The 136759-nt window shown below is 60.0% G+C and overlaps 5 protein-coding genes across 22 annotated transcripts; 1 reads left to right on the top strand and 4 right to left on the bottom strand.

Annotated features, from left to right (window-relative positions):
- Positions 1-18380: 18380 nt before the first annotated feature.
- CCNQ (cyclin Q) lies at positions 18381-29409 on the top strand. 7 transcript variants are annotated; one of them, XM_067723714.1, is made up of 6 exons: positions 18897-19327; positions 20589-20668; positions 22205-22388; positions 23851-23983; positions 25179-25406; positions 28915-29409. In XM_067723714.1, the coding sequence occupies exons 1-6, from the start codon at positions 18912-18914 to the stop codon at positions 29002-29004; spliced, it is 1131 nt and encodes a 376-aa protein (XP_067579815.1). In that variant the 5' UTR covers positions 18897-18911; the 3' UTR covers positions 29005-29409. The 7 variants fall into 7 exon arrangements, with proteins under 7 accessions (XP_067579823.1, XP_067579815.1, XP_067579816.1 ...); XM_067723715.1 differs by having other exon boundaries at positions 28975-29409; XM_067723716.1 differs by having other exon boundaries at positions 19070-19327; positions 20585-20668.
- ATP2B3 (ATPase plasma membrane Ca2+ transporting 3) lies at positions 27725-95058 on the bottom strand. 12 transcript variants are annotated; one of them, XM_067723702.1, is made up of 24 exons: positions 94855-95058; positions 77621-77690; positions 76818-77015; positions 76094-76401; positions 72088-72285; positions 71647-71904; positions 71125-71250; positions 70878-71000; positions 67799-67840; positions 66160-66324; positions 65579-65793; positions 64693-64935; positions 64078-64319; positions 61381-61615; positions 56843-57022; positions 56624-56711; positions 55906-56012; positions 55417-55608; positions 53700-53913; positions 52807-53018; positions 51835-51942; positions 50595-50777; positions 46163-46249; positions 33411-36307 (listed from the first exon to the last, which is right to left on the bottom strand). In XM_067723702.1, the coding sequence occupies exons 4-24, from the start codon at positions 76299-76301 to the stop codon at positions 35987-35989; spliced, it is 3747 nt and encodes a 1248-aa protein (XP_067579803.1). In that variant the 5' UTR covers positions 76302-76401; positions 76818-77015; positions 77621-77690; positions 94855-95058; the 3' UTR covers positions 33411-35986. The 12 variants fall into 12 exon arrangements, with proteins under 12 accessions (XP_067579814.1, XP_067579803.1, XP_067579804.1 ...); XM_067723703.1 differs by lacking the exon at positions 94855-95058 and adding an exon at positions 82025-82040; XM_067723701.1 differs by lacking the exon at positions 77621-77690.
- Positions 95059-101844: 6786 nt separating this feature from the next.
- Positions 101845-116010, bottom strand: BGN (biglycan). The gene is made up of 8 exons (XM_067723148.1): positions 115837-116010; positions 106734-106993; positions 106359-106471; positions 105568-105781; positions 104878-104988; positions 104519-104612; positions 104253-104391; positions 101845-102991 (listed from the first exon to the last, which is right to left on the bottom strand). The coding sequence occupies exons 2-8, from the start codon at positions 106972-106974 to the stop codon at positions 102794-102796; spliced, it is 1110 nt and encodes a 369-aa protein (XP_067579249.1). The 5' UTR covers positions 106975-106993; positions 115837-116010; the 3' UTR covers positions 101845-102793.
- A 6238-nt stretch (positions 116011-122248) lies between these two features.
- LOC137216890 (extracellular matrix protein 2-like) lies at positions 122249-124126 on the bottom strand. The gene is made up of 2 exons (XM_067723013.1): positions 123117-124126; positions 122249-122585 (listed from the first exon to the last, which is right to left on the bottom strand). Exons 1-2 carry the CDS (start codon positions 123314-123316, stop codon positions 122405-122407), a joined length of 381 nt encoding a protein of 126 aa, XP_067579114.1. The 5' UTR covers positions 123317-124126; the 3' UTR covers positions 122249-122404.
- A 10-nt stretch (positions 124127-124136) lies between these two features.
- Positions 124137-129480, bottom strand: LOC137216889 (extracellular matrix protein 2-like). Its single transcript, XM_067723012.1, has 5 exons — positions 129159-129480; positions 127058-127342; positions 126688-126803; positions 125763-125924; positions 124137-125294 (listed from the first exon to the last, which is right to left on the bottom strand). The coding sequence occupies exons 1-5, from the start codon at positions 129331-129333 to the stop codon at positions 125259-125261; spliced, it is 774 nt and encodes a 257-aa protein (XP_067579113.1). The 5' UTR covers positions 129334-129480; the 3' UTR covers positions 124137-125258.
- Positions 129481-136759: the final 7279 nt, after the last annotated feature.

The following is a 136759-nucleotide window of genomic DNA, read 5'->3' on the forward strand; positions in this document are numbered from 1 at the left end:
TGTATGGCACTGGCACAGGGATAGACTTATAAATTAATGTAATAGAATCAAGAGTCCAGAAATAAACCCTTACATTTATGGTGAATTAATTTTTCGACAAGGAAGCCAAGACAATTCAATGGGAGAAAAAATGTGCTTACAACAAATGGTGCCAGGACAACTGGATATCCACCCGCCAAAAAATAAAGTTGGATCCCTACCTCACACCATACACAAAAAGTAACTCAGAATGGATCAGAGACCTGAATATGAGAGCCGAGACTATAAAACTCAGAAGAAAACATAGGTGTAAATCTTCATGACCTTGGGTCAGGCAATGGTTCCGTAGACATGACACCAAAAGCAGGAGTGACGAAAGATAAAATACGTAAACTGGACTTCTTTTAAATAGTTGTGTGCTGCAAATGATACTATCGAGAAAGTGAAAAGACAGTCCACAGAATGAGGGAAAGCGTTTGCCAATCATATATTGGATAAAAGGGGGTATAGCACAGGGGAAGAGCATTTGACTGTATATATTGGATAAAGGACTTGTGTCTAGAATACAAAAAGAAATCTTACAACTCCACAACAAAAAGACAAGTTACTCAAATCTAACAATGGCAAAGAATTTGAATAGGTATTTCTCCAGAGAAGACGTACAAGTGGCCAATGAGCACATGGAAGATGCTCAACATCATTAATCACCAGGGAAATGCAAATCAAAACCATGATGAGATACCACTCCATACCCACTAGAGTGTCTGCAATCAAAAAGATGAACAGGGACTTCCCTGGTGGTCCAGGGGTTAAGATTCCTTGCTTCCAGTGCAGGGGGCACGGGTCCGATCCCTAGTCGAAGAACTAAGATCCCACATGCCCGCAGCGCAGCCAAAAGAAAAAAAAAAAAAAGACGAACAAAACATGTTAGTGAGAAAGTGGAGAAATTGAAGCCCTCATACATTGCACTGCTGATGGAAAGGTAAAAGTTGTGCAGCTGCTTTGGGAGTTCAGCAGCTTCTCAAAATGTTGAACATAGAGTTACCATATGACCCAGCAATTCTACCCCAAAGTATAGTCCCAATAGGTAACTTGTATGGCATGTGAATTATATCTCACTATAGCTGTTAAAAAAGAATAGTAGGTCTTCCCTGGTGGCACAATAGTTAAGAATCCACCTGCCAGTGCAGGGGACACGGGTTTGAGCCCTGGTCCGGGAAGATCCCACATGCCGCGGAGCAACTAAGCCCGTGCGCCACAACTACTGAGCCTGCGCTCTAGAGCCTGTGAGCCACAACTACTGAGCCCGCGTGCCACAACTACCGAAGCCCACGTGCCTAGAGCCCGTGCTCCGCAACAAGAGAAGCCACTGCGATGAGAAGCCGCTCACGCACCGCAACGAAGAGTAGTTCTAGCTCACCGCAACGAGAGAAAGCCCTGCAGGCAGCAATGAAGACCCAACGCAGCCAAAAAAAAAAAGAAAAGAAAAGAAAAAAAAGAATAGTAGATAGATTTCTTGTATACCTTTTGTGTAGATTCCCCAAATGTTGACATTTTACTCTCTTTGCTTTATTCTTGTCTCTTACATCTACACACACACACACACATCCACACACACATTTTCTGAATCTTTCAAATCAATTAAGACACGATGGTCCTTTATCTCTAAATACTTCAGTGTGTATTTCCTAAAAACAAGGAACATTCTCTAAGCACAGTACAATTATAAAGATCAGGAAATTAACATTGATACAACACTATAATCTTATCCTTGTCCCGAGTTTGCCAATTGTCCCAATAATGCCTTTTCTAGAAAAGGAGCATCTCTGATCACGAATTGCATTCAGTTACCATATCCCTGGAGCAGTTCTTTGGTCTTTGTGTTTATGGCACTGACATTTTTCAAGGGCGTAGGTCAATCATTTGATAGAATATCCTCTGTTTTGGTCGGTCTGACGTCTCCTCGTCATTAGGTTTGGGTTTTGCACTTTTGCTAAACCTGGAGGCGCACAGTGGCGGTTTGCCCCATTACTGGTGAAGGTAACTCTGATGACTTAGTTAAGGTGGCATCTGCCAGGCCTCTCCCCTGGTGAGTCGCTACTATTTTCCATGTGTGTGAGGGGGACATTTTGAGACTACTTAAACATCCTGGTCCTGGTCAAACTTTCACCCACTAGTGTTCTCAGTCATTGGTCACCCTTGCTTGAGTCAACCATTACTACGACGGCTGCCAGATGGAGCCTTTCCAGTTCTACCATTCCTTCTACATTTATTCTTTGGCTTCCACTGCGAGGAAGAGCTTCCCTTCTCCCCACGTACTTATTTATTTATATCAACGTGCACTCATGGATTCCTTACCTTCTGGAGGAACAAGATGTTCCAAGCTCTTCCAGACCTTCCCTGGCCCCCATTCTTACAATCAGCCATTTATCCTAGGATCCTTAGGTCATCTTGAGTGGATAATTATTGCGTTTAGAAACCTCTTAGGAAATTAACACACACATACCCCACGTGCATATAAGCATATATGCACACATTCATGCCTATATGTAGATGTATATCTATGGATATATGGACACTTCCACACATCTGTATTTATTATCTAGCATCTATCATCATTTAGTGTCTATCTGTCTCTCTCTCTCTCTCTCTCTCTGAGTTCATACCGACATCTCTAATTCCAGATTCATTCTAGCCTTCTTCCCACATGCTTACTTGTAACTTCTTTCTATCATTGAGAAAAGCTGGCTCCCATCACCCACAGTTCGTTTATGTGTTTGCTCAACCCTCGAATACTCAGAAAGCAGTTTCAGAATTGTCAACTCATGTCTCTGCAAACAAGAAAACTACTCTCTGGAGTTCAATATTTGTTTCTGGTTCTTTGTCTTTAGCTTAAGGGCAGATATAGGCCAAGGACTCCGTTCAAAGGTTACCTGGCTTAGTTTCTTCCCCTCCGGAGTGGTTATACATTGTCTGATGTATGGTTTGTTTTTTTGGTTTTTGTTTGTATTCCATTTTTAGGATATTTCCCCCTCCCCCATCCTTGTGATTTTATTTAGTTTAGGTAATTTGAAGTTTGGATGCTGTCTGTTTTCTAGTTATGCTGAGGGCATGGGTTTTGTGTGGTTTTATTTGTTCTTGTTTTTTTAATTGATTTTTGTTTGGAAGCTATGCTGAGAGTTCCAGATATATGGACCCCTCTGCCATTATCTTGGCTACCCAGAATGCTCCAAAAAAATCAATGTTTTGAATATGCCAGTCCTTTCCCATTTGATTTATAGATCTAAATGCCATTAAAAAAATAAAAACTAAATGCTATGTTTAAAATGGAGCTCGACAAGGTGGTTCTTAAGAGCAAATGGCCGGGCAGAGCTGAGTCGCTCCCGAGGAAGGAGGTGGAGGGAGCTGCCTTAGCAGATTCTGAGACGGATTCTAAAGGTTCAGCGTTTAAGCCGCTGTGGTGTTAGCAAGAGGGGGACAAACAGACCAAGGGGGCAGAATAGGGAAAGTGGAAGCAGACGAGCCACGTGGAGAAATTCAATGTATGACAAAGCTGGCATTGCAGGTCAGTGGAGAGAGGAGATGTTTTTCAATGAATAATCCTGGGACAATTGGCTGTCCACGTGGAGAATGAAGTCTGGCAACGTTAGGTGTTGGCAAGCCCGGGGAGCCGCGAGCAAAGTCAGATACGCAGGTCGGCCTGGCAATCGGTGCAAGCCTTGGGAATGCGATTTGTCCTTCCTTAGCAGGGTGGAGGACGCACGTGGCCTGTGGCCCAGGGGCCTCCACCTGCGTGTCATCACCAGAGAAACTTGTGCTGAGCGTAAGGACGCCTGTCCACAGATGTGCGGAGCAGCCCTGTTTGTAACAGCAGGAAAGGTGGAATCAACCCCACCGTCCATTAAGCGGACAATGGGACGCAACGGGTGGAGGTTAGTCCCGCAAGAGAGTGAGTACGCAGGGGCTGGTGGCACTGTTCTTCCTACTCACACACGTTTTGTCAATATTCTTTTGTGTCTTCTCTACATCTACTAGAAACAATTTTAAAGACTAAGAGTTCTGCTGAATTACCTCTGCTGAGGCACCGGGATCCTGTCCTGGCTGGAAACCTCAGAAGCCGCCCTCAGGCCCTGGCGTCTTCCCAGGGAGGAGGGCCGGGTGCTGTGACCCTGCAGTCCTGGTCACAGCAGCTGGAACCCCGGGTAAGGCGGTACCCGCGGTTAAAGTGCTGAAGGACTCCTGCACCCATCCGCTCCCTGCCTGCTGCCCCCCTGCCCCCAACTTGATGCTGTAACTGGCGCTTGTGCCCGGCCCAGCAGAGGCCCCCTGAGACCCTGCTCTCGCCCTGCCCCCATGCCTGGCGCCCCCCCCACCCCAGGTCGAGTGCGAGGAACATTGGAACCGCCCCTGGGGCCTCTGCTGTGCAAGGGCCCAGCACCCCTGCTCTGGGAGGAGGGAAGAGTCAAGGTTACCTCCGCCCACCGGATCCATTTGCCACCCTGTTCACAGCCAGTTTACCTAAAGACCAGTTCACCGGTTCGCCTAATTACCAGGTCACCTCCAAGCCTGAATTTGGAATTCAAATGAAGGAATTTATTTCCACCTTTTATTCGAACAGTGGCTCCAGCTTAATCAGTTCTCTAATGATCAATTTGCCTAATTAAAAAAAATTAAGCATTTTGAAACCAGTTCACCGACGGCCCTTCTGTCTCTGTGGTGTGTTTCCAAGGATTGTTTTGCGCTGGGTTAGGGGTGACTGGCTCCCCTGGGGGCCCTTTTGGTTCTTCTTTCAAAAGTAGACGTGTCTAGCTGTAAAGCGTTTCCTAGAGCTGCCCGGCCCGGGTCTGTCCAGTGAAGGGGCAAGTGTCTGCCTGTGAACGTCTCACTATATCCAATCCACAAAGGAAAACAGGACCAGAAGACAGGAAGTGATGTACAAAATACCTTAATAAAATATACTTATTCCTAGAGCAAAACAACTTTAGGGAAAGATCCTTATATCAAAAGGCAAAAAAGTCCTTAAAGTAACTCCAGAGATAAGAAAAGAGAAAAGGACCGGTCTGGACCCAACGGCTCCACTGTCCCTGGCCCTTGACCCTGGGCAGGTCACACCAGCCTCCTCCATAAAATGGGGCAAGAATGGTGTGTCCTTCACACAGGTGAGGAGTTAACCGGGTTAATCCATTCACTGTTTACCGTGGAGCTGGCCTGGAGATCCACTCTAACTGCTGCAGAAACACAGATTAACGCAAGCTACTCTTAGAGGAATGCTTTGCTTTCTTTCCTTCTTAAAAATTCTTAAAATGCTAAAAATCTGGGAGAAAATCAGGCCCGATAGCTGCAGATGCAGCCTCACAGTAGCTTCCAAACGCAACCTCGCTGCCTCCCCATGACTTGTTTCTGCTTTTCCCTCCGCCTGAAGAGCTCCACCCGGGCCTCTAGATCCTTCTCTCCATCAGCACCCGCCCCCCCGGAAGCCTTCCTTGAGTCCCTGCTCCGTACCCCACCATGAGCCTCTGCCATCTTTGGAGGACAGGGCCTGTGCCCCTCTTGCAGCCTCCCCCCCCCTCACTCAGAAGCTGTTAATGGTCTAATGGTGGGAGGGGTAATCCCTAGTCCAGGGAGGGGTGGCTCAAAGGGTGTCACTTGGGGAGAAGGACCCCCCCTGCTCTTCCCAGCTGCCTTCCAAGCAGGAAGTGAGGTGTGGGGAGAGCTGGGTACGTGGCCCCGGGAATGGGGGTGCACACTGGACTCACAGCGGGTACCTCTATCTCTCCGCTGGGATTTCTGGAGGCAGGAGGCTGGCTGGAGGGGCCCCCAGCTGGACCAGGAGGGACTGCGGGTGTGTGCTGAGAAGGAAAGGCTGGGTCACCTGTACCCCACTCTCCTCTGCCTTGAGAGCAGGAAGCTTGGGGGCCAGAGGGCCGAGGTTGGGAGAGGAGGCTGGGCTGTGGACACGGGTGGGACCCCAAGAGGACAGGGCTGGCTGGCCCCAGACGGTCCTTAGCAAGGAGGGGCTGAGCCCGCCCTGGGAAAGGGGTGACCCCCTCGGCAGGAGCCACAGTCAGGAATGGAGCACCCTTCCCCCATCGACCTTGGGCTGGTGGTGCAAGACAAGGCTGGTTGGCCCCAGCCTCAGGACGGGGGGTTAGGACCGGAAGGGAGGTCAGAGCGCCCTTGTCTCCATTCCGGTCCATTCCAGTCCTGGGGATGGGCATGGGGAGCTTCAAATGGGATGTGAGGCTCGGCTGAATTTTAATTGCCCAAAGGGACCAGAAAAGTTAATGGTCAGGGGTGAGGGGCTGGGGGTGGGGGAGGTGCCAGAACACACCGTGAGCGGCATAAGCAAAGCCTTATAGCGAGTTACACCGGCAGGGAAAGGTCTGCAATTGCCGGCGGAGCCCCAGGAAGTGGGATTCCTGTTCCGGGCTCTGGGTGCCCAGCCCCAGGCCAGGCCTGGAGGTGGCCTCCTCCGCCTTCCCCTTAGATGGGGCCAGCGGGTGGGCCTCGGCTGCCGTTGGCACAGGGCAGAGCAGGGAGCAGCAGGCAGGACGGGGGCCCGGGGGCACGATGGCAGCACCCCAACGGGCCCTCTAGTTTCGGAAAGCCAAGCCTGGTTGACCGCGATCCCTTCCTACCCCAACAGACCTTTCCCAGAACTGAGGCTATGGGGGCAGGGTGGGACCCCTGAGTAGTCTCAGGAAACTGAGTAGAGAGAGGGTCCCTGAGTCGGCACAGTGGCTGCCTGCAGGTTTGGAGACCAGAGGGGCTCAAATTCTTACCTATTTTCCTGAGACGGTGGCGGGCTACCAGGGGTGGGCAGGCCTACAGGGCATCCTTGGGCCCGTAGAGAACAGACCGGGCCCGGCAGGGAAGCTGCAGCCTATGGGGCCCCCAGCTCAGAGGTACTAGCGATTTCCTAGGTTCCAAACTGCAGGGTGCAGAGGAGCGGGACCCCGGAGTCTGTGGTGCTGTGCAGTCTGGGGACCCCCAAGATGTCCCTCCGTGGGGAGGACAACCGAGGGGCTCTCGCCCCTCACTGTGTTCTTCTGGCCAACAGAGAAATGGGTTCCTCCGTCCCCAGAGCCCAGGCCCAGGGCCCAGCCAGCGGCGCCTTCTGCCCAAGCGTGTGTTGTCTTCAGCGTTTCCATTTTTTTCTGTGCACCCTTCTTGCAAGGCCCCTCGATCTGGGCGCTCAAGGAGTATATCGTGCCCTGACGCTTACTCTCTGCCGCAGGGGGAGGTCTCTGGGACTGGGTTTTTCTCGCCGTCTCACTCGCTTTTGGCTGCCACAGCTGCACACCCAGGCAGCACCAGTATCCCATTGCGGGAAATGGCTTCCACCGCACCCGCTGCCTGGTAGCCTGGTAGCCGAGTGGAAACCATGGCAACAGGAAGCAGGGAGGATCTTCCCGTCACCCCGTGGAAAGGGCAGCCTATTTCTGGGACCTGAGCCCAGTTATTCACTAGTTCTGCATTTTGATGTGCATTTCAATTCTCGAGAGCTGGCTTTGAGGGTGCTGGGCCTGAGTTTGGGGGGCTGGGTAAGTGACCTGCTCCCCTTCTTTCTCTGAAGGAGACTGAACTCCTGGCCCCCAACAGGGCCGTTTGTGCCGCCACAAGACTCACTCTGTAGCATCCAATCGGATCCCTTCTTCTGCCTGAATGGGGGGGAGATGGGTGCTTTGGGCGTGACTGGGGTGGAACCAGGACCCACTGAGGGGTCCCCTCACTGCATGACCTCTTCCTGTTCTGAGAGCCTGCTTCCCTGTTTCCATCAGAGAGGAACCTTTTTTTTTTTTTTTTTTTCGGTACCTCTCACTGCTGTGGCCTCTCCCGTTGCGGAGCACAGGCTCCGGACGCGCAGGCTCAGCGGCCATGGCTCACGGGCCCAGCCGCTCCGCGGCATGTGGGATCTTCCCGGACCGGGGCACGAACCCGTGTCCCCTGCCTCGGCAGGCAGACTCTCAACCACTGTGCCACCAGGGAAGCCCAGAGAGGAACTTTTGAGTCGCCCTGGCAGCGGGCAGGAGGCTCCGACATGGTTGGGAAAGAGAGTCGAGTTTCTTCAAGCCAGCAGTGAGCATGTCCCCAATACTCCTGCACACACACACACACACACACACACGCACACACACACACGCACGCACGCACGCACACACACATGCACAAACGCACATGCACACTCCAGCGGTGTGGTCTTTGGTGCAGTCGACTCTGCCCCCTAGCGGCAGTCTGTGGCCAGCACACTGGGCTCGGGGGCGGGGCAGGCTGCCACCCGACTCACTGGGATTCCTTCCAGGCTTGACTTAGGAGGGGGTCTTTGGAGATGAAGGAGACAGAGAGGAGACTGGTCCTTTGATGCTAGGTTCAAGGAGAAAACTGCAGGCTACGCTTGGGGTGAGAGCACTTTCGAGAACATCGCAGGAGGGGATCGCAGCTGGCCTCCACCAGGCCATTCTTTCCACCTGCCACCTGCCACCCTCTCCTTGGGTGATCACCTGCCCTCTCGTGGCTGTCCAGGCCTTTTCCCTGGGCTGCCCCAAGCTGGGGACAGCTTCTTGCTGGCTCCCCGCCTCCTCCCCAGTACCTAACTCCTCACCCATCCTGGGGGGTTACATCCCAAATAGATTTTAAATAATCCACTGCGATAGGCAGAATTTGGGCTTTTGTGACCTTGGTCCTCTGATGTCACGCCCATGAATATGTTAAACTGCATGGCTGAGGGGACTTTGCAGATGTAATTAATGCTACTAACCAATTGACCCGAACATAGGGAGATTAGCCTGGACTACTGGCTGGGCCCAGTGTCATCACAGGAGCCCTTAACAGCTTCGCCGGCTAAGGCCAGAGGGGAGGCAGAAAGATTCAAAGATAATGAGGACTCCACTCGCCACTGCCAGCTTGAAGACGAAGGGGCCACGCGTCAAGGAAGCAGCGAACTCCGTCCTTCAGCCTCCAAGAGATGGATTCTGCCAACAACCTGAATGAACTTGGAAACAGAGCCTCCAGATGAGAGCCCAGCCCCATCGGGCATCTTTTGTTTTTATTTTGAAATTATTATAGATTCACAGGAAGTTCCAAAGACAGTACAGGGAGGTCCTCCGTACCTTTCCCCCAGCTTCCTCCATGCTGACATCTTACATAACTACAGTGCAGTAGCCAACTGGCTCCGAGGTCAGGGTCGGGGGTCTTCACTCAGGACAACCTCCTCTACTTTCCAGGCAGAGTTGCCCTAGGGCAGTAACAATTTCAGGGTTCTCTTCTGGCTTTCATTTTTAAAAAATATAGCTTTATTGAGGTGTAATTTACATACCAACTCACCCATTTAAAGTGTACAGTTCAATGGTTTTAGAATCTTCACCACCATCACCATGTGGTTGTGCAAACATTACCACTCTCTTAGCCCAGAACATTTTCATCACTCGCAAAAGGAAGCCCACGCTCACTTCCTAGTCCCTCCTGCCGCAGCCCCTGGCAGCCATGACTCTCCTTTCTGTCTCTGTGGATTTGCCTATTCTGACCCTTCATAGAAATGGAATCATACAGTATGTGACCTTTTGTGTTTGGCGTCTTTCACTTACAATGCTTTCAAAGTTCATCCATGCTGTAGGCTGTATCAGTATTTCACTCCTTTTCATGGCCCAATAATACTCCATTGTATGGATAGACCACGTTTTATTTATCCAGTCATCTGTTAATGGACATTTGGGTTGTTTCCACTTTTTTTTTTTTTTTTTTTTTTTTTTGCGGTACGTGGGCCTCTCACTGTTGTGGCCTCTCCCGTTGCGGAGCACAGGCTCCGGACGCTCAGGCTCAGTGGCCATGGCTCACGGGCCCAGCCGCTCCTCGGCATGTGGGATCTTCCCGGACCGGGGCACGAACCCGCGTCCCCTGCATCGGCAGGCGGACTCTCAACCACTGCGCCACCAGGGAAGCCCTGTTTCCACTTTTTGACCATCAGGAATAAATCTGCTGTGAGTATTCATGTACAAGACTTTTTTTGGTTTTTTTTGCAGTAAGTACGCAGGCCTCTCACTGCCGTGGCCTCTCCCGTTGCGGAGCACAGGCTCCGGACGCGCAGGCTCAGCGGCCATGGCTCACGGGCCCAGCCGCTCCTTGGCATGTGGGATCTTCCCGGACCGGGGCACGAACCCGCGTCCCCTGCATTGGCAGGCGGACGCTCAACCACTGCGCCACCAGGGAAGCCCCATGTACAAGATTTTGTGTGGCCATATGCTTTCATTTCTCTGGGGTAGGTACCTCGGAGTGGAATTGCTGTGTCGTACGGTAGCTGTGTTTAATCTTTTGAGGAATTACCAAACTTTTCTGTATTGGCTGCACCGTTTTACGTTCCCACCAGCAATGTATGAGAGTTCCAATTTCTCCACATCCTTGACAATTCTTGCTATTATCTCTTTTTATTTATAGCTACCCTAGTTGGTGTGGAGTCGTATCTGGTGGTTTTGAGTTGCTTTTCCTTAATGTCAAGTGATGAGCATCTTTTCATAAACTCATGGCACGCTGGATATAGTCTTCAGAGAAATGTCTATTCAGACCCTTTGCCCCTTTTTAATTGGGCTATTTGCCTTTTTATTATTGGGTTGTAATCGTTCTTTATATATTCTAGACTCAAGCCACTTACTGCTGTCTGACTTGCAGGTAGGTTCTCTCATTCAGTGCACTGTCTCTTCACTTTCTTAGTGGTGTCCTTTGAAGCACAGAACTGTTTAATTCTGATGAAGTACAATTTATCTACTTTTTCTTTTGTTGCTTTAATTTTTATGAACAATGTAGCGACTTTTTCTTTTGTTACTCATGTTATTTATTGGTCTCATATCTAGGAAACCACTGCCTCATCCAAGTTCACGAAGATTTATGGCTCTGTTTTTTTTTTAACATCTTTATTGGGGTATAATTGCTTTACAATGGTGTGTTAGTTTCTGCTTTATAACAAAGTGAATCAGTTATACATATACATATGTTCCCATATCTCTTCCCTCTTGCGTCTCCCTCCCTCCCACCCTCCCTATCCCACCCCTCCAGGTGGTCACAAAGCACCGAGCTGAGCTCCCTGTGCTATGCGACTGCTTCCCACTAGCTATCTATTTTACGTTTGGTCGTGTATATATGTCCATGCCACTCTCTCACTTTGTCACAGCTTCCCCTTCCCCTTCCCCATATCCTCAAGTCCGTTCTCTAGTAGGTCTGCGTCTTTATTCCCGTTTTGCCCCTAGGTTCTTCATGACCATTTTTTTGTTTGTTTTTTAGATTCCATATATATGTGTTAGCATACGGTATTTGTCTTTTTCTTTCTGACTTACTTCACTCTGTATGACAGACTCTAGGTCTATCCACCTCATTACAAATAGCTCAATTTCGTTTCTTTTTATGGCTGAGTAATGTTCCATTGTATATATGTGCCACATCTTCTTTATCCATTCATCCGATGATGGGCACTTAGGTTGTTTCCATCTCCGGGCTATTGTAAATAGAGCTGCAATGAACATTTTGGTACATGACTCTTTCTGAATTATGGTTTTCTCAGAGTTTATGCCCAGTAGTGGGATTGCTGGGTCATATGGCAGTTCTATTTGTAGTTTTTTAAGGAACCTCCATACTGTTCTCCATAGTGGCTGAACCAATTCACATTCCCACCAGCAGTGCAAGAGTGTTCCCTTTTCTCCACACCCTCTCCAGCATTTATTCTTTGTAAATTTTTTGATGATGGCCATTCTGACTGGTGTGAGATGATATCTCATTGTAGTTTTGATTTGCATTTCTCTAATGATTAATGATGTTGAGCATTCTTTCATGTGTTTGTTGGCAATCTATATCTTCTTTGGAGAAATGTCTATTTAGGTCTTCTGTCCATTTTTGGATTGGGTTGTTTGTTTTTTTGTTGTTGAGCTGCATGAGCTGCTTGTAAATTTTGGAGATTAATCCTTTGTCGGTTGCTTCATTTGCAAATATTTTCTCCCATTCTGAGGGTTGTCTTTTGGTCTTGTTTATGGTTTCCTTTGCTGTGCAAAAGCTTTGAAGTTTCATTAGGTCCCATTTGTTTATTTTTGTTTTTGTTTCCATTACTCTAGGAGGTGGTTCAGAAAGGATCTTGCTGTGATTTATGTCATAGAGTGTTCTGCCTATGTTTTCCTCTAAGAGTTTGATAGTTTCTGGCCTTACATTTAGGTCTTTAATCCATTTTGAGCTTATTTTTGTGTATGGTGTTAGGGAGTGTTCTAATCTCATACTTTTACATGTAGCTGTCCAGTTTTCCCAGCACCACTTATTGAAGAGGCTGTCCTTTCTCCACTGTACATTCCTGCCACCTTTATCAAAGATAAGGTGTCCATATGTGCGTGGGTTTATCTCTGGGCTTTCTAAGGCCTGTTCCATTGATCTATCTTTCTGTTTTTGTGCCAGCACCATACTGTCTTGATTACTGTAGCTTTGTAGTATAGTCTGAAGTCAGGGAGTATGGCTCTGTTTTTAAAAAGAGTTTTACAGTTTCAGCTCTTACATTTGGGTTTATGATCCATTTTGAGTTAATTTTTCTACATGGTATGAGTCTGGGCTCCAGCCTCGTTCTTTTGCATGTGGCTACTATCCGGTTGTCCCAGCACCATTTGTTGAAGAGACTATTCTTTACCCATTGAATGCCTTATCACCCTTGTTGACAATCGCTGAACCAAAGCAGTATGGGTTTCTTTCTATTCCATGGATCTATATCTCCATCTTTGTGCCTGTACTACATAGTCTTGATTCCTGTAGCTTTGTGGTAAGTTTTAAAATCAGGAAGTGTGAGTCCTCCAACTTTGTTCTTTTTCGAGATTGTGTTGGCTAGTTTGGGTCCTTTGCATTTCCATATGAATTTTAAGATGGGCTTGTCAATTTCTGCAAAAAAGCCAGCTGGAATTTTGATAGGGGTTGCATTGAATTTGTAGATCAATTTGAAGAATATTACCATTTTAACAATTTAAATCTTTTTATATATGAGCATAAGATGTCTTTCTATTTAGATCTTTTTTTTTTGGCTGCGTTTGGTCTTCGTTGCTGTGCACGGGCTTTCCCTAGTTGTGGCGAGCAGGGGCTACTCTTCGTTGCGGTGAGTGGGCTTCTCATTGTGGTGGCTTCTCTTGTTGTGGAGCACAGGCTCTAGGCACATGGGCTTCAGTAGCTGTGGCATGCAGGCTCAGTAGTTGTGGCGCACGGGCTTAGCTGCTCCGCAGCATGTGGGATCTTCCCGGACCAGGGCTCTAACCTGTGAACCCTGCATTGGCAGGCAGATTCTTAACCACTGTGCCACCAGGGAAGTCCCTAGATCTTCTTTAATGTCTTTCAAGAGTATGTTGTAGTACAAGTCTTGCCCTCCTTTTGTTAAATTTATTCCTAGGTATGTTATTCACTTGATGCTTTTATAAATAGAACTGTTGTCTTAATTTCATTTTGGTTTGTTCATCGGTAGTGTATAGAAATACAGTTGATTCTTATATACTGATCTTGTATACTACAAGTTTGCTGGACTCATTTATTAGCTCTAATAGTTGTGTGTGTGTGTGTGTGTGTGTGTGTGTGTCTTTCTTAGGATTTGCTCTATATAAGATTGTGTCATCTGTGCGTACAGGTAGTTTTATCGCTCCCTTTCCAGCCTGGATACACTTTGTCATTCCTTCATTTGCTTTTGCCTTCAGCCTAATACTGTAACTCTTCTGATAGTTGCCTCCACATCACCAGACAACTGGCTTTCCCAGCTATTTCTTCATCTAGCAATTTAGACCACCTCTATTGACCGTCTGCCAAGAGAGTTGAGGGCTTGATTTCCTTGCCCAGTGAACAAATAGCAAAGACAAGATCTCTGGCTGACCTCACCTCATCCTTTTCCCTGAGTCCCTTTCTGGGTGTATGGGGGTGGTGCACAAAGTGTGACACCTGAGGCCGTGGGCTCGGGTGCCCTTAGAGTGACCCTGCCAAATGGGTGTCCCACACTCCTTCCGACGTGAACAGACATTGGACACCTCCCTCCACCCCCGCAGCTGATTTGACCAAAGGTGGCTTCCTGTTTCGGAAGGGTGTATTCATAAATGAGACTCATCCAGTCTCCCTCTGGACTTAGACCCTTAGAGACAGACTTGGTCAAATGATGGTGGGCACGTGAGTAAAAGCTGTGCTGTGCTGTCCCAATGGCCAAAAATATGGCAGTGAGGAAGCCAGCTGGACGGTGGGGATGGCAATTGGTCTGGCCCTGAGCCTTGGCCATCCCAAACACAGGAAGGGCTCTGCTGGAGCTAGAGAGGCACACAGGAGAGAGGGGCCTAGCAAGGACAAGAAAAGTGGTGAGAATTTCACTTTCTAACCTCAGTGGGGGCCACTCAGGATGGCAGGGAAAAAACTGCTCCAGGAGCTAAAAGGCCCCCATTTGGAGTGGCACCCACGTGGAGGTCACCTGTGAGATGGACTCGGGTCAAGATGTCCCCATAAGCCCCCACTCTGGCTGGCGGGTCCTGGGTGTGTGGAAGCGTGAGCATCCCCAGGCCTGGGTGTTCCCCCATCTCCAACACTCCACCAAGCTCCCCTCCCCAAGGGGGAGCAGAGCGCCATGGTTCAGAACGGACATCATTCACCCCATTTCGGGACTTTGAGGGTCTGTGAGTTCACTTGTCTTTGAAGAGCTCCCTGGCTCCAGAAACAGGGCACGGTCCTTCCGCCGGCTCTGCTCCGCCCTCTGACTTTCTTTGCCGGCATGGTAATTTTTTAAATAACAGCTTTATGGGGATATAAGTCACATACCGTAACAGTCACTCATTTAAGCTGTGCAATTCAACAGTTTTGAATACATTCACAGAGTTGTGTATCCATCACCACAATCTAATTCCAGAACGTTCTCACTACCCTTCCAAAGAACCCCTGTGCTCGCTACCAGTCACCCGCATGGCTCCCCAGTCCCTGGCCCCCACTAATCCACTTTCTGTCTCTTGATTCGTAGCATCTGTTTGTGCACGTCTGTAGCTGGGATGCGTTTTCTGACCCTCACGCCGACTCTCAGCCCTTCTCCTGAGGCCCATCTTGACCACACATGAGATCTCATGGGTGCTCAGAGCTCCCTCCATTTTCCTCTCTATTGAGTCTGTCTTTACTCAAAACTCGTTTAGTCAAAAGGAAATAATCCCAGGCAGTAGGTTAACCAAGAACCGTAATCCCACCAATGTCCACACTTGTGAGGAAAGTTCCACCTTCTTTAATAGAACCAAGCCCTGACTTGCCAGGTAAGCAGAGCTGCGTTCTGGCAGCCAGTATGGCTCCTGCAGGCTCGGAGAGGGAAGGGCACTGATCAGACTTCGCTTTTACAAAAGTCACTCTGTCTGGAGAGGGAGGGGTGGGGGGAGGGCAAGGTTACAGGCTCACCAGGCGCTCTGCTGATGGGGGAGGGGAGAAGAGGAGCCAGGAGAAAGTGTTTGGGGCGGGAAGGCGTGCGTTGTGGTCACTCTGTGGTGACAGGATATGGAGACTGATGGTCCACACTCACCAGGAGGCTCTGAAAGGGTTCCTTACTCAGGTACTGAGGCCCCCGAGGTGGTGGGCAAATGGCTTGCGAGCACGGAAAGGAGACTGGTGGGGTTCTTTGTCATGGGTGGGGCTGGGGTGAGGGTTCCTGGGTGGGCTTTGAACTCCCCTCTGGTGCCAAAGGAGGGAGCCCCCCGGGTTTTCTGATCAGCTTGCCCAGTCGTGGGGCATGAGGGGACTGGGGGGATGAGGCTTCCAAGCTGTCGGCAGTGAGACATCCAAGTACGGAGCCAGCCCCTGTAGTAAGCGGTCAACTGCAACCAGTGCTGCGGGTGGGAGGCAGCTCAGAGGTGACACTTGACCTTGGCGAGTACTATGGTCCGAATGGGGCCTCCCCCAAACTGATATGGTAAAGTTCGTAGGCCCAAGGTGATGGTACCGAGAGGTGGGGCCTTTGGGAAGTGATGAGGCAGGGCCCTGTGGAATTAGGGCCCTTATAAAAGCAGCTCTGGGGACCTCCCTGGCGGTCCAGTGGTTAAGGATCCGCCTTCCAATGCAGGGGACGTGGGGTCGATCCCCGGTCGGGGAACTAAGATCCAACCTGCCACGCGGCAACTAAGCCTGCCCGCCGCAACTAGAGAGCCCGCATGCCATAACTAAGACCCGATACAGCCAAATAAATAAATATTAAAAAAAAAGAGGCTCCAGAGAGCTCCCTTGCCCCTTCCGCCATGTGAGGGCACAGCGAGAAGTTGGTTATCTGCACCCCAGAAGAAGGTCCTCCCCAGAACCCGACTGTGCCGGCACCTTGACCTTGGAATTCCAGCCTCCAGAACAGTGAGAAATCAATGTCTGTGGTTTATAACCCGCCAGTCTGTGGTGTTTTGTTATGGTAGCCTGAACGGACTAAGATGAGGATGGGGTGCGGGTGGGGTGGGAGGACAGTCTCCTGTGGCAGGGGCCGTATGTGGGGTGGGGGCCAAGGGCAGAGTGTGGGATCCAGGGACACGAGTGGCTTCAGGGATGTGGTGTTGAGAAGGGTGGGCGGGCAGAGGGCAGTGGGGGCGGGGAGAGGGGCCCAGAGGGAGGCTGCTGGGCTTGCCTACGGGGAGAGGGAGGCTTGAGCACCTGCCCTCACTGGCCCGGAAGATGCCAGTGGAGAGGGGGGAGGGAGGGCTGAAGTGGTGACAGTGGAAAGAGAAGTTTCCAGGGACAAGTGGCAGGGCTGGCCTTGGACCAGGCTGTGCTTCCACTGACCACTCCTCGGGTGGAGGCCCCTGGGGATGAGGTGGGCAGGGCGGGCACTTTAGAGATCACCCCTGCCTTTGAAGACCACGTGGGCACGGGCTTTCCTCTGCACCCTGCACACCTCTACCCCTTCTCTGCCCCATCCTGTGAGCTTCAGCGTGACCTACTCATTCACTCCCCCGTTAGGTGACGGCACCTTCGGGAGAAGGACGCTGAGGTTTACTTAGTGTCAGGGCGCACAGTCAGGGGGTAGATAAGGAGGCGTCGGCCAATATCAGAATCCTCTTCCGAGATGAAGTCCGCCCCGCCTTTATTGATCATCCTCTCTGTGCAGGGACTGGAGATGATCCCCAGGTGAGGTCAGGGGAGGGGGATGAGAGTGGAGATGCCACCTTTGGGAGTGGTGACAGGGGGCAGGGAAGGGAGGGTCCCCGTGGTGGGTGTGGCTTGCCCGTGGGAGGGGAGACAGTGCCTCGAGGTTTGCTGGCTCCAATTGGTGGCTACTGAATGATTCATTTATCAACCACTGTGCCCAGGCTGCCTGCCAGGAGGGTGCCCTATGACCCAGTGCTTTCAAAATTAATGTGTTCTTTGAGTCATTCCCTTGAGTCACATTCACAGGCACCTATTGCTCGCTGAGCCCAGACTCCTCACACTACAGAAGGCCCAGGGGAGAAGGAGGGGCCCAGCAGGGCTGTTGAACCAGCAAACAGTGGGCCAGAAGGTGACAGGCAGGCCCCTGGGCCAGGGGCCAGAGGGAAGAGTGATACGATCTGGGTGTGTGCGTGCGTGTGCCCACGTGCACATGAGTGTACGTGGGGGGAGTGTCTGACTCGTGTGCGTGCATCTGTGTGTGCGTGCGTGGGGGGGCGTGTGCATTATACACAGATGTGGGGAGCTCGGAGGCAGTGGACCCACATCCCAAGACCCAGGGACAGACAGCAGTGACGGAGTGCTCAAGGCATGACAGGGGTCAGCAGCCCAGGAGGCTGGGGCCCCCAAGCCCCCTCACACGCATGCACACGCATGCCCACACAGAGGTACTCAGCCCAGAGGGTCTGCCTCTTGCCCTGGACAGAGACAGAAAGGGAGAGACACAGACACAAGGGAGGAGGCCACGTGAGGAGGGAGGCAGAGACTGGAGAGATGCGGCCACAGGCCAAGGGACGTCTGGGGCCACCGGGAGCTGGAGGTACTATGGTCCTGGTGACACCTTGATTTCAGACATCTGGCCTCTAGAATCGTGTGAGGATAAAGTTCTACTGTTTTAAGCCACGTAGGTTGCTGGTCATTTGTTACAGCCGAGCCAGGAAACCAACCCAGCTGGTGTGGAGAGAGGGCTGGGGGAGGGGGAGCTCAGTAGGGGGGTGGGGGCTGAGGAAGGAGATTAAGGTTGGCCTGAGTGGGTGGGTGGGAAAAGGTGGCCTTTTTCCTCTCAACGTTCCCAGCTCTCTCAAATCATAGCGATTGTCTGACTGTAACAGAATGCCCAGAGTAACTGTCTGTCACTAGCTTGGGCGTCCCTTTGGTGTTCTACATGCCTGACTCCTGACGCACAGTTTCCTACTTGTGGAAGACACAAATGAAACGTGGGAAGCCACTGTGAGCTGGACATTCAGCAACATTCATTCAGCAAACATTTATTAAGCTCCACTGCGCTGCCAAGCTGCAAAGTCGAGCAGCAACCAGATCCCCAAGGGCTGCTGGGCCCCTGGAAAACCCTGGCACGAACAGCCCTCATGCCCTCATTTCGTGCACAGCATTCCCTTCAGGGCTCATCTGTAGGTCTGGGAAACTCTGACAAACCTGGATTCGGGTTTTACGAACACTGACATTGAACCCCACGTCTTCTCCAGTTGGGAGACACCGATGTGAGCTCCGGTAAGAGATCCCCCCGCACTCGGCCCCCGCCGCGGCTTGGCAGACAGCCAGCTCTCCCCGTCCTGAACCACGCTGGGCCACCAGCCCGGAGGCACACCTTAGTCGGACCGCAGGGACTTGTAGCTCAGGGGCCGGGGAGGGTGATATTTTCGTGCCCTGATCTAGGACTGTAACGTCACTTCACCCTGGAGGAGTAGCCCCGCCGGTTCCGGTTGCCGCCGTTCGGCTCCCGAGGGCGGAGCGTGAGTCTCCAGGAGGCGGGGCGTCGGCCTCCCGGGGGCGGGGCCTCGGCTCCAAAGGAGATGTTTGCTGCATCTAGGGGACAGGGCGGGCGCCTTCGGCCTCTGCGCTTGCGCTTGAGCTTGAGTCTGCGTATTCGGCCGGACCCGCCTTTGGCGGACAGCTGCGCTACCCACCCTGGGGCGGGCGGGCCGGCCTGGGCTGGGCTGGCTGGCGGGCTGGCGGGCTGGCGGGCTGGCGGGCGGGCGGGCCGGCCGGGGCGGGGCGGGATCTCCGCTCCCGCCGTGAGCACCCGGGGAGCCGGCCGCCTCGCGTCCGGGCCCTTCTCGTGGGGGATCTGGGCCCGTGGGGCGGGACCTCATGGAAGCAGTTGGCCCGGGGACCTGCGATGGAGGGGATGCGGCACTGGGCGCGGAGGGGCGGCCAGCACCCGAGGCGAGGGTGCACTTCCGAGTGACGAGGTTCATCATGGAGGCAGGTAACCACGGCCGGGAAGAGGGCGGGCCCCGCGCGGACGGGACGTGGGAGCCAGAGCCGCATTGCTGCACTTTCACCCAGCTGGCCCCAACCCGCCGCGGGAGCACCGAGCAGGCAGGCAGGGGCTGGCGTACCGGGGATCCGCTTCCCGAAAGATGGGACCCGCCAAATTCGGTGCTGGCGTGGCTGAGCGGGGGGAAGAGATCGGGCCTGCACTGCCCTAGCGGAGGCTGGGAGGCTCGGCTTAGGGGTACCGGCCTCTGCCTTTCCGCCACGCCCTGCATACTAGGCTTTGCGCTGCGAGGCATACGCGGTCATGGCCATTTCATGGGCGGGCGCGTAGGTCCAAAGAGAGGATGTGGAAACTAGAAGGCCCCAGCTAGAAGGTGGCGGAATCGGGGCGCCCGCATCTCGACTGCGTGTGCCGCGCCTTCTGACACACCTGCCTCGCAGCATACGGGGACGCTGGCACCTGGTCACACGGAGCCTTTTGGAGCATATGCCCTTGGTGAGGCTCCTGACAAACCTTGTTGACGAGGTCCCATCACATCTGGGACCCAGGGGCTTCCCTGGTGGCGCAGTGGTTGAGAATCCGCCTGCCAATGCAGGGGACGCGGGTTCGATCTCTGGTCCGGGAGGATCCCACATGCTGCGGAGCAACACAGCCCATGCGCCTAGAGCCCGTGCTGAGCTGGGCCTGCAGTGCTGTAACTAGTGAAGCCGGCGCGCCTAGAGCCGGTGCTCCGCAACAAGAGGAGCCACCGCAGTGAGAAGCCCGCGCACCGCAATGAACAGTAGCCCCCGCTCGCCACAACTAGAGGAAGCCCACGTGCAGCCACGAAGAACCCAACGCAGTAAATAAATAAATAAATATACAGGGAACTCTGGCAAATTTAAGTTTAAAAAACAAACAACCCCCCCCCCCCGAAAAAAAAACAAAACAAAACCACTAGGAGCCAGGGCGCAGCTCACGTTTTGAACCCGGCCAGGGCATCCACACCGTGGTGTTGAGTGCTCTAACTCCGAAGGCGAGGCGATGTAGCTAATTGGATTCCGGTAGAAACACTGTTTCCGTCAATAGTGGTTTCCTCCGTTGTTGTTGATCTTTGTTAATTTGTATGCAGTCTGCCGAAGAGGGCGATCTTTGTTACTTTGTATCCATTCTGGCGAAGAGTTCACTTTCAAGTCAAGGTGGGCAGAGTCTGGGGAAAATAGTGCAGGACCATTAATCCCAGTGATTTGTACATTTAATTTCCAGGAAGTTTTGCAAAGTGTATAAGGAAGGATGGCAGTGCCTCCTCATATACCCCCTACATCTGCTTGGAGGATCCGTGTGAACCAGGCAAGCATGCTACTCTTTGAGGGTTTGCTCTATAAAAGCAAGACTTGGAGGGTCATGTGCAGTAATACCACCTAATCTGACATCTCTGAGAATGAGGGGTCCCATGTAGGAACTGTCTATGAAACTGAAGTTTAAACCTGGAAATGCTAAAACCTAAATGCTAAAAGCTAATGCTGAAGTGTTCTGCATATGCCCTTGCCCTCTGTGTGAGGCTGAATACCGGTCCTCCAAAGATTTCCCCATCCTAATTCCCAGAACCTGCGACTGTTACCTCATGTGGCAAAAGAGATTTTGCAGATGGGATTAAGCATCTTGATGTTGGGGAGCTATCCTAGGTTATCTGGTGGGCCCAATATAATCACACCCATCCTTAGAGAGAGAGGCAGGAGGAGTAGATAGGCCACGTGATGATGGAAGCAGAGTTAGAAGACGCCGCACCGCTGGCTTTGAGGGTGGAGGAAAGGGCCGTGAGCCAAAGGTTGCAGGCGCTTCTAGAAGTTGGAAAGGGAGTGGATTCTCCTCTGGAACCTCCAGAAGGAAGCAGCCCTGCCGACACCTTGAACTTAGCCCCCTAAGACTCATTTTGGACTTCTGACCACCGGCATTGTAAGAGAAAGAAGTACGTGTCGTTTTAAGCCACTTAGTTTGCGGTGCCTTGTTACAGCAGCTCTGGGGAACTAATGCACCTTTTTAGGTAGAGGGTGTTGAACACAATTTGAATGATTGTCGGCTGTTCTCCACCTTCTTTCAGTCTATGGGATGTCATTTAACCTTCCCTTATTAACCCTGGTCATTGTGAATTTGTTTTGGTTCTGTGACCCAATGCGGTGATTTCCCTAGGAGCTGTCGGGGGGATTTAGGGCTTTAACCCCTACATCAAACCATCGTGCTCTGGTTTTTGAGTTCTGTTCCCTTTTCCCTCGAGCCTGGCTGTGGCCTTTCTCCTGCTCTGCCGGCAGTTGCCTTTGGCAGTCACCCTGCTTCGCTTTTCTTGCCTTTGCTAACCTGTGGATCAGTAAACCAGTGCTGAGTATAATCTTAAACTATGACCTCAGGACTCGCGGCACCTGTTTGATACTCAGAGGCCTTTTTTCCTCCTGTCACATTGGCAGGATCTTGGTTAGCCTCTAGTTAAATGCCTGCTAAGGTGGAAACAGACACACAACTTGTTCCTTTGCAAGATGTGCAGAAAGGGATATGCCAGGTGCAGTAGCTTGAAGCCTTGCTTCTCCTGGCGTGGCCTTGAGGCTTGGGAGAAGCGTGGAGCCCACAGAGCTGCTGAAGGGAATGCTGCACTTCAGCGTGACCCCCAGGGGCTTGTTAGCACGTTAGAGTCTGAGAAGCTCACGTCTAAATCCCTCAGGTCGAGGACCCAGTGGAAGGCATGGCAGCCCCTGCCAGCTGGGCCCTGAGCTCTCGGTCTTGTCAGAACAGGGATGTGCACCCTTAGGGCCCAACCTGGCGGCTCCCCTCACACTTTGCAGGGGGCGAGCCCTGGATGAAGCACTCCCCTGCCTGCCTGCTTTCTCTCGGTAGGTGTCAAGCTAGGGATGCGGTCCATCCCCATCGCCACCGCCTGTGCCATATACCATAAGTTCTTCTGCGAGATCGACCTGGACGCCTATGACCCCTACTTGGTGGCCATGTCTTCCCTTTACTTGGCCGGCAAAGTGGAGGAACAGCGCCTGCGCACTCGTGACATCATCAACGTTTCCAACAGGTAGCCGCTTCTGGTGTCCCCGTGAATGGGAGGCCAGAGAAGGATCTCACTAGGCCCTGCCCCCCCTCCTGTCCAACTAAGGAGGAGGCACCTGGGTGGCCGTGAACTGGGGCCGGGAAAAGTAACAGCAAAGGCAGGGGTGAGCCAGGAGCCTAGGGGCACCTGTACGAGAGAAGCTGGGGCCAGATTTTGGGGAACCTCAGAGGCCAGATGGGGTGCAGAGCGGGGTGGGAAAGAGGGTGTCCCTAGCGTCGCACGCGGGCACAGCTGGAGCAGAGTGTGTATGAACAGCTGATTCACTTTGTGATACAGCAGAAACTGACACACCACTGTGAAGCAACTATAGTCCAATAAGGGTGTTAAACAATAAATAAAAGATCAAATTCTATTCTAAAAAAAAAAGATTCTCGTGGAATCTTGGACAGGATGGGTGGAACCAGTTGGGTTCTGGGGCCTCTGTCCTGTTTAGGTGGTGTGGAAACATGGTCAGAGTTGCTCAGGAATGTCTCTCGCAGAGTCCTGGGCCGGAGCAGCTGTGTTCCTGTTGGGGAAGGACACGGGGGTCCAGCCGGCTGGGCGGGCTGTGCCGAGGTCCTGGGGCCTGGGAGGAAGCAATTTATGGAAAGTTAGTGCGTCATAGCCTTTCCAGGAACTCTAATCATTAGGGGAGAAAACTATTTTGTGCTGCTTCTCTTTTAAGAAACAGTTAACAGAAAAGCACTCCCCACCCCGTAAACATGACAGGTTCACGGTGTACCTCGAAAGAGTAGGAGAAAAACAGGGGAGGGAACCGCGGAAGGGCAGCTGGAGTCCACCTGTCATTGCCAGGGCCCCAGCAGGGAGGGTGGGCGGGCACGAGGGGAAACTGTGGGGCGCTCTAATAGGACGTTGGCGCCCGGTGTGGTTCTGTGGGGAGATTGGAAGAAGAGGGAGGGGCCGGGAAGGGTGAGTCAGCAGCAGAGAACTGGGGTCACTTGAGTGTGTATCCCATTCCCGCACAGCCTGGTGATCTTGCATAGGTGGGAGTGTTGTGGACGAATAAGGTGTGAATAAGGACACAAAGATCTGGAATGAAACAAAATGGAAAGCTAAAATACATTTACATTTCTGAGGGCAACATTCTTGTGTTCAAATGCCTTCCTTGGGCCCAGAGTGAGAGCCCGGAGCATCGCGGCCCCGGGTGCAAAGACTGTTCCTCAGGAGACACTGCAGAGAGCCCATCTTTACACTCGACGTCCTGCTGAGGAGGTGGGACAGCCACGGGGCTAACGCTAGAAGTGGCTTCCTTCCTCTCTGGTTACCGTTTTTATGGCATTCGTACGCCCGTAGGTGGAGAGTGGTTGATGGTGACCCTGTGCTGATCAACAGCACAGGGGCCCTGGCGTTGCCTCTGGGTATCCCACGACTGGGGGCTCCTGGGGCCACCCACTTCTGCCGTCAGCTGTGCTGTTTCTCTGCACAGGTACTTCCACCCGGACAGCGAGCCCTTGGAACTGGACTCGCGCTTTTGGGAGCTCCGGGACAGCATCGTGCAGTGCGAGCTGCTCGTACTGCGGGTTCTGCGTTTCCAGGTCTCCTTCCAGCACCCTCACAAGGTATGTGCTGGGGGGGTCGCCGACAGTTCCCAGAGGCACGAAGCTATTTGCAGCCCCCTGAGCCTGGAGCCACGCGGGGCCCTGGGGAGAAGCAGTGACCGGCTCGGGCAGCCTCGCCCGTCACCACTCTCGGGGTCCGTCAGGCAGCTCTAATTGCAGCTGCTGCCTTTCCGCCCGCGTGTCTGTGGCTGCAAGCCAGGATCCGCATGCCCTCTGAAGCCCGTGCCCGTCCCCAGACCCGTATGAATTGTTTGTTCACTGAGCCACGGGGAGGCAGGGCCCGTGTCCTGACCTGCCGAGTCTCTGTGCCAGGAGTTGCTGCCCCGCCTCAGAGCTCAGTGCCAGCTCAGCTGTGTGTACGAACCCACGAGAAAAGCCTGGTCACTCACCGTTCACAGCTAGGAGTGCGTTCGTCCCAACAGAAGAATTGCTTCAGAAAGCAGCAGAAGGGGCACGTGAACCCTTACAGCACTCGGAAGGACCTGTGGGCGGCTGGAAAGGTGGCCTGCAGAGAGGCGGGTGGGGGGGGCTTGGGACGTGTGCCTTCCCGACCCCCTCCCTAGTCCCAGAGCCGCTGGTGGAGATTCCAAGCCATAGTGTTTTCTGTCGGCGTGCGGTGCAGGGCTGCTCTCCTCGGTGGCACTCCCCGTGGGCTCAGGAGAGAGTGGTGTTCGGGCAGAGGGGGAGCTGACGGACGGCCGAGCTGGCCCTGGCACCCCGAGAGCCAGTGTCCGGTGTCTGGCTGGCCCCTAGCCTCAGGCTGGACTGTGGGTGCCTTGCCCTGTCGTGCAGATCGGGACGCCGTTTCTGGAGTTTTAATGTTTGAGCTGGGCCAAGGGCATGAGGAGAATGATCGCTGATGGTGGCTGGCACAGGGCCACGTTGACGGAGAGGGACAGTGGCGGGGTGGCCATGGAGAGCGGCCGAGCGGGTTTTGGGAGCCGGGCCTGGAGGCTGAGAGCAGGCGGGCCTGAGGGGACCGCGGCGGGGCTGGAGGTGAACCCGGCAGGAGGGTGGGGCAAGGCCTGTGGAAGGCACTGGGGCTTTTTTCCAGTGACACTGGGAGGCGATATCCGATCTGTGGTGTACACACATCGTGACGCTTAGGGGAGAGTGGCTGGTGGGCAGACAGGCCGCAGGCTCACAGTAAAGGAGGCAGGTGACGGGGGGCCAGCTGACTGGCGTGTCTTTGCAGTACCTGCTCCACTACCTGTTGTCCGTCAAGAACTGGCTGAACCGTTACAGCTGGCAGCGGAGCCCCGTCTCCATCACCGCCTGGGCCCTGCTGCGCGACAGCTACCACGGGGGGCTGTGCCTCCGGTTCCAGGCTCAGCACATAGCCGTGGCGGTGCTCCACCTGGCCCTGCAGGCCTATGGGGTCGAGGTGCCCGCTGAGGCCGAGGCCGAGAAGCCATGGTGGCAGGTGAGGTGACTGCGTTGGCAGTCCCCCTTGGCGTGCGTCCCCCTCTTCTCTGCCTGAGGTCCCTGTACCTGGTGTCACATTTCTTTGTAGTAATTATCCACAAAGAAAGAGACAGGCTACTTGGGAACCTTGAAGCTTGAGGATACTCTGTCCTAATAGTGTAAGGCAGGCTCTCGCCCTCGACACCGTGGACGTTCAGGGTCGGATGTAGGAGCAGGACAGCGCCAGACGTTGCCAAGTGCCTCGGGATAGGGGTCGCCCCTGGCTGAGAACTACTGAGCCAACCAAGCACTTTTTTTGAACTGAGTGGGAGCTCGTAGATCCGAGGTTAATAAGTCTGGCTTCACGTCAGAAGATGTACAGGGGGTGCTCTAAAAAGACAGCGGTTGGTAGGTAGGTAGATAGATGATGTGTGGATGGATAGGTGATGGTGGATGGTGGGATGGAGAGATGATGGAAAAGGAGGTAGTTGGATGATAGATGGGTGGGTGGATGCATAGATAGATAAGACAGATGACACCCCGCCTCCCCCAGACGTACTGAATGCTGAGAGCAGTTTGTCGAGAGCTGGGTGAAGTGTGTCTGTCAGAAAGGCTGCAGTCCTAGCGGGTTTCCCTGGGTAGTCCCACCGTTCCTTAAAATGGGATTTTGACATCATTCTCCGTTTTTCCTTTCCTGTACTTGAAGTTTGCTGGCCCTCTCTTCATGATACCTTTGTCCCTCCTTGTCCTACAGTGAGATTCCATGTAAACAGACTTTGAGGTGACGGAAGGCTCCTCCTTTTTGGGCGCCACCCCTCCCATGCGAACCCACAGTGGCTGCCTCCCCCTTCCTGAGGCTCCCTCCCCCGGCCTGCTTGCCCTTCCTGGGAGCTCACAGCTTCTTTCTGTGATTCACTGTCCTCTATTGCCTGTCTGCCCCCCAGCCCCCCACCCCACCCCAAGGCCAGGGACCTTGTCTGCTTCATCAGCTGCCCCACGCCCAGTGTCTGGGCAGGTGGGGGGCAAAGGGCGGCTGCGTGGACAAAAGCATTGCTCCGTGCCGGGCTTCTTGGGGACTTCCAGATCACGTGAGCCCAAGGTCCCCACTCTGCTGAATCAGGTGGCGGCGCAAGGGGCCGCTGCTTCCCGGCGCGTCCCGGGCTGCTTTCCTCTGTGTGTCCTCCCTGCTCTCCTTTCTCTTCACTTGTTCCTGATGGTGACCGGGGCTGGAGCTGCCGCAGCATCCTCTGCCTCCCGCTCTGGGCCGTCAGCCCTCACCCCTCGTGAGAGGAGAGCACGGGGAGCAGCTCCGCCACGGGCCTCTTTTTTTGGGTGACACACACGTGCCCAGCAATCGTCCTCCTGGACGAGGCCGCCCCTCTGGGCGCTACGTCCGCGCTTCGCTCGCTCTTGTCTTTCCGGGTGGCTCCGAGTTCCGTGCACGGGAGCGGCCGGGCATCCTTTGGGCATGTGAGGGCCGCTTGCTTAGTGCTGAGTGGCTGCTGACGAGCTGCCTGCCCAGCCCCGAGGTGCTGCCTCTAAATCGTGAGACATTCTTGCTGCTCATCTGCTCTCAGCCACCACTTCTGTGAAGTCACCTGTCTGCCCTCGAGCGTGGCAGCGGTGGCAGCGGGGTGGCCGTTCGTGCCCAGGTGCTTCGGGCCTCTGGGTGGATGAGGCTCTGGCTCTAAAGCAGTAGCGAGTTGTAGCGGGTGTCGGAATCCCCATCTTTTGGAGGCCGAGTCCTGTTCCGTGGTGTGGCTGGGCCGCGTCATGTCGGTTCGTTCCTCCATGAGGGACATTTGGATTGTTTCCAGCTTTTGGCCCTGGACTACTTTTTTTTAAAAAAATATTTATTTATTTACGTGGCTGCGCCGGGTCTTAGTTGCGGCAGGCGGGCTCCTTAGTTGCAGCTCGCATGTGGGATCTAGTTCCCTGACCAGGGATGGAACCCGGGCCCCCTGCATTGGGAGTGCACAGTCTTAACCACTGTGCCACCGCGGAAGTCCTGGCCCTGGACTACATTTTAACGGTCATTTCTTGGCTTGGGGACCCTGACAAGCAAGCCTGTATTTCTTTTCTTTTTTTTTTTTTAACATCTTTATTGGAGTATAATTGCTTTCCAATGGTGTGTTAGTTTCCGCTTTATAACAGAGTGAATCAGTTATACATATACGTATGTTCCCATATCTCTTCCCTCTTGCGTCTCCCTCCCTCCCACCCTCCCTAACCCACCCCTCCAGCCGGTCACAAAGCACCCAGCTGATCTCCTTGTGCTGTGCAAGCCTGTATTTCTGAAGTATTTATTTTCCAACCGGAGTCCAGGGGGTGACGGCTGATCTTCCTGAGCCAGAGGTCGAGGGAGGGGCTGTTTCCAGGTCACTATCTCCCACCTGAAGTGACAGCCTGTGGAGAGTTCACGCTTCCTTTGGTGGCCGTGCAGGAGGGTGGACTCAGGTCCAGCTTTTGCCCTAGCTCAGCCCTGGGCCTTGACCTTCGTGGTACCTTGATTCCCCAGGCAGCACCCCCCTGGCCCGGGGGCCACGGCATCCAACCAAGTGCTCCTTGTTTGGCTTTTTACTTGCCGTGTCATCAGGGGTCCCCAAGAGCATCCTCAGACTCGCTGTGTTGCCGGGAGGACTCACAGAGTTCAGAGAAGCCGTGATGCTCGTGGTTATGGGAGTTCGGGTTAGTTACTGGGGAAGGGTACAGCTTGAAATCAGCAAAGATAAAAGGAACGGAGGACAGGTCCAGGAGAGACCAGATATGAGCTCCCAGGTCCCTTGGCCCTGGGCAAACCGAGACCCTCTCGTCAGGCAGGGGCCTAGAGTTCCCCTCCCAGGAGCCAGGCCAGGACCGGACCTTCCTTGGGAACGTGCAGAGTTAAGCCCTCTTCATTTGGGCCCCTGGGGACTCACGTTGCAATTTTATAAGCTCCGTGGCACAGTCAAGTGGCGGTCTGGGGACTTCCCTGGCGGTCCAGTGGTTAGGACTCCGTGCTCTCACTGCCGGGGCCTGGGTTCAGTCCCTGGTCGGGGAACTAAGATACAGCAAGCTGTCCAGCATGGCCAAAAAAAGAAAAAAAGACACGTTGTGGTCCAGGCTAGAGAGCAGGTCCACGTGCTCCCTAGGGGTTGGCCTAGGGTAGAGTGGGGTCCAGGAGACCTAGCCTATTTCTGGAAATGAACTCCCCACCCCTGCTCCCATACCCAGAGACTGTGGACCTGAGAGCTCCAGGGGGAGGCAGGAGCCTGTCACCAGCTTCCCATGTAACCCAGGGCAAGTCCCCTCTCCTGTATGAGTTGGATGATCACCACAGCCTCTTCCATCTGGAATGTTCTCTGCTTTGTGATCAGCCTCGGCAGGCTGGACCTGAACCGGCTGTGCAGAGAGCCACCCTCGTTTCCAATAGCCGAGTCCCCATGCCATCCCCCACCCCTGTGCACTGTGATTCTGTGCTTAGTGGCGGGTGCCTTGTTTAACGGAGAGGGAGTCTAACCGGAACCTGTTTTCCTTCTCCTTTCTAGGTGTTTAGTGAAGACCTTACCAAGCCAATCATTGATAACATTGTGTCTGATCTCATTCAGATTTATACCATGGACACAGAGATCCCCTAAGGCCCTGGTCCAGGCCTGCCCAAAGAGAAGTCCGTGACGCTCGGCAGCCTGGGGATGGTACCGCCACAGGGCCGTGAACGCCAGCCCCCAGAGGACCCGCTGGAAGGGCTGGTGAAGGCGATGACTGTCCCCGGCAGCCGTGGTCTGGACAGTGACAGGAGCCACGCCTTCAGCGGGCGGGCTTGAAGTTCACCGCGAGGGGCTGCCGAGGCCAGGCGCCGCGTCTGCTTTTGTCCTTTGAGAGGACCTGACTGCCGTGGAGGGTGACGTCATCGGAAGGAAAATCAGAGAAAGGATGGGACTGAGCCCCTGGGGATTTTTTAAAAGCCTGATTTATAGAATGAATGAATGTGCAACATAGATGGAACTTTATTTTGTGTAATAAAAGATACAAATGAACTGGGACACCCGGTGTTTCCTCTCTAGCCCGTGCTGCCCTGGGGGGTTTGTGGGTACCATCCAGACGCGGTTTCCCCTCAAAGGCTCTCCAGGTGGAAGTGCCTGGGGTAGGCCCTCCACCACTTCCGGAAGGCAGGATGGCAGAGCGTGTGCCCGTGTCACAATGACGTCCCCTAGAAGGGCCCACGTGTCCTCCCTCCTCTGCTGGGACCCTTGCAGGGCTTGGCAATCATTCTGCTTGGCGAGTGAAGTTTCATCTTGGAAAGAGGGGTTAAGGAGTATCATCTGAGTTCAAGAAGACCAAAATGTATCTAGAAAGTTACAACTTTTTATTAAGGCCAAGACAGTGAGTCAAGATGCCGAGTCTAGGGACTCTCAGAGCCGTGCCCCGCCCCCCGACTCCCACTCAAATGGCACTGCTTCGGGAAGGACTGCTCTTGGGCGTGCCCTGGGGGAAAGAGGCCAGCCTGGGCGGCTGGTAGGACGCACGCTGGTAGGACCATCCTTCAACACATGATGGCATGGGGGCTGGGGGACCGTCCCAAGCACTTCACCACATTTGCGAGGTTGTCACCAGGGGAGCGCAGGCTCTGGCCACTGGCCACCATGCCCTCTGGCACCCACAGGTATGGGGGCTGGTTGGCACGCCCAGGGTCCACTGGGTGAGGGGCACAGGGAGGGGCCGCTCATGGGTGACAAGTCAGGCAGTAGGGCTTGCTTGAGTTTGCAAAGTGATTGTGTTATTTGTCTTTAGGGTGAAGGATATGAGTAAATGTCCCCTCTTCCACTGTGTCCTTTCCAGCTCAACGGGGCACCTTTGATGACAGAGTCTGTGCCGGAGCACAGGGCCGGGGCTCTGAGCGCAGACAGTGGAGGGTGAGGGGCCTGGCTGGCGGGCCTCTGAGGGCGGCCTCGGCTCTCTTGCCAGTCCTTTCTGCCTCGTGCTTTTTAAAAAGCACCTTGCCTCCATCACCCCCTTCCTCCCCACAGGCTGGGCCCAGCTGCCCCCCACCCCGGCCTTGCCTGCCCCATGTGACCTAGCACTGCCCTTGGTGTCCCCACCCCAGCCGAGAGCCACCGTGCTTAACAGGGCGAGCTCTGAGCTGCGGGGCTAACAGCAGCCTCTCTGGAGTTTCTGTGGCCCTAAGTTTCCTCTCGCGATTACCAGGTATCAGGCAAGTTCCTCTCTCTCGATGGGACTCAGTTTCCCACTATGTGAATCAAGCAGGTTGGACCAAACAACTTCAGACTGTGACTGCTCGTTGCTATTTAAAATCCCTCCACCCATGTGTGTGCCTGTCACACTGCCCTGGGGACTTGCTGGCTCTGTGTGCTGGCCTCTGGGCCTGTCAGCTCAGTGCTTGTCACTAAGGGGTCATCTGTGTGTCTTCCTGATGCCGCTAAGGCTGTGAGCCCCACCTTCAGTGTGTGTTGTCATTGGAACAGAGATAAGGACAGGTATTGGGACATATGTGACACTTTTGAGGAATACGTGACACGGCCAGCTGTGCTTTGTAAGGACAGTTCGGCCACAGAATATGAATGAAAACCTGGTGCAGGGTGGTTTCCTTTTGTTTGCTTTGGCTTCCTATTCCTGAGGCTCTTATAAAAGATACACAACCTTCCATCTCCTTTATTTTAGGTTCAAAAAGGAGAGATTGAGATAAGATTTTCTAGAACCTGAAGCTTCCAGGAGCTTTTCATTCCGGAGCACGTCTTAATTACTGTAAAGTGATAAATGTTTGATCCTTCCTCGGCCTGTCAAGCCAGAGGAAGGAGGGGGCAAAGCAGGTTCTGTGTGGGGCTCGACCCATCTCTTCTTTTCCAGCTGGGATGGGGAGTGGTGACCCCCAAAGACACGTTCACGTCCTAAGCCCCGGAACCTGTGGATGGGACCTTATTTGGAAATAGTCTTTGCGGTGTTGTCAAGGTAAGATGCGATTCTACGGGAGTAGGGTGACCCTAGTCCAATATGCCTGGTGTCTATAAGAAGAGGAGAGAGACACAGAGATAGGCCTGTGCAGAGGGAGAATACCAGGTGAAGACAGACTCACAGGGACAAGGCCCTGCAACGACGGAGGCAGAGACTAGAGCGATGTGTCTACAAGCCAAGGACTGCCGGCGATGCCAGAAGCTGGAAAAAGCTAGAATCTTCCCCTAGAGGCTGCAGAGGGTACGTGGCCCTGCCACACCTTGATTTCAGACTTCTGATCTCCAGAACCGCGAGAGAAGAAACGCCTGTGCTTTAGCGCCCCCCATCTTCCGGTTTGTGGTACTTTGTTACCGCAGCCTAGGAAACGCACACGTGGGCCTTCCCCCAACTCGTGGCACCCACCCCCGTTCCCAGGCTGCCAGCTGGTAAAGATGGCGTCCGGCTTCGTGTAGGGATGGGTGTTATAGTACCTTCCTCGCCCCAAGGCATTTGGCTAAGTACCAGTTTCTTCCCCTGGGAACCTGGGTCATATTTGATAGTGGAAGTCCACGGAAAAGAGAATTCAGACATAAATGAATGCGATCTCTCCAGAAGGTGCAGCTGTCTTGATGTGGCATTTGGCCCAACCTAGGCTTGCTTAGAGTGTGATTCGAGGTGGCTCGTGCGTCAGTGAAGCAAGAGCTCCTGTATTTGTCCGTCTGCTGTTTTCCGCCACTTGTCTCTGGCCGTCTTTGGAAGCATGGACTCCGGTGGTTGGAAGGGAACTTAGAAGCCATTTTGCTCGTTTCTTGGCGGCTTCCCTGGAAAATGCTTTCTCTGGCGCTGCCAAGTCTACAAGGGTGACGTGCAGAGTCGGGGAATAGAAATATGAGGAAACAGGACGCAGGGACTTTTGGCACCATTGCCGCGGGAGTCATTTGCAAACCTTGGGCCAGAGCTGCCTTCGTGGCTCTAGTGGTGCGGCACGGCTGTCCCCAGCACGGGTGTTCAAAGACGCCTAGTGAGTGAAGGAATGAACGGGGCAGTGACGCTCGGAGCAAGTGAATGAGTGCAATAATGGGCTTTCTTTCCATGGCTTTGGTTTAAAGAGGAAATCTGTGATTGGAACCCTTGTGCACTGCTGGGGGGAATAGAAAACGCTGCTGGTGCCGTGGAAAACGGTCTGGCCGTCCCTCCAAAAATTAAACAGAAGATTACCATAGGATCCAGCAATTCCACTTCCAGGTATCTACCTAAAAGAAGTGAACGCAGGGGCTCAAATAGGTATTGTACACCCGTATTTACAACTGCGTGATTCACACTAGCCAAATGTGGAAACCACCCAAGTGTTCATTGAAGAATGAATGGACAAACAAGATGTGGTCCATCCAATCAGTGGAATGTTGTTCAGCCTTAAAAAGGAAGGTCGCTCTGACACCTGCTACAACATGGCTGGACCTACAAGGCATCATGGTCAGGGAAATCAGCCAGACACAAAGGACGGATACTGTATGACTCCTCTTGTATGAGCTGCTTAGAGCCGTCAGATTCCTAGGGACAGAAAGTAGGATGGGGGCGGGGCACGGGCTGGGGGAGGGGGAGGGGGGCTAGTGTCTAATGGGGACAGGGTTTCCCTTGGGGAAGATGAACGGTTCTAGAGATGGATGGTGGGGATGGCTGCACACCAACCTGAATGTACTTAATGCCGCCCAGCTGGGCGCTGAAAAATGGTTAACGTGGTAAACTTGATGTTATCTGTACTTTTCCACAATACAAAACGAAGCCGTCTGCATGTGTGCCAGGGTTCTGGCATTTGGGTGGCGTTCCCTGCTCCCACCCTCCTCTGAGGATGCCACCCTGGAGATTCAGGTCAGGCCCTTCCAGGTCAAGACAGTTTGAGGCCCACCATGCGAACCTGACCCCACAGGGTGGTCGAGCCCTCTCCTCCTTCCATTAGGATTGGCAAGGTGGCCACAACCCCAGGGGAACCCCGCTGCCCCCGGGGCTCACCCCAGCTTGGTAAAGGGAGGAAGACACTTCTCTTTAGGTCTGGAGGAGAATTCACCAAATAATAAATCACACACGTTACCCAGACTGAGATTGTGGGAGCCTTTCATTTTTTTTTTCAATACACAGAAATTTTGGTCTATTCTTTAAATTAGGAAATTCAACTACAGACTTTAAATTATTATGTATCTGTGGTCTTCCTCATTAAGATATTTTTGTTCATCTTTACAACAGGCAGATAAAAATGTAAAACAGATTTAATAACTGAACACAGTTGACCAAGCCATTCCATATAAGATAATGCTTTAGAGAGAGGGGCTTCCCAACGAGATGGGGCCCCTGGCCTGAAGACACACAGAAATGAGAGCAGCGATCTGCACCCCACACCCCATGGAAAGGCAACCTAGGGACTAAACAATCGCCGTGTACAGGAGGCAACTTTGGACAGCAGCAGCAAGGCTTGTGTCTACAACAGAGGATGAAAAGGAGCCCGTGAGCATAGCATTACTCAGTGTATATTCTTCAATTTAAACATTTCCAATTTCAGTTCTTGTTTAAGAACACACAGACCCTCAACAAATTGAGTTGCCCTGTTTGTTGTTGTTTAAACAAGGACATTAGGGAACAATTTACAAATGGGTAACATTCTCAATGTGCCCTTTGGAAGAAAGGGATGGCTTTAAGTTATCGGTAGCTGGCATTTGAAGTGGGATTTGCTTTTCTAACCGAAATTCCTTTGCCCGGGGTGACATGGCATTAATGTTAACAGTGGGGACCGAGCACGCTTGGGACGCCGCCTGCCCGGAGGCACACAGACACAAGTGGAGGCAAGGCGAGCCCTGGCCAGGGGCTGTGGGATGGGCACGGGATGGGCGAACCAGCCTTGCCACTGGTCCAGCTGCTGCTCAACTGCGGAGCGAGCCCCTCCACCCCTCAGCTCCCAGCTGTCCCCCAGCGGCTCAGCCCCAGGCCCGAGCGACAGGCACCTGTACTAGCCGTGGCTGGACCCCAACCTCCTCCCTGCAGAATGTGAGACAGAAGAATTCTGAAGGTAAAAGAACCTCTGCTATTTCTGCATTTCCCACCCCGGTTGTCGCGCATTCAAGGAAAACTGAGGCTTGGCACGCCGCGTGCCCACACTGCCAGGAGAGGCTCCTGGGGGAACCGTTTGGGGAGCCCAGGCCCAGCTCTCCCCACCTGCAGACCAGGTGCTCAGCCGATGACGTGGCAGAGCTGACCTCCTCAGCCTTCCGCACTCGCCATTATAGCGACAGAGACGAGGGACCATCGCTCCCAGGGGCTTGGCCTCCCCAAGGTCGCCGTAGGTGTCTGCAGCCCCAAATGCATGCCCTTGAACGAGAACACCAGGATCCGAAGAGTGCTTTGCGGGTGGTGACTGAGAACCTTTCCCAGTCGCTTTATGGGCGTCTCAGCGACAGCTTCTTGGCATTTGCCAAAGCGGAGCGGGAGTCCAGGTGGAGGCGTCCAGGGGGCTGGGGTCTGCGCTGCGGCCATGCCGGCTCCTCCTGGGTTTGGAGGGAGCGTCTGTCTCCGCTTTCTTTCTGACTCTCTGCATTCTTCCCCACCTCCACCCGTGGACCTGGCTCTCCTGGGGCCAGGATTTCGGATCATCCCAGGAGGTCAGGCACGGCAGGTGGCCTGGCTTCGTGCTCTTGAAGTTGGGGCTCTGACAAAGAAATCCTACCCACTGGCCAGATTGCAGGACTTGGAATTGGAGTTGGAACCAAAGGAAACCGAAAGCAAAACTCCCCCTTCGGCCTACTGGAGGGAATCATTCTGGTCAATACTTTGGTATTTTCCTTTTAAATAAAAATTCCATCGAATGGTGTTTTTTCTCTATAGGCAGGGGTCTCAAAGTGCAAATGTTCCAACTGTTCCAACTGTAATTGCTCCGGCCTCGCGCCTGCCTTCCCAGGAGCTGTGCTGGGAGTACGGAGGATGGAGGGGACTGGGGGGGAGGGGAGCAGTGCGGGGGAGGGGCGTCCCAAGCAACCAGAAGGATATTCTTGCAGTCTAGTTCCCTGAAAAAAACCCTGCCGCGATAAATAATGAAATCTCAAAATGAAAACACCCGATAAGAGAAATGGAAATATCATGCCGTTAAGTAGTTCCTTATCCTTTAGATACGCATCTGGTCCTGTGTGCACGGACACGTCTATACGCGCACACACGTGGCTACGCACACATGCACACACAGGCTGACTGCACGCGTCCTGGGGAGGGGGTGCTGGGCCGGTGGACCATCTGGGTGGGAGCATCCTTCCTGCAGAGCGGTGCTCGCCTCTGGTACCTGTGGATCCAATTGCTCTGCAGCAGGTGCCACAAAGCTCTCAATAAACCGAAACCGGCCCTCTGCCACACTGCACAGCCCGAACAGGGAACATCTGGTGGAATTACAGTGTTCGTTTAAAAAAGCTTCCATAGAAAAAGGGGGGAACACAACTGTTCTTGGTCTCTCCTTCCTCCTCCTTCCCCTTCCTGGTCCTCCTGAGTAAGAAGCCTAGAATGCATTGGCTCCTGGCAGGTGCCTTCGAGCATCTTCAGCGGCCTGGCGGGCCCTCCTCGTGGCCGGTGCCCTCGTCCGGCCCGCCCGGGTGCGTGTGTGTGCGGGGAGTGCGCGTGCCGTGCCGAGAGCAGTTCTGCTTAGAGGGACGTCTCCACGCTGTGGAGCGGGCTCCCGGGGCGGGAAGAAAACACTGACGAGGTAGCTGACTTGGTGCCGCGCGTAGTCAGGTAGACGCCGCTGTCTATGGCGTTGTTGTTCTGGTTGGGGGAGGGCGGGGGCGGGGCCCGCAGGCGCTCCTCGTTCTCGTCCACGTCCGTGTCATCGATGAGCGGGATGTTGTGGGTGTAGTCATTGATCAGAAACTCGGGCGTCGCCATGAAATTATGGATGGAGGTCTTGGATTCGGGTTTCTCCAGGCCTTCGTAGAGGGAGCTACGGAATGCTTTCACCACCCGGATCTGGAGGGGGAGGGGGAGGGCCAGTGAGCAGGAGGGAGGGGGGGGGCGAGGAAGGAAGAGGGAAGGAGGCCATCAGCGGTGAGTGCAGCCCACACCCACGGCAGGGGTCACCGCATGACAAACGTCTGTCCTTTGGAACAGAACAGTCAGAGCCCTCTGCCCCGCTGCGGTCTCCCTCCCGTCACCTGATGCACATGCGGGACGAATGGCGGTGGCTTTTCTAGGCTGACCTGGGCAGATACTCTGGAACTCAAGAGCAATGGATTCACGGGACTCCTGACTGCTCCCTCCTGCCCCTTCCCCTGCACTGAGTGGGGGGGATTCCAACGTGGGAGCCCAGAAAGATGACTGGGCAAAGGGACAGTGCTGGACACTGGGCTCTCCACTTTCTCTTTCCAGAGAGTCCGAGGAACTTTCTGGCAAGAGAAAGTCCCCAGCCTGTGGGCACACTGCAGGCCTTTCACGCGTTGGTTCCCCTCCCTGGCTTCTCGGCGCCCTCTCCCCTGTCCCCCGGCTCCTGTGGCAGCAGCCCGTGCTGGCCAGGCCCAGACACATCTGCCCATCACTCTCCGTGCTGCTAAGCCCAACGGCCCTTCTGTGTCTCCATCTTATTTGATCCCCCAGGGGCCACCTGCCCCTCTTTCTGGGAACTTCTCCTGGCTCCCCTGACACTGCCCCTGTCTGGCCCTCCTCCTACCTCACCGGTTTCTCTGTCTTCACCTCCTCCACTGCTTGTGACTCTGTCCCAGAGTGCCCAGAGCCCCGGCCTGTCCCTGTCCCCCTCCTCCCTGTGCACACCCCCAGGCTCACCTCCTCACCCTGGCCACAGCTCTGGGCTCATCTGGCTATAACCATGGACTGCGGCCCAGGCCCCTCATCAGAGCTCCAGGCCTAAGAGCCTACCAGTCCCCCATCTGGAGGCATCCAAGATGGAAAATCGCCCCATTTTTAATTTACACCGACCAAGCCTGTCCTGCTCGGATGCCCTGATTCACCAGGTGGATGTGTTTGATCTGGTCATCATTTCCCTTCTCAGACCGTTCCGTCCTGCATCTCCTGCCATCAGAGGCCCTTTGTAGTCTGCCGATACCCGCCTCTCCAGCCTTTCTCACCCTCCTCATTTTCACTCTCCAAACCACACGACTTCTTTCAGACCCTGGAATTTGGTTGGGGGCCATATGCTTCCCCCACTCACATTTGCTACACCTTGTTCCCTGGCTGCCCCACTGGCATCTGCAGACCTCAGATCAGCACAAGTGCCCCCTGGGGAAAAGCTTCCCACAATGCCCTGCTCCCCAGCTACCGAGGCCCCAGCTGAGCTCAGGCACCCCTGACCTCTGCACCTCCCACAGGACCCTGCTCTCAGAACTAGCCCCTCGGCCTCCGCTGGCTGCCCTGCCTTCACCTCCACATGTGCTCAAGTCTCCTCGGTTTGCTGCCTCTCTCTGCTCCTTCCTTGGGCCCCCAGCCTGGGCTCCCTCATGTTTCTAGGAGGCAGAATCGATGGGAAGCCTTCAGCTGGGCTTCGCACTAGCCAGCTGGTCCTGTGCTGAGATGGGGAGGCCAGAGCCTCCCTATGTGAGTGGGTGGACACAAAGTGAGCTCTAAAGCCATTTCCAGGTCCAAGGTCCTAGGGTTGGGTTTTCTTGGTTTAGACAAGGTGTCGGAAAACTGTGGCCCAAGAGCTAACTCTGGCCCTCAACCTGGTTTTGTAGATAAAGTCTTATTGGTACACGGCCATGCCGTGTCCTCTGAAGGACATGTCCAATGTTCATTGCTGCCCCCTGGTTTAGACCATGAATCCCTTTCAACCCTCCAGTGTCTGGATCCCGGGGTCAGCCAAGCTCAGTGCTCCTAGGTCAGTTTAACCCAGGAGAACCTCACAAACAAGTGCAAAAACAAAAACTGAGCCCAAGGGCTCCATAACATTGGACTTTTCTGATTCCATATCTTAAATCCTGCATTCCCCAGACGGGCTTCCGAGCTCGGGGTGACACAGAAGTTGACAATCATTTGCCATTTGTAATGGAAAGAAACAATTCACTTATTGTGGCCACGGCAGATGTGGCCTCATGACTTGGGCCCTTTCTGGGGCCAGGATTGTGGGAGAGCCCATGGGACACTGGCTGTGGCTGTGTGGTGGTGGAGGACCTACTCCGGCAGCCAGCCACCCCCTCAAGCCACAGAAATGGGAGCAAGCGGTATGCTGCCACCCTTGGCCCTGGAGGCCTTTGTGGGAAGTTTGCCAGCAGTGTCCCGGTGCCCCTGGCTACATCCTTTCCCCTCACCTGGACCTGGGTCATGTGATCAGGCCAGGCCCCTGCTCAAACTCATCCCAGCTCCCCCAGAGGGTGGCCGGCTCTTCCCTCCCCAGCTTCTGTTGCTCTGGCCTGGAAGGCTCCTTCAGGGCCCTCCTCCCGGGTGTAATCAGAGACTCACTTTGATGCCCCTCACTAGCCTCGTTTGCTGCCTGTCGCCAGAGCCCAGCGCAGAGCGGCCGCTCAGTCACCAGCAGAAGGTGCCAGGCTGCCCACTCCAACGTGCGCCGTCGGCTTGAGTCATCCTGAGTGTCTTACAGCTGACGGTGAGTCAGCTTCCCTCCAGCTTCCATTTCCCTGCATGCAAATCTTGGGCCCTTAACACGTGGCCTGGGATTGGTCTTATGATGGGGAGTTTTCAGCCCACTCCACGCTGAAGGGCACAGTCAACCCCCGGGACACGAGTTTGGTGGGAACTGGGAAATGTTTCTAAGAGAGGGCCGCCCTGGAGGCCTGAGCTCGCACCTGGGAGTCTGAGGACATCCCCACCGTGGAGTTTAGCGCGTCCCTGCGAAAGCCTGGTCACAGCTGGGTGGGTCCAGCGCTCTTCCCCAGTGCGTGACCCTTACTGCCTCCTGAAGCTCCTCTCCTGGCCTGGGACTGTCGCAGGGGCCAGGGCAGGGTCCTCAGGCCACCTGTCCATCTCTAGGACGCCCAAAGGGATGTCATTGCCCTCAAGGCTGTGAGTGCCGCCCACAGCGCACAGCCCACCTCGACGCCACCAATGCCCCCTGCACCGCCTCCGCCTGCATCTGCTGCTCCTGTACCTCCCGTCGATGGCTAATGGGCCTCTCGAACTGGAGGAGGTCCAGGAGGACCGTCAGCCTTGCCCCCCGCCGACTCTGCCCCTCGCCTAGTCCTTGCATCCTGGTGCAGGGCTCTGGCTGAAACTTGCAGGCACAGACCCAGTGCCGCACATCAGCGTGTCTTGGGGCCCCTCTTTCCCGAAACTCTCCAGGGCGGAGCCGTCCCCGCCTCAAGCGCTGCGGCTGTGTCTCCCTGCAGCCCCCGAGCACAGAGACGCCCCCCGCCTGGTCCCTGGATCTTTCCCGGGCTCCAGCCCGCGTGGCTGCCGCCCCTGGGGTCTCTGGTCCTCCTCTCTGACCGCTGAGTCAGGCCCTGCCCTCGCTGTGTGGCAGGCAGCGACTCCAAACACCCCAGCAGCTGCTGAAGCTGCGCTGGGTCCCGACTGGTGGCGCTCACACTGGTCTGCGCAGTGCGGGACGCCCCCAGGTCCAGGTTACTGTGAGAGAATTTAAAGGTAAAGAAAGACGTGAAAGACGGCCAGTAAAGAGGGCTTCTAGATCACAGCCAGCCAGGAGCAGGTCCGGCTGGGGCTGGGGGCTGCCCCACGGCTTCCCTCCCCTTTCCGAGTGAGGCCTGCTGCGCCCCACCGCCTGGCCTCTGACACCGCGGCCCGCTTCCTCCTTCGCTGTCAGCTCCGTCCCCCTTGTCTAGGTTACTCTTTGCCCCTCTCTCGGGGCCGCAGCCCCTCCAGCTGTTGGTACACAGGGGCCCAGCTTCGTTTGGCCCTGTTCTCTTCTGCCCCCACTCCCCAGGGACCTCTCCGTTGGGCGCCCCGTGCCCCCCCCACCGCACCCCTGCTTCCAGGTCCCCCTGCTGCTGCCCATCTCCTATCGTGGCCAAGGGCCCCAGGGTCGTCTGGGCCTTTTCTCCGTCCACATCCACGCATTCCCTGGGTGCTTCTAACCATCTGCCTGCTAAGGAGCTCCCGCCTCAATGTCCAGACTCGGGGCTCTGCCTGCTTCTTCAACTTTACCTCCCACCCCCCCACGTCTCTTCCCTTGTCTCCCTGTTGCCACCCTTGACGTCCACAGTCTCTTCTCAGCATGGCAGCCTGAGCAATCTTTTCCAGCGGAAGTCAGAGCGTGTCGCACCTTCCACTGGTCCAAACACTTCAGTGGCTGTGTCTCCCTCAAAGGAAAAGTCCTGCCAGGGCCTGCCTCGGGCCATTCTCTTCCTCTTTCGCCTTTACCCTCTCCAGCCTCCCGGCTCTTCCTCAAGCACGACACTCCTGCCTCAGGACCTTTGCACTGGCTGTTCCCTCTGTCAGGAAGGCTCTTCCCCAGTGAGCCTCATGGCTCCCCCTCAGCTCTTTCCGTTTACAGCCGCAATCCACTCATCTCCCTCAGCACCTCTTCTGCCTCCTTTTCTCCCCAGCATGGTTCACCTTCAAACACCCCACACATCCCATTATTCTCTCCTCTGTCTCCTGTCACTGGAACATAAGGCCCCTGACGTCCCCAGCACCCAGCACAGCACCCGCATGCAGCAGGGGCTCAGTGGATAGGTGCTGGGAGTAGGGGGCCCACGCAGCCTGGCACGTGTCTCCCACCATAGCTTCCCCGACCAGCGCTCTCCGCCCACGGTGCTCGGAACAGCAAGCTTCCCCAGGGCCATCACCCCTGCCCTGTCCCCCGCCTACACTCTTCTTCCACCAGATCATCCCATGTCGGCCTTGCCTCCTTATTTGGAACTCAGCTCACAAATCATCCTCTGAGAGGCTGTCCCGGACAACCTTTATCCAAAATAGTGCCACTAATGTTTCTCTCGTTCTGCTTCCTTTCCCTCTGAGGCTGGTGACCACCTGCACTCAGCGCAAACTTCCTTCTCTGTTGTTTGCTGCCCGGCCCTCGCCCCCGCACGTGAGCCCTGGCCTGTCTTCCCCTCACCGTGAGCTCCATTAGCGGGGATGGGGCACGTGATACTCCAGACCCGCAGGACTACCCCGGCCACAAGGAGAAAGGATGCTTGTGTCTGACTCTGCCACGGGACCATGCTACTGATGAAGAGTTGCAAGCAGAAGGGGGGAAGGTCGCGGCTGAAAGTGGATGTACCCCGCTTTTGTTTTGAACTTTAATCGCTTGCGTTTGCAATGTAGGTGGTGGTGGAGGCGGAGAAGGGATGTGGAAGCAGGGAGGAAAGCGAAGGATGAAGGATCTCCCACCCCATTAAAGGAAAAGAAAAGGAGAGAAAAATAAAAGCAAAGGCTCCCGAACAACAATGACAATGGCCACAACAGAAACTGGGTCTGACACCTTTGGACTGTGGGAGGAGCAGGCCCTGGGGGGGTCGTCACCCTCTGCACCCTCCCTTCTCTCTCACTGTGAAGCTCACAGAGCTCAAAATTCTTCCATCCAACTCCTGCCCTGTCCTTCCGTACCAACCACTGTCCAGAACCTTCTGTGGGAGGAAGGAACCTGGCTTTGGATTTAGAGCAAATTCTGAACGCAGCAGCCAGGGAGAGCCATGGCGCCTCCATGAACTTTAGTTCCCAAGTCCCAAACCCTCCCTGTAGGCATGAGGGTGAATCGTGACTTGAGACCAACACAAAGAGGTGTGCGGTGATGGACCCACAATCAAGGGGGTAGCAAGGGGGAAGGCTCCCTTTCCTCACCACGGAATTAGAAGACGTGAAAATTCAGACTCCAGAGTCGGCTCTTTCACTGAGGGATTGAATCCCAAACCAAAGACACAGCTTTGTGTGTGCCGGCCAGCCGAAAATGCTGGTGGCTTGTGAGTTGTGAAGATTACCTCCCATTCTGTGGGCGTGCACGTGTGCCCAGGACCGGGACAGGCCAGACTCAGTGGCCGGTGTCAACAAGATGTTGCACTGAACTGACCCAGGCACGGAGAGTCCTGCGTTTTCCAAGGGCTCGGCCTTGCCTCTCATCCTGGCTGTCTCCAGCTGCAGGGCCTCAGATAAGTCTCCTGGGCTTCCTGGGCCCTGGCTCCCAGCCCCAGGAGTCGGCCCGGAAGTGTCTGCGGGGGTGGGGGGCTCTGGAGCAGGGCTTTCAGGGTCTGCCTTAGGCTGCAAGCTGGCATGTGCTTTAGGAATTGCCTGGAAGGTTCTTCCATGTGGTAGGGTCCCTGGCTGCAGGAGGCTCGGGTAGGGCTGACACTGTTCCTAGTGCGGAGACAGTGTGCACACTGTCAAAGAGCTGACCAAAAATGCCAATACACTATTCCCAGAAACCCCCGTGGGCAGACTTGCCTCGAAATCAATGGATTTCCTGAGAAGGAAGCAAATTCCAGCAAACAAGACAGCTTTCACTCTGCAGGGCTCCTTCCTCAGTGGGGCTCTAGGAGTGTGTGAGGGGCGTGTCTCCCCAGGCTCCAGAAGGGCGTGTCCACAGAAGCCCCGGGGGCTCGCCGGGCTGGGCTTTGCCAAGTCGGCAAAAGCCAATTAAAATAAAGCAACTGTCATGATATGTTTTCGGTTGATCAGAACTGAAGGGCCCTGAGGGGTCCTTCTGGGCACATCTGAGCAAACTCGCCACCTGCCCCTGGGACAGTAAGCGTTTGAGCACAGGGGCCCACTGTTGCTGCAGGAGGGCCAGGCTGCTGGGGAACAGGCCGCGGATATGTGGCTGGGGGGGCGCTCGCACCTGGGGGCAGCCATCTGGCGGCCCGGGCTTGCCGCTCATTAGCAAACCTGAGGGAATAGACACCTCCTGTCTGCCTACACCTTGGGGATCCTAAGAGCCAGCTGGGGAATGAGGCCGAGCTTCCTGAAGAATTACTGTGTGAGAGTGTGATTGGGGCAGGAATGAGGGTGACTGACACACTAACGGGATAGGATTTCACACCCCCTTCGTTTCCAGAAGACTGATGGTGGTTAGTAAAGAACGCTTTCTCCTAAGCCACTCCGGCGGGTGGCCACAAGGCCAGGCATGGCTGGGGTCCCGTGCAATGGCTGTGGTGGGGCGGCCACGAAGGCAGGCAGGAGAGACGGCTGAGTGGGCAGCGGGGAGGCAGCCAAGGCCATTCTGGAGCCGGGGGCGGGGTGTCGGAGGTCAAAAGGAAGTGTGCGTGGCTGTGAATGTGGGCGCGCTGAGCCCCGAGGACCATCGCACCTCTAGCCTCCCCCCATCACTCCTCTGAGGGGCTGTCCTCCCCCTCGGACTCTGGCCACTTCTTGCGTCGATGTTGCGTGCCGGGGCCTGCACTGGGTGAGCAATGTCACCTGTCACTCTGGCCTTCGGGCTCCTTGTCCACACCCGCAACCAGGCCTTCCACCTACACAGCCTGAGGCTCTCACCGGAAGCGATGCTGGGCCGAGACTGGCCGCGGCACTCGGGAGGAGGCGCGGCCTGGCCGGGTGGTAGGCAAGGAGGACAGAAGCCTTCCTGAAAGAGCTGGGTTTTCCTGAGGAAACCTTGTGCCCCGTGACCACTGCACCCTGCCTTTCTTCTGGCAAGTTCCGAGAGAGAGACTGAAGGCCTAGGGCTGTCCTCCACTCTGCCAGGCCTTCCCCTGATTCGTACGATGTGGGTGCCAGACTTGGTGATTTCTCGGGGTCTTTGAAGCTTGGACTGGGAAGCGGTGATGGTGCAGGGAGTGGTCTTGGTCGGCAGCTTCTGGAAGCAGGAACGTCCCCTGGTGCCACCTGGCCCTCCATCCAGCATCTTGTGAGTCAGGACATCGGGACCCTCCTCAGGCAGAAGGCGCTCGTCTCCCAGTGGTACGTGGTGTGGATGGACAGTGACCCTTCTTCTGGCCAGGAGCTACCTAGGTCCCCTGGGAGCGGCTCCTACCCCACGCTGCTGGGCTCCCGGCACTGGGAAGGGGGACAGGACAGGTGGCCGCAGAAAGAAGGAAGGTACTAGAAGCCGAGGAAGAGAGAGGAGAAGGAGGCTGCCCCCAGGGAGGCGGCCTGAGGCCCCCAGACAGCGCGGCCTCAGCAGGAGTGTGGGGAAGGCCTAGGGGTGAGCAGAGGAGGGACGGGATGCCTTCCCCCAAGTCAACACACAGGCGGATGGACAGACAGACAGAGAGGAGGCACAGAGAGAGATGGCAAAGGAACACGTGAAGGAAGTGACAGGGGAGGGCAGCTGCGGCCCAGCAGGCCCTGGCCGAGCCTCCTGCCGGCTTCCCCAGGTGGAGTGGTGCCAAGTGCCCTGTGGGACAAGCTTTCCAGCTCGCCTGTGACGGCCGTCAGCCAGCGTCTGCGGCCCCGGGTGGGTGGCTCAGTGAACGTTCAAGGGAGCTGGACATGTGTGTGGCCTGTGGGATGGGAGCACGCTCGTGTGTGTGTGTGTGTGTGTGTTTACGTGTGCGCTGTTTCCAAAGGGGACAAGGTGGCCCCAGTGGGGACCAGTACATCCCTTCCATAAAGGGCAGAGTGGTCTGAAAGGACAGCTTAAGCAAGAGGAGGGACGCCCTCCACTGGGGACCTCTTACCAGTTCCTAAAAAAAAAAGAAGAAGAAGAAGAAAAGAAAAAACAAAAAAGAAAACACAAGACAAAAGAAAACAGGAAAAGAGAAGAAATCAAGCAAAAAGAAAATCCCAGAGTCTGGTGTGGGAAAAAAGCACAGTTAACAACTTCCGTCCATGGGGAAGTGATGTGTTCACAGAGGTGAGAGCTGCCGGGTCCCACTGGAAGGAAAGGAAACAGGTAGCAGTGAACCATCCTGGCAGGGGCTCTGGGCTCATACTTGAAGGTGTACTGTTTGGCTTTTGAAATCTCGAGTTTGCTGTGAGAAGCAGGTGGCTCTGGGGGGCAGTGGGGGGCAGTGGGGGGCCCACACTGTTCCTTGTGTTGTCTCTGACTGGGCGGACCGTGGGGTGCTGGGCTCCATGGCCTAGTGGCTTGCCCTTTGTCTTTGTAAAGAAATGTGGAGCTTTCTACCTCTTTAGGACAGCCCCTGGGTTCCTTTTAAAATGTGACAGACATGGCGGGAACTTTTCAGAGGGACGTATGAAAAGGAAGAAATTTCTCCCAGCTTCTCGAAGGAAGGAGGAGAGAGAGTCTGGACCAGATCAGGTTAAGACCTTCCAATCCTGAGGCCTGCTTGGAAACAGTGGAGATGCTTTGGGAACAAAAGGAAACGTGGCCGAGGGCGGGCTCGAGGCCTGAGGAGTGCTCCTGGGGTCACCTTTAACGCCCGGGGCTCAGGTGTACTGCCTTTGGAAACCACTCCAAGGAGAGCTCTGGAAGCTGCTGCTTTAGTCCCAAGAGGGCGGGCTGGGTTCTTCCGCTGTGAATGGCGCTGCAAAGGCGCTCGCCTCTCCTTCCAGTGCTGGGGGCGGCCCTGAGCCCGCGCGCCTCCCTCGAGCTGCCCCGCGGAACACTGACCAAGGCCCCAACCTGACTGACACCAGACACCACCAGAAGCGGCCAAGTTCATGAAGAACCATCAGCAAAGGCAGACAAGTTCAAGAAAAGAAAACCAGCGACAGAAGGAGCGCTAAACAAAACCCCAAAACCCAAAGGAAAGAACAGAAGGTCCAGCAGTGCCATGGATTCAGTACATTTCAGAAGAGGATGTGTCTTTAGAGAGACACACCGTCTGGGCGGGAAGGACTGAACAGGGCGATAAAGAAAGAACGGAAAAGCCTCGGTGAGCGGAGGATGTAAGACTGGAAAAAAAGAGAAGGAAGAGGCGGGAGGCTTTTTCCTCCCCCAGAGATGCCATTTATGAGAGAAAAGGGGACTCAAGACTCACTCCCAGCGGCACTGGTGGGATTGGCAGCAGAGAGAATTACGTGAGTAGGGGTAGAAAGATTGGTTACGTCATGGAGCTGGCTGAGGACCGAGGACCGCCGGCGCACAGCACCCTGAAATGAACCGCTTCTCTTGAAGGTACTCACTACCTCCATCTGTGGGAGAGAAAATGAGATAAAGGTTGGCTTGCACTGTAGTCCCCGCGACCGCACGGGGGTGGGGCTGGGCGGGGACAGGGGCCACACTGGGTGCATATCGTGACAGCAAAGCCTCCTTGAGGCCGCCTCGGTGCTTCTGCTGGGGCCGAGGCCGAGGCCGAGTCTGGCCTCTGCGTCATCCACCACGAGAGGCTTTGCTGAGCAAATGATTAGCGCTCAGAAGACCTGGCGCGCGGGGGTTGACGCTGGATCGCGCGCACCGCAAACACTTTAGACAGAGCCATTTGCATTCACGATATGTTCATCGCAAGCCACTCATCAGTAAGTACCCTTCCCTGGCCCGTCCTGTGTTTATATTGCCATAAGTGACTGAGGGGTACTCCCTGGGAAGTCTCAGTGTAAGAATGGATTTTAAAAGAGGGGGAGGGGGTTTCCCCAAAACCCCTGCTTTCTCTCATCGGAATGCCTTCCCACAGGCAGGGCAGGAGGGAGAGTGGAGAGCCTGGGTCTGGGGAGCAAAGATGGCTTTACTTTGTCCCCCACCCTTAAAGCCTCCTAGGCGGCTTCAGGAAATGAGAGCCATGGGGGTGAACTTGCCGGAGATGCAGTATCTTTGGGTTTCCCGACCCGCCTTTGGCTGGCAGGGGGGCCTGGGGGTGGAGCAAGCCCAGGCGTGGGGTCCCAAGGAACCGTGGCTGGGTGGCCACTGTGAACGTCCCCCCATCAGAAGACCGTGTGTCTAGATTCTGGGAGGCCAGCCCGCTGTGGCGTACTTCGGGCCGCTTCTTAGAGAATGTCCTCTCTTAGTGGGGAGTGTGTGTGGAATCTCTGGCCTTAGAAGGTGGATCTGATTTCTAGAAAGTGCCACATAGTTCACTGGATGACGTGAGCAGCGGAGTGCTCAGACGGCCCCCATCCCAACCAAAGTGAAGACGGCCGGCATTTCAACCCTTGGACGCGCTGCCAGACAGACTAATTGTTGTGTACGCACCACTGAGCCCCCTTCTGACCAGCAGAAGTAAGGCATACTGAGTGCCCACGGGGACTGGCGCAGTGCCGAGTGCCCCAGCACACTGAAGGAAGATGACCCATGCCGATGTCGCTGTCTCTTTGCGGGGGGGGGGGGGGGGGGGGGGGGGCATCTCCTCCCTAGATTGAGATGTTTCTAAGGCTACGGAGACAGGGACTGTCTCAAGAGGGGACTCTTACTGTGGCAGAGGCGACAAGGGAAGGGAAAAATGCCTTTCCTGCCTCTGATTGGGCCTCTCTGCATGGTGTCCCGAGGCGATGATGGTATCAGTCAAAATACCACAGAATTATCCCTCCGCCCCGCGCCTACCCGGAAGCCCCCCACACTGGGCCAGGAACGAGGCCCAGTCACTGCTGAAGCTTCTCTGGTTTAGAATGGAATGCGAAATAGACCACGTCGTGAGCACTTTGAAAAGCTCCACGTCCTGCATTTGGAGGACTCTTATTCTGGAATGACACCCTTCCTGGCTGGTGCGTTTCCTTGTGCCTGGAATGATGGTGAGAGCGGGCAGCAGCTTAGGAAATGCCTTCACTTAGCAACATAAAAACTTGTGCTGGTCTCTGAAGTCTGGGGAGCAATTTTGTGCCTTGCAAAGGTTGGACATCTAGGGCTGGCTGCCTAGAGAACGTTTGCAACTTGAGGGGCTTTATTTCTGCTTTGCAAGCAGGTATTTTGAATCAAAATGAACAAACGCTCTTAAAAAGTGAACTAAAGCAACTGGTTGGTTCGGCATTCCTGCGAAGTGTGGTGGAGTTGATGTGACAAAGTCAAGGGGAGGAATGAGTGGCTCCATGGAGAGGCCAGGGCTAAGGGATGGGGGAAGGAGACTTGGGTGACCTTGGGCAAGTCCCTTCTCTCTGGGCCCCATTTCCCCGTGTGGAAAGCAGGGACCCGACCAGCCCGGAACTGCAAGGCTCTGACTGAGGGGACCCACTCTGCCAACGGGGTGGCAGTGTCAGGTCCAAGAGCCTGCAGGCAGTAAGAAGACACAGACGCACAGGTGGCCGGGCCACCAGAGATCTCTTCCCGGACACCTAGGATTGGGGCAGGGCTGTGGTCTTGGCTGCTAGAAGAGCTAACACTGACTTTGGCTCAGCGATGGAAGCAAATAGGCTCTGCTGCAGAACCCGCCCAGCATGACACACCGGAGCCCGTCGGGGCGGGATGGGTGGGTGGGTGCTCACAGTTGAGCAGCCAGGAGGCCACGGGAAAACCTAGACAGCTGGTGACAAAGGCTCCTCCCATTCTACTGGGCACTCAGTGTTCTGGCCGGGCCCAAGACATCCTTCCCCCGCCACGCTGGCCAAGGCGCCTGCGATGCCGCGAGGGCTGAGCCAGAGGCCCGGAGCAGCCCCTTGGGACTCTGAGAAGGCTTCATGGGGCCGCCGTGGGATGAGGAGGGGCCCCAGGGGACACGGTGGGAGCTGCCTGGGGCACAGACAGTGGCCAGCATGGAGGCACAGCAACGCGGCGAGCAGAGTGGGAGTCTGGGAAGGCAGCAGGGGTTCCGGGGACGCAGGGCACGTGGGGTGATGCCGAGAGGCAGACGGGAGGCTGAGAGCTTCTGGCCGGGGAGCTGAGGCTGGCGCCTGGGGAGGAGAGGGGCGCCCAGAGACTAGGCCCCCAGGGGTTGTGTGGCAGCAGCTGGTGAGCCGCGTGCACTGGGAGGGAGCTTTGGGCACCTGGCATGGAGGATTCTTTGGGATGAGCCCATGGTGACTTGTGACAGGCTGGAGGCGGGCACTGGGGAGAGCTGTGCTCTCAGGTCCTGGCCCAGGCCAAGCAGCCACGCGGGAAGCCGCCCGAGCAGGCGCCCGGTGGTGTTCTTCCTGCTGGTGAGTCTCCGGGGCAAGAGCAATTGGAGCTGGGTCGGGGCAGTGGGGCTGTGGGTCCAGGACAGAGCACGGAGAAAGGCCCGGGAGGAGCAGGGAGTGATGGGGTGTCACACGCTGGCTATGTTGCCAATAGGCTGCAGGGGTCCAGGGTGGACCCCGGGAGCCTCAGTCCAGGCAGAGACGTGGGCGGCTGGGCCAGGAGGGTGTTGGGGGCGGGGCCGGAGGTGGCTGGACCGGGCATGCGCGTTCGAAGGGCCATGCCAATGTGCCAGCTGTGTGGAGAGACGGGAAGAGGGTCCGGGACAGCTCCAGGGCTCTGGCTTGGGCAGTAGAAGTGAGGGAGCCATGGATCAGGAGCTGGGGGGCGGGAGGAGGTGGGCTTGGGGAGGTGGGGCCTGGGTCTGGGCTGACCTGAGCCCAGGGTGGGTGCCGTGAGGCAGAGGAGAAGGTGGTGCGTGAGGGGCGCCTGGTCGCCATCTGGAGGCTGTGCGGGGAGGGCCAGGCCACGGGGAACTGGCAAGAAGAGACCAGTGCCCCGGGGACCGTGGGACTTCCAGCAGCTAGGGTCACAGCCAGGCGACAGGGCAGACCACGGTCTCAGTGGGAAGTGGGAGTGACAGGCAAGGAAGATGGAGAGGGGCCAGCAAGCTGCCAGGAGAGCAGGGCGGACCGCACTTCCGGAAGGGCGCTGGGAAACAGTCCGCAAGCAGGAGGGATGGAGGGACAGCCCAGCTCGGTAGCCGGGAGGGTGTCTCACAGACCTTGGTGAGAACCGCCTCTGGGGTGTTGAGGGCAGATGTCAGGCTATGATGAGAGAGACAGCAAGTATGGAACATTCTGGCAAGAAGGCTGGCCGGGAAGAGCTGGGGGCAGGAAGCGAGGGTGGCTCTGTCAGGCAGACTCTCAGGAAGCCTTTGCAAGCGCCCACAGCTGGGCAGTCGTCCTGGCTGTCTGAGTTTATAGAGGAGATTGGGGTGCACAGAACGGACCAACTTGGTTACCAGCGTTCACTTCCCAAATGAAGTCTTTCCACAGAATGCACAGTATAACCCAATGAATGGTGAGCTCACCGAAGGCTATTGGAAACGGGCATCTGCCTCATCCCGAGAAGGCCCCTGCCCCATGACCTGGGGCAGCTCCCAGCAAAGAAAACGAGTCCCGGCAGCTACTCAGACAGTGGGTGGCCCGTGCCCCCATCTCCCTGAGATACAGCTCTGGGTCACAGCACACGCCGTTAGCTGACACCTGTGCCCACTAGCGGGGAGGGCCACCTGGGCTCTGGGCGAGGTGTCAGGGAGAGGCCATCCTGGAGACATACTGTCATCCGGCACATCCGGCAACTGCCCTTGTGATCGCGGCGGCAAGCCCCAAGGGCTTCCCTGTCCTCTCAGCTCACCTCGCCCATTCTCCGCCTCTGGCTTGTTGCCCCCCTCGCGAGGCGGGAGAGCCAGAGCGGCCGAGCAGCCCGGCGGCTTACCTGCGTCTGGATCCGGTTGAGGCCCCGGAACCAGAGGATCTGGCCTCTGCGCAGCTCCCGCTCGGCGTGGTCGATCTCTTCCTCGCCCTCAGCCAGCTCCTCGTCGGTCATCTCGTCCTTCCCGGGCCCGTGCCCCGCTTCCTTCAGGCACTTGAGCTGGCTGGTGGGGATGGTGGCGATGACCTGGGTCGCCAGAGGTGAGGGACAGCAGGCAGAAGTGGCCGTCAGAGGTGGGAGCTCTGCTGGGGCCGGGAGCAGATGCAGGCTGCCCGCCTTCCACTGATGCAGGCCCAGGCCGTGTGTGCGCCCGCCCCTGCACAGGCCCCGGCACCGTGTGCAGCTCTCTCCTCAGTGCTTGCTCCCTGCGGGCGGCCCCTGGGCCGCCTCTGCCTGCTGCCGAATCCTGCTCTCCAAAGCAGTGTGCGTGCCGGTGGACCCTCCTCCGTCGACGCCCAGAGGAGCGGCTCACGCCACCTTCCCGCACAGTGTGTGACGTAAGGGACTCGCTTCGCCAGACCAAGGTCTGGCCCTGGCCTGGCTCGTGGGAGGGGACCTTTAGGCCCCTGCCTCTTGGTTTAGCTGGGGCCGAGGGCAGGCGGGCTACACTGCCGCGGTGATTTGGGGCGGGTCCCTGGGTCGCATGTACCATCTTGACCTCTGGGGCACAGAGATTGAGTAACTAAGTCACATGGGCTCCCCAGGCCTCCAGGGCCGACGCCACTCAAGTCCCCGGACCGCACCACTCAGGGGAGCTGCCCCGATGGTGGTACCCGTGCGTGTCATCACACATTACCGCTGGGAGAAACTGCACTGCCACGCGACTCCCCTGGCGGGGGAGCTGGGAGCTCGTGCCCGGCCTCTCCTGGGCCTGCCCTATGTAAGCATGAACTTGGACATCTAGCCTCCAGAGAATAACACCTGCCGTTGAAGCCACCCTGTCTGGAAGGTTCACAGAGGTATCGTGTAGCTTCAAATATGTGAGCATTTTCCAAGCCACCCAATTCTAAGGCACGATTTTCAGCTCCTACCGTGGCAAGGGGAGCGGCGGGTGGTTTTGCTGGGCGCTGTGACGTCCCAGCCATGGCCCTTTGCATGCTCTCTGCTGAGGCTGTCACTTGTGGCCCCGCACCTAGGTCATGGCCTGTCCCAGAGGCAGGCTAGGGGACCCTGGGCTGCCCACAGTTCCCCAGACAAATCGGAAAGGGGCAGGGCTGGGAAAGCCACCGAGGCAGACACTTACCTGTCCCCAGACCAGCTCCCCAACACCAACAAACAGGCACCAGAGCCACTGTTCCGTAGACAGCGGGGAGCAGCTGAAGGGCTTTCCGCCGAACTGCACGATGACAATCTGTGGAAGAGGGGTGGGCGGGAGGCGCGTCCGGCCAGCTCCTCTAGCCCTCGGGGCTCCCCCTGTCCTGTGGGCCGAGCTCAGGGAGTCAGAAGGCTTGTTGCTTCACCCAGGTAGACAGGCAGTTCCCGGGAGCCTTCTTTTCTCTGGTCTCCTTCCCTTCGTCCCCACCTCAGCCAGTGCCTAGAGAAGCTTCCTAGACCGGCTGACCACAGGCCGTGGGTGCTGTGCCGGACGGGCACGTGGCCTCGCTTGCTGCAAGGTGCCCACTGAGCCAGGCGCCCCGGACTGTCCCTTTTCCAGCCTTCGGGCGAGGCTCGGTCATGTTAGCCATGTTCCTCCCGCAGCCTCATGGCCCCTCCGTGGGAGGAGTCCTCTTCCAGGGGTGAGCTTTTCAACTACAGACCAACTGGTCCCAAGGCCACACTCCAACTCTCTCTGTTCCTGGGCTCTCACCCTCCAGGCCACTGTCCCCCTCCCTAACCACCCAGGGCTGGGTCCCAGACCACAAGGTGGACAGCCCTACACCCCAGAGCCCGGGAATTATTCACACCATCAAGTGCTCAGCCTGCCCCTCCTGCCTCAGCTCCTGCTCTGGGTTTCCCGCTCTCCTGCCTGCCGACCAGCCCGGGTGCTTCCCCAGGTGGCCCCTGTGCCATGGCTGGCCCCCCCTCTGAGAACTGCGAGAAACCAGCTATCCTGGCCTGTTGGCCTCGCTCTACCTCACATTTTCTACCAATACGTCCTGGTTTTGAACACTCAGCGCCTCCTGGAGTTAAGGTGGCCTCCCGCCAAGGAATGGAGCTCTAGGAATGGGAGTGGCAGACCTGGAGGGACCTGCAAGAGTGGAGCCGTCGCTCCTACCTGGATGGCGAAGGTGCCCAGCACGATGGTGCAGAAGATGGGGTTGCCGAAGATGCCGTGGAAGACGTTGCGCTCGCCATGGATCTTCCGCGCGTTGATCTCGTTGAAGAGCTGCATCATGACGAAGGTGTTGAAGATGATGGTGTAGTGCTCGGAGGGCGGCGAGTGCAGGGGCGCGTTCCTCCCGCTGTCAATGTCGAAGAAGAGCTCGCCTGCAAGCCCAGGGCCGCGTGAGGGGAGCCGGGCCCAGGTGGGCGCGTCACCACCGGGCGACACGGCTGGAAGTCATGAGCCCCCCAGCCCCCAGGCTAAGCAACGGGAGATCACAGCCAAGGCCGGGTCCAGACCAGGGGGGTCTGGCACTGAAACCCCAGGACAGGGGTGAAGACATTAAGACCCGTTTGCACACTGGCTCGAGCTGGGGAAGGAACGGCTCTCGGGTCAGCCATGACCAGCTTCTGCTCCCGAGATAGCAGAGAAAGGCCCCATGAGAGGACCCCAGGTGCTGCCGTTTGGGCGCCCTCACGTGGTGACTCTTGCCCCTTGGCCACCGCCATGCCTGCACTGAACTTTGAGTCTACTCCCAGGAACATGTGCTGAGAGCCAAGCCACCACGTGGTCAAGGCTCATCAGACCCGTGGAGGCCCTCTGACGTCAGGAAGAGAGGCCACACATAGACAAAGCGACAAACCCGCCCCCACGTAAATAAAGGAACCTCCTAAAAGGAGCCGATGCCGTACAGAGAACAAAACTCCCAGGATGGCAGGGAGGTGAGGGCCGAGGGGTCCTCACCGGAAATCGGGTCCCCAGGTGCCCGTCTGTCCCTGCCACTGCCGGACAGCGCCGGGGCCTGCGGGGCTGGCCACAGCACAGGGTGCCCTGGGCCAACCTACCGACGAACAGCAGCGTGAAGATGGTAGTGAGCTGGTAGGCGGCGTGGCCCAGAATGTTCTTCATCATGGTCCGTGAGATCAGGGGCTTGTCCCGGCCATACGGCTTCCGCAGCAGCAGCGACTCAGTGGGCGGCTCTGTTGCCAGGGCCAGAGAGGCGAATGTGTCCATGATCAAGTTCACCCACAACATCTGCACGGCTTTGAGAGGAGAGTCCTGTGGAGAGGAGCCAGTTACCCCAACATGGGCCTGGAAACCCCACCGGCCCCCCACTCCTGGGAAGAGACGCAGCTTGGGGTCAATGTCACTGGAATTGAATTCAAGTGAAAATGCAGCAAATCCAACCTTCCCATAAAAGCGCGACATCTCCACCCCTATGTTTTCTTAAAGTTAGCAGAGAGTTTTCGCCGGGCTTTCAGATTCCTGCTCTTAAAATGCTGTCAGTCTCCCTTCTTCTCTCACCTGCTGGCAGTGATCTAGAAGGTGTGGTCCAAACTGTTAGCAGGAGGCTGCCACGCCCTGTCACTTGGCCCAGACCATAAAAGAGCCCGGCAGGTGCATTCCTGCACCCAAGGGCCAGGAAGAGGTAGAAACTGCACTGGACCTTCCTTCCCATCGCCTCTGACTTGTTGGTTAAAAATGAGCCTCACAGAAGACAGACACCAGGGACCATATCCTGTAGGATTCCATGCCTATGAAACTTCTGGAACTGACAGACCCATGGAAACAGAAAGCGAATGGGTGGATGCCAGGGCTGGGGGAGAGGAGAGTGGGGAGTGGCTGCCTGGTGGGTACAGGGGTGATGAAAAGGTTCTGGACTGAGGTATAGGTGACGGTTGCACAAGATGTGCAATGCATCAAAAACCACAGGATGGTACACTTTGGTTCAAATGGCTATTACGGTACAGTTTATGTCATGCGGATTTTATCTCAATTCAAAAATACCTTTGAAAGGGAGACAAATTCTGGACACTCACTAATGGGGAGAATTGGAGAACTGAAAAAGGAAAAGAGGCTCCTGCAAAGGTTAACCACGGAGTTCCCAGCAGACCCAGGACAAGCGCAAATGCAGGTCTACCAAGACTTGCACACGCATGTCCACAGCGGCCACAGGTGGAAACAACCCAAATGCCCATTGATGGAGGGATGCAGAAACACAAGGTGCTTGCTCCATACAATGGAACATCAGTCCACCATCAAGAGGAGTAAAGTACCTGCTACAACATGGATGGACCTCGAGAACATTGCGCTAAGTGAAGGAGCCAGACACAAACAACCACCTATGATTTGGTTCCGTGTAGCTGAAATGTCCAGAATAGGTAAGTCTGTAGAGACAGAAAGCAGATGAGCGGGTGCCGGGGGCTGGTGGAGGGGGAGTGGCGCTTCCTTTTGGGGTGATGAAAACATGACGGAACTACATAGAGGTGATGATGGTACAACACTGTGAATGTACTTAAAAGTCACTGAATTGTATACTCTCAAACGGTGAAGTTTTTGATGGGTGAATTCTATCTCAACCAAAAAAGTCTGCAACAAAAAAAACCTGGCTCCCGCCACTGGGTCCTCAGGTAGGGGCTCTTCAGCCCTCACCCTGCTGGGGGCGGGGTCCCCTGGGCTTGCTCTGCACACTGGGGTCCAGGTGCACCGGGCGGGAGGAGCCCGGCCATGGGAGGGAGAGCCCGGGGTCTTCCCTGGGCCCCGGTGGCCCCCAGTGCCCACCTGAGTGATGCAGGCACCCGTGAAAGCCACAATCACGGCCACCACATTGACCGTCAGCTGGAACTGCAGGAACTTGGAGATGCTGTCGTAGACATTGCGGCCCCACATGACGGCCTTGACGATGCTGGTGAAGTTGTCGTCCGTCAGGATGATGTCCGAGGCTTCCTTTGCCACGTCAGTCCCCGCGATGCCCTGGGGGACACACACAGCGTGTCCACGGGGCCCCTTCCCCAGCCCCCCTCACCCACTCCAAACGTGTCCTTGTACTAGAGAGGTTTTGCTCACAAACAAAGAGGGCGCCACCGCTGCAGCCGCCACCAACAGGGCAGAGCTTGCAGAGGCCCAGGTGGCCAAGATGTGAGAGAAAGAAACTTCTGGCACTCTGCAACTTGCCTCAACGCTAGCCCCCACACTGCTGCACAAAGCTTACGTCCTCCATCACAAGGCCCCACCTGGCGTGGTGAGCCAGGCTGACAGCGGGTGGCTTACCATGGCGAAGCCCACGTCCGCCTTCTTGAGGGCTGGCCCATCGTTGGTGCCGTCCCCGGTCACGGCCACCACCTGCCGCTGCTCGCCGGTGTTGCTGTCGATGATCCCTGGAACACAGATCAGGGCAGGTCTGGTGCCACCTGTGGCCCCGGGTGACCAGCCCGGGGGCGGGGGCGGGGGGCAGTAGGCTCCAGTCCTCCGTGCTGTCCACCATCTTTGGGACCAAGTCCTGTGCCTTCACTGGCAGTCGCATCCCCCTTCTCCCACCCTGGCCCATCACCCAGTGCGATGATACAGGGTGGTGGGATTTCGTAGAAGGCAGGGGTTCGGCACTGGGCAACTTGGAGAAATGTCTCCCTCTCCTGGGCCCCAGTTTCCCCATCTGCTATGAAGAGAGCTGGTCTCTACTGGCGTCTTCCATTGATACTGTGAGCGCAGAGAAGTGGAGGCTCGAGCCCTGGCAGGTCAGCCCTTTGAGGGAGTCTCCATTATTATCCCCATTCTCCCGATGAGGTTCAGGGAGGGCCAGTGACTTCCTCTGAGACACAGTCTCCAGCAGCAATGGGTCCAGAGCTGAGTACCCTGAGACCCAACTGGAAGCTCAGCTTTGGGCGTCTGGGAGCAGACGACGACCCGAGGGGTGACGGCCATACCCCGCCTGCGTCCCGCCCCCCGGGGCAGGGGCAGGGCAGGGTGAGGAGTGAGCCCACTCCATTACCTTTAACCAGAGTGTGCTTGTCGGTGGGAGACGATCGGGCAAGGACCCTCAGCTTGGGCCACACCTTGTCCAGACGCTCCTGTTCTATCTGGGAGGGAAAAGCACAGACGCTGCAGAGCCTCGGTGGCAGGGCGGGCAGTCAGGGCTGAACAGAGGGGGCGGCGGTGGAGAAAGTGCCAGAACCGTGGACTCGAGGGAGGGCTGGCGGCCGGGAACTACCTCGCCTTTCTCGTTTCGGATCCGCCGGTTGAACTCCTTCCCCTCCAGGCACAGGAAGTCCTCCCCGGGCTGAATGATGCCGCACTTGGCCGCAATGGCGCGGGCCGTGTTGATGTTGTCCCCCGTCACCATGCGGACTGTAATGCCAGCGCGCTGGCATTTGCGGATAGCTTCAGGGACCTGGAAGGGACAAGATGGCTGGAGCCCAGAGCCGTTCCTCCATCCAGATCGGGAGGAGGCGGGAGAGACGGCCTGTCAGCTCTGCCCCGGCTGGGAGCCTGGCCCGCAGGGAGCAGGGTGCCCCCAAGCCCAGGTGCCTCCTTCCCTGTGCCGGCCCCGGGGACCACCGACGACTCAGAACCAGGCCCTGACACCACGAGCAAGGCTGGGAGAAGCCACTGGAATGCTGTCAAGGGGCACCGTCGGAGCCGTGTGCAGCAAGGTGACCGGAGAAATCACCCAGCTCTTTCAACCTCAGTTTCCACTGGGGAAACGGAGCCCCAGAGCAGCCGAGCCAGGACCAGTCCCATTAGCAGGCCAGCTGGCAGGGGCCGTGCCAGTGAGCTCCGGAAGGACAAGAAAGGAACCTCTGGCCCCAGCTGCCCCGCCAGCTGGCAGGACCCACCTCGGGTTGGACCCTCTCGGGCCCTGACTCAAGGCAGGCTCTGGCCTTGTTGGCCAAGCTCACTAACATCTGTTTCCCCGCCACTTTTTTTTTTTTAAATGATATAAAACCTAAGACATTTAGAGCCGTAGGCTTGACATGACAAGGCATTCTCACTGCTCATTAGAGGAAATGGGACATCACTCTGGTTCCTTAGTACCTCTCCATTTTCCAAACATAAGATTAGATTCCGGAAAAGGGAGAAGAACAAGACATCCCTCCAGTGCTGAAGGGAGCGGAGGCCAGCTGGGAGGGGGTGGCATTGTGGAGTGGAGAAACTCCCGTTCCAGCGAGGAGGGGACTTGTGAGCCCGAGACAGCAGCGCAGAGGAGAGTCGTGCCGACCGCGCCTGAGGGGCCAGGAGGGGAGAGGAGGGCAAGGAGATGCGGCGGGGCAAGGAGATGAGTCCGCTGGGCCCGGCGCACCCCACTGTGGGCTCCCGGTGGGGCCGGGCTGAGCCCCCGGAACCGTGTAAGCATGACAGAGAGCACGGGAGCACGCGGTGTCCCGGGGGTGGCCTGGTGGCCAGGCCGGGGGAGCTGGGGCCAGGCGCCAGGGGGTCAGGGCAGCTGGGAGACCCCAGGGGAGGTGGGCAGCAGGCGGGGCCAGGTCGGCTGCAGGGGACCACTGGCCCGGGAGGTCCGGGCACGCTGGTGGCCCCCGAAGCCAGGGTGTGGAGGCTGTGATCTCAGCCAGGGAGAGGGTAGGAAGAGGAGGGGTACCCGGGGCCCAGCCAGAGGGGCTCCCACTTCTGGGCTGGGACAGAGTGACCTTACAATCCCTGCAGCAAATATGGCCAGGCGGCCTAGAAGGCCCCGCCCCGGGAAGGGGGCTTGCGTCCCACACCCCTGGTAACGCGTCTCCTCGCTCAGCTCAGGGACGCTTTCTGTTCTTTGGGGATCCTTGAGCGCTAGAGGATGAGCTGCCGGGAGATACCTCCCTTTCCAACAAGCTCCCCCCACCACCTCTGATGCGTCTGGGAGGAGCAGCCCCTCTGCTGCCACCAAGTGGCCGTGATGGGCCTGAGCCCTGGGAGCCCCAGGTCCAGCCTCTGCTGGCCTCCTCTGTGTGGGCTCAGCCCAGGCCCGGCTCGTCTCTGGTCTGAAAGGCCCTTGGCCTCCAAGCCAGGTGGCAGGATGCTCCCTCCGTCTGCAGGCGCCCTCTCCCTCATCGGGTGACTGTCCTTCCTCGCCTGCCTCCCACTGGCTGAGGCCCGACAGCACAGCAGGCAGCCAGGTGTCTGCAGGAGCCCCCAGGCCCTCTGGCGTAAGTACAGTCTGCCTACAGGGTCCATGCAGCTCCCCAGGGCAGAGACACCCCCCTGCCAGGCCCTCCACAGGCTGTAGCCGTCCCAGGCCCCCAGGCATCCCGGCAAGTTGAACAGCACCCTATCGGCCTTCCCGCCTGCCGTCAGCACCTGGGGCTCCCCTCCTTGGCCACTGCGCGGATGGCTGGTCCCCGTGGGCTTCTGCCTGGCTTCCCCACCTGCTGCCCAGCCTCTCACTCAGCCACTCTCCAGCCAGAGAGGAGCGGTCCTGTCCCCTGGGCCCTTTTACCAAGGCCGTTTCTGGATCTTAAACGAGCTGCCCATTGCCTGGCCTTGGCGGCTCTCTCACCCTGTGCTTCTAGCCGCCGGGACAGCCACTGAGGCTGAGCCTTCAGGGTGACCTTCAGGGAACTTTTATCCATGTTTTCTCTAAGATGAAAACGTATAAAAACAATAATATCCCTCTCTGAGAAGAGCACGGACCGGGGGAAGGGCTGGGCCTCACCCCGCCTGTGTGCAGCCCTTCTGGACTGTTCCATCCGGCCCCCAGCCTAGCCTCATTGGCGCTTCTGTAAATGAGCTGCCGTGGGCCAGAAGAGGGCCTCTGCAGCTCTGCCTCAGAGATCTACAAATACGTCTCAGGCCTCCAACCTTACATCGATGACTAGAGCTTCAGTTTGCAACAAATATTTATGCTGGAACTTAGGGGAAGCTTGCAGGGCTCCTTGGCCCAGGGGGTCAGGCAAGAAGGGCTCCCCGTGCCGTGCGGCTGCCAGCCGCTTCACACCTCATACCCCTCCATCCGGGCAAAGGGTGGAGGTGGAAGGGCTGGGGGGTTTGTTATGATGCTGTAGAAATGGCCTTGGCCAGGGCCCTGGGGGTCCGTGAATGTCGCCTTCCTGGGTCTGTGAGACATTCCAACAGGAGCTCTGGCTTTCCGGCAGCTTCATTCAGCCCCAGTTATCTGGATGGAAAAGTCTAGAGCTGCTACTGTCGACACGTCCCAAGGATTAAGGAGAGGACAACCATCACCCTGGAGCGGCCACCTGGGGGCTCTGTTCAGGTGGAGAGGCCATCGGGTCTATGCAAGGACCACATGGCTTTAGGACCCGGCTCGCCGTATGGACACAGCCTTCCTCTGCGCCTCAGTTTCTCCTTGGTCCGGCGAAGGGAAAGGCCCAGTCCCTGTGTCCCTGGAGGTAGCCCTGCCTCCCTCAGCGGCATCCTGTGCCCCTGCTCTCCAGGCAGCTCCTCTCCCCACCTGCCTTCTCTGGGCCCATTCCTTGGCTCTAAGTCTCTCTCCTTGCCTTTGCCACCACCCGCTTCCTCCTGGGGCCAACTCCGGGTGCCCCTTCTCTGCACATGATGGTCCCTATCTCCTTGGAATTCGGGGATGCGCTGTCGCTGATGACCCCTGACTTCTGAATGGAGGGTCTGTGGTGTCTGATCCAGTACGTGAATGCCTGTCTCCCGAGGGAGAGCTGAGGGCAGCCCGTGCACGCACATGTTTTCAGGCTAATTGGCAGGATCAAGGTGCCCGTGCTTCTGACACGAGGTGGGCGCCACTGGAGAGGCCCTGGGAGAGAGAGGATTGTTCCCTGCCTCACAACCTGCACCCCCCGTGCCTTGCACACTCTCTCTGGGGGCTGGTGTCCTGCAGCTGCCGCCAGCACCCCGCTCCAGGGCCAGCCTGGCAGGCTCTCTCCCTCGGGGGTCTTGCATCTTGAAGGACCAGCACCGCCTCCATTGCTCTTCCTCTCTGCACCCTGACCAACCTCTGCCCTGTCGCTCCGTTCCCTGTTCAGCAGAGCTCTGGGTGAAGTTGCGTCCACACGCTGGCTGCCCTGCTCAGCCACACACCCCTCACAGTCTCCCCTCCCCGCCCGGCCCCTTCCTTGGAGTCTCCTTCGCAGGCTCCTCCCACCTGTGCTCCGCTGCACCCACGACCATCACTCATGAAAAGACGCCTCTGGAGAATGTCTTTCTGGCCAGGACCTAACCACGTGACATCTCCATGGGGATGTCCCGAACCTCACTCGGCCCCAACCAAACCCTCGACTGAGAACTGCCTTCCCCTCCCCCAGCCCCCCAAACACCATCTACCCAGTTCTCGGAACCAGAGCCCTGGGAGTTGTCCCCGGCTCCTGCGTCTCCCTCACCAGCCCCTCTGGTCCATCAGTCCTGCGGGCGTTGGCAGCCGTCGAGGTTCTAACTGCCGCCCTCTCTTACCTGGCGGAGGCCAAGCAGGAGGGGGCCTTCCAGATGGCAGGACCGAGCCTCCTGAAGGGTGCAAGGGCAAGAGGACGAGGGTGGGGGTCCAGTGTGCCGGGGAAGGTCTGATCTGGGGCGTGTTGGCCATGCCCCTGGAGGACCCCGAGGCTCTGCCATCGCCCACCCTCCCCAGTTGGTCCAACTCTGGCGGGCTGCCATTTGTTCTGCCTACAAAGTCTGGCAGGGAGTGGCGTGACGGCCAGGAGGGCAGGAGAAAGGGGCAGTTCCCTCCTTGCATTTACGTCTAAAGGCCTCACCACCGAGGCCAGACGCGAAGAAGCGTGGCCCCTCCACCCGTCCCGACAAGCGGGCAGCTCACAGAGGGGCTCTGGCTACCTCGGGCCGCACGGGGTCCTCGATGCCCACAACGGCTATGCAGGTGAGGTCGCCCACGACCTCGTTCTCGTTGTCCCAGTCGGGCTCCTGGGCAGCGGAGAAGTCCCGGTAGGCGATGCAGATGGTGCGGAGCCCATCGCAGGCCATCGGCTCGATGATCTTCTGCACCATGTCGTCCCGGTCCCGAGGGCGAAAGCTGCGCAGCTCCCCATTGCTGTTTAAGATGTTGGTGCACCTGGGGCGGACAGAACAAGAGGAGCCCTCGCCGTGAGGCGGGGGAGCCAGGCCTCCGGCTGAGCCCTCCATGTGATGCAGTGGAGGGCTTCTCCCAGAAGGGGGCGCTGTGCTCGTGCGCGACCTAACAGTGTGCCCCTCCACGTTCTGCCCAGAACCTCAGAATGTGACCTTATTTGGAAAGAGGGTTGTCGCAAAGTTAAATGAGGTCGCAGTGGAGGAGCGTGGGCCTTCAGTCCAATGCCTGCTGTCCTTATAAAAAGAGAAGCGGGGGCTTCCCTGGTAGCGCAGTGGTTGAGAGTCCGCCTGGCGATGCAGGGGACGTGGGTTTGTGCCCCGGTCCGGGAGGATCCCACATGCCGCGGAGCGGCTGGGCCCGTGAGCCATGGCCGCTGAGCCTGCGCGTCCGGAGACTGTGCTCCGCAACGGGAGAGGCTGCAACAGTGAGAGGTCCGCGTACCGCAAAAAAACAAAACAAAAAAAGAAAAGCGGACACGTCGAGACACAGACACAGGGACAAGGCTGTGTGACGATGGCGGCAGAGATTGGAGAGATGCAGCTACAAACCGAGGGAGGCCAAGGGTGGCCAGCCACCACCGGCAGCTGGGACGGACAAGGGAGGATCCTCCCTTGGAGGCCTTAGGGGGAGGGCGACCCCACCCACACCTTGATTGAGGACTTCTGGCCTCCAGCACTGGGAGAAAATAGGTCTTTGTTGTTTGAAGCCCCCAGGATGATGGTACTTTGTTCCCACAGCTCCGCACAGACTCGACGGGAGTTGGGGGGCTGTCACTCTTGCCCCGTTGCGCTTTAGGGAGAGAGGTGGGACATCAGCAAAAACCGAATGCCACGGAGCAGGGCCACGACAAGGCAGCGACCACAGAAGGGCTGGGATGGGAAAGGCTGGCAGGATTCAGGTGCAGAAAACGAAGGAGCAGAGGAAACACGGGCCCCAGAGGCTGGCATGGCAGACGGACAAATGGGGGCCCCGAGCAGATTGGTGAGGAAGGAAAGAAGCCAGCTGTGGAGGCCACGGGAGGAGCCCAGAGGTCCTGCTCGGGACTCTGTCCTGAAGGCCCCAGAAAGCCGGGGGTGAGCACGGCAGCACAATCAGGCCAAGTCTTAGAAGGGTGCGTGGGCGCTGCAGAGGCCAAGGCCAAGGGGAGGTGTGAACGCTGAGCGGGTGCGGGGCATGGTGCACTTGGAGGCAGAGCCGTGTGTCGCCCACCTCAGTTTCCCTAACAGCTCTGCTGAGATACAATTCACACAGCACACGACTCACCCGCTTAAAATGTCCCATGCAATGGCTTTTAGTATATTCACAGTTGTGCTACCATCACCACAGTCAACCCGAGAACGTTTTCACCACCTCTAAAAGGAACCCCGCACAAGCGACAAAAGAGAAAAAGAGATAAGCTGGACTTCACAATTGAAAGACATTTGTGTATCCAAGGACAATCAAGGCAGTGAGCAAAAATCTATCGAGGGAGTGAAAAGACGGCAGCCCACAGAACGGGAGAAAATACTGCAAAACCAGAACGTGTTAAGGATCTAATACTCAGAACATACAGAAACTCTTACAGCTCAACAATCAAATGACAAAGAATTCACATCCAAGATGGGCATGGGCTGGAATAGATATTCCTCCAGAGAAGACAAGCAAATGGCCAATAAGCACATGAGAAGGTGCCAATGTCACTAGTCATCAGCAAGATGCAGATGAAAGCCACCATGAGATCCCGATGGCTATAACAACAACAACAACAACAACAACAACAACAACAATCAGGTAATAACGCGTTGGTGAGGATGAGAAGCTGGAACCCTCGTGCACTGCTAATGGGGAAGTAAAGTGGGGCAGCCCCTGTGGAAAACAGTTTGGTGTTTTGTCAAAAAACGAAACATGGAATTACCATACGACCTGGCAATTTCACTCCCAGGAATATACCCAGGAGGACTGAAAACACGCGTTCAAGCAGAAACTCACACGTGACCACTCAAGGCAGCGTGATTCACAGTCGCCGAAGGTGGAAACAACCCAAGTGTCTGTCGCTGGATGACTGGGTAGGCAGAATGTGGTCTACCTGAGCCACTATGTTGAGTGAAAGAAGCCGGGCGCAAAAGGCCACGTGTACCGTATGAGTCCATTTATAGGAAACATCCAGAATAGGAAATCCACAGAGACAGAAAGCTGATGAGTGGCTGCCAGGGGCTGGGGGCAGGGGGAGGGGTGCTTGTGTAACGGGCACAGGGTTTCCTTCGGGGCGATGAACTTGCTCTGGGACTGGGTGGTGGTGATGGCGCACAGCCGTGCGAATGCACCTAATGCCACTCCACTGTCCACTTTAAAGTGACGAAAAGGGCCAATTTTATGCTATGTCTACTTTACCGCAATAATACAACCAGAAATGCCACACGCTTTAGCTAGCCCCAGCCCCGGGCTGGGTCCTGCTGCCCACTCACTTTTTCAGCAGGATCTCCGAGGCGCCCTTGCTGAAGAGGCGGAAGCCGCTGTCGGGCATGCGTATGACTGTGCTCATGGACTTGCGGACCGAGTTGAAGGTGTACACTTTGTAAAGCTTATCTTCAGGAATCTGCTCCCGCACGGGCTGGAAGTCCTGCTTCAGGTCCAGGACAAAGCCCAACAGAGCGCACTCCGTCTTGTTGCCCACTTGGCGTGGGAGGGCGCCTTCCTTCTCTGGAGGCTGCGAGGTGAGGAGAACCAGCATGGCCCTGGAGGCCCAAGGCCACCCTCCTTACTGTCCCCGGGCCCAGCCCAGCCTCGGCCGCCACGTCTTTCAGGTGTGGTGGCAGGGAGCTAAGGAGGGCCTCCAGTACGGACTAGATGGGCAGGTTTTCCACGACTCACTGGGCTGGGAAGGGCTTCCAGAACCTGCAGGCCCCGCCCAGTGTCCGGGGACGAGGAGGGAGACCAGCACCCCAGAAACGATTGTGGCTCTCGGCTCAAAAGTCCTTAAGAGAGCCTAGCAAGCCCCTGGTGACGCCCACGCCGTAGCCGGGCCAGGTTCCCTCCCCTCATCCTACCCCCGCCTCGGCCCGCCCTGGCTCCCGGCTCACTAGTATTTTGGTGGTGTAGGCACTGTTGATGGAGATGGCGTGGACCAGGAGGTCGAGGATCTTGGGGGTCAGGGCGCTGGGGGCCGGAACCTCTTTATAGTGGGTGTCCCCGAGGTAGGACTGCACCACGGTCATGCGGTTGGTGGTGAGCGTGCCTGTCTTGTCTGAGCAGATGGCCGTGGCATTGCCCATGGTCTCACAGGCGTCCAGGTGGCGGACCAGGTTGTTGTCCCTCATCATTTTCTGTAAAGGGCACAGATGGAGGCTTGGGTAGCCAGCTGTCCTCGCGGGGTGGGGGAGCACAGCGGCATGTAGGATTCTGCTCCGCCCACCAGCTTCCCTCGCGGCACTAACGGCCCGGGACCTCGGGCAGCAGGTGCACAGCTCAGATGGCAGTGGGGTGGTGGTCAAGCCGAGGCAGCGGGCCTGTGAGACGTAAGGACTCTCGTCAGACAGGCCGAACGGTCGACTCTGGGTGGCCACTCTCCCTGGAGCGCAGCTGGAGCCTCCCTGCTGCCCAGAGCCCCCTCTCGGGTCACCTGCAGGCCCTGTGGCTCCCCTGCCCACCCCGATCTCTGCCCTGCCCACCGTCTCCCAGGGGCCCCCTTTCCCCCTGCCCCCACCTCAACTCCCCGGCCCCTCGGCGACCCTGCCCACATCCTGCAGATGCTAGCTCGTCACCCGCCGCTGCCCAGGGAGCCAGGTGGGCAAGGATGTGCAAGTCCAGCTCCACATCCCTGCTTGGCCTACCATTCTTCCCCTGAGCAATCCCAAACTTTATCCAGTCCTTGCTTCGTCCAAGTTGCTTAACGGCTTTGCACCACAAGTTCTGGGTCTGTACCCTGGGATCGCGGAATTCTTATTCGTGTCATGTTTATTTTATTACCTTGACAGAGTAAGCTAAGGAGATGGTGACAGCAAGAGGCAGGCCCTCTGGGACAGCCACAACCAGCACGGTGACACCGATAATGAAGAACTTGACGAAGTACTGCACGTAGACAGGTGTGCACTCTGCCAGCCACGCCCGGCCATCCACCACGAAGGTCTCGATCACAAAGTAGAGGGCCAGGATGATGACGGTGACGGCAGACATCACCAGCCCTGCCCAGCCACATCAGAGGCCACGGAGCACGGAGGCGGGAAGGGTGGCCGGCAGGGGTGAGGGAGGGGAGACAGCAAGAGGGAAGAGCTAAGGGGCGCTGCAGCCACATTCCCGTGGCCCCGAGTCGGGGGAGGCGCTCCTGGTCTCTGGCCTTACGGAGCTTCGCAGTCCACGCTCACCAGAGGGGGCAGAACCAGGCCCTGAAGGCCATCACCTGCTCCTAGCCCGTGCCCTTGCTGCCTGGCCCACACCCCACGTCACATCCCTTTCCCACTTGTTCTCCTTGGTCCGGCCTCGAGTCCGGGAGCCCAGTGTCCGCCCCTGCCCGTCGGTGGCCCCTGGGCCGCCCCCTCGGCTGCCCCCACCTGCTTTCCCGATCTGCACAGCCAGTTTGGTGAGCTTTCCCTGAAGGACCGACTTCTCCTTCTTGGGCACGTTGGCTTTCTTCTTTTCCCGCTCCTCCGTCTCCCCACCTTCTGCACTCTTCAGGGGCTGCATCTCCATGGCAACGGCCCCATCCTGCTTCTTAGCTGCACACAGAAGAAACCCGCAGCCCAGGTTAGGGCCTGGCCGCTGGGGTGACGGCTGCAAGGGGCTTTCACGGAGAAAGATATGCCACACCATCCGAGAGGAAACAGGGGGCTCTGTCCTCTCCCTCCTCTCTCATCAGCCCAGGCCCTCCTGAGGTGGGCAGCGGCTCCAGCGCTGTCCTGGGCAGGACAGAGATGCTTCTCGTGGGGCCTCGCAGGGGAAGGGAGGACAGACACAAGCACTTGGGCACACAGACAGCGTGGCCAGTCCTGTAACGCCCCAAATCTCAATACCTGAAAGCAGAGGCCTGGGGCCCATGGAATGTTCCAGAACCCAGAGCTGACTCTTGCCCGCTGCTGTCTTAGCCATGTTCCCACTCCTCTCAGGGAGGCCCAGGAATCCCCGCGCTCTCCTCCCCCGCTCCCCGCTCAGGCCGTCTCTCCTGCCAGCCCTCAGGTGGACACCCCTCGGGCGGATGCCTGGACTTCCATCGGGGCCCCAGCTCGGCACGCGCGCAGTCCTCAGCCCATGCCCCGGCTGCTGGCGGGCAAGCCTTGCACCTTTCTCTCGCCATGGGGCCTTCCCTCCTCTCCCCTAGGTGCCTCTCCACCTCCTCTCCGGAACCGGCAGCCCTCTCACAGCCCCCTTGGTGGACCCTAACGTGGTGGTGCTGTGTCCCCTGCCCCACACCCGCCTCTGGCCCGTCCACCGCCTCACACGCCGCCCCGTGTCATCTCATCCGTCCCCCACCCGCAGGGGGCACCCAACCCTGCCACTCGTCCTTGTCCCCCCACCCAGTGGGGCTCTCAGTGCCTCTGCATGCCTCCTGCCACCATGCAGTGTCAGCCGCTCCCTCTTTCTCTGTCTCCCCGCCCATCCCTTCTCCCCTTGGCTCCCTGAGACCGCTCACCGGTGGCCTCTTCTTTCCATGGCCTCGGGCCACAGCCTCAGCGACACTCAAGGTCCCACCCCACTGGGCCACTCTAGCCTCTACCCCACTGACTGCCACTCCCTGCCCCTGCCCGGGGCCCTGGCCATTGGACTGTCCTGTCCCAAGTGCCATCCCAACCCCAGCCGGCCTCTGAACTCCAGTCGTCTGTCTGCGTTCCTGGGTCCCACACTGCACTTGAGTGTTGCCCCGGGTTCACGTCTGTGGATCGTGACCTTCCTGAGGGCCAGGACCGTACTTTATCCATCTCTGGATTGCCAGCACCTTCAACCCTTCACCCTGGCTACAGGGTATCGGCACCCACCAGGCATTCCGGCTGAAAGGGGCGCAGGCCTCGAAGGCTCAGCAGACAGGCAGCCGAACCAGGAAACCCGCAGGCCCGATTAAGTCTCAGTTTCCTCAGCAGGATGCTGGCTCACGGGCCATATTTGCGCACTTCCGGCGGGGTCTGCAACCGAGGCGGGCGGCCCCCCACCCTGCGCCGCACCCTCTGCCACCCATCCTGAGCGCAGGGCGCGCGTTACCTTTGGTCTGGCTACTCTCCATCGCCCCATCCTGCTGCTTGCCTACAACGGGAGAGGAACGACAGACACGGAGACTTGAGAACACCCATGTGGGCTTGGCACACACGCGCACACAGGACAGCGGGGCACAGACAGTGCAGCCAGTGAGTGTGGTGAGGGCGGTGGGCGGGGGAAGAGGGCCTGCTCTCCAGCCCTCCAGAGAAGCCGCGGGCCAGCCCTGGACAGACCCTGGCTCACGCATGGTCGGCAGTGGGAGGTTTCTGGAAGGGCCGGCACCACGGGTAATGAGAGCTGCCAGGTGTCAGGTCCCAGCTCTGCTGCCTCAAACAGGGCCCCCCAGTCGGGATGGGTGCTCCCCCCAGAACCAGTGCGAGGGGGTTGACCTAGATGGTTCCTAAGTCCTGGTGGCCTAGAGATCAGCTTTCTGTGCAGCGTGGCCAGCAGTCAAGTCTGTGGGCGCTTTAGAGGATAAAGGAGCGAGACGGCTAGCCTTGGGGCACCCACAGCGCTGGAGGGGGCGGCAGGGGCACCGGCCGGGCTGGGCCCCACTTGGAGCTGTGCGGGCGCGCCTTCACAGACGTGCTCTGCCACCATGAAGCCCACAGCTGGGTGCTAGGGACTGGGGCAGTGACCAGCTTCCCCAGGCCAAGGTCAACGGTGCGGGCTGTGCCTCTGGTTTCTGAGGCCGGAAAGGACTGCAACTCTGGGAGGGCCCAGGAGAGCCGGCAGGTGACGGGCTCTGAGCTGGGGGTCAGGCTCCGCCCCCCAGCTCCACCTGCCTCACCTGCCCCAGGGCAGCAGCCGGGAGAGCTCTCTGCAGGCCACACACACACTGCCCTGGATCCAGAGACGACCAGCCTGGGACAGGAAGGGCTAGTGGGCCGGCCTGTCAGCCACGACCCAACAGCTCATGTCACTGGGGACCCAGGGACACAGACCGGAGGCCAGGTGGCTCCCAGGCAGTGGGGTCTGGTCTGGGGGTCCCAGGGAGGAGGGAGAGGTCCCCTCGCAGCCCCAGTGGGGTGTCAGTTGGGCCCTGTGGGGCATTCATAGGTGAAGGAGATTTCTGGGGCGGGGCAGGGGAGACACCTGTAGACACACGGTGGGTGACAGTGCAGCACAGTGCGGGCGTGTTGCCCTGGGGCCGTGGCAACTTCTGGAGGAGGGAGGGAGGTTTGAGATGAGCACGGTGGGAATGGGAAGACGAGGGCTGGGCCTGGCCTGAGAAGGGGCATAGCTGAGGCAGGGGAAGGAGTGGGGAAAGAGGTCAGGGCCGGAAGGCAGGAGACAGGCGGGCGAGCAGCGCCCTTGATGGACAGATCGAGAGGTGGCGGGGGGCGTTGAGGGGGGATGCTGAGGGCGAGGTGCCACCTTCTGGTCTCTGCAGCGGCCAGGGCCTTGGCGGAGACGTGGGGGAGGCGAGGGGTCGTGGGTGCCACTGCCCCCTCCCCGGAGCCTGGCCATCTCTGCCTCCCCTGCAGGGCCCCCCCCACCACGTTCCCCTCCTCCAGGGAGCCAGCTGCTGCTGGTGTCCCCTCTGACTCTCAAGTGGCACAGCAAGCCAGGGAGAGGAACCGGGGCTGGGGGAGAGCCGGCGGCGGGGGGGCCTGGAGGGGTCTTGTCAGGGTCGAAGAGAAGGGGCCTAGGACCGAGTCCTGAAGGATGGTGACATTTAAGGGAACCTAGCGGGAGGGGAAGAGCCTGGGAAGGAATGTGGAAGAGGCGTCCTGCCGAGCAGCCGTCAAGGACTCCAGTCCAGCCCAGAGGAGGCCCAGGGCCTGCCTACCCACCCACTTGCCCTCCTGTGGGCCCCAGGGTGCTGGCTGTGGCGAGACACCGGGCTGAGCCCCGCGGGGAGGGGGGCCTGGTGTGGCCAGGGTGGCCGAAGGTCCGCCGGTGCCCACTGGCTGTGAGGGGTGGGCCGGGTGGGCCAGGAAGGGAAGCCAGGCCCAGGCTGCCAGGAGGCGGGGCCCACGGAGGCTTTTAGGCAACAGCAGCTCATCCGTTTTTCCTCCCTCACGTGCCCAGGTCCGGGAACACGAGTGCGCCTTTCCTTACGCTGACCTGTCCCCACGTTACTGGGCTGGGCGGACCGATCCCGCCTGGCGACCCGCACGCCCTGTCCCCAGGGCCCTGGCTGCGCGCTCTGGCACATGGTCTCCCCGCACTCGTGCGTGTCTTTGTACTTCTAGTGGGCCCAGGCGGCTTCCCTCAGGGGTGGGGTGCACGTCTAGAGAACGGCATTCCTTACCTGGTTTGATGGCAGGAGTGGCCTGAGGGGAGACCCAGGCCAGAGCAAGGCGAGCAGATGCAGGCCTGAGTCGTGGGAGGGAGCGGGGTCCTGACTGGGATGGGGGCGGGGGAGGATGCTGGCCGAGCTCCAGAGCTTTGTAAACCCTGCTCTGAGGAGTGGAGGGGGCACCAGCCACGCCTGGGGCTCGGGACGCTGGCAAGAGGAGGCGGCTGGGTAGCCGTGTGCCAGGTAGGCCAGGGTGAATACAGAGCTGGGCCGTCAGAAGACATCTGTCCCTCGACACTGCTCTCCCTTAGGGTGAGGGCCCTGGCCCCATCTCAGCTTCCTCTGGCCCTGGCTGTCCTTTGGGGTGTCTAGTCCTTTCTGCTTGGGAGCCCTCCACCTTTGGCTGCATGGCCTGTTTCCCTAGCTGCCACGTTGGCCTGGGGCCCTCAGTGCCTCACCATGTGGGCTGAACACCCCCAAGTCGGGTGCCTGGTCCCTGTCCCTCCAACCCCGTTCCTACCCAGGCAGGGCACTCCCCCGACCCTGGCACCCACGCCCCCAAAGCCTTAGGGGAAGAGCCATCCGAGGGAAACTGCCTCACACAAAACGGGGGGCCCCAACCTGCTGGCTCTGGGGCAAAGACCCCAGAAGAGGGGTCTCCAAAAGGAACCAGGAGACGGTATGGCCTCCCAGCCCCTGAGGGCTGGTTCTCCCCAGTGCCAGAGCCAGGGCCTGGGCCAGCAAGGGGCCGTCACCAGGCAGGCGCGGAAGAGAGCACGGCTACGTACGAGGGCCAGCGGCCTGGTGGCACTGGAACTGCAGGGCACTGCTGCCTTTTACCTTTCTTATCCTTCTTCTCCTCCTCTCCACCAGCCCCAAGCAAGGTAAAGATGATGCCTGTCTGAGAGTTCACACCAACGGCTGTCACCACCATTCTTCCAGAACCTTCCATGACGTGAGTGCCTGGCACAGCAACACACAGAGGCTGAGACAGAGATCTGCACCGCTGGATGGGAGGCTTGCTCAGCACCTACAGGTTTTGTCCCGGGCATTCCAGGAGCAGGGACTCTGGTCCCGCTGGGCTCACCTGACAGCAGCATGGGGTCTTTGTCTGCCGACTTGCGCACGTGGTCCGACTCGCCCGTCAGGGAGCTCTCGTCAATCTTGAGGTCATTGCCCTGGATGAGCACGCCATCGGCGGGCAGCAGGTCTCCTAAGGCCGGCCAGGTGGCCAGAACCACAGACCATGCGTCCAGGAGGCCTTCCTCCATGCCGCCTCCCATCTCCCCCAGAGGAGGTCCTGTCGGGTGTGCGGCCCTCTTCCTTTGCTCTGCTTTCTGGGGGTACCCACCCACTCCTAGCCCTGTCATCCGTCTTCCAGGGAATGGGGCCCACAGGAGCGCCCTGCCGTGCTGGGGAGGCCCTCGACAGGCTGTGGGGACAGCCTGCTCCTGGGGCGCTGAGGCCGCTGACACGCCCCGTCTTTGCCGGGCCTGCTGCCCGAGCTGCCCGCCTGCAGCCTCCCGCCCCACGTGCTCCCCGGAGAAGGCCTGCCCCTGACGTGGGAGCTGAGCCCCTCCGCAGCGTGGGTGGCGATGGGCGCGCTCACCATACTTGACCTGGGCGATGTCCCCTACCACCAGCGCAGCCACCGGGACCTGCAGGAGCTGCCCGTTCCGGATGACGGTGAACTTCTGCTCCTGTTCGATGCGGCTCTGCAGGCCCCGGAACTGCTTCTCCTTGCTCCAGTCGTTGAAGGCCGTGACCAAGACCACGCAGATGACAGACAGCAGGATGGCGGCCCCCTCAATCCAGCCCGCCTCGGCCTCCCCTTCGTCTTCTGCCCCAGCCGACACATTCCCGCACGCTGTGCCCGAGGACAGGAGGGAAGGGCAGAGGTGGCAGAGAAGTCCCTCGGCCACCCTTCTTCCCTCCGTCATCTCAGGCTCTATCCCTCCCCTCCTCCTGCCAGCACCTCTGCGCTGCCACCCGCGTCCCGCCCCCGTCCACCAGGTCCTCCTTCACCGCCCTTCCCAGACCTGCCCCTCACCTTCGCTCTCCTCTCCAGGTGGCGCATAGAATGAGAGGCCCAGGGATACGATGGCGGCCACCTCCAGGATGATGAGGGTCACATCCTGCAGGGCCTCCCATACCAGCTGCAGGAAGGTCTTGGGCTGCTTGGGAGGGATGAAGTTCTGCCCGTAGATCTGCCTGCGCTTCTCCAAGTCATTGGTGTTGTCGGCCAGGCCTGCGCAGCGTGGGCACGTGGAGCAGAGGCACAGAAGGAGAGGATGGGAAAGGCCAGCCCCGCATCCCCCTGCCCCTTTCTCCGTGCCTGTCTTTCCCTCTACACCGATAGCTCCCAGAAAGCGGGCACTGCACTGGCCTGGCACCTGGAGCCCTTCTGCAAACCCTGGGGGCATGTAGGCGGGAGCGCTGGCAGCCTCTCCAGCTGCCTGGAGGGCACCGGTGCGCGACCGCGACCACGCGGTAACTCGGAGCCCGAGCGCAAGGAACGGGGGACCATCCTCCTGGTGCGCCTGCGGAGCTCCAGGAACTACAGTCCCCTCCGCAGCCCCAACAAGCTGTGTGAGCCGGGAGGGAGGGAGGGAGGGGGGCGGTTTGCGCAGCGGCTCAGAATCAACACCCACAAAGGGGCCCGCCCCAGCTTTTGGAAGCTGGGCCCTGACTTCTCAGTCTTGGGACGACCCACTTCCCACCCAGGCCTGCACCAAGGCCGCTGGGTCTCTCCTTCTAGAGCATGAGTCTCCTCAGGCCCATTCCTGAAGGTACCGAAAGCTTCCATGTGGGACTGGTGTCCAGGCCATTGCCTCCGAAGGCCAGGCATCCACTTGGCCATCTTCCCCAGAGGCAGGCAGATGGGATGACACAGTCCCCTGGCCCCGACCTCAGCGCTTGGGACTCTGCTTCCTTCCAGGCCCATCCACGGGCCCCCCACCCCCCACTCCCCCCAAGCCTTTCTGGCTTCTCTGCCCCCAAGTGCCTGGTCCCACACTGACACCTCGTGGACAGACAGTGGCTTGCAGTTCCCAGACCGGAGTAGCTGCCACTCCCCAGGCCTCCAGCGGGGAGGGGAGGGGCAGGGGGTGGGCAACCAGAAGGACCCGGGTGCCAGCCCTTGGGGTGCCCCCTGCTGGCTTGGAAAGCCACACAAGACCGGGTCCCAGATGAGTTGAGAACAAGAAAGTGCTGAGTGTGGTGCAAAGGGGTTGGAAGGAAGGAGGGTGGGTGTGTGCTGGACAGGGAAAGGTGGCTTCTGGGGAGGGGGAGGGGGAGGGGAGGGGAGGGGGAGGGGAGGGGGAGGGGAGGGGGCCCCTCGGGGTGGAAGGACTGACAAGAGCAAAAGCCCCCAGACACACTGCCTTGGCACGTCCCCTGAGCTAGGCCATGACCGCACACTGTCCGCTCCCCCCAGCAGGAGCCACAGCTGTCTTTGCCCTTCCCCTGCCTCACTGTGCCTGGGCCCGGCCACGGCTCAAGTTTCTGGAGGCTGTGGAGTTGGGGGTCTGGGAGAAGCTCAGGACCTCAGCTCCTAAGGGCTGGGGACCCAGCTCAGGGCCCATGTCCCACTCCCTTCACCTACAGGAGATGTGAAAAGTGGGGTTGTTACTAGGAAGGTCCTCGAACCCTGAATCTCCCAGACACTCAGGGTCTCCACTACCCCCGCCCTGGGAAAGGGCACTGATCTGGAGGCCCCGAGAATGATAGAGGAGAGCCCATGGGTCCTCGTCACGCCTCAGGAATCTGCATCTTGCCTGCCCTGCCCCCTATGCCCGGCTGGTCCCCGCAGGAAGCTAGGCCCCCAGGGCCCCTTCCCCAGGAGCTCCCTCCCTCCCTCCTTCCCTCAGCCCGTCCCTTGGCCTTGGTTTGCCCTTGGTGCGGCGGCAGTGCTTCTCTATGCCTTGCTCTAGGCCAGCCAGAGGCCCTGGCCTTCCTGTGGGTTCAGGGGTCCGGAGAGCTGCTGTTGCCGAAGTGCTTGCTGGGGTGACCGAAGGCAGCTGCAGCCCCTCTGGCTCTGAGCACGCACTGGTCCAGCAGGGCCCCTGAGGTGGCCCAGGTCCTGGGTGCAGGGGCAGTGGCCGGCAGTTGGCATGGACTCAGGTGGGCACCCTGCCCAGAGCAGAGGCCAGATGCCATCAGAATTGGATTAGGACCACATGGGGCAGTTCTCGGCTAATCTGCCCTCTCCTTTCCACGAGTGCCAGTGGAGGCCAAGCGGGGGAAGGGCCGGGGCCCAGGTCACCGCAGCTCGGCCTAAGACCCAGGCTCCCTGGCTTCTGGAATCCTCCTGGATAGCTGAAAATGCCCTGGTCTCCTCACCCTCCCCAAAGCACCAGGGGGTGTGCGGGGGGCCTGGGCTCAGCTAAGTCGCCCCTCCCCCAGCTCAGGTCACTGTGTCTGAAGCAGGAGCGGGAACGTCCAGGTGAGAACTCTGGGGCCTTGAGGGCTCCCAGGGTCGGAGATGGGAGGGTGGTCCTCGAACCGCTCGTTCTTCGGGATGCAGACCAAGCCAGGCTGGGGTCCCTCTGTTGGGGTCACCCACCTGGGCACCCGCCCTTCTTTACGCCTGCCCCTCCGCAGGCACCGGGCGAGCGCCAGAGCCTCTGTGGCAGAATCGGGCACGTTCCCAGGGGCCTTGACATTTTAAATATTTAACAAGGCCTGACAGGCAGAGGAAAGAGCTACCAGCTGAAGCCCATCTGCTTCCTTTTATCTGGGAGAGGCCAGAGCCCTTGTGGCTAAATGGCCCTCCACCCCGGCCTCCCCCCAACCCCGGCCCCAAGTCCGGGGGCTGGGGGGAGGGGATGGGTGAGGAGGAGAGCAGGAGAGAGCTCCTCCGGCCCTGAACCAAGCCATCTGCCCCGATCACACACCCACACCAGGCCGGGTCCCTTTAGAGCACAAAGCAGGAGAGACCCAGGCGGCCCCTCAGAGCTCCTGAGCTGGCCGTGCGGGGCGCCCCCTCACCCAGCCTCAGGCCCACCTCCTCTGCAGGGGGGGCGGGGGCAGGAGGAATCTCCACTGCCCGTTCCAGCCCAGGTGTCACCTGCACACAGACGGAGCCAGAGAGCAGGAGACAAGGGTGGCGGCCAGGGCCCTGGGTGGACAGAGGTGTGATAGCCAAGACAGGAGCTGATGCCATCAGCCGGCACTGGCCGGCAGCAGCCCTGGCACCAGCAGCCCTGCCAGGGAAGCGGCAGCTGGGCCAGAAATGCTCCGGCCTCTGGAAACTGGGGCCAAGCCTGGCTCCCGGGGTCCCGGCCTCCCAGCAGACCCAGCGGGCAGGACTGGGGAAGGCTGGTGCAGGGCAGGGCAGACGTCTGCTCTGGAGCAGGGGAAAAGGGCCAGAGGGCAGAGGGGGGGACCAAGGTGGCAATCAGGCCTCCACCCCTAGAACCTTCTAGAGGACACACCCCAGGCTCCCTAGAGGCTCCCTGCAGCAGATCTCAGATTTGGACCTCTTCAGGATGGCCTGCGCTGGTGCCACCTCCACTCAGCACTATACCGGGCCCCCACCTCAAGCCCCTCCCTAGAGGACCGAACCCTACGCCTTTCCTCCTGCCCCCCTCAACTGCACAGAGGGCCGAGCATATGGGGAACCGGGGGCACTCGGTCAGGGGCTGCCCCGCTCGTCTCTTGGAAGAGCTGCTGGGGTTTCAGTTTGGGGCCCATCCCGCCAGCATGTGCGATTCGGTGCCGGCTTCTCCCTCCCTCTTCTCTGTCGTTCCATTTCTAGTTAATCCAAAGAAGAGATGCAAGCGGGAACTGCTGATTACGGATGCACAGGTGCAGGGGGTTGGGTTGCCCCACACAGAGCATGTCCCACTCAGGGGGAAATGGGAGCGCACAGGCCCGATCATGGTCATGGTCGTGGTCAGGAGTGCCTCTGGGAAGCTGCTGCAAGCCCGCCCAGCCCTTGACGGGGCCTGCCCCCGGGGCCAGAGAACGTCTGCAGGGAGGAGTGAGGGGCGGCGCAGGGCCGTGCACCCCCGGCGCACACGCCGCCCGTGCCAGGGCTCTGCTGGCAGACTTACCCTCCGTGGGTGAGGTCTTCAGCCTCCTGCAGAGGCCGCCCACATCCCCGTAGGTTTCCTGGACTTTCTGCAGCGCCTCGGCCCCTCGGAGCTCCATGAGGGAGCGCAGCTCAGCCAGTGTGCACCCAAAGCCCCCTGCGTGGGGGGCCTCCCGCTGCTGCTGGGGTTTGGGGTGGAACTCGATGGAACTGTTGGCCACGTCCCCCATCCTGCCTGTGGCGCAGAAGGGGAGGGTGTCCTCCAAGGTCCCAGCGCCTGGGTGAGGTGCGGCGAGGTGGCGGCAGAGGGAAGTGGCCGCACACAGACACCTGGGGAGAAGGAGGTGAGAAGAAGCCCAGGGCTCGGTTGAGACAAAACCAAGGTCCACTCTCCTGGAATGTTCTCTGCAAATCTGCACTCCGTCTGAGCCGCGACTCACTGAATGCAGAACTGCCCTCCCAGGCCCACCTGCCAGCTCACCCCCGTGTCCTGCCACCGTAAGCTCGCTGCGTGGGGAAGCAGGCGGCGTCAGAGGCTCCTGGTGGGGACCTGCCGCCGACAGCAGTAGCCAACCTGGGATGCGAGGCTCTCACTGCCCCCTAGTGCATCTGGGAACCCACACCAAAGCAGGGGTGACGTGTCAGGGTTGAATAGTGGCTGGTCTTGCCCTGGCGCGGTTAGGTTATCTGTGCCTGTGCCCAACCTCGAGCTTTCCTCGTCTGCTCCAGCATGCTCCCACGCTTGCCTGATTAAGACTCGCCCGGTGCAGCCGGCATGCCATAAATCCCTGGGGGCAGTGGTCTTCTGGCGCGGCCTCTGCGGCTCAAGGTTTCAGGCCCGGCGCTGTGCAGGGTTCCGGGGAGCAGGCCAAGCCATGGACAGAGCCAGCTGGGCGCTAGGTCAAGGCTTAGCGTGCAGGGTGTTTCTGCTGCCTTGAGGGGACCTGGGGTCGGGGGCAAGGGAGGAAGGGGGGTGCGGTGGGGAGGGTAAAAGGAGGGGAGAGGGAGAGAGGGAAGGGGAAGGAGGGAGGGAGGCAGAGAGCGGAAGGGGAGGGTGGAGGAGAAAGTGGAAAGCAACCACAGGTCACTGGTGACTTCTCCGTCACCCTGGCCCACAGCACAGTGCCACCCACTCCCCTCCACACCCCTCTGCCCTCCAGATGGCAGAGTAAGGAGCTGGGGTCTCCCCAGGTTAACAGCAGAGCGTCAGGAAGTTGTCGTCCTTCGCACTGTCCCCACACCCCGCCGCCACCAACCCACCTGCCTGAGGAACCTCGGCACCTGGCTGCCCTGCCTGCCGCCTTCACAGGGTCTGGTGGCGCGGGCCACGGGGGCCTGCTGGGCCGCCCCTCCTCGGGCCCCTAGCTCCTCCTGCTGGCCTTTCCCCACCTCTCATTCCCAGCTTGTGGCCTGAGTATGAGTGGTAGCATCCCCCAAGGCCGTGCGCTAAGCTCCCCGGACTGAATCGGTCTCAGCGCACGTGGCCTTGGCCTTCACACCAGCAAAGAAGCCTCCTGGCGGTGAGGCTCAGTTGGGCCCGGTCCCTCACCTTTGGGGAAGCTCCTGGCTCAGAGGATCCTCTTGGAAGCAGAACTCGGCCACCAATCCAGGTTTCTGATCTAGAACCGCCCATGGAAACACAGTAACCCAGAGCCTCGTGGCCTCTGCTCTCAGGAGAGCCCTTACCTCTGTGAGGCCAGCGGACGCCAGGAGCATGGACGTGCCACAGTCCTCAGGGGATGAGACCAAGGTCCCTGGGAAACAAGGTCCACTCCCCCATGCCCACAGGCCTCAGGGGGTCTCGGAACATGGTGGAGGCCTCAGTTCCTCTGGACACTGGCCTCACGCTGTCAAGAAAAATCTCACGTACTTAAGGCAGTCCCGCCAGAGAGGTCTGGGAGACAGAGAGGCACCTCAGCTAATGGCCATCCAAAGTGAGCCAGGTTTTAAAAGTTTGGGCACCTAAGTGTTAACTCTCTAGGTACTTTCTGCACGGAGCAGCCTTCACTGCCAGAAGATGTGGGGACAAGATGGCGGACACACGAACGCACCGTCCTCTCCGCTCCCATGCACCTCCCCACCTCCTGTCCCTGCTGTTCACCATCTGACCAATCCTTACTGAGCATCTACTGTATGCCGGTGCCGGCCATCTCTGCTGGGGACAGAGGGTGGGCAGGATCGAATGGCCGGGATACGGGTGCCTAGCAGTTCCCGCTGGTGGGAGAGATGGAGATAAGAGCTTCAGAGCAATGGGGGTGCAGTTTCGGTTGGGGGCCGGGGGGCCAGGGAGGGAAGAGTGTTCTGATACCAGGAAGGAGGCGGATCCCATGGGGCCACGAGCGGCAGAGGCCACCACCGAGCAGAGGGCTGCTGGGTGATGATGGACTGTAGGGGCAGAAGCCGGGAGACGATGGAGGGGTTTGCAGGAGGGGTGGGGGCAGGGACCCCGGGGGCACGACCAGAGCTCAGGGGACTTGAAGGAAGCCGGGCTTCCGAGAGGTCGGGGCAGGGCAGGCTCCTTCTGGGGTGCTCTGTGAATGCACCTGCGCACCCAGGTGGGCACAGCAGGAATCCTCTGCCATCTGTCAGCTCGGGAAACTGAGGCTCGGCCAGGTGTTCTGACTGCAGGGTTTCAGGAGGCGCTGGAGGCCGTGAAGGCAGCTTTCGAGCCACCCGAGCTCCCCGGCCCTCTGCAGACGCCGCGGGCCGTCATTCCCCCGCAGCGGTTTCCTTCCCCTCCTTTCTCTGCCCTGAGCTCCGTGCCCCTGTCTCTCCATTCCCGGAAGGTAGCACCCTGGGTGAAACTGGCGGGGTCGGGCTCTGTCTCCCCAGCCCCCTAGCCTGTTGGTTGCTGGAGGGGAGGGCGGGGCCGGGTTCATCCGCGGACGCTCCGCTTTGCCTTTGACCAATGGGCGCTGTGAGTTCCGGTAGGATGGGGGGCACCCAGCAAATATGTGAGTCACTTGTCCCTGAGCAGAGTTCCCAGCCCTGGCTGAGGGGGGTGGCCAGCGCTCACCCGGGGCTCTGATGCCCCTGCATTCCAAGACCTTGCAAAGTCGACCCAACGAGCTACCAGGGCCTCTCCAGCACTTCTCTCTAAAAGGGAAGCCAGATGGACAATTTGTTCCTTTTATCCTTTTGGCCTCTACACCCTCTCTGTGGAGACCAGTTGAAAGGCACCCAGCCCCGCCCACATGACACTGGTGGGTTCCAGGGGGTGACCCAGTCAACCGCCCATGGTTGGGTGGGCTCTTGGGCCTGTGCTGGGAGGCAGCAGCTCATCCCAGGGGAGGTCTCACACTTCCAGGGGCACCTGCAGGCGGGCAGCACAGCATGGCCTCCGCCCCGACAACCAGGGCTCACCCAAGGGCAGCTTCATCTCCCCCCGCGCCCCCCGCCCCCCCCCCCCCGCTCCCTGCTCCTGTCCCCAGGTGTGGCCCTGCCCTCCATTAAGCAGCAGCCGGGCCCAGACACAGCCACGCCGGGGCCTTGGGCTGCTCCTAACTGGTGTGCTGTCGCCACTGCGGCCAACTGGGCCCAAGGTGACTCACAGTAAGGGGACCGGGCAGGGAGTCGAGGCCTGGCCTTCTGCCCTCGCCGCAGCCCCGTGGCTGGCCTTGCCGTCGCTCCACGCCTCGGTACCCCCGGCACCCTGCCTGCGCCGCAGCCCGCTCTCTCTCCCTCGGCCCCCGCCAGGCCCCACGTGCCGACCAGCACCCCACAGGCCTCCCTCCAGTCGGGTGGCTGGTCACCACCCTGCTCTGGTCACCGCATTGCCCAGTTCAGGTGCTGTCACCCTCTCTGCCTCCAAGCTGCAATGGCCTCTGGAAGGCCGAGCCCGTGTTTCAGTCCTCCCCTGCCCCGTCAAGCGAAAGGCCGCATTCCTTCAAAGGCCCCCCACCCCCCAGCTCTTGTCGTGCGCTGGCTGTGGGTCTGTCCACACACGCCCACAGCACTGCTGGCCTGCCACAGCACGCAGCCCGGCCGCCACACCTTTCTGTCCCCTCTCCCCCGATGGCCTCTGAGGAATCTGAGCGGCCATTCAGGCGGACCGTTCTCCAGAAGGTCCCCGCCGAAAGCGATCGCTGCTGAGTCTAGAGTCCCGCGACTGGCTCTATTTCGCTCCGCTTGGCATGACAACGACCTGTGAGCGGGTCTTTCCCGCAGTTGGGTCATCAGCTCTGAGAGACACATGGTTATTGATTCGGCAAGAAGTCTACTGCATGGTCAGCCCTGGGTGGGGACAGGGTACTGGAGGAGTGAGCGAGCGGGGCCTGGGCGGCCCAGGAGGAGCCGGGAGCCTTGGGAACGCCATGACCCCCAGCTCGGGGCCCCTTAAGCCGGAGACGGTGGTCCTGCTAAACTTCCTCTTCGTTAACTCCACAGGCCACCGGGTACAGGGGGCATCAGGCAAATCAAGGTCTGTCTTGAGTGACTGGTGGCCGCTGGAGAGACCAAGCAGCGTATACTCTTGTTTCCCTGGGTTCTCCGTAAGCCTGGGCAACGGCCTCCCTCCGTCTGAATAAGGACAGCAGGCATCACCGAAATGGCCAAGAACAGAAGTGACTTTCCGGCCTGGGCTGGCTGCCTAGAACGGTCTGTAGGCACCAAAAGGGCAGGGAACATGCCATTTCTGTACTCCTTCATCTCTCAGACCTTAATTGGCTTAATTGAGTTGAAAACCTCCACAGAGGGGGACTCGGACCTTCTGGCTTTTGCTCCGTCCTGGCCCAAACTGGCCTGCACTGGTGGGTGGCGGGAGCAGACCCGCTGCGGGCTCCCTGGCCCGCCTCCCCATGGCTCCGTGACTTTCAACAGGCTGCTACCCAGGGGGGCGACAGGCACGGCAGGAGATGATAGCTCAGCTGCAGGCCTGGACATTTTGACACCTGTTGCCCCTGGGCCCCGTGACTCATGTCCACCCAACCAGAAACCCAGGAGTCCTCTCCCCCCTGTGCCAGCCCTCCCTGGCCACTGCGGACCGGGCTTTGGGGGCTCTCCCAGCACCTCTGACTTAATTTGCCCGGGTCCCCCACTTCGTCTCCTTGGCCCTCCCTCCAGGCCCTGGACAGCTAGGAGCTTCCTGGATGAGACGCCTTCTCTCCTTCTCAGACCTCCTGGCCTCGCCTTCCAGGTCCCTGAGGAGAGAGTCAGGCCACCCCTGGCAGCTCAGCCCCTTGGCTGCCCGGAGAGAAAGCCCTTCTGCTTCCCCAGCAGCCGGTCCTGCGCTCTACCCAGCGCCTTCACAGGGGAGGCAAGGGATGGAGGACGAATCCCACCTGCCGGCCCCCCAGGTCACAGGCCGCAACGCACTAGAATTTACCGCCGTTCACAGCTGTGGAGACACAGTCCCATGGCAGCCGCTGGGGGCCGAGTGGAATCTGTCCCCACACTGGTGACCGGGCATTCGCCACTGGCACCGCCACCTCCCTGTCACTGGTGGTGAGAACACTCCCCCGTCGTGAGTACAACCGGCCCAGGACACCACGCTCCGAGACGAGAAGGGAGCAGAAGCCCCTGAAGTCGAGTCCCAAGTCCCATCTGAGTCCCTCTGAGGCAGTGTCCCAGGGCACAGGATGCCGCCTGATGCCCGCCCGCCCACCCTGTGCCCTCCCTGCAGACCCAGCAGCAGAGGCACTCGCCGTGGGGATTCCTTGAAATAACAGTCCCCTCCTCTCTCCACCTCTGGGCACCTGGAGACTGGCCTCCCGGCACCTTCAGACAGGCTTGGGGCCGGGGAGCCTGCAGGGGAGCGAGGAGCGGCTGCCCTGCCCTCGCCCTGCCCTCGCCCTGCCCTCGCCCTGCCATTGCCCTGCCCCTTGCATCCCAATGACCCCAGGCAGGTGAGGACCGTGGCCAGCTACCCCTTTACCCCTTGATTTCCCACACCGCCCCTCCCCCCCAGGCCCTCTCCCTCCTGCCGGCCCCGCCCCCTCCCCTCTGCCCCACACACCTTGGCGACCGCCCTGCAGGGGAACTGAGGGCTCCAAGGACGAGGTCCCGCATTCAGCCAGGGAGGGACGGAGGGAGGGAGGTGAACCCGGGGGGGAAGGAGCCGAGGCAGAGAACAGCCTCATTAATATTTCAGAGGCACCGTCACTGCAGCTCCTGGGCCCTCACAGCTCCACCGCTTATGCTAGTGGTGGGAGGAGGATGGGATAAAAGAAGGAAATAAAACAGAGAAAACAGATTTAAAGGGACAGCTCCGTCCCCCCTCCGCTCCTTCCCCGCCTTGTTCCTGGTACAGTCTGTGCACGCGCCAAGTGGCTCTTGCAGCGAACAGCTTTGGGCAAGAACAATAACAGCAGAAAAGGGTCAATCACCGCCACGGACCCTCTCCCCAAACTCCCGCCTCCACCCACATGGGGCTGCCCCTGTTGTGCTGTGACCAGGGTACCGGGGCCGCCTCAGGGACCCACGGGGGCTGCCAGCAAGGCCAAAGGATGCTTCCTATCCAGAGCCTGGTCCAGACCCAAAGGACCATGTGAGGCCAGCGGAAAGACAGATGCACAGACTCTGGGCATTGGAAGTCCCCACTAATCAGAGTCCGTTCAAGGAGGATTTGAGAACCCAGGGAAACACAAGCCTAGGTTCCTGGAGGTGGCAGGGACCGGGCTTTACCTGATTCAGCCCCTCTCCTCGGGCGGGTGAACCTCCTCGGTATCCCTTGCTACTTGATGGCCCAGTGCTTTAGTCTTATCTAGAGCAGCGGACACCGGACCTGGAGGGGTCCCCACTCCCCCCAGCCCCGGGGGCTGTAAAAACGCATAGCCCCAGTCAGAGCTTCAGTCAGGAGGGGGTGGCCCTGGGCTCTGTAAAGCTCCCCCAGGGCTCATGAGGCCCAGCCAGGTTCGAGGCCGCATATTTGCCTCTGCCTTCAGAGGCTCCAGGGAGGGCCCAGAATCCTCCAGTTAAAACAAGCTTATCCTTCCCTGGTGGCGCAGTGGTTAAGAATCCGCCTGCCAACACAGGGGTCACGGGTTCAAGCCCTGGTCTGGAAAGAGCCCACATGTCTCGGAGCAACTAAGCCCATGCGCCACAACTACTGAGCCTGCGCTCTAGAGCCCGCGAGCCACAACTACTGAGCCCACGTGCCACAACTACTGAAGCCCGCGTGCCTAGAGCCCCTGCTGCGCAACAAGAGAAGCCACCGCCATGAGAAGCCCACGCACCGCAACGAAGAGCAGCCCCCGCTCACTGCAACCGGAGAAAGCCCGCGCACAGCAACGAAGACCCAACGCAGCCAAAACCAAAACAAATAAATAAATAAATAAAGTTATTTAAAAAAAACAAAACAAAACAAGCCCATCAGGGAATATAAAATGGTGCAGCCTCTATGGAAAACCGCATGGTGGCTCCTCAAAAATTTCAACAATTACCGTAGGACCCAGCAATCCCACACCTGGGTACATGCCCAAAAGAACTGGAAGTAGGGTCTCTAAGAGATCTGCACGCCCACGTTCACAGCAGCATTATTCACAATAACTAAAACATGAAAGCAACCCAAGTGTCCATCAGTGGATGAATGGACAAACAAGATGTGGTCCATCCAATCAGTGGAATGTTGTTCAGCCTTAAAAAGGAAGGTCGCTCTGACACCTGCTACAACATGGCTGGACCTACAAGGCATCATGGTCAGGGAAATCAGCCAGACACAAAGGACGGATACTGTATGACTCCACTTGTATGAGCTGCTTAGAGCCGTCAGATTCCTAGGGACAGAAAGTAGGATGGGGGCGGGGCACGGGCTGGGGGAGGGGGAGGGGGGCTAGTGTCTAATGGGGACAGGGTTTCCCTTGGGGAAGGTGAACGGTTCTAGAGATGGATGGTGGGGATGGCTGCACACCAACCTGAATGTACTTAATGCCGCCCAGCTGGGCGCCGAAAAATGGTTAACGTGGTAAACTTGATGTTATGTGTACTTTCTCACAATTAAAAAACCAAACAGGCCCTACTGGCCCTTTTGCTCCGTATCCAGACTAGCTTTCCGCGGTGCCCCAGGCCACACACTGATAGCAGGAGTTCCACCACCTTGACTGGCCGATCAGCTGGCGATTCTGCCCATGTGGATTTTGGCTTCCTGGAGCGTCCCCTCTACCCGAATGGAAACCTAAGCAGACCTTTCTGCACCCTCACCCTTCGGCCTCAGGGCCCTTCGGCACCACCCATATCCTGTCTCAGCTGGGTGGCTGCCACAATAGGTGGCAGAGGAGCTGAGAGGCTAAGCCCGCTGGCAGCCTTTGCCACTGCTCTTGTCCCCTACTTGAAAGAAGTGTGGCCCTAAGGGCCTCCCCGTGTGCCTCCTCTCTCCCTGCTGCTAGTACGCACTTCCTCAGGGGCTCTGACCCCACCCTGTCCTCAGAAGGAACCAGAACACCTGGGAAGGCCTGGTCTCCAGACTGCAGATTCTGAGCAGACAATATGGCTTTAGGAGGTGCTCACGAATCCCCAGGAGCTCGTGGCAGAGACTCGCTAGACTTTCCCTGATTTCTATTCCTGTCTTCCCACGTTGTATTTTAATTTTTAGCTATAGGCGTCTTGTCATCCAGCTAACAACTATCTTCCCCCAACTCCAGCGCAGCTACGGAGGACCATGTGACTAGGCCCTGGCCAATGGGATGTGAGCAAAAGGGACAAGGAACTGCCTTACTCTTGGACAGCACTGAGGGTTCTCAGCGCAAGGGACAGAGCCAACTTCAAGGTTGTGTCCTTAAAGGGAAGGATGTGTCCTCCCCCGCCCCTCTCCTTCCTGCGGACTGGAATGATGATGTGAAGACAGGGGCAGGAGCAGTTACTTTGCTCCATCCTTTGCACATGGGATCCACATGTCAAGGATGGCAACACCATGGAAGGAGCCCAGATCCCTGATGGCCAAGCAGCCCTAGGTTGCCCACCTAGACTTATACACACAGAAGAAATCCTCTCCCGTTTTTGTCTCCATTAAGCTGGGTCTCTGTTACAGAGCTCAAGCCTGTCTCCTAGGTAATTCAGGTGTATAGGGAGGAACCCAGCCTGTCACCAGGTAAGATGCCTGTCTTCCCTCTATGACTAAAGTCAGCCCTGGTTCTGGGAGAGCCAGGAGTCCTTCCCAAAGTTTCCATGACCTACCAACCCCCGACATTTCCATGGGCTCCCTGGGACATGGGGCGGTTCGGACCTGGGCTCCCTCTCACCTGTGTCATTTGATATCGTCCTAGAAGTTCTAGGCAAAGCAGAAGACAGAACCAAGAGAGTATCGGAGAGAGAGACAGACAGAAATCTGGTCGCAGGGAATGCCGAGCACCCTTCTCTGTGCCGTGGCGGAGTTCTACAGTCCCTCTGTGCTCCAAGCCTCTAAAGTGGGAGGAGCAATTATCCCCACTTTAGAGCTGAAGCCACCGAGGCACAGAGAGGTTAAAGAACTCACGCGAGACCACACAGCCATCAACGAGCAGAGGCCAACGTGAACTCAGGTGGTCCAGCTCTAGAGAATTCTACATTGTTCACCTGCCAAGTGCCCAGAAAACCACAGAAAAGCAACATGTAGTTAAAACCAGACCGGAAATCTGTCCACATACACCTCAGGGCTCGGAGGTGCAGGTGCTGGGGTGAGACCTGGCTGTGTGAGCCGACACAAATCAACCTCTCTCCGTCTCCGCTTTTGAATCCGGAAAATGGGTCCTCGCTCCTCCTGGCTGCATTGGTGTGAACTCCAAGGACAGGGCACCACCACACACACACACACACACACCTAGGAAGGGCCCCAGGGGGCCCGTTTCCCTGCAGGGTGTCTTCGCACCCACCAGCCCTGCCTGCAGCCCAGGACTCATAGGCAGGACCAGGCTCCACCAGGGAGGCCGGGGCATTCCGCTTGGCCAGGGGCTGACCCCATGGGCCTCTCCCATGCTTCCCTATTGCTGAGGGCCATCCTCAAGCCTGATGCTTCTGGAGGGAAGTCCACACTTGCACATGGCGGCCCTCACAATCCCGGGTACCCCCTGGTCCCCGAGGGAAGCTGGAAGCCTTTTTCTTGCTGGGGCCTTGAAGCGTAGTTACGGGGGTCAAGCCTCTACCCTGGGGGGCAGTCATTTGTTTTCTGCCAGAGAGCGCGAGTGGGAGAAAGCAGGAGCAGAGAAGCCGATGGGCAGGAAGCATAATGGCACTAATTATCCAATTACGGCAGCTGTGTGAGGAGAGCGCGCATCGCAGCAGGGAGCCGGGCCAGCCGCCCCTCCCCCGCACTCGGTCTGGCCCACTCTGGCCCACACCCCTGCTGCTTTACCCTGTGAGCAGGTGGCGGCCAGTGAGGTCCCGGGCCTGCCCTGCAGAGCGTGGCCTGGCCTGAAGTCTCGGGAGCATGCCTCTGGCCCCAAAAGGGGTAGAGAACACACACGTGGGGGCCAGGAGGTCGCGGGGCCCTGTCCTCACGCGGACAAAATGAAGGCCCCTCCATCCCAATCCTGCCCGAAACATCCCCGGCTCTGTCCGTGGTACCACACGGCCCACCCTGCCAGCTTCCGGTCCCCAGAGTCAGCTCCAAGCCACCGGAAGCAGGCAAGTCCTAAACAGGTAATTAAGGAAACTATAGACAGCTGGAGGCCACGGGCTGCTGCAGGCCCAGGGTGACCAGATAAGGAGACTGCCAGGACCCAAGTGTCCTCCTAGGGACACGATCCATGGGGGCCCCATGGTGGGTCCTGCTGGGGAAGGGTCCGGTTTCTGGAAACAGGCTGAAGCCCTTGGGAAGACTGGCTTGGAGGGACTCTTAGGGTGAAGGTCAGGGGCGGGAGACTGTCAGGGAAGGACACCCACTTCCCTGTGGCCAGCAAGGGTCTGGAAGGCCAGGCTGCAAATGCGGGCCCAGAGATGTGCCGCTGACTTGGGCTCCACCAAGGGGGTCTCTGAGTGCCGGCAAAGTAGGTCTCCTTGTGTCCCTCATAGGACCCCGTTTGGCTGGAGGTTGGAGCCAGGTCCAGCGCCCTGGCTGAGTCCCCCATGGAGCCGGCTCAACTGGGAGAAAGAGGTGATGAGGGACCCTGGGCACAGGCCACTCTGAGCACGTAGAAAACACCTTGGTCTTGGGCATCCCACTGGGAGGGCTGAGTGGCAGCAGCACGAGAGTGCCGAGTGGGGCAGAGAAGACGTGTTCAGACTGAATACAGGAGTCCAGTCTAGCTGGCCTTCTGTGACCCAGACATGAAGAACTAGCACACCAAAGCATTTGGGCCACCTTTCCAGGCTGACCTCAGAGGGACACGTGCCAAATGTGTGGATGGAGGAGAGAGTGGCTGGTAGTGCCACCCCAGAGGACACCTCGGAAGCTGCAGCCCAGGGACGGGCATCTGCAAGGCTCTCAGGCTCCGTTCCAGCATCCTTACCAACCCCAACTGGCAGCAACGGCAGGATCTGAAGGTCACCAGGGCACCAGACGGCAGGGGCCTGGCTGCCATCTGAATCACGCAGACGGCACTCTGCTGGGTCCTGAAAGCTATTTCTCATGGAGAACCTGGCACACAAATCCAGAAGTATTTCCAGCGAACCTCTGAGAAGACACGACAAAGCTCCGCAGGCCCACGGTGTGCCCAGGAGGGAGTGGGGGTCATGCAGAGGCAGGAGGGCCCCTGTCACGCAGGAATGCCTCAATGACAACAACGCAGGGTCCGAGTCCCGTCCCCGCATGCCCCTGCTGATTGCAGCCCAGTGAGGCCGAGAGCCAGGAAGGGGGTGGGGGACGATGGGGGATAAGATGGGGGGCGGGCCTGCCGCCACGTGCAACGCGATGGAAGTGCTGCCCCCGTGCCACCCGCAGGCGCAGCCACGTGGGCCCCTCTGGGGGCCGCCAGGGCAGGGGTCCTGGGCAGCAGCCCTCTGGCCGCACGGATGGATGGCAGGGTTGGAGGGACTCTCGCTCCGCTCCGCTCCGCGGGACAGAGGTGTCCGCGAGAAAGAGCCGGGCCACCGGCCGTGGCGCTGCGGGCCGTGCAGCCAGGGGCCCAGGAGGGAGGGATCAGGTGGGCTGGGGGGCGCCCAGGATGGCCGGCGCCTGCGTCCCAGCCCCTCCCTCCGGGCCTGCTGTGGGCACTGGGCCACATCAGGTGGGAGCCTCCCTCGGCGGCAGGGCCGCCTGCTCGCAGGGCAGCACTCGGGAACCCAGCACCGAGGGGACCGGACCGCCCGGCCCCGGGCCACGTGCCTCCCTCCCTGGCCCCTGGCTCCAAACCAAGATGGGACGCTTTGCCCAGCTTCTTCCAGGAGGAACAGAGCTGAGGCCCAGAAGTGGGGAGGGGGTGCCAGGGAAGGTTCCCCCGGGCCTGGCGTGGCAGGTGGAGGCCCGCTCACGGCGGGGAAGCGGGCGCCTGGCCCTCCCCACGCTGTGCACCGCCGCCGCCGAGGGCGCCCAGCGCTTGCGGTCGGGGGCTGGTCCTTTCGCGGAGAAGGGCCCTCCCTGCGCAGTGGCCACCATCGTGCCCAGTGATCGTGTGCACAGACGTTCGGCAGGGAGGCCACCACCGCTCCCCGGTCTGGGGTTTGTGTCGGGACGCGGGTGTGCCGGGATTACCGGCGTCCCGTGGTCCGGGGGGCTGAGGACGTTCCCAGGCCAGTGGAGAAGAAGTGCTCGCAGCGGCCCGGTGGCATCCACCTTCGTTCAGGGCCGGCCAGAGAGGTGACTCCAAAGCACAGCACGAGGACCAAGGCCCCGCGCTCCGAGGTCCCCCGCGGCCGGGACGGAGATGGCCGGCAGTGACGCCTGCGTCTCCCTGCCCCTCCCTTGGTTGCCGGCTTTGTTCTCCCGCCTCTTAATCAGGAGGGTCTGGCGATCCTGGGCTGTCTGGCCATCCTGAGCCGTGGGCCTTTGCTCTGATCACGTTCTCCTGCCCACACCCGCCTCCCCTGTGTCCCTCTGTGAGGAAAACCAACAGCGTCTGCGGAGAGCCAGGCACCACCCGAGTCCGCAGAGAAGCACCCGCTGCTCCGGACTCTAAAAAGGTGCAGAGAATGAGAGCTTGATTTGGGGGACCGGACAAGTGGCTCTAAAGTTCAGGGGACAAGAAGAGCAAAGGAGTTTTGTTTTGCTTTAAGATAACTGACGTGGGACCTGCAGGCCAGGTATCAAAAGATCCAGGGTGTGGGCAGTTACCAGTGTGGGAGCCCACGCCCGAGTCCACAAGATGGGACAGACAGCCCAGAGACAGGCCTTACCACACATCAGGATCACACGTTAACCAGGGGACAAAAGGTTTCATAAAAGAAACAGGGATGATGGGTTACAGCTTGAGAACCTTACCTCATACTATTCCCCAACACAAATTGTTTTTGGATAAACAGGGCTTGGCAAATTCCGGCCTCGGGGCCAAATCTGGCAGCCAAGTGTTTTTGTGAATAAAGTCTTATCGGTACACAGCCATGGTCAGGACAGAGACCTTGTGGTTTGCCAGGTGGAAAATATATAGTATCTGACCCTTTGCAGAAAAAGTTTGCCCACCCCTGGATTAAAGAGTTAAACATCTTAAAACTGCAGCTACGTATATGCTCGCTCACACACACGCAGACACATGGCCAACCCAGAGGTGGGAAGTTCTCAGATTTCTCCAAGGGACTGTGTAAGCCTGGAAGCGATGGAAGAAATCACAAAAAAAGTGTGAGATACAAAGTGTTAACCTTTTGCATGAAAAAATGAAAAGGCAATGAATGAAGAGGATTTAAAATTATTTGCAACAAGTATGCTAAACTGTCACTATGTTTCATGGATAAAGTTTATTCAGACCCACAAGAGGAAACACTTGGACCTCCACAAAGAAAGGAGAGGAACTGAACAAGAAGAGATACAATTAATAAACGTGTAGAAAACTGCTCACCGTCAGGAACAATTCAAGAACTAGAAACTGAAGTAGATACTCTGGAGCTAGATATTTATGCCGGGTTGTTTGATTACAATGGCTAACGCTGGCAAGGCTGCAGCGAGCCAGCCCTTCAGACGCCCAGAAAAGCCCTTTGGCAGAGTGAGCTTCCGTCTGGGCACTCTCTCCTCAGGACAGAACGAGTCACCCACCGAGATGCTCTGGAGATGCCTGGATCTCCACGAATAGCCAAATAATTAAGTGAATTACAATCTCTTGAGAGAATATTATTCAGCCATTAAAAATTGTAATTACAGCCCCGAGGACCGCCCTGATACATCCTGGGTGCTCGGTAAACAGCTGTCAAATGAGCCAACGATCATGTTCTTTATTTTCGTAATAAGTACTTACTGCTTCATAATCTTCAAAAAATTAAGCCGTATCCATTTTGAAAAAAATCATTTAGAAAGGGATTACATTAATAAAGAAAATGCTTGTGTGAAGTAAAAAATAGATTACACAATTGTGCCCATGGTATAATTACAGTAATGTAAAAATAAATAGAAAAAATAAATAGCAAAGAAAACGGAGCAGAGACGCGTCCAGTGAAACGGGACACACTGACTGGTACTTTGGAGACAGGATGAGGGGGGTGGGGTGTTCCTATATCTTCTACGTCTCAGCATTTCATGAATTTTCTGTAAAGAGCATGCATGTTAAGAGCACCATTTTTAAATGAAAGAAGTAAACGTTATTTTAAAGAAACGCCCAAGAGCCTCCCCCTGTCTGCAGACCTGCCCCATGAGCAGGCACCTGGGCTGGCCCTTGGCGAGCGTGGCAGAGCCCCCCAGACTCTCCAGGTGCGGACAGGCTGCCTGGAGGCGTCCACAACCTCTTTACCGGCTCCCTTTCAAGGAGCCACTGGGGGCGCAGGCTTGGGAGTGGCCTCAGGGTCCCTGTGAGGACTTGGTCTGCATTGGCTCTAAAGCGGCACGGGGTGACAGAACGTTCTGGAATGACGGAAGCATTCTCTACGTGTGGCTGCTGAACACTTGAAACGTGGTGTGTGGGCGAGGGGCGGCATTTTCAACTTTGCTTAGTTTTCGTTCAGTCGCCACTTGTGGCTAGTGGCTACCACGTGGAACCTCACAACGGAAGCAGGCGCCTCGGGACTGCGGATGCAGGACAGAACTTCTCATTTGAATAAAAGGCTTCCCCTTTACTGAGGAGCCACCTACAGAACACTGAGGCAGGCCCAGAACCCCGTTACATAAGGTGCTCCCCAAGGACACTGGCCACAGCACCCCCCTCACACAACTCTGATTTGGACCCAAGTTTCCGGAAACCTCTTGTGCTCCAAGATCCCTGCCAGCCCTCGGAGGCGGGACTCAGGGGAAGCCTCCAGCCCTTCCCCCCACCTGAGCCTTTCCCCCTCGCCCTGTGGCTCTGGTGTGGGTGCTGCCATCTACTCGGCACGTGAACTTGGCCTCATCCCCTCTTCCCAACCTTGGGCAGTCTGGGAGGCCCAGCCTCCGCTCCTCCAGTGGAGAGTCTCTGTCTTCTGTCCTGGTGGCATGTGGGCTCAGACCCTGCTCTCCAGGTGGCGCTCCCAGGCCCACTTCCAGCACCTCCCACCCAACAGAAGGTGCCCAGGCAGGGGAGGGCTTTCCAGCCGGGCACCACTTGGTCTGGCTTCCGCCAGCTTAGCCAGGGCAGGGCAGAGAGAAACAGCCAGGAGCTGGGGTCCTAGGTAAAGAAGTGGCCTTCTGGGAAAGGGTGGGGGTGAAGTGGGGAGGAGACATCTGCACGGTCCAGGTGTCTGCCTGCTGTGCCCGGCGAAGTTCACAGCCGGAGCCTGGCTCCCGGGCCCATCTCAGAGACGGCAGTGGTGAGGCGCCCAGGCAGCACGCCCTGCGCTAGACTGAAGCATCTGCCTTTGGCGCCACAGCCCAGGTCTCCACCTAGCAGCAGACATGTACTCACCTTCGTAGAGGCGCCCTGGACGGGTCACGGGGAAGGCTTACTGAAGGGCCTCAAATGTACGGTTTGTCTGTTTCTCTCAGTGGGTAGATGGGGGGCCCAGGAGGCTCAGCTTCTGACCTGCAGGGTCTTCCCAGGACTGGAAGTGCCCTTGACAATCGGCTCACTCATAGAATGTGCCATTCTGCTGAGTTCAGCACAGACTTCCAGAGGCTCCGGAACCAGTGGCTACGCGCACAAATCAGACTCAGGAGCCTGACGGCCTGCCTTCCGATCTTGGTTTTACCCCCTACTGGCTGTGTGACCTTGGGCAAGTTGCCTAACCTCTCTGGGCCTCGGTCGCCTCATCTGCAAAACGGGGACAGTAACAGCCATTGCTTCATTTGTTTGTTTCGTTGAAGTGAGAGAATGTCTGTGAAGCACTGAAAACAGTGTCTGTCACAAACTATTATCACTGTCACTACTGACATTATTTGAGGTGCTGGTAACCTCTGACAGAGACAGCAGCCATCAATTAAATATACACATCCTCAGTTTAAGAACAGAAGGGAGCGTAGTGGGCAAAGCCCACATACGTGCTGACAACTCTGTAAGGTGGGAGGAGGAAGCTGGGCCTGGCGTCGACGGCTTCGAGAGTCCCAGCCGAAGCTCGGCTCTCAAAGTCCCCAGGCGCCCAGGACACTCTCATCTTGCTCACCAAGAAGGCCAGGGTCCCTCTCTAAAAGTCACACTGGGGGAGGGGGAGAGGGGCTGCAGCCGACCCCAGCACCCTCCGCTGCCACCTTGCGCCGGGAGAAGCTGTTCTGGGCTGGAGAGCGCTCACTGACTCACGGCCAACCTCCCCGCGTTCGCAAATGATTCAACGTCTGGAGCTCCAGCTCCGAACCCTGAAATGTCAGCGGAGTCCGCCGAGGCCCGGAGCGCGAAAGGGACTCAGACAAGGTCACAAAGACCATGAGGCCCAGAGCTGGCAGCAACCGGGTGCTCTCCGCCACCTTCTTTGCCCCTCGGGGGCCTGCTGCAGCGTCCCTGCCGGCCGCCCGCCTGGCGCTGTAGCTCCCCCCAGCGCGCTCTTAGCCTCCGGGGCTTCCTTCCCCGAAGGACTGGCTTTCCTTCTGGCTCTGCACAAAGCCCCCTCCCACGCCGCCCCAGTTCCATCTGCCTGCGTTCCCCCCTCCCCCCAACTTCTGTGCCAGAGACGCCTGCCCCTTCGATCAGACCACGTGGCGGCACTAGGCATGGACCAGGTTGGTCTGATCCAGACTGGCTGTGTCCATGGCCCTCCCTCTCCTCGAGGCAAGCAGCAGGGACAATCCAGGCCCCCAGCCCCCTCCACACGGCTCTCCAGGGGCTGGCTCCACCCTTGGACCCTCTGCTAAGCCTCAGCTGAGGCCCTCCGGGGCCCGATCAGCCCCCCAGCCCTCCCCTCTGCAGGCCAGAGCAGGCAGGGGGTTCCCACTGCCCAGGTCTGCAGCCCAGCTCCCCTCTCGTGACTCATGTGTCCTTAGTCTCCTTGGCTGTGAAAGGGGGTGATGGAAACAGTGGCGTAGCTTGGGAGACTCGGCCAGAGGGTCTAGAAACCTGCTTAGAACTGTGCCAGGACGTGTGGGACGTGCTCCCCCCACGAGGCCCGTGAGAGTGTCCCCAGCCAGCCCCCCAGCCAGCCAACGCAGGGCCGAGTCCCTTCCTTTCTTGGGGCCTCAATTTCCCTGTCTGAAAAATGGGGACAAAACCCCAGGCCTTGCCTCCCTCGCCGGGTGATTCTGCAAGTTCAGTGAGGTCAAGGTTGTGAATGTGCCACACAGAAACCTATGCCCACTCTGGGCCAGGCCTGTGCTGGGCACCCAAGCAATGCTCACAGACTAGCGAGGGGTGACTGTGGCGGGTAGGGAGTGGACAGAGCTGGTGGGCAAATGAGGCGGACTGGGTTGGCTGGGGTCAGGCTGGACTTGACCCTGTGGCTGGCAGGGACCCACCTGAGGTCAGGGGCCCAACGGCCTCACCTTTGGAATACCGAGTGGCCCCCTCCCCCCTCCCCCCAGCCCCAGGAATGTCAGGTGCCTAGTTGAGGGAGGCGGCCCTGCCCTGCCCCTTCTGGGAGCCTTTACACACTCTCTCCCAACCCCTCACCAGACCCTCGCCCTGGGCTCTCCAAGGCTCCCTCTGGTCCTGCCCTGCCCCATGCCGTGCCCCCGCCCCTCTCCTGGCCAGGCGTTAAGCCCCAAAGGGACCAGTAGAAGGAAGGAGACCAGGTCTGAGGAGAGAATCAGATAGTCCAAGGGGGAGACCCAGGGCTCCCTCCTCTGGGAGATGCCACACCAGCGCTCCAAATTCCAGAATCCTAAACCCCTGAGAAAACTGAGGACCCGACCCGGAGAAGCCATCTGGCCAAGGTCACACAAGGGAGGAGGGGGGGACAGCTGTGCGCAGAGGGATGGGGAAGGAGTTACCCAAGTGTGGCCGAGTCTGCTTGCCGTCGGCATGCCGGTGGCGGGGCCGGGCAGCTGTGTGGGCGTGCAGGGGACAGTGCGGGAACGTGTGAGGGGTTCTCAGACTGTGTGTGTCCGGGAAGGATGACACAGTGTGAGGAAGCGGGGCGGGGTGGGGGCGGAGGGGGTGCCAAGAGGCTCCGAGAACGTGCGTGCGCGAGGCCGGCTCCAGTCCAGGCCCTGAGCCCCCCGGCTGTGCCCGCCCCGGGACCCGCCCGCAGCCCCCGGCGGCCTTTCTCCCCAGACGCAGATGCGCGTGCGCGCAGGATGCGGGGCACAGGGTGCAGGGTGCGGGGCGCTGCCCGCTGGCCTGGGGACCCGGGGGTGACGCGCGGCCGCGGCGCCGCAAGGACACAGCAGGCCAGGCGCGGGGCGCAGGTGCAGCGGGCGGGGATCCGTGTCCCTCCACCTGCCTGCCGCGCCACCTGCCGGGCCGCCCTCCCCGCCCGCGCCCGCGCCCACCCCGGCAGCGCCCGAGCGCCCAGGGCACCACTTACCCGGTCATGGGCACGGCCGCCACCGCGGCCTCGGTTCCGGCGGGCGCTGTCGCTAGTCGCTGCGGGCGGACGCCCGGCGGACAACGATCCGCTCCAGGGACCGAAAGGCCCGGGCACCAGGCGGCCTGGCCGGCAGCGCGGGCGCGACCCTCCGCGGCGGGCGAGGGCTGCGGCCGAGTGCTCTCCACGCTCCGCACCGGCGGCGGCGGGCGACGCGGCGCGCTCGGCTTCAGCCGCAGCTCTGAGCGCGGAGGGAGGGAGGGAGGGAGGGAGGGAGCGAGAGGAGGGAGGGAGCGAGAGGGGGGAGGGAGCGAGAGGGGGGAGGAGAAGGAAGGGAGGAGGGAGCGGGCGCGGGGGGCGGCGCGCGGCGCGGGGGCCGCGGGGCTCCAGAGCCACGCGGCTCCCGAGCTACGCGCCCGGTGCGCGCCCTTCTCTCCCCCAGGACGCGCGGCGGTGCCCGCCCTTCTTGGCCTGGCGGTGACCCCGGAGGGCGCTGGCCAAGGGGGGTGGGGGTGGGCGCGGCTGGGTACTGGGGTGCCCTGGCACCGGGGAGCTCAGAGAAAGGGCACCGAGCAGGCAGGCTGCCGCTCCCTCTCCAAGCTGCCCCTGGGTCTGTCTCCTTGACAGTCAAACGGGGCGTGGAGCTGAGTTGCTGATTTGTAATGTGGGGTCCCTGCCCCCCTCTGACCCTCACCCCTGCCCCGTGGCCTCCGAGGGGCTGGTGATCCTCAGGAAACTGCCTGCTAGCAGTTGGGAGTAAGACATCTAAACACTTTTCCCGGAGGGTAGCTGGAGCTTGGGACAGGTTCTCAAAGTCAATGACCCCAAAAGGTTATCACACAAAGACCCTTATACAGGATGCAGAGATCCCGCACACAGGTGGACACACCCAGAAGCAGACACACAGGGACACACATTCGCAGACACAAGGGGAGACAGACACACAGACAAAACTCCAATGTGGAGAAGACCCCCGTATGCCCAAACACATGTAGGCACGTCCGTGGACAGAGGCCCGAGTGTGTGCCTGTGGACACCCAGTGGCCAGGCGGGAGCTGGCTGGCCGTGCCCCTGGTCCTTAAAGCCCCAAGCTGCCCAGCCCCAGGGACAGTGAGTGCCTCTGGACCTGGATCAGGCCCTGGCCCCCATCCGTGAGCAGCGAGCAGGAGAGCGAGGGGGTGGGAGCGGCACAGGACGGGGGCTGAGTGTGAGTGACAGGCCCGTGGTGCGTGTCACCAGTCCGGAGCAGGTAGGTAGAAGAGGCCTGGACACAGCCACTGATTGCTCCTTGGTGCGGACACACTCACACACGCTGACACACTCACACGTGCTGACACTCTCACAGTGCGGACACTCTCACACATGCTGACACTCTCACAGTGCTGACACTCTCACACGTGCTGACACTCTCACAGTGCTAACACACACGCTGACACACTCACACGTGCTGACACTCTCACAGTGCAGACACTCTCACACATGCTGACACTCTCACAGTGCTGACACACTCACACGTGCTGACACTCTCACAGTGCGGACACTCTCACAGTGCAGACACACTCACACACGCTGACACTCTCACAGTGCGGACACACTCACACGTGCTGACACTCTCACAGCGCGGACACACTCACACACGCTGACACACTCACAGTGCTGACACTCTCACAGTGCTGACACACACGCTGACACACTCTCACAGTGCGAACACACACATGCTGACACACTCACACGTGCTGACACACACGCTGACACACTCACATGTGCTGACACTCTCACAGTGCTGACACACATGCTGACACACTCACACGTGCTGACACACTCACAGTGCTGACACACGCTGACACACTCACACGTGCTGACACTCTCACACATGCTGACAACTCTCACACGTGCTGACACTCTCACACGTGCTGACACTCACACATGCTGACAACTCTCACACGTGCTGACACTCTCACAGTGCTGACACACACGCTGACACACTCACATGTGCTGACACACTCACACGTGCTGACACTCTCACAGTGCTGACACACACGCTGACACACTCACACGTGCTGACACTCTCACAGTGCTGACACTCACACATGCTGACACTCTCACACGTGCTGACACTCTCACAGTGCTGACACACTCACACATGCTGACACTCTCACACATGCTGACAACTCTCACACGTGCGGACACTCTCACACTTTCTGACACACTCACACGTGCTGACACTCTCACAGTGCTGACACTCTCACACATGCTGACACACTCACAGCCGGTGACACACGCTCACTCAGAACACTCCCTCCCCCCCACATGCTCAGTTACTCTCACACCTTTACACGCTCACTAGTCACACATAGTCACAAACTTGCACACACTTGTACACATTCAGTTATTCACACACTCACACTTCCTCACAGTTATTCACATTTATTCACACTCACACCCACTCTCACCCACCCAGTCACACTCACACCCTCCCACATGCCTCTCACACAGTTGTTCACACTCTCTCTCTCCCACACACACTTCGTTCATGCACGCTCACTCACGCACATGCTCCCCTTGCACTCCAACCCCGGCCGCTTTTCCTGGGACTTGCTCTCTGAGAGCCAGCTGGCTGTCCCGGTTGGTGGTTGGTTCTGACCCCCTCGGCCCCTCAGCAGCCCTGGAGCCGGGTGCTGACCCGGCAGCCTGGCACTGTTCTCCTGGCCACCCCTGTGCTCGGAGGGGAGCCAGCCCCCACCTGGAGCCGGTGGTCAAGCTGGGCCTGCACTGGGCTGGGTGATGGGGCGCCAGGGAAGAGGAGCCCCAGTCGGTGGGTCGCCTCCCGAGAGCCCTTCCCCCAGACTTGGACCCCCCTTCCTGGCCTCCCACGGGGGAACAGGCTTCCCTCGGGCAGGGGGTGAACCTTGGCCAGTAGCAAACACCAGCCTCTTAGCAGACATGTGTTGGCAGCTCTGGGAGGACAGAAGTGGTGGAGGAAGAAATGGGTGCTGAGAGGGGAGGCTTGGGAGTGGCTGAAGAGAAGAGAGAAGACTCACTTTTAGGACTGTGTCACTGTCTTCCCTCAGCGACCGGGGGACATATTATCACTCCTGGGGGCGGTGTTCATTTTACTGATGGCTGCTGTGCACACGGGGGCATTGGCACTGGCACGTGAAGTGCGTCCTGCTCCCAGAGCTCAGAGCCGGCTGCCTCTTCAGCCCTCACTGTTCTCCCCCTTCCCAAACTCTTTCTTTCCCAGGTCCTCGGCCACCACCTGTCCCCAGGCCCCTCCTCTCCGTGGGCCCTGCAGCTGTCGCCCCTCCCTTGCCCGGTTTCGCTCCTGCCACTTTTGGTGTGGCGGTCACCGTCTCCTCCGGGGACAGCAATCCTCAGTCCAGCCCTGAAATGGGAGCCCCTCTGGCTGGGCCCCGGGTCCCCCTCCTCTTCCCACTCTCTCCCTGGCTGAGATCACAGCCACCATCCCCTGGCTTCGGGGGCCACCAGCGTGCCTGGACCTCCAGGGCCAGTGGTCCCCTGCAGCCCAGGGAGGAGGGGCTGAAATGCCCCTGGAGAGACGTGCACATCCTACCCGCCCCCCCAGCCTGCACTGGGCTGGGACCCTGTGTGGAAATAGGGCCTTTGCAGATATAAGTTCAGGATCTTGAGATGGGGAGACGATCCTGGGTTATCTGGGCAGACCCCAGATGTAGTGATAAGTGTCCTTATAATAGGGAGGCAAGAACAGCTGACACACAGACACAGCAGGAGGTCTTGTGAAGACAGAGACGGACTGGAGTGACGCAACCACAAGCCAAGGGACACCTGGAGCCACCAGAAGCTGGAAGCGGCCGGGAAGGACCCTCTTCTAGAGTTTTTCCAGGGAGTGCGGCCCTACTGATACCCTGATTTTGGACTTGTGGCCTCCAGGAACATGAGAGACTCGATCTCTGTTTGAAGCCGCCCGTGTGGTCCTTTGTTACAGCAGTGGCCCCAGGAAACTCATACCAGCCCTGAGCTGGCAGCGGGAGCTGGGGTCCTTCAGCGCTGGAGCTGCCCTGGGCTCTCCGGGGCCACAGTGGCCCTGTGCCACCCCTGGCGACCATGCCCTGCCCCATGCGTCCAGAGTGGAGCCGGCTTTGCCTCTTCCTGAAACCTCTGTCCTCCCAAGACTGGAGCCCAGAGTCAGGAGCCCATGGGGGTGGGGCCCACAATGGAGGAACACCCCCCAAGTTCTCAGAGTGGGCCCCTCCACCACCCAGGCCCTTCAAGGAGGGGCTGTCCCTCTAAGCGCCCTGCCCCCAGCCCCCACCATGGCCTGAGGACACCTGGCTGGCTGCCCCTCCGACAAGCCCCGACTCGTCTAAACCCAAGCAGTGGATTGAGCTTAGGCTCCAGCTGGGCCCGGCTACACCCAGAAGGCACCTGACCTGCAGTAAGTACTTGGAAATGTCCCCCACGCCAGCCCCATGCCGCTCAGAGTCAGCTCCCTAGTGGCCTCTCCTTTCACGGGACAGCCCTCCCCGAGCGAGACACTGCCATGACTTTCACTGCCCTGGGTGTGTGTGTGCACGCACGTGTGACGGCCCCAGCTCACCCTCCGGATCAGAGCCCTACTCTGAGTGCAACCACACGTCCACAGCTCCCGGCATGCTCCTGGCCCTCAGGGGGCATTCTCCAGGCCCCGGGGGTGCCACACCCCACCCTGCCCACTCCCTAACTCTCACCCCACGTCCAACGTGCACCCAAGTGCAGGCTCCTACTCAATTCAAGGTCGACTGGACCTGGCCCCTCCCCCATCTTTCCTGCCCCTTTCCCGCGGGGTTACCGAGGCTTTGGGACTGCACACCCCTTCGCCCATCCACCTGCCCACAGCTCACAGCAGAGCACCCCAGTCCCCTGCAGCTCTGCCACCTGGGGCTTCCTGGGACCGCAGCTGGGCCCTGGGCTCCGCAGGGAGGAGCCTTGCGTGGTGTATAAGGCATATGGGGAAGTGTACACGAGGGACTGTTGGCTGACAGAGATGTTGCCATAGGCTTTTTTCAAAGGCCAGTCAGTCTCAACTTTTGTTATTACTATCATCTCATAGTCTGCAACACACTCGATACCAGAGTGAGGCTAAGTGGGCCGTTTGCCTTTTTTCTTTTGACTGCGCGCGGGTTTTCTCTAGTTGCAGCGAGCGGGGGCTACTCTTCGCTGCGGTGCGCGGGCTTCTCATTGCGGCAGCTTCTCTTGCTGCGGAGCACGGGCCCTAGGCGCGTGGGCTCAGTAGTTGTGGTTCGTGGGCTCTACAGCGCAGGCTCAGTAGTTGTGGCGCACGGGCTCAGTTGCTCCACAGCATGTGGGATCTTCCAGGACCAGGGCTCGATCCTGTGTCCCCTGCATTGGCAGGTGGATTCTTAACCACTGTGCCACCAGGGAAGTCCCCCCCGCCCAGGGTCATTTGTCTTTGACCAAGTGCTCTGGGTACGGAGACCTCCTTTCCAACCATGATCGCCAGGCCCTCGTGGGGTGCGGCCCTGTTCAACTCCGCGGCGCCTGCAGTGGGGCCTGAGTGGTCCCCTGGGTCTGGCAGGGTGTGGGTCATGCCCGCATGGCGCTGTCCCCTCTCATGTGTGTGACCCACCGGGCCTACGGGACACCTTCCCTGGGGCCCAACCACGGGGTTCTCCTCTGTGCCTACCAGCATTATTACACCGGTCCCACCAGCGTGTCGTGGCACTGGTGTCCCAGAGTAAGGGGGAGGCAGGGAGGAGAGGAAGGGCAGCAAGCCTGGAGGGAAGGCAGCGATCCACAGGGTCCGGTGCCCAGAGCTGCCCGCAGAGAAACAGCCCGAGGGCTCCGTGTTTCTGTCTCCGCCAGGCCCTGTGCCGGCTGCCCCTCCTCCCACCAGCGAGGGGACTTGACCGAGGCCCTGACTCCTGGGCCCCCGCCAGTGCCCTTGCCCTGAGCCTGCCCAGCTCAGCAGAGATTGCCGGGCCGTGGAACACACGGCCCAGAATAGTGCTGTGATGCCAACGGGTGACATTCTATTGCTGGGCCACCACACTGAGTGGTGCCTCCCATCCCCAAAAGGAGAAATCTGGGGACGCCGGGTGCCCCAGGGCCGGGCCAGGCGGAAGGGTTCTGTGCACGGAGCCAGCACGCGGTGCCTCTGGGCTCCTTCTCTCCTGGGCTGGCACTCCTGGCGGCCCCGCCTGCTCTATTTTCGTTGGTGGCCCACGGCTGCTCAGGGAAGCCCTGGATCCCATCACCTGGGGCAGAGGCCCCTTGTGTACGACGAGGGAAGAGCAGCCAGGCCATAGCCTGTCTCCTGCTTAGCCCGCTGGGCTTGCCATCCAAGGGGCATTTCTTGGGGGACTGTTCCCCCCCCCCCCACTCCCTTTCCGGGGCAGACCTATGTCCCCAGGCTTCACGGGCTGTGCCCTGGATCCTCTCTTGGGAACCGGCACCCACACGCTGCGAACTGCGCACAGGGTGACCTACTGGGTGGTCGCTGCGCTGGGAGCCCAGGCCAAGCCAGTACAGGAGTGCGCCCCCTGGTGCTGACACAGGTGTGGCACACAGCTCTGACCACAGCCGAAATCCGGTATTGTGCTGAGCCCCCAAACCCCATTGAGGCGGGCAGGGGCCCCTAGGGTTTCCCGGCTCCCGCTCGGTTGGGGGGAGTTTCTGGCCTGGTGCCCTTCAGCCAGCGGCTGCTTGGCAGACACTCCACTCTGGGAGGGCAGATGCCACCTCAGCCGGCCCTGCTGCAGGAGCCCAGTCTGAGGATAGCCGGGGCAACAGAAGTGACTAGAAGGGACGGGAAGGGGGCAGCCTGGGGCCTTCTGGTCCAGCCCTGAGCCTGGGGGTGCTCCCTACCGAAGTCAGGGAAAGCAGCGAACAGGCAGCTCAGGGCTCCGATGGGGCACGGAGAGGCGGAACCTGGGCGCCAGCCACAGCGGACCCTCGTGGCTCCCGTTTCCTTTGGGTCCCCAGTCCACCCCGAGAGGCTGCACACGCAGCCGTGTTGCACAGTGTTTCTTTAATTGAAAGACAACAACCGACCTCAGAAGCAGCCCCTCCTTACTACCCCAGGGGCTGGAAGGCCACGGGAGGGGAGACCTAGCCGTCATGGGGGAAAGGGGGGCAGTGAGGAGCGTGCTGGGGACTCTGCGGGGTGCTGGGCCCCTCCCGGGGGACAGACTCTCAGGGCCTGGCTGAGTCCAATGCTCCCCCTGGGAGCACGTGGCCTGTGGAGCGCGTGGTTGCCGGATCATCCAGGCTTGGGGGCGAGGCCTGGGTGGGGTGGGGGGCAGCTGTCCCCCACCGCAGCCCACCTGGGTAGGGGCTGGGCAGAAGCCCAGCGAGACAGAGACCAGACCCAGCCCAAGGATGTGAGAGAGGAGAGGGAAGACGAGGGAGGGACAGACGGAGAGACAGAGAGAGATGGAGAGGACTGATCCAGGGGCCGGTAGAGCAAACAGGCTGGGATGGATGGCCGTGAACTCACAGAAGGATGCCAGCGGGCATGGGAGGAGAAGGGTAGCAGGCCAGGCCGAGGAGGGATGTGTGCCCGGCAGGTAGGGTGGGCTCAGCGGGGTCCGCTGTCTCCATCCCTGGCCCCCCAGACCCAGGGACCATTTTCCTTGGACTGGAGCCTCAGACAATTTGGTTTTGGGGTGAATGGGAAGAAAGCTTCGTGGGGGCACCTCTGCGTGGTCATGATGGGGGAGCAGGGGCAGCTCTGAAGCTAAGGGGTGTGTGATGGGGGCCAGGCCTCACGCCTCACCTGCACACTTGGGAGCCAGGGCAAGGATGTCGGGTGGCGACGAGGGGGTTGGGGATCAAGGGCGGGGCTGGGTCGGGTGCAGCTGAGCACTGGCTTCGCTCCCTTGCTTTGCTTCCCCCCTCAGGACATCCGCTGTGCTCCCCAGAGGCCCCGCCCAGGCCACCTTGGCGGCTGCCGCCACCTCTACTTTTTGTAGTTGCCAAACTGGATGGCCAGGCGGTCAGTGACGCAGCGGAAGGTGGCCGGCTGCACCTCCCAGTAGGGCACGGGGTTGCTGAAGAGGCTAATGCCGTTGTAGTAGGCTCGCTTGACCCCGAAGCCCATGGGGCAGAAGTCATTGACGCCCACCTTGGTGATGTTGTTGGCGTGCAGATAGACCACCTGGGGGCAGAGGGGTGTGGCTCAGGGCGGTGGCCCAGTCGCCCCAACCCCCCTGCCTGCGTCTGCCCTGCCTGGGTAGGCCGAGCGGAGGGCAGAACCCCGAGGGCTGGTGCCCTCCCTCCCGGCTGAGTCCCGCGCCGCCGCCTCATGGGCCACGTTTCATTGTTTTGCATCCACACGGCCCTTTGAGGGCGTGGAGGTGATCCTCCCATGGTCTGGAGGAGCAAACTGAGGCTTCGGTATGGTTGTTGGGCGGGTGCTGGCCCGCCTTAAGGCACTGGTGTGTGACTGGGTGCTGGGATGGGGAGCTTGGGGGGTGTGGGTGTGAGGTGAGGGGTACGTGGGGCACGAGTGGTGGGGTGGGACTGTCGATGCGGGAAGGATGGCACGTTGGGCTCACATAAAGTCCCTGGCCCTCCCTCTGGGTTCCCTGGGCTGTGGGTCTGCCCCCAGGGAAGCAGCCTCCCAGTCCAGAGCCCCAGGGGCGTGAGAGGAGAAAGAGCCTCCTCCTCCCCCGCTCCCCCAGCTCCCTGAAGCCACATGCTGTGGGACAGGAGGGTCAGGGAGGGAGGACCCAATGACGGCAGGGAGGCGCTCAGACTGCAGCGGCGCCCTCTAGAGGCGGCAAGGACACGGCCGCTAGAGGGCGCTCTCGGCTTGGCCAGGGGGGCGGTGCCGCTGCAGGTGGGCAGTCCCCACGCAGGGCTCAGGCGGGCTCCGGTGTACTCGGCTCTGACTGGCCAGCCCGCGAGAATGGCGGGTCTCCTGGCACGTGTGAATGGGTTGGAAGCAGCGACTGAGGTCCAGAGCAGGGCCGAGTACGGCCAAGTTCATCCATGTGGCTGACAGCCAAACTGGGGGTAGGGCCCCTGAGAGAGCCCCAGGCCAGGCCTTGTATCCCTCATCAGCCCACTTTGTGCCCTGGGCTGTCCCTGTCTTGCCACAGATCTGTGTACCCCGTGCCCAGACTGTTCCCTCACCTCGTGGGCCCGGCCGCACCTTGCAGGTGTTGCACCCACCTGAGAAACCTGCTCTTCCCTCACGACCTCGCTGCCCCGGGCCCGCCCTCCCTGCTGTCCACAGCGGCATCCCCACCTGCCCCTCTCCTCCCTCAGTGCAGGTGATTGGCGCTGAAGGAGGGATCCCTGAGCCTGCTCCTTTGCAGCGAGGTCCCATTCCGCTCTGTACCCAGACCCCACACGTGCTGGGCCTGAGCAAGGAGGGCCATGGGCTGAGGGGCTGCCCACTCCCTGGCTCTCACCTGGAGGAGCTTGAGGTCCGGAAGGCCAGCAGGCACCCTGGACAGCTTGTTATTGTCCAAGTGCAGCTCCCGCAGGGTGGGCAGAAAACTCAGGCTCCCATTCTCAATCATGCGGATCTGGTTGTGGCCCAGGCCCAGCCTGCGAAGGGGCGGATGAGAAAAAGATGGTGTGGTGGGGCCCGCAGGCCGCACGGCACTGTGAGGACTCAGGCCCCCAGCCCCCCCAGTCGCCCCAGTGCCCCCAGACCCCCAGACCCCCAGCCCACCTGTACAGCTTTGAGTAGCGGAGCAGGTCCTCTAGCTCGATTGCCTGGATTTTGTTGTGGTCCAGATGGAGTTCATTCAGGGTCTCGGGGAGGTCTGCCAGGAAAAGAGGATGCTCTGGGCTGAATGCAGGAGGGGAGGCCACGTGTGTGGGCTGATGCTGTGTGTGTGTGTGTGTGTGTGTGTGCACGGTCCCACGCTTGGTGGAGCAGAGACCCTAGCTCTGCCCCAGGTGGGGAGAGGGGCAGCCAAAGCCCTCCCTGAGTTGACTGGGTGCCTCCAGATGGCTCCAGGCCCCCCACCTGTATCCATGTGTGCTCCGAAGGCCAGGTAGTGTGGGAAGCAAGGGCTGACTTCCTACCTTTGGGGATGCCGGTGAGCTTAGCCTCAGAGATGCGCAGGTAGTTGAGCTTCAGGCCATCGAAAGCTCCAGGTTCAAAGCCACTGTTCTCCAGGGGGTTCCCACCCATCTCTAGGAGAGAGGCCCCCTCAGCCCTGGAGCCAGGGCTGGGCATCTGCCCGCACGCCCCCAGAGCCTGTCGGCTGCCTGGCTTGGGCTGGCCTAGTGGGCCCTGCTGATTACCCGCTCCCCCATCTCTCCCTGAAAGCAGTGCCGCTAAGTTACTAACGCTAATGGACTGAATGCAAACTCCTCGCTGTTCGAGGCCACTAACTCCCAAGGGCACTGGGCCTGGCATCAGCCTTAGGGGGCAGAGGGAGCACGGAGAAAGGGAGGGGAGACAGGAATCAAGGCCGGGCTCCCCTGCCCGCCCAGCCCCTGGCTGGCTGGCTGGCTGGCTGCACTGGCCCTTTCCCTTCCCTTTCCCTATGGGCCCTGAGTTTCTCTTCACCTTCCCTTGGCAGCTCTGGGGTGTGCTCCTAGACAAGCTTCCAGAAAGTACCGTGAGGCCCAGCCGGCTGGTCCATGGCTGTCCTGGACAGCCCAGCACCCAGCTGCCCTGGCTGGCAGAGCCCCCCCTTTGACCCTCCTCCCCCATCCACTGCCACCGCCGGGGACGGGTGACGACGCCACTGGTGGGATCTCGCTCACCGATGCAGTTCATGTTGCGCAGCCCACTGAACACGCCCTTGGGCACCTTGCGGATGCGGTTGTCGTGGATGCGGAGCTCCACCAGGGAGCTGGGCAGGTTGGGAGGGATCTCCACCAGGTGGTTCTTGGAGATGTAGAGCTTCTGCAGCTTCCGCAGGGGGCTGAAGGCCTTCTCGTGGATCTTGGAGATCTTGTTGTTCACCAGGACCAGGGCCTGAGGCAGCACGCGTGCTGAGGTGAAGGCCCCGGCCCCCTACCTGCCCGCCTTCTCCTCTCCCCCATCCCTGCCACCTGAGCTAGCGATTCGCGATTAGCAGTTGTCAGGACTTTACAGATGTTTGAGCCCCAGCTCAGCCTCCAGGAGATCCGTCTGTGCTCCTGGGCAGAGTGCAGATCGGGGAGCTGGCGCTCAGGCCCAGCAATACCACTGCTGCTTAGCGCAGCCTGCCGCTCCTCTGTGTCCCAGTTTCCCCACTTGCACCCTGGCTACAATGAAATCTTTTCTCACTGTGTTGCTGGGAGGAGTCAATAAGATGAAAAGTTTTCAGTCAAGAAGGGAATTGGGCTGAGTGATCCTGTCCTGCACTTACGGCTGCTGACACCTGCACATGTGCCCTGTGACCCTGGGCACTCCCACCACAGCCGCCTCCAGACCGCTCTCAGGACTCCCCAGGTCTCCGGTCCCCGCTCGCACTCCACAAGTATGTGCCCACACCCATCTGGACCCAACCCCCCATGCTGCGGGCCTGCCACCTCCTTGCAGCCCCTTGGAAGGGCCAGGGTGGGCTTACATAGAGATGCTGGAGGCCTTTGAAGTCATCCTTCCGGATCTCGGAGATGTCGTTGTTCTGCAGGTCCAGCAAAGTGGTGTCGGGCGAGATCTCTTTGGGCACAGCCTTCAGACCTGGGGGCCGGCACCACCGTCACCAGTGTGAGCCATGGCCATGACCCCAGCGTGGCGCGGAGCTCAGGGACTCGCGTGCACGCAGGGACTCCGCCGCCAGTGGGCCAGCGCCAGAGTCGGCAGACGGAGGGGCTTCTCGCTCGCCGCCTGCTTGCAAGCAGACCAGTGGACACCCTCCCACACTGAAACCAGGATTCCCGAGCTGGCTTGGGGTCACCCCCTCCCCACCCTCACGCTTCCACGTCCACCCCACTGGACTGACCCAGGTCGGAGCACTGAACGACCCGCAGGTGGCAGTGGCAGCCGAAAGGGCACATGGCGCTGTAGGTGGGAGGGAGGGAGTCCAGGTCTGGGATGCCCGAGGTCGTGTCGGCGCCTGAAGCCTCCTCGTCGTTCAACATGGGCAGCCCGTCGTCCAGGGTGAAGTCCCAGAAGCCTTTTTGCTCAAAGGGCAGAGCCTGGCTCAGGGCCAGCAGGGCCGCAAGAGGCCACAGGGGCCACATGGTGGCTGTGCCTGCGAGACTGGGGTGAGGAGAGGCCATCAGGAGTGCCCAGCTGGCGCCCACGCCCATCTTCTGGGCCCTTGCCTGGCTACCGTCCCGAGCCCGGGGGGCTGGGGTTCTGCACGTGTTGGCCTCGTGTCCCTCGGCCCTCACCCCTCACGGGTGCAGCCAGGCCCTGGGCTGTAGGGGCCGGGAGGGAGGTGTGGGTGGGCAGGAGACTCCGGGCAGGACTTGGCCTCAGTGGGCAGCACTGTGTCTTCCCAGCTGGTGAGTCTGTACCCCTCCAACACGCTCACGCGAGTGCACACACACACTCACGCAAGCACACACACACACTCACGCAAGCGCACACACACGCAAACACACGCAAGCACACACGCAAGCGCACACGCACTCACGCAAGCACTCACGCAAATACACACGCAAGCACACACACACACTCACACAAGCACACACTCACGCAAGCACACACACACTCACGCACCAGCCACTGAGTCAGCTGCAGCCTGCCTGGGGGGTCACTGAGGCTAGTGGAGGAGGCGGAGAGGGAAACCCAGCCATTTGCCGCCCACAGGCTTTGAGGAATTCAGATTTAAAGAAACCACTGTGGCCCGGCCACTCCCACATGCTCAGGGCAGTGTGAGCGCGCTCAGGGCTGACTCAGGTGACCACAAGTCGCTTCCTTTCCTGCCTGAGCCCCCCTTGCAGCACACCCACATTTCTCTAAGAGTCAAGAGGCCAAGGCACCAGGCTGGGCACGTTGGGTAGAAGGCTGGGCCAGCCCTGGAGGGAAGGTGAGGAGAGGGGCATTCTCCCAGGCCATGCGTGGAATCCTGGACATGGAAGGGGCGTCCCTTGCCCCCCCCCACCCCGCCTCTGCTCCCCTGGGCTGTGGCTTCCTCCCCTGGCCCACGAGCCTTCCCCTGGCTCGTGAGCCGTCCCCTGGCTCAGCCCGCAGAGCCCCAGGGCTCCCGCCTCTGCTCCCACCCTTCCTTCTGCCCACGGCCCCGGGCCCCTGGAGAGGCCACCAGAGGGGAGCAGGCTGCTGCCAGGGTGGCGGGCAGGTTCAGGCTTGTCCAGAGGCTCCTCTGCTGAAAGACAGTGCCCAGGAGGAGGCTGGAGTCCCTGCCTCTCCTACCACCCCCAGCTACCTGCTTTCCTGGGAAAGCCCCAGCCTCATTTTCCCATGTTATAGAGGAATAAGTGCACCTGCCCTGCTTGTCTCCCAGGCGCGGGGTGTCTGCGGTTGCCCCGGGTGCAGACGTGAAGCAGCCCCACCCCAGGGAGGCCCTCACTCGGGGCCCATCTTGGCCAGGGGAAAGGCTGTTCGGGGCTTCAGTGGGGCTGGGTGAGCCCCCCGAGCCTGATAGCCGGCTGCAAAGGGGGAAGGAGGCCCCCGACAGGCCCGGTTGACCTGGGGCTGGACTGGCCGCCCGGGGAGGGTGGGCACTGCTGCCCCAGAGTCCTCCCACCAGCAGGCGGGGGTTGGGAGCTGCGGCCACCTCCAGACGTGGGCGCAGCAGCTCTGCACCTCGGGTTCCCATTGATCCCCATCTTGCCGCCCCTCTCGCACTCCTCAGGCCCCCCACTGAGCTGGGCACGTGGCCTGTCCTGGCTCCCACCATCCTGAGGACAGAGCTGCAGCTGCCAGCGAGAGGGGCCGGAGCAGCCTTTCTGGCAGCTGGGGCCGCAGTCTGCTTGGCAGGCAGCGGCCGGGGGCCCAGGGTGCTGTTCATCAGACGCAGCTGCGGAGCCAGCCCCAGAAAAGCTGCCTGCCTGCCGCAGTCACACAACAAAGTGAGGGTCCCTCATGCTGGGGGAGCACCCAGCCTCCCTGGCTCCTGCAAGCCTTGAGAGCTCATGATGACACTCCAGGTCCTGCCAGCCCCAGGCTGGCCCAGTGGGACCTGGGGAGCCCCTAGAGGGCCTTGGTGAAGAGTTGGGAGAAGGCCCTGGGCTGGCCTCCTGGACCATGAGTCCCTCCTTCTTCCCACGAGTTCGCAAACCCCAGGGCAAAGCAGGGTGGGCCTAGGCCTCCCAGGCTTGCCGCTGCGGCGCAGGGCCCCTGCCCAGGGGCTGCTGGACACCCAGGGCTGCGCGGAGGAAGAGCAGCGGAGAGGACAGGAAGGCGAGGATGACGGGACGAGAGGGAGGGGACTGCCCCCCGGCCTGGCACTCCTGCCAAAGCCACTGCCTCATGGCGGGGTGGGGGGCGGGGGTGAGTCAGGGCTGGAACGCCCGGCAGGATCCTTGGGAGGCTCTGGGATCCACCGTCCACCTGGACAAGGGGGGCAGAGGGCTGGTCTGGCCAGGCCGGGGGGAGGCTTCGGGGGGCGGTGGGCGCAGACAGGGCTCTTCCAGCCTGGTGGGACCGGGAAGGTCTGGGGGCCTCCACGGGGCGCTTCCACCCGCATCTGGCCCCTCCACCACGGGGGAGGATGGACAGGCGCTGGGAAGGCCAACCAGGGCAGGACTAGCCACTGGGGCCCCAAGTGGGCTCACGGGACCCTCCGTGGGGGACGGAGGCTCTGGAGGAGGTGAGCCGCTCCGGGCCGCCGTGCCTGATATTCTGATGTCGCTGCGTCTGGGGCCCCACAGAGTGGCTGAGAGAGGGGAAGGGCTGGCTCTAGTGCAGGCTCACTCTGGGGGGAGGGAGGCTGAGGACTTGGAGGCCCCACCCCAGGGCCCCGTGACAGCACAGGACAAGGTCTGGCTGGTTTCACCCGGCTCCTGGCTGGGCCCAGGCAGTGGGCAGGCTGGCGCACTTTCCGGCACAGCCCTGCTTTCCCCGCGGAGAGCTGGCAGGAGACTCAGCGGCCAGAACTGTGCAGAGTGGAGGGGGCCGACTGGACACCGAGCCCCCGGGGGCCGCAACAGACCCAGAAGGAGCCGGGTGTGATGGAGTTCTCTGGCCCGCCGGCTGAGTGTGGGCAGGGCACAGAGGCTGGGGGAGGAAGCGGAGCTGCAGGGCTGCCTCCCCCCACCTCACACCGGGTCCCTCCCACCGCACACACGTGCAGGAGGGGGGTGGGCCCTCAGCCCCGGAAGCGGGAGCCCCCACGGACAGGTACTGTGAGACCCACGGCAAGTCCCGCCAGCCCCACCTCCCACACTACCCAGGCCTCTGGGCCTCCTGGGCGTGTCCCCAAGGACTTCAGGCAGCCTCGAGCCCCATCAAAGTGTTCTCTGAGCTGGATGGGTCCCTCCTCCTCAGAGCGAAGGAAAGAAGCGGTGATGGCGGTGAGGCCTCGCGCCGCGCCCACAGGTTGGAGTGAGGGCCGTCCACCCAATAGGGCTCTCCTTGTCTGGCCCTCTGAAAGCCAGCACAGTCCTCCAACTGGGACTGCTCCAGGTCACAGCCAAACAAGACACACTGGCAGCCCCTGAGAACACGGAGGGGCCGTGCCAGCCATTCAGGCCAGGCCAAGGGCGGCGGGAGCGGGCCTGAGGTCTGGCAGGCCCTGGGAGCTCGCCTGCAGATGTGCGGCTCGCGGCTGCCAAGTCGCAGATGCCGGACGCCTGACGCTGTTCCGCAGCCTCGGCCCGGGTGTCTGGCCCCTCTGAGCAGCCCGACCTGAACCCGGACGCGCGGGCCCGTGGTCCCTGGGACTGCGGGTTGCGCTTCCCCCCTCCCCTCTGTCCGCCAAAGCCTTTGAGGCCCAGCTTCTACTAGCAGGCCAGAGGCAGGGGCGCTGCCCAGAGCTCTGCTCTGCGAGCTGACGCCCGGCTGCTCGCCGCCTCCCTCCCGGGCCCTGAGAGAGGAGACGTGCACCATCCGTGGGTCTCCTGAGGCTTACGCGCGTTGGGGTCGTGGCTGCAGGGGTTGGGGTGGGCCCTGAGCCCCGCGCCATCGGTGTCTGCTCGCCAGCCACCCCGAGCCCACCGCCACGGCCTCGGCACGCCTTCCAGCTACGAGGGGAGCAGACATCCAGGCGTGGCTGGCCAGGGCGCTCCTCCCTGCTGGGGTCTTGGCGCTGCTGAGGTGACCGGACAGAGCTGGGTCCTGTGCCCCTGCAGCCTTCAGGGACAGACTTGACTTGGATGTGGGTGTCGGAGGCCAACAGGGAGCCAGCCCGTCTGCTGCAGAGCGCTGGCACCGGGGAAGTGGCTAGGCGGCCGGTACTGACCAGGCCGGACGTCTCTCCCCACAGCCTTGAGGACAGCCATCACCTCCACCCCCAGCCTTCTGGGAAACCTCTGGAAGGCCGGCGGTTCCAGTGCCGGCCTTCTGCCATGCCTGAGTCAGGCGGCAGATGAGCCAGGTCAGCTGGGGGTCCTGGGCTGCTGGGTGCCCTGCCCCCCCCGCACCCCCGAAGGCTCGCTGCAGAAACCCTGAGGGCGGGGGAAGGTGTTCTATCCCTTCCCAGGGTGGGACAGGGCACTCAAGGGATTTCTTAGCACAGCCCTCCTGAGGACCAGCAGGAAACTCCTGCCCAAGGCCACACTGTGAGGAAATGGGAGAGGGGGCACACGTGCCCTGCCCCACCCTCTGCCCCCGCACACTTTGCTGCAGAGCCCAAAGTCACAGAATCCCGAACTCCCTGGGTTGCACAGGGGGCCGAACCAGCCCCCGGTCCCTGCAGAAGACTCCTTGCATCTCCCCCACTCTGGCTGGGAGGTGACACTGACGGAAAGCAGGGCCCTGCCCTGTGGGTCCTGCGCCCCCTGGCTTGCATCACGAATCCTCTAGAAACATGGCGTCTCTCTCTGACTGCCACCATCCATAGCTCCCCTCAGCCCGCGGGGCCAGATGCCCCTCCTCGGCCCCAGCGCACCCATCAGGCCAGCCCCAGCCCCTCCGCCTCCGCCTCCAGCTGCACAGAAGTGGCCTGGAAAAGCCATCATCCCAGCCTGGCCCGGGAGGTTCCCCCAAGCATTTTAGGTCCCAGCAGGTGCCAGACCCCACAGGGAGATGCTCTCAGCCTGGTTCCCAGAGCCTGAGGTCCTGTCTGCCCTCTGCCCCTCTCCTTCAGGTCCTAGTTTTGTTCCCCAAATCCCCGATCCCATGGCCACTCGGGCCTCTGACTGCTGTGTCCCTCTTGGCCATCTGAGCCACCCAGAGGCAGCTGGTGGGGGAGAAGCAGGGGCCGCTTGAGTCACATGGAACCTGGGACCACCCCCAGCCCGCTGCCCCTTGTCCTGCAGCTCTGCTCCAGGCTGGGGTTTCTGCCGAGTTTGGCCTTCAGATGCCGTGGATCACGAGAGCTGGCTGTGAGGAGGCCGGGTAGAGCCCCAGTCCCCTAAACCTGAACGATGTGTCACCATGGGGAGGGGCAGGCATGAGTCGTCTGAGTCCCTGGCACCTCCACTGGGCTTGGGAACGTCAGCGATACCAGCCTGCCAATGAGCGCGACCTGGGCTGCTCTGCGGACTGCTATGGGGGCCGAGCAGCCTCTGGAGGAGCTGAGGCTGGTGGCGTGTGGGCAAGTGGGCAGCTCCCATAGGCACCCAGGAGCTGCCCCACCCCAGAGTAGAGAGGGTGGGGGACAAGCCAAACAGAGTCCCAGAGGGCGTGAAGGAAGTCCTGGGGGACCCTGGGGCTGGGGACTCCAGGTGAGGGGAGAGCTTTCACCCCAGAACCTTCCATCTGGAAGGTGGGGAGATGAACCACAGCCCCAGGGAGCACTGGGAAACTGGTTTTGGAAGCCTGGAGAAGGGCCTGGCTCTAGGGCTACCAGTTAGCCTCTGGCCTGGGGCAGGACTAAGCAGACTCCGTCTCCGTCCTCCCAGCGCAGGCACCTCTGCCTCTCCCCGCACTGGCTTCCTTGAAGATAGGATTCACAGAAAAGGTTTCATGGGTGATCAGGTGTGGGCCCCAGTATGTGAGCAGAGGGGACAGAGGGGTGGGAGGAGAACTGAGTGCCCCGGGCACCAGCTGACAGGACAAGAGGGGGCAGAGCTGGCAGGGCCCGGGGGTGCCTGCCTCCAGAGGGGGCCCATGTTCACCCCCACCCTATGCTCACAGCAGGGCGCCCCAGGACAGTCACCATCACCCTCTAGCCCCAGGATTTGAGCTAAGCCCTTGGGCTGGTGTGTCCCCTCCCACCAGCAGGGCCGACAGGCACAGGGAGGGGTGGGCAGCTCAGGGCAGGGACCAAGCTCTCCAACCCTGGGGAAGAACTTTCTAACAATCCAGGGTGTTGGCAGGGAAGGAGAGGGGCTCCAGACATGCCATTGAAAGGGCAAACAGCCCAGTGGCCTAGCAGGTGGGGCTCTGGAGGCCCCGAGCTGGGACTGGGGCCCTGCCCGGAGGCGAGCCAGACAGCGCCGGGCCCTACTGGGAGTCTGGGAGCTGGGCTGCCGCCCCGCAGCTCACGTGCTCCAAGGCTGGCCCTGGGGCCGGCCACGGCCTCCGGCTGCATCCCCAGGAGGCCAAGGACAAGTGATGGCTGGGACAGGCCTGTCTCCTTGGGGCTTCTCCAGGGAGTGGAGGAGAGCTGGTGGTGGGTGGGCCTGGGAAGGGGCTCATGACAGATCCCTCCTCTGGGACTCGACGCCGGTGCTGGAAGGGATGCTCTGTGGTCCTGAATGACTAAGGAATGTTGCTAAAGAAAGGAACTGCTTTCTTGTCTTAGGAACACACCCTCTCTTCCGGTCCTTCCCCATTCACGCTCCTCTGATGGGCCAGGGCCACTGATGGGATTGGGGAGAAATTGGGGCCAATGCTTGCATGTCACCCTGCATGACAGTCAGAGGGCCAGCACCCCAGATTTCTGGGCCCCTAAAATGAGCTGGTACGGAACTGCCACCAGACCCATTGGTGAAGGGGCTGGGCCGCGGACTCCCCATCGACATAGTGGGGTCCCTGGTCCCTGCTCCAGGGCAGGGCATAAAAGCGGTCGGACGGTTAATGCCCTCTGTGAGCCGGGTCCTGGGACGTGAAAGTGGGCCGGTCGCTGCCTCGCCGTGGGGGCCCTCCCTGCTCCCGGCCTTCTTCCCACCGCCCGGTCTTGGCGGCTCGGAGACAGTGCCATGGCTTCCTTTCGATGCACGCACAGAGAACTGCCCTGAGAGGTTCACCCACGCTGGCCCACGGCAGCCGGACACCGGAAGTTGCACAGAAAGGCGCCTCTGCCGAACCGCCAGCCTTCCCAGGGTGTGGGTGGCACCGAGGGGGGCCTGAGCATCTCCAGCTGGTCTCAGTCTCAGTCAGTCCCTACCTCGTGGAGAGCTGACCGACCAGGGTGGGGTGAGCTCACAGAAGCAGGAGCCCCCAGAGGGCAGGACTGGCCACCGAATCGGCAACCTGAGTGGCCCTTACGAAGACTTCAGCTGCGTGAGAACGATCTCCCTGGCCTGGGCGAGGTCTGCCCCGCCCGCCCCACCCAGCACCCTGCCCTGGAGGACCCCGGGCCTTCTGCTGCACTCAGCGGAGCAACGCGGGAAGCTCTCACCACTGGGTGCCCAGGCCTCAGCCCCGCCCCGCCCGTGGAGCAGCGAGGTGCTGTTCCCATTCCCCAGCCTTCCAGGATGCTCAGTGGCACACCCAGACAGAGGGCTCCGTTCTCCCTTGTTCCTCTCCTGGGTCCCTCGGCACTTCCCTCAGCATGCCAGCCATCTTGAGAGCTTGCGGGACGGGGCCAGTGGGCCTGCCCCCTCTCACTCCAGTCCCCACGCACTGCACTTGACCATAAGCTATCATCGTCAACATGCAAGTGACTTTGCGGGCTCCCTGGATGCTACGGGGTCAATAGCCTGGATTTGTCAGTCAGGAGCTCTGAGTCCTGGCCCCAGTTCTGCCCCTGACTGGCTGTGCCACTGTGGGCAGGTTCCTGCCCCTCTCTGGGCCTCAGTTGCCCCCTCTGTACAATGGATGGGGTGGGAGTGGGACCAGCAGGGGCCACGGCTCCCCTCCCAAACGGCTCTGGAGGGCAACCTTGTCGCTACACTTTGTTTCAGAACTGGAGTTCTCTCTCCATTCCTGAGATGCCCCCAGGCACCAGTGGGGGGCGGCCTTTGGGGGACAGAGCATCTAGCCTGGGAGCTCTTGAACCTCACCCCTTCCTAAAGGTGCCCATCCTGGGCTGATGGTGTCCTCGCATCTACCCGTGGTCCCCAGAAGCCCTCCGGGGCCACAGGCCAAGCCTGCCTGTGGCTAACACAGCACAGTTGCCTGAGTCTCCTTCTGCACCCCGCTTTGGAACCTCAGTCCAAGGGGGCTCTGGGGCAGAGCGGACTGAGCTGTCCAGGCAGCCCCGCCCGGGGACCCCCCAGCCAGGACTCTGTGGACCCACACCTCGCCCGGGAGGAGGTGGAGGCACGGCATTGGCCTGTGGGTAAGCATGGAATATCTGGGCAGGGAGCCTGGGGTGTGCCTGGGAAACCGAGTCTCTGAGCCCACGCCGTGGACTAGCCCCAGGCCGTGGGGACCGCTCCCCAGTGACGAGCTTGGGTGGCCGCCCAGAGGTCCTCCTAACCAGGGCCGAGTGCAAAGTGCACCCGGGACTTGCAGTGAACTAAGGGGGCCATTGGCAGAGTGAGGGTGCCAGCCGCCCAGCCATGCCTGGATGACGCTCTGGGGTAGCGGCCAAGGGGAAGAACCCCGAGGCGGGAGGCAGAGAGGGCAGATGTGGAGCAGAGCCGAGCAAGGTCAGAGGGGTGAACGAAGGGGATGTAGAAGGTGCCTGGAGGACAGCGGGGAGAAGACGCAGAAATGGGACAAGGACCCAGGGGGCCGCAGGGTGGCGACGAAGGGGCGCGGACCAGGAGCCTGCAGCCGTGCAGTGGGAATCCACAAGCAGCCTAGGGGCGGGAGAGGGCGGTGAGGGGGCAGCGGACCCAGGGGTTAGGCAGTGAGAGCAGCTCAGGGCCAGCGTAGGAACAGCGGGGACACTACGGGGCTTGTGGAGGGGGGGACCCTACCTGAGGAGGGGAAGCGGCGGGCACAGGCTGGCTGGTTGGCGGTCTTGAGGGTCGGGCAGTCCGTGCGTCTGTCGGTCCGTCGGGTCGTCGGAGAGCAGCTGCTCACTCCTGGGCAGTTCGTGGAGAGAGGGAGACAGAGGCGGTGGCAGCGGCGGGAGGGAGGCTAAAGGCTGGGCGGGCGGGCCGACGACGGGAGGGGACGGCGGGGAGGGGGCGGGGAGGGAGGAAAGGAGGGAGGGGGCTGGTGGCGTGGAGAGGGAGGGAGAGAGGGAGGGAGGGAGGGAGGGAGGGGGCAGGCTTCCCGGCCCCCCTGGCAGCTTCAGAGGGAGTAATTTTCTTGTAGACGGCTGGGCTAGGTGCACCCCTCCCCCTTGCGCCCCCCAGGACTCCCCCCACTCTGCCTGCCCCCCCCCTCTACACCCTGGGGCACACAGTGAAGGGACACACAGTCTAACTCACACAAGGACCCTTGGCGGCTCTGGGCAGGCGCAGCCTCAGAGATTCAAACTTTCCACTATCCGGATGGGGCCACTGAGGCCCAGAGAGGGGCGGGAGCTGGCTTGCGGGTGTTAGGGCGGGCGGAAGAGAGGGAGAGGGCAGAAGTGGAGGGGAGACCAGGGGCAGGTGGCCTCTGATTGCTAGTCCAGGGACGGGGCCCCGGAATTTGGTCCTGAGCCTTCCTCAGCCTGGAAAGGGATCAGGGTGGCAGCTGTTGTGGATTTCTGGAAGGGCTTGATCTAGGCTCCCGGGCACTCTGGGTGCCCCACCTCCCAGCCCACTGCAGCCTCTTTTCCCTAAAAAAGAGGAAGCGTTCCTGTCTGTGTGATCTCAGGCTGGGACTCAGCTGGGGGCTGGCAGGACGCAGCACAGATACTGGGGGTCCTCCCCAGCTTGCCTGCCCCGAGCTGAGGCTCAGAGGAGCTGATTCAGAGAGGAGGAGCCAGCGAGTCATCCTTGCTCCATCTGAGCAGGTCCCCTAGGGTGCAATAACTGCTCTGAGGGTGGCCACTTCCTCGGGGCTGAGCCCTGTGCTGGCCACTTACAGGGGTAACTGGGTCAGCCCGCCAAGCGTCCCAGGAAGAGGCCGTCATCAGCCCTGGCATCCACGCCATCACTGGAAGCTCAGCCACTTCCTGAGGGCCCAGATGAGCCCAGGGCCATAGCACGACACCTCCTTCCCGTTGGGTGGGGTCCCATTCCTCCCCCGGCCCGTGTACCCAGCCTCGGTCATGGGGAGACTCCTGCAAGAGCAGTTTTGGGGAGACAAACGTGAGGGTTTAGACGGGGCGAGAAACCGAGGCAGGGAGCGATACTGAGATCTGCGAAGGAGAAGAGGGAAGAAACGAAGGCAGGCAACACGAGACAGGACAGAACTCCACTGAGAGGAAAAGAAAGATGCGTAGAAAGAGAAACAGCTCAACAGGGCAGAGGCCGAGGGCGGGCCAGGGAGAGGCGGGGCCGTGAAAGGAGAGCAGGGGTGAGGCCCGAGGGTCCCGCGCACCCGGCCAGCTGCTGTTTAGGCTTTTGGTGCTCAGCTTCAGGCCATCAGGCAGGTAAGGGTCCAGAAAGTTCTGCCAGGGGGAGTGGCTGCGCCCAGACCCCTCTTCTGTTCACCAGCATCAGTTCAGGGACCCCTGGTCAGACCTGGGACACAATGGTGGCCTGACCAAGCCGCCTGCCTGCAAGAAGCTTCCAGGCTGGGCCACGGCCAAGGGAGAAGTAAGAAAAGCAGGGCCAGGTCGGGAGCTCCGAATCCTTCTTGTTTTCCTGGGTGAGGCAGTTGCAGATGGTTGCGAGCAGGAGATTGGAGAGAACACGTGCCCTTCCAGACACGGGGAGTCAGTTTTGCTTGTTTGTTTGTTTGTTTGTTTTTTACTGTTTATTGGCGACATAGTCAAACATCTCTGGGTCGCCCCACTGAGCTTCAGCGTCCCCCGACGCAGCTGGGGAGGAGGGGAAAGAGGGTCCAACCCACGTATAAAACACTGCTCCACGAAAGAAGCTAGTTGAAGACTATGTAAATTTTGGCTCCATAAAGCTGTTTACAAAATTTTCAAATGAAAGGAAATAGGCACAAGGCATGCCCACTGCCCAGGGAGCCAAGTCGCTTACTGAGTAAGGTCCCCTCTGTGAGGAGGGGACTGGGGCACGCCAGGGCCACACACAGCACCAGAGGCTCAGGAAGGCTTCCTGGAGGAGATGACTTAGAGCAGACAAGTAGGGAAGAGGGACGGTGTTGGTGGAAGGCAGAGCCCAGGGCTAGGTGTGGAGGGCGTGGGGAGCAGGGGCGCAGTGAGGTGGGAAGGCCGAGTGGTGGGCCGGCACGTTCCTGGAGGGAGCAACTTGCGGGCGGTGGTGAGGCAACGCCCTGCGCCTTGGAGCTCTTTCCCACAGTTGGGGGGTACGTCTGGGGCAATATGTCCGTAAGTACGGTTTTTGCGCCTGGAAGGCTCTTGTGTCTGTGGTTTGCAGTCTGCAATAAGCCATAACTGCACACCCGGGCCAAGGCCCACTGAGTCACTGGGAGTGGCCCTTTAATTTGGGGGCCACTCCCAGACCAGCCGGCCTGCACCTCAGTCCTGGGCCTCCCCCTCCCCCTCCCTCTCCCCAGGCCTCAGCTCTCTCTGTGGCTGCAGTGCGGGAACAACCTGGACCCCAGCTTGAGCGGCGCTGAGAACAGCACGTCCCTGCTGGCCAGCGGAGCCGCAGCCTCCTGCCCTCTGGCCTTTCAGGGCTGCAAGGCGGCAGCAGGAGGCAGGGGAGGGCAGGCATGGGGGGCAAGGCAGGAAGGAAGAGCAGGCATTTCCTGAGGCCCCCGGGCCCCTGGAGGAGGCCGATGCACAGCTGTCTTAGCTCCACAAGAACCAGTGGCAGACAGGGCTGGCCGAGCGATTAGAGGTGGGGCCAGGGGAGGCGGGGGGGGGGGGGCAGCACCCTCTCCTAGCATGCCCTGCGCCTCTGGGACACCGCTGGACAGGCCCCCAAAGCCCCAGCCTGGACTCTTCCCCCCAGGTACTTCGGAGGGCTGGGTGATCCTGCCGGCACCAGCCCGCCCCTCAGCCCAGAAACCCCAGCAGGCCCCTTGGCAGAAGACCCCTCTGCCAGAAAGAGTAAAGACGCGGCTCTCTTGACCTGAGAAGCAGCCTGGTGGCCGGCTCAGGCTTCCCAGGAAAGCGTCCTGCCCCGGGGCCCCACCCGTGCCCCTGCCCGGGTCCTCAGGCCACACTGCTGTGTCCGGGCGCAGAGCAGCCAGCCCTCATCTAGGCCTTGTTGGGTCATTGCCGCCCCTGCCAACACCCTGGTGCCCAGCCCAGAGCCCCAGAGCCCAGGGCAGGTGCTGCAAGGTAGTGGGGCAGGGGTGCGGGGCAGGCAGAAGCCAGCGGTGGTGGGGAGAGAAACGTGCAGGGCGGAAGGGGGCTGAGAGGAGGGGCGGCAGGGCTGGTGAGCAGCTGTGGGTCCACCCCAGGCAGGGCCATCTAAGCCTGTTGCCATCCTGTAGGCCTGTGTGTGGAGAAGGACCCGGAGTCAGCTGCAGCCCGTCCCTCTGGCTTGCAGCTGTTGGTGCCCTGGCTTCAAAGCGAGAAGGGGAGGCCCCAGGACAGAAGCAGGGCACCCAGAGGGCAGGCCTCAAGCCTCTGATCCCCTGTGGGCACGAAACCCTGCCTTTGATGCGGGTCCCTGAAGGGCAGAGCCTGGGAGCCTGGGAGGTGGCCCAGTGGGCAGGGCTTCCAGGGGCTCAGAGGGAGCCCCTATAGAGGTGGTAGCAGCTGACAGAGATCACCCCCAACCCTGGGCTCCAGCCCACCCAGCTGCTCGGCCCATGAGTTTCTGGGCCCGAGAAAGAGCTGCCCGACCCTGACCTTCAGGGGCCCTCTGCCAGACCCCTTCCAGGGCCTTCCTAGCCTCCCTGCCCTGCTATGTCTGGCTGGTGCCCTGCTCACTCCCCTCTGCCTCTGCTCATCACTCCCCCTGTCTGTCTTGGGCTCCCCACTCCTTTCTCAGGTCTCCCCTCTGCATGGTCTGTCCCTTCCCCGGGCACTGAGCCAATCAGCCTCAACTTCCGCTGGCGCCCTTCACTCTCCTGGAGCACACCGGATGGGGCGCAGGGGGGAGTTCTGGGAGGCGGCGGCTCTGCAGTGGCGCCCTGGGGCTGCTTTCCGACCTCTCCCTGGAGTGCTCCCACAGGGCTCTTGTGCGGCCAGCCCAGAGCAAGGCGTTGCCCACGGGAGTCCCCTTCCACCTCCAGGACCACTTTCCAGGCAGGGACACATCACACACATACATCAAGGTCACTTCTTGAGCGTGCCACCCTGCCTAGAACTCAGCTGAGATCCTGGAGAGGGCCCTCGAGGCTCCTAGGCGCTGCACCCCGGAACCCAAGCTGGCACCCCCGAATTCACGGCCTGCTGGTTTCATCCACCCCCGATCTCTGCACCCTTAGGGGCTGGGCAGGGGCAGGGCAGGGGCTAGGCCCACAGTCACTAGGGGGCGGCCCCTCGCACCTCACTGCTTCCTTGAGGCCAGAGTCATGACACCCTGGAGCCCCAAGGGGCAGCAGGTATAACGTGTGCTCAGGGGACCCTCTGGATGAGGATACTGCTAACGGGAGCCGAACGGCTGCGGAGCAGGCGAGCCTCCGCTCTCTGGAAGTTTACCAGCGCTGATGGCCGAGGCGTGGCCGGTGAAAGCTGGCACTCTCTATGCCAGAGCTTTTTTTGACCTTCCCCTGAGGACATAATCACACAGCGGCTCTATGTCCCGGGCCGCCAGGGCTGTAATTTCAGGGCTCGAAGGGGGCCCCGTGGAGGCCCGGCCTGTGTCTAGCTATCTTTAGAGAGGCACGCTCTGGGTGTGGCCAGACGAGGGAAGCTGGACCGGGGGCTGTGCCACAGGGAGGCATCTGTGGGCCTCCTGCGAAGCCAGTAAGACGCAGGGACGCCATGAAGCGCGGGGCCCCGTGGTCTTCCCCTGGGGGAGGCTAGCCCCCAGCAGCAGGGCCAGGAGGCTCGGGTGGGGGCCACGAGGGGGAGCAGGTGCAGGGCCGGGGGGCCAGGCGGTTTCTGGACTGGCCCCGCATGCCCGTCATGGTGGCACTGCTCACTGACACGTCCTTTGCCTCCCTCGCTCTCTTCCGCTCCTCCCTGGGCTTGTTTTTCCTGCAGGCCACGATGTGGGGCATGAGGCGGGAGGAAGGCTTCGAACCGGCTGTGCAGGAGTTGTCTGCCCACCTGCTGGCAGCTCCAAGGGCTGAGTCCCCCATCTGCAGTGGAATTAACCCAGAGGGCCTGCTCAGTGGGGAAGTGCGAGCGGCGGGGGGTGGGGTCGCCCAGCCTGAACTTCCTGTGCCTCCCGGTGGGGGCCTGACCCCTGAGTGCAGGGAGGGGGCTGGGGGCTGACTGCCCTGGAGCAGGGGGGCCCGGGGCCAGGCAGCCATGCTGGGGAGGAGGGGTCGTGAGAGCTGGGAAAGCAGCGGGTGCTCCTTCAGGGCCAGCGCCTCAAGGGCTGCTGACCTCTGACCCAGTCCAAACAGGAAGTGTCATATCTGTGGGCCCGGAGGAGAAGGAATGCAGGGATGAGTCCAAAGCAAACACTCCGCCAGCTTCCCAGGCCTCTCCCCGCCCCCTTCCAGAGTCTGGCCTTTTCTCTGCTGAGAACTCACGGAGGGGGGGTGGGGGGACTGGCTACAGAATGGGACCGAAGCGAGACTCACGGTTCCCAGGCCCAGACCCCAGCCCAAGGTGCTGGCGGGGCAAGGTGTCGGCAGTGGGCACTTGGGGCCCCGCTTCCTTCACTGCGCCCACATCCAGCAGCACTGAAGGCCGGGGCCCATCCCCATCGGCCGCATCCTCCATGCCTGTCACTCGGCTGTCTTTCTCACCCCCATACCACCGTCCTTCTCCCTCCCCAGCACTGGGGGCGGTGACAGCTGCCGAGGCTGACACACTGACCACGCCCCGTTCCTGGGGGCCCCTCACACAGGCAGGGCAACTGTTCCAGGGGCCTCAGGGGGCTCCGCAGCTCCTGCGTCCCCACCCAGCACAGAGGATGGGTCCTGTCTTTAGGGCTCAGCAGACAGCCAGCAACTCCAGTCAGGGGGTGGTGACACCCTGCGTGCGTCCACTCCTGGGACAGGGATGCGTCCTGGGCAAGAGGGTGGTGACGCTGGGACTTCAGAACCCTGGCCAGGGTGGGTGGGGGTGGGGAGGCTCTCGGAGAAACTTCTAGAACCAGGCCCTCTTAACCCTCTGCTGACAAAGCAGTGTCCAGGATGTGGGCTCTGGGGGCTCCATGCACAACGGAGTGCCAGCGTGCACAGGCGGCTTAGATCCAGGAGGGAGGGAGGCTGGTGGAGGCAAGCGGGCTTGAATGAGATGCATTTATTATGTGCAAGTCCAAACCAGCGCCATGCCAGGCTGGGTCATTTACTAAGTTAAGGGGCCTCAGCAGTCAATGGGACATGGGTGCATCTGAAGCAGCAGGGTCTTCTAGATCTTTCTCCCAGTGGTGCAAAGATGCCCCGCCACCCACCCAGTCCCAAAAGAGCAGGGGGCGGGGAAGGCTGATGGGGCTAGGCGGACGCCCCCTCCCCCTGTTGGGGCTGGAGGACCACGCTGTGGTAGGCCCGGATGCAGGAGAACGTGGTGGGTGGGATATGACGCCGGTCTATAAGGTTGTTCTCCAGGTGCGTGGAGATGAGGTTGGAGTCCTGGGCCACGCGTGTGTCACAGATGGAATTCAGGGGCACGTGCCTGTGGAGTGGGGGTAGCAGGGCAGGGCAGAGGAGAAGAGACCCCAGAAAGGAGAGTCAGGCCTCAGGTGAGAGGAGAGAAAGAGGAGCCCGACAGCGAGGGGGTGGTGAGACCAAGGCAGAGACACCAGACCCAGGGTGGAGGGTCAGGCGGGTCGCTGCCACCACCTGCCACCTGCCCACTCGGGGCTCGGCCCTTGTTGCTCTGGGCCAGAGCCCTCCCAACCTCCGCCCGCCCACCCCCTGCCCAGATTCTGCTGTCTGCAGCTGTCCACCTTGGCTGCCCGGGCCTGCCAGCGGCTACAGCCTCCAGTCACGGCGACCAAGATGGGGAGGTGGGGGTGGTGAAGGATGCCCCCCACAGTCCCGCCCTCAGCCTCTGAGGCCCTTGGGTGACGAGCCCACAGGCCAGAGCACCTGGCCAACCTCCCAGGCTGGGCCTCCAGGCTTCAGCCGAGCTTCCTCCTGGGCTGGCGGTAGGGACGCGGGTGGGGTGGGGGGACAGCAGGATGGCCACAGGCCACGGCCCTACCTGATCTTGTGGCTCAGGCTCAGCACCTGCAGGGCCCTGAGGCCCAGGAGGCCCTGTGGGACGGCCTGCAGCTGGTTGTGGTCCAGGAGCAGCTCGGCCAGGGAGGCTTGCAGGCCCAGGAAGGACACGCCGCGGATGCCGTCCTCACGCAGGCTATCGTGGGAAAGATGCAGGACCTCCAGGCCCGGCTTCATGTGCATGAACACGTAGCCGGGGATGCGCTCGATGCGGTTGTGGTGCAGTGTCAGGCGGCGGAGGCCCCGGGGCAAGAAGGAGGGCACGTGCACCAGCCGGTTGTACGACAAGTCCAAGGCCTCCAGCTTCCCGCGGGCCCAGGGGTCGGGGTGGGGGTAGCTAGTGGCACAGCCCAAGGGGAGAGTGAGGGTTTGCCCCCAGATGGCAGCTGTGCTCTCCTCTGTCCGCTGAGGCTGGGAAAAGGAGTCTGAGGGGTCCTACCTAGCTCACCGCAGAAAAATAAGGCTCTGAGGGGTCAGGGCCAGGGAACCCTGAGGGATCGGGGAGGCGGGCAGTGAGCCCAGGTCACTCCATGGTGGGAAATCAAGAGCAGAGGGTGGTGATGCTTCTAGAACGGGTCCGAGCAAGGAAAGTGACTTCTCTCAGTGATATCCCCCAGCCCCTGTGGGTGGGGTCAGCCCTTTGGCCTTGGGATGGGAGCCGTCCTCAGTCCATGGGGGCAGGGGCTCCGGTGCCTCCCAAGCCTGCCGAGCCACCGGCCTGCTCCCCGTCTACCAGCTGGAGAAAAGCTGGGTGGCCGCCAGCCCCCTGCCCAGGCCCCGCGGCGGGAGTGGAACACGGCTGGGCGGCCCCTCCCTAGGCTGCTGTCTGCTTTCCTTTGCCCCCTTGGCAAGAGGGGGAGAGGAAAGAGGAATAATTAAACCCAAACGTCCTGGTAACTTTTTCCTGGAACACGAGGACGCAGGGTGGGAGGCTCCAGTCTCTGGAATGGCAGGTTGGACTGTCAACCCCTGCCTCCCCCCAGCCCCCCACCCCTGCCCTGCCTCGGTGGTCTTCAGATCCCATGGACTGTACTTCCCCAGCACTTCAGCTGCTCCCGGGGTCACATCCTGACTCCTTAGGCAGTGCCTGTAAGGGCCCTGTCTCCTCCTGGGCCCCTCCTGCCAGCGACCCGACTCAGCAGTCCAAATGAGATCATGGGTACTCATCCTGGACCCTTCTTCCTGCAGTGGGGTGAATAGTGGCCCCCCAAAGATATGTCTACCCAGAACCTGTGAATGTGGCCTTATTTGGCAAAAAGGTCTTTGTAGATGTAAGTGAAGGATCTTGAGATGAAATCATCCTGGTTTAGGATGGGCAATGCAATGGTAGGTGTCCTTATAAGAGATGGAAGAGGAGAGACACAGACACAGAGGAGAAGCCACGTGAAGACAAATGCAGAGACTGGAGGGATGTGGCCACAAGCCAAGCGGCACCCGGAGCCCCCAGAAGCTGGAAGAGGCAGGAAGGACCCTCCCCTAGAGCCTGCAGAGGGAGCACGGCCCTGCCACACCTTGATTTTGGACCTCTGACCTCCAGAACTGTGAGGCCATAAATCTCTGTTGTTTGAAGCCACCCACGTTGTGGTACTTTGTTACGGCTGCCCTGGGAAACTCACATGCCTTCTTCCCATGGCTGCCATCTCCTCCATGCCCCTTCCTGCCCATGTGGCTTCCCACCACCCAGCCTGCCCCTCCATCTGGGCCCACGGCACCTCCGGGCATGGGCAGGGGAGGGGGTTTCTGTGGTCTTGGGGATTCTGTCGGGTGGGAGGGACAGAGGGAAATCTTGGAGGAGCAGGTGTGGTTGAGGGCCCAGGCCACCCTGAGCCCTGGGCAGGGAGGCAGGTGACCCTGGTGACCCACCAGAGACCAGGCCTGAGCAACAGCGCCCTCCCTCAGCCCTCGCGGCCTTCCCTCCTGACTCTCTGCCTCCTTAGGGAGCATCCTCTCTCTCTGGACTCCACAGCTCGGCCCATGGGGGCGGAGCTCGGGCGGTGCCAGGGTGGATGGCAGCGCACTCACGGGAGATCGAGCCAAGCGCGGGGCGCCAACCGGTCCTCCTGGAGCCGGTTGTTGCTGAGAGCCAGCACGCTGAGGCTGCGGCTGCGGTTCCGTGTGCCCTCTGTCACCTCCTCGATGACGTTGGTGCCCAAGGCAGCTCCTAGGGCCAGGGCTCGGGGTGAGCGCCCCACCCACCACTCGCTGGCAGCCTGGCCGGGTCCCCTGCCCCCTTCCACTGGGTCCCTCCGTCTCTGCCCCTCTCAGGGCCATGGCCAGCTGTGCAAAGGATCCCAGCGACACCCGCAAGCCCTGTCATGACTCTTCAGAGCCCCACAGGACACAGGCTCAGAGAGTACCGCCAAGCACAGGGGATCATGCGGCCCAGAGAGGCCATGAGCCGTGTGCAGGGACACCCAGCGGGTCCAGGACAGTCCTCGAGCCTCAATTTTGGGCTCCAGGAAGGTCAGGTCAGGCGGAGGAAAGGCCCTTTGGTGCGCAGGCCTTGTGGGTTTATCGTCAAAATTCCCCCCCGTGGGCAGCTCTACCCGCCGGCCTGGCTGGCGTGGGCAGACGCTCCAGTCTTTCGGCCACAGCTTTGCCTCTTGTGGCCTCGGGGCTCCCAGCTCACCTGCAGGGAGGCTGGTAGGCCGGGCGGGATGGTCCGCAGCCGGTTCCGGTCCAGCCTCAGGTAGAGCAGGCTGCGTAGGGGTTGGAAGGCCAGCAGGGAGATGTTCCCATCGTGCAGCCGATGGGAACCCTTCCACCTCCAGTGTGAGCAGCTGGCCGAGCCCTGCGGACGGCGGGTAGAGGGGCAGGTGAGCTGACCGCCGAGCTCAGAAGGCCTGCTGGGAGCTGCCCACCGCAGCTCCAGAGACCCCCCGGCCCTCGGAGCCGGGGCCGCCTTCCTGGGCTGGCGCTCCCACGTCTGCCCTCCAGCCAGGCCGCCTTGGACAGCCGCTGCCCTCGGCCTCCGTGGCTGCTCAGGCCCAGCCCCTTTGGCCCCTGTCCCCGGGGGCCTGGCCGCACCCCGGAAGCTGCTGCGCTGCAGGCCCTGCGGAAGGTTGTTGTTGAGGTTGAGCTCCTGCAGGGAGGCAGGCAAGGCCGGCACCGTGGAGAGTGAGTTCCCATCCAGGTTCAGCCGCGTCAGCCGCGGCAGACTCTAGGGGGCTGGGGGAGAAGAGGGCGCTGGAGACTGGGGTGTTGCTGGCTGGCACTAGGCCTTCCGGGCATGGCTTTGGGCTCATCCTGCCCAGGGAGCCCCCTATTTGGTTGCATTGTGGCTTCCTGGTTCCCTCTTGGACCAGGCCTGTCTGGGGGTTTCGGGGACTCCCCTAAGTTTCTCCCAGGAGTGCTGCTTCCTTGTGGGGCCCAAGGATCTGTGTTGCTCCCCATGCTCGTAGCTATGGGCCGCATTACCCCAAATCATCAAAGCCCGCGGCGCTGGGTTTCTGCACAGCTCCCACTCCAGGTAGGGCAGGGGGGCGGGCAGAGGATGCCCGGGGCCTCTTCCCGCGCCACCCCCCAGGACAGCAGGATGAGGGGCTGCCACGCACCTTGAAGGCATCGGGGTGCAGGCCAAGGGCATCCAGCTTGTTCTTGTTCAAGTCCAGCCACTCCAGGTTGGGCGCTCCCAGGAACGCGTGGGCCGGGATCTCGGCAATTTCATTCTCTGTGCGCACACGGGGCAGCCATTTTCCACGCCCCTCTGTCCCCCTCCCCTTTGCCACTCTACCTCTCCCACGCGGGCCGGAGGCAGCAGTGACACTCTTTGAAGGAGCTGGCTCTTCTGACTGTCCCAGGTCAGAGGGGAGGCGGGCCGACCCCAGGCGCGGTGGCGTGGCAGCCACAGTGGCCAAGGGACCAAGGTGTATGGCCTTCTCACCCCTGCCACGGGAGTGGGTGCAGGGAAGAGGGGACACCCACCTGCCAGGTAGAGCGTCGTCAGGCTGGGGTCGGACAGGGCAGGGACGTGTTTCATCTTGACGTTGCCACAGGCAATGGCCGCCTGGGCCAGGAGGCAGGAGGCCGGCAGGGAGGGCATGGCCTGCTCCATAGCGCCCGGGTCTGCAAGCCCATGGCCGTGCCCTTGCCTGCTTCCAGGCCTTTTCCGCCCACGACCTGTGGTCTCCGAGTTGCCGCTGCCACCTTGGCCTCGGGTGTGATCTTTCTTTCGACGCCAGCCTCCAGGGCTGGGTTGCTGGGAGGCCCCTGGAGGATGAGAGATGAGGCCCCAGCCTGGCCACATAGAAACAGGGGCCCGCCGAGGGGCAGGGGCTTGCCCGGGGCTCCCTGGACCTGCCGGTGACTTGGCCAGCTGAGCTGGGACAACAGGCCGCTGGGCCTCCTTCCCTTGGCACCAAGGGCAAAGGCCCAGATCGGGGCCCTGAGGCTGGGGGAGGGGACCTGCCCTGGGAGGGTTCCCCACTTGCCCACACACGGGGCCGCTCAGCTTGGGCACGTTGAGAGCGCGGTGGGGTCTCAGTGGCTGGGGACGTTAGTATGATTGGCGGAGGTTGGCTCTTGCCTCGGCCACTTCACCCCCTGCAGGGCCCATATGGGGGCTGCCTGTCCCAGCTGGTCCTCACCTTTGGGGGGCCTTCTAGGCTCTGGGCCCCTTTTCCTGGCTTCCTGGCCCCCTGCCTGCCTGCCCTGGCCCTCCTCGGCAGCCACTGTCCCCTCTTGGGCTCGGGGGGTCCTGGTTGCCTGCAAGGGCCTGAGCTCGGCAGCCCGGGGCCTCGCCGCCCCAGGCCCCGCTGCGGCTGTGGCCTGGAGATGGGACTGCACAGCGCCGGCCCCGTGGTTGTGACCCTGCTCCTGCCCCCAGGCTGCTGGCAGCGTCGCCTTCCTCTGGGCCAGCCTGGGTCTGGCGGGGGCCTTCCAGCGCGGGGCTGGGGGCTGTTTGGGGGCTCTAGGGGCTCCCTCCTCGGAGGTGGGCCGCAGCCATGGCCTGTCCAGCTGCCCGTCACTAGGGCTGTCCGGGCCGCCGTTTCCGGGGGTGGGTCGCACTCGACCCGCAGAAGAAGCCGGTGTGGGCTGGGGTGCCTGGACCGCTATGTGGCGGGGAGGCAGCACCTCCTTCCCGAGCAGGGGATCAGCTGTCGGCCGGCCCGCCTCCCTCCTTCTGTCCACCCAGGCCTCACTTCTGCCCTCTTCTCTCCTCAGGGGCTCTCAGCCTTCTGTCACCGACCCCCAAGGCCACCAAGTGTCAGAGATTCCCTGATCTCCTCCCCGATTTTTCATGGTCCCAGAGTGGGGGACCCCGAGTGGGAGAGAGGGGGAGCGGAGAGAGCTCAATGTCAAGGGCAGGATGGGTCGCCCTGCCTGCCTCTCAGAACTCCTGGGGACCCTTCAGGCCTGTTGGGACAAGGCAGCGGCAGGTCCTGGACTCATGAGGGGGGACCTGTTCCTGTGCCCCCTGGTTCCCTGTGGGTTCTTCCTGGGCAAGGAGCGGTGGGCAGCCTCTGGGGAGATGAAGGAGTCGCTGGTGGAGGTGACGGCCCCAGTGGCTGCTGCGAGAGCAGGTTGTTAGGGGCCAGGTGAGCCCCGGGGCCACGCTGAGGGGCTTTCAGCCGCTGCAAAGGAGGGGCGGCGGCTCCCCGCCCTGGGCCTCCCCTCCACCGCATGGAGCCCCTCCTTAAGCAGCACTGACCAGGGGCCTGCCGTCTACAGGGGGTGGGGAATTGGGTCCCCCCACCGGCCCCTCCCACCCCACCCCTGGGCGGGGCCCTCACTTCCAGCGCCAGCTGCAGTGGCCCCTCCTAGGGGGCTGTCTCCCCTCCCCCGCCCCCACCCTGGGCAACCAGCGCGAGGGCCTCCCAGAGTCTGCAGTCCCCCCTCGCCCCCCAGGGAGGATTCCCTGAGGCTCATGGGTCCCTCCTGGCCCTGAACCGAACACCCACGGGGGGCACCTCGTGGGCAGCCTCAGGGTGACCCGCTCGCTCTCCCTCTGCCCCCGCCACGGGGGGTCCCACTAGCGGGGCAGGGTCCCGTCCTGCCAGCCTCCCTGCTGGTGCTCCCTACTCACCGTCGGGGGGCCCAGACGGGCTGGGCAGCAGCGGCCGCAGGGTGGGAAGCCCTGTGGAGGCTGGCTGCAGCACGGGCTCTCTCAGGCCCGGCCCCTGCCTGGTCAGGGCCCCTCCAGGGCAGCAGCCCGCCCAGAGGGCCAGGAAAGGGAGCAGCGCGCTCTGCATGGCCACCATGCGCAGGCCGCCCGGGCCAGCGGAGGGGATGAAGGGCAGGGAGGGGTGGCAGCGGCGGCCGCGGCAGGATGGGACACCAGGGGGGCGGCAAGTGACAGTCCGGATCCCTGAGCTACAGTGCTGGGATCCTCCCAGACCCAGCCCGGCCCTTCCCCAGGAAGGCTCCCCCCAACAAACGCCTCCACAGGCCTGCCCCCGACTCCCCCCAAGGTCCCCTGCTCCCACCTGAGGAGAAAGAGAGATTGATTTTTTTCTTGGACCCGAGCTCTCTCGCTCCTTTTCTGAGAGGCCTGTGTTCCTTCTCCACTGGCGCCGGCCCAGTGGCCCCCGTGAATGGGGCTTCTGTCTCCACACACAGGGGACCTGTGAGGCCCACCACAGAGCAGGCTGCCCGCCCCAGGCTGCCAGGTCCTTCCTCGGCGGCCGGGAAAGGAGAGGCGCCGGGCCCCGAGAGCAAGCCGCAGGCCCCAGTACCTCCAGCGTCCTCGGGAGAGGGGGCAGGTGCCAGGGCCACCGGGACAACGGCGACTCCGGCCCCTCTGGAGCCAGCCAAGCCTGTGAGCTTCCACCACAGGCACCGGTGCAGAGGCCTTCCAATTCCAGGGGAAACAGAACACGGGGGTAGCAAGCGTAGACCCCAGCCCCTGGGGCCCCAGGGCCGCCCGGGCACAGACCTCGTGCCTCAGACGGGGCTGGAGGATGCAGTTGAGCCCCTGCTCCTTCCACTGGCTCCCTGCCCACCTCTGGGCAGCTTCCCTTCCTCCAGGCGTCCACTTTCTCCTCTGTAAAATGGTGAGCAGGTGTACGTCCTGAATGCCACCTCCCACGCTCCCTCCCCCCACAGCCGAGTTGTGTGGGCCAGGGGCGGCCGGGTTCCTCGGGCACACTTGGCTTCGGGTGGCCTGAGAGTTCCAGGCCTCTGTGACGGCTGCCCGAGACGCCCCTATGCCTCACGGGTGCCCTCTCAGGCAGAGGGGTACCTGTGGGTCGGGGTGGGGCCTGAGAACAGGGGCTGTGGGCTGCAGCAAGCGGCAAAGAAGGGGTGTCTGACTGCAGGCCCCCCGGCCCGCCCTCAGAGGGCCCAGCCCCAGGCCCAGCTGTGGGAGCCGAGGGCGGGCGGGGGCTGGCAAACAGGCCGGGTCTCACCACATGGCTCTTTGGGGCCAGCCTTGAGGAAGCTTTTCCTACAGCTCTGTCCAGCATTGACTTATGTTTGGAAGCGATCTTAAAAAATGAGTTAATTGTGGGCAAGGCTTGGGTGGAGGGGAGAGGGGGAGGGGAGTGAGCAGCAGTGCCAGGAAAGCTTGTGGAGAAAGCGGGTCCCGTAGCCATCTGGGATTCAAGGCACCATCGGGGCCACAGAGGAATGTGTGAGACCCAGGACAGGGCTGGGGGCAGGGCACAGAGTCCCCCACAAGCGGGTCTTCGTTGGGGTCTTCAGCGTTTGCCCATGTGGGCCTGGGGATCAGCCAGAGTCCCCAGCGCCAGCTGTACTGTGGCCGGGGTGTGGCAGGGACTCGCAGGGTCTGCCGGCACCCCCTCCCCTGTCCTGTCCAGGTCTCTGGTTTCAGGCCTGAATTTGGGGCCGCGCCGCACACAGACCAGAGACAGAGCCCGGCTGGGGATTGTAAGCAAGCCCCCTGGGCGCCAGGGATGAAGCCACCGTCTGCCTGCGCGCCCGTGGGTGACACAGGATGTGCTGGACGAGCGAGCACGACCCCCTCCCCCCTTGCGCAAAAGGAACCGAGGGGGTAGGGCTCGCCCAACTCCGATGCCAGACGCCAGGCCCCCTGCCTCCTGCCTCCTGGTCGGGCATCACTTGAGGAGGTGGTAGGACCCAGCCTGGTGCGGGACCCTGTAGCTGGACTGTGGCGGGAGCCCTGGCTCTGACCCTCCCCCTGCCTAGGGATGGATTCTGGAATCCTGGCCCCCAACCCATTTCCCCTGTTCGCGCCGCTCCCCAGGCGCTGACTAAACATCCTGCCATCTGGTTCCCATTAGCAGGGCTGGAGGTGGGGGAGGCCTACTCCCAGGTTTCTCTGGCACAGTGGCCTGGAGGAGGGAGGGACCCCCGCTCCTACCCACCTAGGCAGGAAGGGGCGAGGCCTGGAGCACTCTCAGTTCCCCAGGTCCTGTGGAGTCCTGTCCTCGCTGCCCTTCCCCCACCGGGGGCCCTACTCGGTCCAGTGTCAGGGCGCCTGGCCATCGTGGGGACCCGCACAGAGCGAAGCCAGCTTGCAGGCTCAGCAGGACCAGAGGTGCCGTCCTGCCCCGCCCCTCTTGCACACACAGCTTGGTCGTGGACTTGGGCTGTGACAGGCAGGGCCCCTGGCCAACACTAACCCTGAGCTTGGTGTCTGGAGCGCAGGGCGGGAAGCTTGTCAGGATTTTCCAGGAACCAGAGCTGCAGCCTGGGTGTTGCTGGAAGGGTTTTGGGCTCCCAGCTCTGCCCTGGACGGCCTGGCCATGTGACGTCAGGAGGAAGCCTCCCTGCTCAGGGCCTCAGTTTCCCCGTCTCAATGTGGTGGCTATGGGCTGCTTAGAAAGTTCTAGAATCTGAGAACTGGAAGGGGCCTAGAGAAGCTGCATAAGATGATCACGGTTGCTTCTGGCTGCACAATTGCAGGGTTCTGAGGGCTAGGAAGGGACTCCTGCCCCCTCTCCTCCTGTCCTTCCCTTACACGTGGCCCACTGTCCACACACTCTTGCCCCCCAAGAACACACGTACCCTCACAAGTCAGGACACATTCCCTCACAATTGGCAGCCCGGAGGATGCCAAAGCAATGCCCTTTGTCCCTTAAGCCTCCTGAGAACTGCACAGCGGAAAGCTCCCCTCCTGTCAAGGGAGGATTGGAGAATGGATTCTTTGCTCACAGAACATTCCTGAGCCCCTGTGGTGGGCCAGGCACCGTTCCCCAGCACAGCGTGCAGTACAATGGTGAACTACATGGCCAGCTCCCCTGTGCTCACAGAGCTGGCCGTCTAGTGGGGTGCACGAGGACCCCATCAGAAGGAAACAGCTGGTCAGGGTGACTGCAGGAAGAAACGCTTTCGACAGGGGATCAGATGAGGACTGTGAGAAAGTGACATTTGGGTGGAGATGTGAGTGAAAAGGAGATAGCCACGCAAAAAGGGCTCCAGTAAAGAGCCCTCCTAAAAGGAGGGACAGCAGTGCAAAGGCCTTGAGGCAGGCAAGGCTTTGGCCCAATTTGAGAACCAGCAAAGAGACCAGTGAGGCGGAGCGGGTTAAGTGAGGGGTGAGGGTGGGGAAGGGCAGGAGGGCCAGCTTGATAGGGTATCAAAGGGTGGCGGGTGGACTTTGCCTTTGACCTTGAGGGAAGCAGGGAGCCACTGTGGACTTCTGAGCAGAGGAGTCACACGTGATCTGACTCTTTAAAAAAAATTTGTATCGAAGTCTAGTTGATTTACGACGTTGTGTAAATTTCTGCTGTCCCGCAAAGTGACTCAGATACACATATATATATTCTTTCTTTCTTCATATTCTTTTCCATTACGGTTTATCACAGGATATTGAATATAGTTTCCTGTGCTATACAGTAGGATTGTGTCGTTTATCCATCCTATATATAATAGTTTGCAGCTACTAAACCCAAAGTCCCAATCCTTCCCTCCCTCCCCTCCCCCACCAGTGGCAACCACAAGTCTGTTCTCTATGTCTGTGAGTCTGTTTCTGTTTCATAGATATGTTCATTTGTGTCGTATTTTAGATTCCACATATAAGTGATATCATATGGTATTTGTGTTTCTCTGACTTACTTTGCTTAGTGTGATAATCTCTAGGTCCATCCACGTTGCTGCAAATCCATGTTGCTGCAAAGAATTTCATTCTTTTTAATGGCTGAGTAATATTCCATTGTATATATGTGCCACATCTTTCTCCATTCCTCTGTCGATGGGCATTTAGGTTGTTTGCATGTCTTGGTTATTGTGAATAGTGCTGCTATGAACATGGGGGTTGCATGTATATTTTCTAATTAGAGTTTTTGTCTTTTCCAGTATATGGTCAGGAGTGGGATTGCTGGATCATATGGTAGTTCTGTTTTGTAAGGACCCTCCATACTGTTCTCCATAGTGGTTGTATCAATTTACATTCCCACCAACAGTGCAGGAGTGTTCCCTTTTCTCCACACCCTCTCCAGCATTTATTGTTTGTAGACTTTTTGATGATGGCCATTCTGACTGGTGTGAGGTGGTACCTCATTGCAGTTTTGATTTGCATTTCTCTAATAATTAGTGATGATGAGCACCTTTTCATGTGCCTATTGGCAATCTGTATGTCTTCTTCGGAGAACTGTCTATTTAGGTCTTCCGCCCATTTTTCGACTGGGTTGTTGGTTTTTTTGGTTATTGAATTATATGAACTGCTTGTATATTTTGGATATTAAGCCCTTGTCAGGCGCATCATTTGCAAATATTTTCTCCCAGTCCATAGGTTGTGATCTGACTTATATTGTAAAAGGGTCCCTCGGGCTACAGGGTGGAGCACAGACTTGTTGGGGGCACAAGGGCAGAAGGAGGGAGTCAGCGTGGAGGCAGCTGCACCCTCCACGGGAGAGGTCACCGTGTCTGGCCCAGGGTGGGGCGGGCTTGTGGGAGAAGTAGGTGGAGCCAGAACGCTGTGGGTGGAGCGAGCGTGGGGCAGAAGCTGGGGAGGCCAGCTCCTGACCTCTCAGGTGGGAAGCTGGTGATCAGACAGCCAAGCGGTAACATCTATAAGGCAGTTCTGTGTATGAATCTGGAGCTCAGGGCCAAGGTCTGTGCTGGCAGGCCTGCCCTCCCGCTGTCTGTCATTTGACAAGTTCACTGAGCCCCTCCTATGTACCAGGCCTTCTGCCAGGGCCCAGGGCAGAACAGTGGCTCTGCAGCCAAAGACACACCCTCGGGGTGACCCCCAGAGCAAGGGAACAGGCCTGCTCTTGTGCCTTCCACAATGTGTCCCAGTAACATCAAAGCCTGTGTGTGTGTGCGTGTGTGTGTACAGATGTGCACATGGATGCCAGGTCTACCCGTGGGGGGCGTATGTGGGAGGGTCTCTGCAGCATGTGTTTGGGCATCTATTGTGTATAAATAAAGGTACAGTGGCTTTTTCCCTCTTCAGACTTGGAGAAGAAGAAAGCCAAACTTTCCATGCCCTCTTCCTGTTGCCAGCAGTTGCTCCCTTAGAGAAAACCCATCTTGTTTTAATGCCATTAAAACCTCAGAGGATCTGGTCCCAATTAAACAACTTTTCTTGCAGATGCTTTTGTGAAAACTAAATACATCAGGCGATCCGGACTCATGTGTCATGCTTCCTTGCTTGAGACCTAGCGCTCCTGAGGGAGCAAGCCATGGAGGTGGGGGGCGGGGGGAGACACTGAGGCAGAGACAGAGAAAGAGGGAGGAAAAGGGAACACAGAACCCCAGTGATGGCTGGGGATGCAGTGGTGGGTAGTAAGAAGTCCTGGCGGTCAGCGGAGAGAAGCCGGCACCTTCAGCTGCTGGGCTGTGGGCATCCCTGGGGAGGGTGCCAGTGGAAGGTGGGCCGGAGGAGGTGGAAAGCAGCAAGAGTGGTTTGGGGGCAAAAAGGTCCCAGGTGGCCGATGTGGCTGGGTCGGGGGAGCAGGGCCATGGCTGGGATAGGGGCACGTGAAGGCCGCTTTCCCATCCTCCTTCCCGTCTGAAATTCCAGATGGTTCTTGCCAATAACGTGGGCCCTGCTTGACTCCCTGTAGAAGTTGCCTCTGCCCCTCCAGGTGGGCATGGAGGGGCCTCAGACATGGGACAGAGTCTGGGCAGACACTGGGGCTCGAGGGAGGGCTGGGGGCGAGGGAGAGGGAAGGCGAGGTCCACCGCCCGCCGCCGGCCCTCCCGAGTGGGCACGTTCACGTTCCAGTCCTGGCGCCCGCGTCTCCAGCTCCAGACGCATGTGACTCAGCCCCGCCGGTCTTGCCAAGCCGTCTAGACCCGAGCGTCTCCCCGTGGAGGGGGCCGTCCCGCCCGCCATTTCCTCCGCCGCCGCCCGGGGGCCGCCGAGCCCCCAGCGCATGTGCAGCCGCGCGTCCCCGCCTCGCCCGCGCCGCGTGCACGCGCCCCGGCTTGTTCACCCTTCTCTGCGCTGGGCGCGTGCGCCTGGATCGCCAGAGACCCTGAGCGCGAGGGCGCGAGCGGGGAGCCCCCAAACCCCCAGAGGCCCGGTCAGCCCCCCTCCCTCCCCGGTGGCTCACCCCAGGATCCACCAGGGCCGGGAGCGACCTGGTGAGGACAGCCCCGCCCACGCAGCCTGGCTGCGTCCGCACCGGCACAAGCGCCTCGGGCCTCCAAGCGGACCCGCAGACCCTCGCAGGCCCTCGGAGTGGGCTGGGATCCGATCCGGGTCCTGGGCATACGAAACGTGCTCTTGCAGGAGCTTGTGGCCTGGGAGCGTGTGGGGTCCTCTGAGCTCCCAAGGGCCCCTGAGCAGCAGGACGTGGGGGTGGGGCCCTAAAGCAGGAGGTCCAGGGTTTGACCTGCTGTGAGGGCAGCCTTGCCTAGGTGTCCCATGGGCAGGGAGCCACCTGCCCCTCTCAAGGGCTGGCTCTTCAGCTGCCCCTACCTTGGGCTGCTGTGGTCCCTGCCCCAGCATAGGGATCAGACGCGACAGGAAGAGGAGGCCAAGGTCCCAGGGCTGCTTCTCCATCCTCTTGTGCCGGTAGTCTCTCAGTGTGGACACAGGCCTAGAATGAGAGCATTCCGGAACTGGCAGTCACCAGGCAGCTCCTAGGTTGACATTCTTATCTGCCCAGTGCTAGGACCAGAGACCACTAGACTGCCCCCAAGACTACCCTCGTGGCAGGCCCACGTCTGTCGGGCCCATAGTGGCAGCTCTGGGGCCCTCCAGACTTCTGCCACCCCCGTAGCTTGTGCTTGGCCAGGCCAGTTCCCAGGGCCTCTGGGATGCTGAATGACAGCCACCCGAAGGAAAGTTGGTGTCATTCTTGTTCCTGGAACCCTTTGGGTCTCATTGCTCAGGTCAAAGTTTGGGGTCCCTGCGGCCTTGAGGCTCTTCCCAATCTCATTTGCAAGCGCCCCCCACTTTCCTGTTCTCTACCCCTCCTCCCATCTGCGTGAAGATGGTTTGTTTTTGAGTGGGCTTCCGGCTGGCACAGATGGCGTGGGCTGGCTGCAAGCCCCAGGCACCTGGGTGGATGGGTGACCAACAGCCCAGCCTGGCGGCTCAGTCTCGAGCAGATGAGAGAGGTTCGGGAAGGGGGAGCGGGGGAGAGCGAGGGGAGAGACAGCCCTCTCACTTCACCTCTCCTGGAGAACCTTGAACTCAGACCACCCTCAGCCTGGCCTCATTACCCTGCATCATTTCTCCCCCAGATCCAGTGCCAGGCCCTGCCACTTACTTCTCCCATAGAGCTTCTCATCCCATAACTAACAGAA

Source organism: Pseudorca crassidens, chromosome X (assembly GCF_039906515.1).
Source record: "Pseudorca crassidens isolate mPseCra1 chromosome X, mPseCra1.hap1, whole genome shotgun sequence".
NCBI classification, from domain to species: Eukaryota; Metazoa; Chordata; class Mammalia; order Artiodactyla; family Delphinidae; genus Pseudorca; species Pseudorca crassidens.

Excerpts from the sequence above, each read along its gene's own strand:
- CCNQ (XM_067723714.1), top strand. The coding sequence starts at position 18,912 with ATGTTTGCTGCATCTAGGGGACAGGGCGGGCGCCTTCGGCCTCTGCGC. Across the intron at positions 19,328-20,588 it reads GAGGTTCATCATGGAGGCAG|TTTTGCAAAGTGTATAAGGA; the intron begins GTAACCACGGCC and ends ATTTCCAGGAAG. Across the intron at positions 22,389-23,850 it reads ATCATCAACGTTTCCAACAG|GTACTTCCACCCGGACAGCG; the intron begins GTAGCCGCTTCT and ends TTCTCTGCACAG.
- BGN (XM_067723148.1), bottom strand. The coding sequence starts at position 106,974 with ATGTGGCCCCTGTGGCCTCTTGCGGCCCTGCTGGCCCTGAGCCAGGCT. Across the intron at positions 104,989-105,567 it reads GCGCAACATGAACTGCATCG|AGATGGGTGGGAACCCCCTG; the intron begins GTGAGCGAGATC and ends CCTCTCTCCTAG. Across the intron at positions 102,992-104,252 it reads CGGACCTCAAGCTCCTCCAG|GTGGTCTATCTGCACGCCAA; the intron begins GTGAGAGCCAGG and ends CTCTGCCCCCAG.
- LOC137216890 (XM_067723013.1), bottom strand. The coding sequence starts at position 123,316 with ATGCACATGAAGCCGGGCCTGGAGGTCCTGCATCTTTCCCACGATAGC. Across the intron at positions 122,586-123,116 it reads AGCCTGAGCCACAAGATCAG|GCACGTGCCCCTGAATTCCA; the intron begins GTAGGGCCGTGG and ends CCCACTCCACAG.
- LOC137216889 (XM_067723012.1), bottom strand. The coding sequence starts at position 129,333 with ATGGTGGCCATGCAGAGCGCGCTGCTCCCTTTCCTGGCCCTCTGGGCG. Across the intron at positions 127,343-129,158 it reads CCCGTCTGGGCCCCCCGACG|GGGCCTCCCAGCAACCCAGC; the intron begins GTGAGTAGGGAG and ends CTCATCCTCCAG. Across the intron at positions 125,925-126,687 it reads TGCACCCCGATGCCTTCAAG|GGCTCGGCCAGCTGCTCACA; the intron begins GTGCGTGGCAGC and ends CGCCGTCCGCAG.
- ATP2B3 (XM_067723701.1), bottom strand. The coding sequence starts at position 76,301 with ATGGGGGACGTGGCCAACAGTTCCATCGAGTTCCACCCCAAACCCCAG. Across the intron at positions 71,251-71,646 it reads CATCGCCCAGGTCAAGTATG|GAGACCTGCTGCCCGCCGAT; the intron begins GTGAGCGCGCCC and ends GGCCGGCCTTAG. Across the intron at positions 36,308-46,162 it reads TCCTCAGCCAGCTCCATGAC|ATCCGGGTGGTGAAAGCATT; the intron begins GTAACCAATCTT and ends CTCCCCCTCCAG.